This window comes from Bos grunniens, chromosome 3 (assembly GCF_055505025.1).
Source record: "Bos grunniens cultivar Pamir isolate PY7600 chromosome 3, Bosgru_T2T1.0, whole genome shotgun sequence".
Lineage (NCBI taxonomy): Eukaryota > Metazoa > Chordata > Mammalia > Artiodactyla > Bovidae > Bos > Bos grunniens.
The window spans coordinates 10,508,085-10,650,498 of record NC_141167.1 but is presented as its reverse complement, the minus strand read 5'-3'; the positions used below and the strand labels follow the sequence as shown (position 1 = coordinate 10,650,498).

The 142,414-nt window shown below is 47.7% G+C and overlaps 2 protein-coding genes and 2 long non-coding RNA genes across 6 annotated transcripts; 3 read left to right on the top strand and 1 right to left on the bottom strand.

The window, feature by feature from the left end:
• The first annotated feature begins 22,985 nt into the window (after positions 1 to 22,985).
• Positions 22,986 to 84,990, top strand: DLGAP3 (DLG associated protein 3). The gene is made up of 12 exons (XM_086378256.1): positions 22,986 to 23,159; positions 44,860 to 44,942; positions 46,366 to 47,523; positions 51,781 to 51,986; positions 52,317 to 52,389; positions 63,051 to 63,264; positions 63,545 to 63,858; positions 64,303 to 64,388; positions 81,446 to 81,930; positions 82,876 to 82,967; positions 83,229 to 83,372; positions 84,085 to 84,990. Exons 3-12 carry the CDS (start codon positions 46,417 to 46,419, stop codon positions 84,301 to 84,303), a joined length of 2,940 nt encoding a protein of 979 aa, XP_086234382.1. The 5' UTR covers positions 22,986 to 23,159; positions 44,860 to 44,942; positions 46,366 to 46,416; the 3' UTR covers positions 84,304 to 84,990.
• Positions 79,468 to 85,020, bottom strand: LOC147374964 (uncharacterized). 2 transcript variants are annotated; one of them, XR_015155478.1, is made up of 4 exons: positions 84,932 to 85,020; positions 82,499 to 82,817; positions 82,216 to 82,357; positions 79,468 to 82,085 (listed from the first exon to the last, which is right to left on the bottom strand). It is a non-coding gene; the product is annotated as an uncharacterized LOC147374964 (long non-coding RNA). The 2 variants fall into 2 exon arrangements; XR_015155477.1 differs by having other exon boundaries at positions 82,499 to 82,599; positions 84,932 to 85,012.
• Positions 85,021 to 92,365: 7,345 nt separating this feature from the next.
• Positions 92,366 to 96,625, top strand: SMIM12 (small integral membrane protein 12). 2 transcript variants are annotated; one of them, XM_086378235.1, is made up of 3 exons: positions 92,366 to 95,390; positions 95,494 to 95,611; positions 95,693 to 96,625. In XM_086378235.1, exon 3 carries the CDS (start codon positions 95,698 to 95,700, stop codon positions 95,974 to 95,976), a length of 279 nt encoding a protein of 92 aa, XP_086234361.1. In that variant the 5' UTR covers positions 92,366 to 95,390; positions 95,494 to 95,611; positions 95,693 to 95,697; the 3' UTR covers positions 95,977 to 96,625. The 2 variants fall into 2 exon arrangements, with proteins under 2 accessions (XP_086234361.1, XP_086234352.1); XM_086378226.1 differs by lacking the exon at positions 95,494 to 95,611 and having other exon boundaries at positions 92,366 to 92,426.
• Positions 96,626 to 111,607: 14,982 nt separating this feature from the next.
• On the top strand, positions 111,608 to 127,906 carry LOC147374962 (uncharacterized). The gene is made up of 5 exons (XR_015155469.1): positions 111,608 to 111,751; positions 116,374 to 116,554; positions 121,350 to 121,480; positions 121,967 to 122,119; positions 122,874 to 127,906. It is a non-coding gene; the product is annotated as an uncharacterized LOC147374962 (long non-coding RNA).
• The last annotated feature ends 14,508 nt before the right edge of the window (positions 127,907 to 142,414 follow it).

The following is a 142,414-nucleotide window of genomic DNA, read 5'->3' as shown; positions in this document are numbered from 1 at the left end:
TGTACTCTATGTCTGCATCTCTATTCCTACGATAATTTTCTTTAGTGAAGTCTGTTAATGGCAATCTTTCGATCTTTTTCTTCTCTGAAATATCTTTATTTCACCATGGTCCTTGAAAAGTCTTTTTTAACGGGGCATAGATTTTAAGTTGACCGTTTTGTTTTCTCAGCCCATTGAACATACTGATCCATTTTCCTCTGGGTGTCTGCTGTTGCTTTGTGAGGTCAGTGGTTAGCTTGTCTATTGCTTCTTTGAAGACAACCCGTCTTTTCTTTGGTTGCTTTTAAATCTTCTTTTTATCTCTGGTTTTACAGTTTTAATATGATGTTGTAGGTGTGTATTTATTTCTATTTGTTTACTTGAAATTTGTTGGAGATTTACATCTTGATATATTTATCAGTTCTGGAAAATCATCAGCTGTTATCTCACCATTTATTGCCTCTGCCCTGTTCTCCCCCTCTTTTGGGTGGCTTCTGATTAGAAGTATGTTAGGTCACCTCATGCTCCCTTCACATCCCTTAGCCCTTCTTTCTCAGAGCTTTATTTCCCTATGCTGCTTCCTGCATGTATTTTTTCAGCCCTGTCTTTCTGTTTCACCAGTTCAGTTAGCACCTGCATCCACTTGGCTGTTAAACCCATTTATTGAGTTTCTAATTATAACTATTACAGTTTTCATTCCTAGAAATTATATTTAGTTCCTTTTCTTATCTGCTTGGTCATTCTTTAAAATTCCTTGCTCTTTGCTCATATTTCAGAATCACCTTTTACTTTTCAATGAGTCTGAGACACACAGAATTGGATAAATCATTACCCTTGGTTCATAGTCAATGGTATCATTGGACATAGACCTCTTATTTGAATATGTATGTATGTATGAAAGTGTTAGTCTCTCAGTTGTGTTCAGCTTTTTGCAACCCCATGAACCGTAGCCTGCCAGGCTCCTCTGTCCATGGAATTCTTCAGGCAAGAATACTGGAGTGGGTGGCCACTCCCTTCTCCATGGCATCTTCCTGACCCAGGGAGTGAAGCTGGGTCTCCCACATTGCAGGCAGATTCATTCCTCTCTGAGCCATCAGGGAAGTCCAATGTAGTGAATACCTACAGTCCCACCATCCAACAACCAGAAGAGCTACCTATCTGCTCCTCTTCATCTTATAACCGTGCTTCCCTCTTCCTAAATTTGTGATGATTATTCTCTTTCTTTTTTGTTTTTACAGTTTTTTAATCTATCTATGTGACCTAAATATATTGTTCAGTTTTAGTTGTTTTTGAACTTTATGAAAAAAATAAAAAAAACATATCACAGTGTATATAATCTCCTGGGACTTACAGAAAAATTGACATTATATTAACTAAGATTTACCCATATTTCGGCATGCTCTTTATAATTCCATTGTGTGACTATTCCATGATTATTTTATTCATTTTTCTGTTACTGGGAATTTTGATGAGGCATTAATAGCTACTAATTCATAGTCTTGCTATGAATATTCTTATATCTATCTCTGTATAAACAGGAGCAAGTTTCCACTGTGTATGTAAATAGAGGTGGAATGCTGAGTTGTGCTGAAAATAGGATTAGTAATAAGCCAGTGCACACCAGTAGAACTATTGGCTAGCATCCAGTCTGGTTGGGCAGGCATCTGTTTTAATTGGGCAGTACCCATGTGGTGTTGGTTGTTAATACTTCAGTATTATCCTTGAGGGTCTATGAAATAAACTTTGTAGCCAAATTATTTTAAAATGGTTGTTCAAATTTATACCTCCACAAGAAATACAGGAGATCTTGTTGATCTACATTCTCTCCAACATTTCAAATTGTCAGATATCTTAATTTTTGCCAGTCAAATAGGTGTAAGTTAGTACCACAATGTGGTCTTGATTTTCTGTTTACTAATAAGTTGGAGCATCTCTCTGAGTGTATACTGGCCATTGGCCTTTCCTCTGAGAATTCCCTACTCATATATCTTGCTCATGTACCTTACTCTTGTACCATGTATTTTTCTATTTGATTATCTTTTTCTCATTCATTTGAAGAAATTCATATAAAGAAATTACAAAATCCTTGATGCCAATTCTTTTTAATTGAAGTGTAGCTGATTTACAATGTTGTTAATTTCTGCTATACAACAAAGTGACTCAGTTATACACATACATACATGCATACATACATATATATATATTCTTTTTTATATTCTTTTCATTATGGTTATCCCAGGACATTGAATACTGTTCCTTGTGTTATATAGTAGGGCCTTGTTGTCCATCCACTCTATACATAATAGTTTGCTTCTGCTAGCCCCAGGCTCCCAGTTCATCCCTTCCCCACCCTCCCTCTTGGCAACCACAAGTCTGTGCTCTATGAGTCTGCTTCTGCTTGGTAGACATGTTCACTGTGTTATATTTTAGATTCCACATATAAGTGATGCCATATGGTATTTTCTTTTTTGACTTACTTCACCTAGTATAGTATAGTAATCTCCAGTTGCATCCATGTTTCTACAGATAGCATGATTTCATTCTTTTTTAAAGCTGAGCAGTACTTAGTGGTATATTATGTATCTATTATATATGTATCTATTATATATCCATTAGGCTGTTTTCATGTCTTGTCTATGGGAATAGTGTTGCTATGAGCATAGGGGTGCATGTATCCTTTTGAATTATAATTTTGTCAAAATATATACCCAGGAATGGGATTGTTAGACCATATGGTAATTCTATTTTCAGTTTCTGAGGACTCCGTATTGTCTTCCATAGTGAATGGACCAATTTACATTTCCACCAACAATGTAGGAGGGCTCCCTTTTCTCCAAACCCTCTCCAGTATTTGTTACTTGTAGAGTTTTTAATGATGGCCATTCTGACTGGTGTGAGGTGGTACCTCATTGCAGTTTTGATTTGCATTTCTCTAATAGTGGTATTGAGGCTTGATGCCAATTCTTAGTCAGTTATGTATGTTACAAATGTCTCCTCAGTTGTAGCTTGTCTTTTCATTTTCTTTAAGATGATTTATGAATAGAAGATTTTTAATATAGTCAAGTGTATCAGTCTTATCTTTCCTAGACAGTGTTTTTTGTTTGTCTTATTCAAGAAAATCTTCTTAATCCAAGTTTGTGTGTGCGCTCAGTTGTGTCCAACTCTTTGTGACCCCAGGGACTACAGTCTGCCAGGCTCCTTTGTCCATGGGTTTATCCCAGCAAGAATACTGGAGTGGGTTGCCATTTCCTGCTCCAGGGGATCTCCCTGACCCAGGGATGAAACCCACGTCTCTTGCATCTCCTTCATCGGCAGGTGGATTCTTTATCACCAAGCCACCTGGGACTAATACAAGTTCAGAATAATATTTTCTTATACATCTACTTCTGCTTCATGGGCTCTGCTAAAGGCTTTGGCTGTGAGGATCACAACAAACTGTGGAAAATTCTTAAAGAGATGGGAGTACCAGACCACCCTGCCCATCTCCTAAAAAACCATAAGCAGGTCAAAAAGCAACAGTTAGACCCAAACATGGAATAACTGACCAATTCCAAATTGGGGAAGGAGTATGCCAAGGCTGTATGTTGTCACTCTGTTTATTTAGCTTATATGCAGAGGACATCATGCTAAATGCCAGGTTGGATGAATCACAAGCTGGAATCAAGATTGCCAGGAGAAATATCAACAGCCTCAGATATACAGATGATACCACTCTAATGGCAGAAAGTGAAGAGGAACTAAAGAGCCTGTTGTTCAGGGTGAAAGGAGAGTGAAAACTGGCTTGAAATGCAACATTAAAAAACCTAAATCATGTCATTCGGTCCTATCACTTCCTGGCAAGCAGAAGGAGAAAAAGTGGAAAAATTGGCAGATTTTATTTTTAGAGGCTCTAAAGGAAAGATATAAACATCTGAATGCAGAGCTCCAAAGAATAGCAAGAAGAGATAAGAAAGCCTTCTTCAGTGATCAATGCAAAGAAATAGAGGAAAACAACAGAATGGGAAAGACTAGGGATCTCTTGAAGAAAATCAGAGATACCAAAGGAACATTTCATGCAAAGATGAGCTCGATAAAGGACAGAAATGGTATGGACCTAACAGAAGCAGAAGATATTAAGAAGAGGTAGCAAGAATACACAGAAGAACTGTACAAAAAAGATCTTCATGACCCAGATAATCACGATGGTGTGATCACTGACCTAGAGCCAGACATCCTAGAATGTGAAGTCAAGTGGGCCTTAGAAAGCATCACTACGAACAAAGCTAGTGGAGGTGATGGAATTCCAGTTGAGCTATTCCAAATCCTGAAAGACGATGCTGTGAAAGTGCTGCACTCAATATGCCAGCAAATTTGAAGAACTCAGCAGTGGCCACAGGACTGGAAAAGGTCAGTTTTCATTCCAATCCCAAAGAAAGGCAATGCCAAAGAATGCTCAAACTACCGCACAATTGCACTCATCTCACACGCTAGTAAAGTAATGCTCAAAATTCTCCAAGCCAGGCTTCAGCAATATGTGAACCGTGAACTTCCTGATGTTCAAGCTGGTTTTAGAAAAGGCAGAGGAACCAGAGATCAAATTGCCAACATCTGCTGGATCATGGAAAAAGCAAGAGAGTTCCAGAAAAACATATATTTCTGCTTTATTGACTATGCCAAAGCCTTTGACTGCGTGGATCACAATAAACTGTAGAAAATTCTGAAAGAGATGGGAATACCAGACCACCTGATCTGCCTCTTGAGAAATTTGTATGCAGGTCAGGAAGCAACAGTTAGAACTGGACATGGAACAACAGACTGGTTCCAAATAGGAAAAGGAGCACGTCAAGGCTGTATATTGTCACCCTGTTTATTTAACTTCTATGCAGAGTACATCATGAGAAACGCTGGACTGGAAGAAACACAAGCTGGAATCAAGATTGCCGGGAGAAATATCAATAACCTCAGATATGCAGATGACACCACCCTTATGGCAGAAAGTGAAGAGGAACTGAAAAGCCTCTTGATGAAAGTGAAAGTGGAGAGTGAAAAAGTTGGCTTAAAGCTCAACATTCAGAAAATGAAGATCATGGCATCCGGTCCCACCACTTCATGGGAAATAGATGGGGAAACAGTGGAAACAGTGTCAGACTTTATTTTTCTGGGCTCCAAAATCACTGCAGATGGTGACTGCAGCCATGAAATTAAAAGATGCTTACTCTTTGGAAGGAAAGTTATGACCAATCTAGATAGCATATTCAAAAGCAGAGACATTACTTTGCCAACAAAGGTTCGTCTAGTCAAGGCTATGGTTTTTCCAGTGATCATGTATGGATGTGAGAGTTGGACTGTGAAGAAGGCTGAGCGCCAAAGAATTGATGCTTTTGAACTGTGGTGTTGGAGAAGACTCTTGCAAGTCCCTTGGACTGCAAGGAGATCCAACCAGTCCATTCTAAAGGAGATCAGCCCTGGGATTTCTTTGGAAGGAATGATGCTAAAGCTGAAACTCCAGTACTTTGGCCACCTCATGTGAAGAGTTGACTCATTGGAAAAGACTCTGATGCTGGGAGGGATTGGGGGCAGGAGGAGAAGGGGACGACAGAGGATGAGATGGCTGGATGGCATCACTGACTCGATGGACATGAGTCTCAGTGAACTCCGGGAGTTGGTGATGGACAGGGAGGCCTGGCGTGCTGTGATTCATGGGGTCACAAAGAGTCGGACATGACTGAACGACTGATCTGATCTGAAAATCACTGGAGGGGCTTCCCTCGTAGCTCAGCTGGTAAAGAATCGCCTGCAATATGGGAGACCTCAGTTCAATCCCTGGTTTGGGAAGACCCCTGGAGAAGGGAAAGGCCATCCACTCCAGTATTCTGGCCTGGAGAATTCCAGTCCATGGGGTTACAAAGAGTCGGACACAACTGAGCTTCTTTCACTTTCACTTTCAAAATCACTTGAAGATGGTGACTGCAGCCATGAAATTAAAAGACACTTGCTCCTTGGAAGGAAAGCTATGACAAACCTAGACAGTGTATTAAAAAACAGAGACATCATTTTGCCAACAAAGATCCGTATAGTCAAAGCTATGATTTTTCCAGTAGTCATGTGCAGATGTGAGTTGGATCATAAAGAAGGCTGAGCATTGAAGAACTGATGATTTCAAATTGTTGGAGAAGACTCTTGAGAGTCCTTTGGACTGCAAGGAGATCAAACCAGTCAGTCCTAAAGGAAATCAACCTTGAATATTCATTGGAAGGCCTGATGCTGAAGCTCCAATACTTTGGCCACCTTATGTGAAGAGCTGACTCATTGGTAAAGACCTTGATGCTGGGAAAGATTGAAGGCAAAAGGAGAAGGGATCAGCAGAAGGGGGATGGTTAGGTAGCATCACTGACTCAATGGCCATGAACCTGAGCAAACTCCAGGAGATAGCAAAGGACAGAGGCGCTTGGTATGCTGCAAGCAGTCCATGGGGCTGAAGAGTTGGAAACGACTTAGTGACTGAACAACAACATACTTCTGTGATGGTTAACTTTATGTGTCAACATGACTGGGTCATAGGATACCCAGATATTTGGTTAAATATTGTTTCTGGGTAAGTCTGTGAAGGTGTTTCTGGATGGGATTAACATTTGTGAAAAGCAGATTTCCCTCCTCAACCTAATGTACTGAAGCCTGAATAGAATAAAAAGGCTGAGTAAGAAAGAATTCTTTCTCTGCCTTACTGTCTTTGAGTTGACATTGGTCCTTTCTTGTTTTTGCATTAGAACTCAGACTGGAACTTGTACCAAATGCCCTTCTTGTTCTCAGGACTTTGGACTTGGACGAGCACTATATCAGTGATTCTCTTGGGTCTCCAGCTTGCCGACTATAGGCCTGGGGACTTCTCAGCCTTCATAATGGCATGATATAGTTCCTTATAATAAATCTTTATATATATCTTTAATAAATAGATGTTATATAATTAAACATTTATTGGTTATACAATTATATATTTGATATGTATTTATATAAATATACAAATAAAAAATTAAAAGGACCCTGGCTCCTTGGAGAAATTGTTTCTTTTTTCAGATCTAGACAGAAAATGTACAAAATGAGTTGAAATATTTTCTTACATTAAAAAGTAAAGAAATCACCAAGATTTCTGGGGTTGCAAATTTCCCAGCCATCAGCTTGAAGAGACTCCATTTGGTCAAAGATGGGAAAAAGAGAGCAAAAGTAGAATAACTAATTCAGTGTATTAAAATACGTCAAGTATGTTTAAATCCATGAGGTTGCAATGATATTTTAAAAATCCTCATTGGTCCCCTTCAGAATACTAGTGAACCAAATCATTACTTTTATTCAATTATCTTAATTTTGGTTGAATTTAAATAACCCAGAGAGCGCATCTTAAATGTATAGATCTGGATATGTACAATCTGAAGTATTATCTTATATGTATAGATTGGTGAAAATTTACATGTATATACATTTACTTACGGAGAAGGCAATGGCACCCCACTCCAGTACTCTTGCTTGGTAAATCCCATGCATGAAGGAGCCTGTTAGGCTGCAGTCCATGGGGTCGCTAAGAGTTGGACACGACTGAGTGACTTCACTTTCACTTTTCATTTTCATGCATCGGAGAAGGAAATGGCAGCCCACTCCAGTGTTCTTGCCTGGAGAATCCCAGGGATGGGGGAGCCTGGTGGGCTGCTGTCTATGGGGTCGCACAGAGTCGGACACGACTGAAGCGACTTAGCATACATCTACTTAACTATCAAAATAGTGCTTCTCAAATCTCAATGTGTATTTGCATCAACTAGTGAATTTGTTAAAATGCAAATTCTGATTCAGTAAGATCTTAGATGCTGTATTTTAAATAAATAATCTCCCAAGTGATGCTGATACAGCTGGTTTGTGGACCACATTTTGAGAATGTGGTTATAACGTTTTCAATGTTGTAGCATGTAGCAGTAGTTTGTTCTCTTTATTGCTGAGTGATTTCCATTGTATTAATAGTCTAACATTTATTTACTTATCTTACCATTGATGGACATTTTGTTGTTTTCAGTTTGGGGCCGTTATGAATTAAGTTGCTATGAACATTCATGTACATGTCTTGGGATGAACATATGCACTCATTTTGGAGGGATATATACCTAGGAGTAGAATTGCTGGGTCATAGTGTAGGTGTGCTTAGCTTTAAGAGATATGGTGAAAGAGTTTTCTAAAAATGATTGCACCATTACACCCTTACCAGTAATACACCAGAGTTCTAGTTGCTCTACATTTCATTGGCACTTGGTGTTGTTCTGTTAAAAATATGGTCATTCTATTGGGTGTGTGGTATCCAACTGAGGTTTTTTGGCTAATGAGAGATCCTCTTTTGAGAACTACTCAAGATTTTTTTCTCATTAAAATTTTTGGCTTGTTATTTTGTTTCATCTTGATTTGGATGGATTCTTCCTATATTCTGGATATGAGTTCTTTATTGGATACATATATTGCAAGTATTTATTCCCAGTCTGTGGTTTGCCTTTTCATTCTTTTAACGGTGTCTGTTAGTGGACATCTGCTTAATTTAAACAAAATTCAAATTTGTTAATATTTTTCTTCAGTTAAAAAACTGTGGTAATCTACATAGAATGTAAAATTTACCCTCACAACCATTTTTAAGTGTACAATTTAGTGGTATTAAGTACATTCTTGTCGCTGTACAACCATCACTGCCATCCATATCCAGAACTCTTCTCCTTTTGCAAAACTGAAACTCGATACCTATTGCAACAGTTACTCCCCAGTCCCTCTTCCGGTCACGGGCCATCACTATTCTGTTTTCTGTCTTTATGATTTTGACTACTCTAAATACCTCACATAAGTGGAATCATGTAGTATTTATCTTTTTATAACTGGCTTCTTTCACTCAGCATAGTGTCCTTCTTCGTCTCTTGTAATGCATTTTGATTTGAGTTTTATTTTGTCTGACATTAGTATACCCACTCTTGTTCTTGCATTATTATCTTCTTTTGTGCTTAGGTGTTTTTTTTCTTTGCAGTGAAATATTTAAATTCCTTTCTCATTTCCTTTGTGTGTACTCTAGAGCTATTTTCATTGTGGTCACTATGGGGATTTCATTTTAAAATCCTAAAATTATAACACAATAATTTGAACTTACTAACTTAACTTTAATAACATACAAAAAGCTCTGTCCCCATCTCTTTCAGTTGTTCATGTCACAAAATTTTGTCTTTATGTAGAATGTGTCCCATAATATGAACTAATAATTCTTTTAAATTCATTAGTATCCTAAATTATGTTGAAAACAAGATTTGAAGTTGCAAGCCAAATTAATAGTAATATTAGCTTTTATACTAATTTTTCTTTAAATGTTTAGTCTCTTGCATCATGTAGAAAAAAACCCCAAATATACAATTATGAATCACTGTTACAATAATACTAACTTTTATAATTGTCTATGAATTTACCTTTAGTGAGATCTTATTTCTCCATACAGCTTTGAGTTATTGTCTAGAGTCCTTCCATTTCAACTCGCAGGACTCTTGAGCATTTCTTGCAGGGCAGGTCTGATAGTAACAAACTTCCTCAGCTTTGTTTATCTGTAAATGTCTTAATTTCTCCCTCTTTTTGAAAAAGAACTTTGCCAAACTTTGTTCTTTTTAACACTTTGAATATATTGGCCACTTTCTTCTGGCCTCTAAAGTTTCTGATGAGAACTTTGCTTACTATTTTAATCATGATCCCTTGTTTGTGACAAACTGCTTTTCTTTGATATGTTTTCAAAATTCTCTTTGTCTTTATCTTTTAAAAATTTAGTTATAATTAGTCTCAGTGTGGGTCTTTTTGGGTTCAACCTACTTGGAATTCACTGAGCTTCTTGAATGTTTATATAGATGTCTTTCATCAGATTTGGGAGATTTTAAAATATTCTCTCTTCTCCTTTCTCTTTCTTGTCTCCTTCTAGGACTCCTACAATGTTCTCCTTCCCCAAAGCCCCTTAAGGTGCCCCATAGGTCCCTTAAACTCTGTATATTTTTCTTCAACCTCTTTTTCCCCGTTCCTCAGCCTCAAGACTTTCCATTGCCCTATCTTCAAGTTCACTGATATTTTCTTCTGCCTGCTCACATTTGCCTTTGAAACTCTCTAGTAAATTTGTATTTCAGTTATTGTATTTTTCATCTCAGAATATCTTTTTGTTTTATTTTTATTGTCAGTTGTTTTAAAGTCTTTGGCTAATAAATCCACCGTTAGGTCTCTTTTGGGGACAGTTTCAGTTGGCTTATTATTTTTCTTTGAATGAGCTATACCTCTCCATTTCTTTGTGTGCTTTGTGACTTTTTTTGTTGAAATCTAGACATTTTAATCTAATAATGTGGCAATTTTGGAAATCAGATTTTGCCTTCATCCCCAGGGTTTGCTATTGTTTTTTAAAAAATAAATTCTTGTAGGCTGTTTCTGTACCAAGGATCAACATGTGGTGTAAAGTTAATATCTTCTTAGGTATTTTCTGAGCCTGTATCTTTTCCTGGGCATGCATGGTGACACTCTAATTTGTCTTAAATATGTAGTTGCTTTTAAATATCTTGGTATTTAATGTCTGTGTTCCAAAAATGGAAAAGAAGAAAATGAAAGGGAAAAAGAGGCTCCAGTCCCATAAATCCACTGGAAATCACTTTAGCCAGAGGGGTTGGGTCTTGCAATAATAGGAGGAAATCCAGAAACAATGGCCACTTCTTCTTTATCTGCTGCTGCTGCTGCTGCTGCTAAGTCGATTCAGTTGTGTCCGACTCTGTGCGACCCCAGAGACGGCAGCCCACCAGACTCCACCATCCCTGGGATTCTCCAGGCAAGAACACTGGAGTGGGTTGCCATTTCCTTCTCCAATGCATGAAAGTGAAAAGTGAAAGTGAAGTCGCTCAGCCGTCTCCGACTCTTAGTGACCCCATGGACTGCAGCCTACCAGGCTCCTCCGTCCATGGATCTTCCAGGCAAGGGTACTGGAGGGGGGTGCCATTGCCTTCACACGTTCATTGAAAAAAATCTGCGTATAAGTGGACATATACAGTTCAAACCCATGTTGTTCAAAGGTCCACTGTACAATGTATGAGAAGCCAGAAAATTTGATTGGCTGTTTCCCTAGATGTTTGATGATATTAAGGGATTGTCAAATTTTAAAAATGTGATCATTATATACATACTAAAATATGTATTAATAAAATATGTTTATGACTTGCTTCAAAATAATATGGAGAGGGAGACTAGAAGATATAGATTAAACAAAATTGGCCAGGAATTTATAATAATAATTAAATATAGGTAATAGATCATGCGGGTGGGGGGATTATAGTTATCTCTCTACTATATATTTGTGTGTATGTTTGATATTTTTCATAATAAAAAGTTTAAAAGAATATGTCTTAGTTGTTCTTGGTTCTTTAGTTTTCCATAATAACTTTAGAATCAGCTTATCAAATTTTTTAAAATTGAAATAATGTTGAACGGGAAGAACTGAGATCATTAAAAAAATTATAATTTTTTATCCATGAATGTGAAATATCTCTCCATTGATTGGGTCTTTTTTTAAATGACTTTGAGTAAATATTTATGCTATTATGTATCTTTTATTAGATTTAATATTAAATATCTAACATCTCTATAGCTATTATAAGTGACATACTTTTACAAATTACGTGTTTTATTATTGTGTTAATGTAAAAACATGCAAGTGACTCTTGTAAATTGATCTTCTATCCAGACACATGGCTAAATACAATTAAATCTAATACGATAATTTGTCTTTAGATTATTTTCTAGGCAGACAATTATATCATCTGAAAAAAATGATAGCTTTATTTTTCCTCTTTAATCCTATCATGCATGCACCTAACAAAGTAGCCTTAAACCACATAAAGAAAATTTGATAAGGCTGCAATATAATATAGACAAATCCACTGTCACAGGAGGAGATTTCAGCACATTTTAAAAAATTGTGGGCAAGTCAAGCAGATAAAGTTTCAATAAACATATTGAAGATATAAACAATAAAACTGAATGAACAGAAGCTTGACTGTACATAAATCTCCTTTCTACAATTAGAGAGTACAAAATCTTCTCCAAAACTGTCTTAGTTATCCACTGCTGTACAGACTCAGTAGTGTAAAATGAAAATAAACATTCTAAAACTCTCTAAGTGTCTGTGGGTCAGGAATTTAGGATCAGCTTGGCTGGGTAGTTTCCGCTTAATATTTCTTATGAGAGTCACATAAATGTTGTAAGTGGCTGCAGTCTTCTGATGACTTGCCTGGAGCTGGAGGATCTGCTTTTAAACAGACTCACCCACATAACTAGTAAGTTGGTGCTAGTGGTTGGAAGGAAGCTTTGGTTCCTTCCCGTGCAGTTCTTTCCACAGGGCTGAGTGTCTTCAGGACATGGCAGCTAGCTTCCCTCAGTGTGAGCAACTTCAGACTGAAAGATAGACACTGCGAAATGTTTTACGATGTAGCTTCAGAAGTCACATACTGTTATTTCTGCAGTGTCCTATTGACTGTACATAACAGCCCAATTTCATTGTGGGAGGGGACTACCCAAAAGAATAAATACCTTGAGAGGAGAATAACGGGGGGTCACCTTGGAGACTAACTACCACAAGCACACATGTAACCTTTACAAGCATTGATTAAGTCACAGCAGTTTCAAAGAATAAGTATCGTGCAGGCAGGATTCTTTGATTACAATACAATGAGGTTAGAAGATAATAACAAAAATGTACATTAAATAATGCTATTTGGAAATGATTAACACACTTCCGAATAACTCACAGATCAAAGAAGAAATCACAATGATAATTTTAGAATATTCAGAATTGAATGATAATGAAAACATGTGAAATGCAGTGAAAATAGTTTTTCAAGGGTAATTTTTTGGGGGGAGTTCAGTGCCTCAAGGCTTGTGGGATGTTAGTTCCTCCATCAGGGATGGAATCAGGCCCTCACTTAGCAGTGAAAATGCCAAGTTATAACCTCTGGACTGGCAGGGAATTCCCAAGAATAATTTATAGCCTTTCTATTTATATTTAAAAAGAGGAAAAAGTGGGACTTACCTGGTGGTCCAGTGGCTAAGACCCCATGCTTCCAAAGCAGGGGACCTGGGTTTGATTCCTGGTTAGGGAAGTAGATCCTGCATGCCTGCAACTAAAGATCCCGCACGCCACGAGGAAGAACCCACACTTGGCAATGAAGGTACTGCATGAAGCAACTTAAATCCAGGGCACCAAGAAAAAAGAACTGTGGAACATTTAAGAAAAAACATAAGAATAAAAGGAGAAGCCAAAAGTTAAGAAACTACGTTTCCAATTTAAGCAGTGACTTAAAGAAGGAGTAGACTTGAAGAAAATAGAGGGAAGTAGACAATAAAAATAAGAGCAGAAATCAAGAAATTAGAAGATACAGTAGAGACGATCAACAAAGCAAAAAAAAAATATCCTTTACAGTAATTAAAATATGGTCAAGTCTCTGGCAATGAGAATCAAGAAAAAGAGAGATGGCACGAATACATATTATGAAGGAGGCACAATTACAGAGGAAGCAGATTCAAAAGATAATATACATACAATGGAATATTACTCAGCCATATAAAGGAATGAATCTGAGTCAATTGTAGTGAGGTGGATGTAACCTAGAGCCTGTTATACAGAGTGAAGTAAGTCGGAACGACAACAACAAATATCATATATCAACACACATATATGAAATCTAGAAAAGTGATACTGATAAACCTATCTTCTAAAGGGAAGGAATGGAGATGCAGACATAGAGAATGGATTTGTGGACGCAGCGTGAGAAGGAGAGGGCAGGACAAATTGAGAAAGTAGCACTGACGTGTATAGCATAGCATAGCACTGACGTGTATACACGACTCTATGTAAAAGAGACAGCTAGTGCGAAGCTACTGCGCAACTCAGAGCCCAGCCTGGCACTCTGTGATGACCTCTGTCATGACCTAGAGGGTAGGGTGGGGTAGGGCAGTGCGAGGGAGGCTCAAGAGGGAAGGGGGATATATATACATAGTTATGACTGATTCATACTATTGTATGGCAGAAACCAACACAACATTGTAAAGCAATTATCCTCCAATTTAAATAAAAAGAGAATTTCATCATTAACTTTATGACAATATGTTTGAAAACTTAGACAAAATAGACATTCGTAGCAAGATATAAATTCTTAGAATTGATGCAGAAGAAATAGAAAACTTGAAATAGTTCTGTAAATAGTCCTGTTAGGGAATTCCATGGTGCACCAGTGGTTAGGACTCAGCGCTTTCACTGCCAGGGAACTAAGATCAAACAAGTCACACAGGGCAGCAAAAAAATAAATGAAGGTCTTGTTAAAGAAACAGAAGTAATAGTAAAACAAAACAAAACAAGGCCAAACAAAAAACTTTCCATTAAAACAAAAAAGCACCAGTTCCAGATGGCTTTACAGATGTGTCTCACCAAACTTACAACTATCAAATCATCCTATTCTTATACAAACTTCTTCAGAGACAAGAACACACTCTATGAAGCTAGAATAACTTAGAAACCAAGTCCTAAATAACAAAAAACAGGAAAACGTCAGGGTTATTTCATTTATTAATACAGGATGCAAAAATCCAAAACAAAACACTACTAGATCAAATAAAATAGTATATGTAAAATAAATGCTAAAGTCCTCAAGTAAGTTTGGTTTATCTCAGGAAAGTAAAATTAATATTAGTGAAATTTAATATTAATATTAATAAATGTCCCATCACCTCATGGCAAATAGATGGGGAAACAGTCGAAACAGTGGCTGACTTTATTTTTCTGGGCTCCAAAATCACTGCAGATGGTGATTGCAGCCATGAAATTAAAAGATGCTTACTCCTTGGAAGGAAAGTTATGACCAACCTAGACAGCATATTCAAAAGCAGAGACATTACTTTGCCAACAAAGGTCCGTCTAGTCAAGGCTCTGGTTTTTCCTGTGGTCATGTATGGATGCAAGAGTTGGACTATAAAGAAAGCTGAGTGCCGAAGAATTGATGCTTTTGAACTGTGGTGTTGGAGAAGACTCTTGAGAGTCCCATGGACTGCAAGGAGATCCAACCAGTCTATCCTAAAGGAGATCAGTCCTGGGTCTTCATTGGAAGGACTAATGTTGAAGCTGAAACTCTAATACTTTGGCCACCTGATGTAAAGAGCTGATTCATTTGAAAAGACCTTGATGCTGGGAAAGATTGAGGGCAGGAGAAAGGGACGACAGAGGATGAGATGGCTGGATGGCATCACTGATTCGATGGATGTGAGTCTGAGTGAACTCCGGGAGCTGGTGATGGACAGGGAGGCGTGCTGCAATTCATGGGGTCACAAAGAGTCGGACATGACTGAGTGACTCAACTGAACTGAACTGAAATGGAATTGATTGCAATAGATTAAAGGAGAAAAACCATATGATCATGTCAAAAGATGTAGAAAAAACCTTTGAAAAATTCAACATATATTTGATAAAACTTGTAGTAAATTAGCAATAAAGTGGAACTTCCTTTACCTGATCAAGAGAGGTATTCAAAAATCCCACAATAAGTATCATCCTAAAGAAAAAGTGTGGAGCATTAAAATTCTGAACAAAACAAACATACCCATCATCACCACTTCTACCTAACATTGTTCTGTGGCCAGCACAATAAGACAAGAAAAAAAAAGCCAAAAGCAACAGGATTATTTTCTCTAAATATATCAAACATATATTATAATCTGTGTCTCATAATTCTAATAACTGGTTCCTTTGTAGATGTGTTTCTGCTATTTGTTGCTGTTCATTTTCTTTGGAATTTTATTGCTGGAAATTCTTTGAATCCTGAGATGAAAGTGAGTTCCTCTAACAAAGATTTATGTTTTCTTCTGCTAGACACCTGGGGTACTACCTATCTGGGAATATTTTATTTACTTATTTATTTTTGTTGCCCATAGTATTGTATTTGCTTATTTAAAAAATTTTTTTACAATGTTGTATTGGTTTCTGCTGTACAACAATGTGAATCAGCCATATTTGTACATATATCCCTCTTGAGCCTCCCTCCCGTCCCCGCTGTCCCACCCGCTTAGGTCATCACAGAGTGCCAGATGGGGCTCCCTGTGTTATATGGCAACTTTTCACCAGCTATCCATTTTACACGTGATGGTATACATATGTTGATGCTGCTTTCTCCGTTCGTCCCACTCTCTCCCTCCCCCACTGTGTCCACTAGTCCATTCTCACATTTGCATCTCCATTCCTTCCTTGAAAAGAGGTTCTTCAATACCCTTTTTTCCCCTAGATTCCATATATATATGCATTAATGTATGATATTTGTTTTTCTCTTTCTGACTTCAGTTAAGTCAGTTCAGTTCAGTTGTTCAGTCGTGTCAGACTCTTTGCGACCCCATGAATCGCAGCACACCAGGCCTCCCTGTCCATCACCAACTCCCAGAGTTCACTCAAACTCATGTTCATTGAGTCGGTGATGCCACCCAACCATCTCATCCTCTGTCGTCCCCTTCTCCTCCTGCCCCCAATCCCTCCCAGCATCAGGGTCTTTTCCACTGAGTCAACTCTTTGCATGAGGTGGCCAAAGTACTGGAGTTTCAGCTTCAGCATCAGTCCTTCCAAAGAACACCCAGGAATGATCTCCTTTAGGATGGACTGGTTGGATCTCCTTGCAGTCCAAGGGACTCTCAAGAATCTTCTCCAACACCACAGTTCAAATCATCAATTCTTCGTCACTCAGCTTTCTTCACAGTCCAACTCTCACATCCATATGTGACCATTGGAAAACCATAGCCTTGACTAGATGGACCTTTGTTGGCAAAGTAATATCTGTTTTTTAATATGCTATCTAGGTCGGTCATAACTTTCCTTCCAAGGAGTAAGCATCTTTTAATTTCATGGCTGTAATCACCATCTACAGTGATTTTGGAGCCCCCCAAAATAAAGTCTGACACTATTTCCACTGTTTCCCCATCTATTTCCCATGAAGTGATGGGACCAGATGCCATGATCTTCATTTTCTGAATGTTGAGCTTTAAGCCAACTTTTTCACTCTCCTCTTTCACTTTCATCAAGAGGCTTTTTAGTTCCTCTTCACTTTCTGCCATAAGGGTGGTGTCATTTGCATATCTGAGGTTATTGATATTTCTCCTGACAATCTTGATTCCAGCTTGTGCTTCTTCCAGTCCAGCGTTTCTCATGATGTACTCTGCATGTAAGTTAAATAAGCAGGGTGACAATATACAGCCTTGATGTACTCCTTTTCCTATTTGGAACCAGTCTGTTGTTCCATGTCCAGTTCTTGCTTCCTGACCTACATATAGCTTTCTCAAGAGGCAGGACGGGTCGTGGTGGAGAGGTCTGACAGAATGTGGTCCACTGGAGAAGGGAATGGCAAACCACTTCAGTATTCTTGCCTTGAGAACCCCATGAATAGTATGAAAAAGCAAAATGATAAGATACTGAAAGAGGAACTCCCCAGGTCGGTAGGTGCCCAATATGCTACTGGAGATCAGTGGAGAAATAACTCCAGAAAGAATGAAGGGATGGAGCCAAAGCAAAAACAATACCTAGTTGTGGATGTGACTGGTGATGGAAGCAATGCTGTAAAGACCTTTCTGATGCTGTAAAGAGCAATATTGCATAGGAACCTGGAATGTTAGGTCCATGAATCAAGGCAAATTGGAAGTGCTCAAACAGGATATGGCTAGAGTGAATGTCAACATTCTAGAAATCGGTGAACTAAAATGGACTGGAATGGGTGAATTTAACTCAGATGACCATGATATCTACTACTGCGGGCAGGAATCCCTTAGAAGAAATGGAGTAGCCATCATGGTCAACAAAACAGTCCGAAATGCAGTACTTGGATGCAATCTCAAAAATGACAGAATGATCTGCCTATCTTCCAAGGCAAACCATTCAATATCACGGTAATCCAAGCCTATGCCTTAACCAGTATCACTGAAGAAGCTGAAGTTGAATGGTTTTATGAAGACCTACAAGACCTTTTAGAACACCCAAAAAAGATGTCCTTTTCATTATAGGGGACTGGAATGCAAAAGTAGGAAGTCAAGAAACACGTGGAGTAACAGGCAAATTTTTGGCCTTGGAGTACGGAATGAAGCAGGGCAAAGGCTAATAGAGTTTTGCCAAGGGAACGCACTGGTCATAGCAAACACCCTCTTCTAACAACACAAGAGAAGACTCTACACATGGACATCACCAGATGGTCAACACCGAAATCAGATTGATTATATTCTTTGCAGCCAAAGATGGAGAAGCTCTATACAGTCAGCAAGAACAAGACTGGGAGCTGACTGTGGCTCAGATCATGAACTCCTTATTGCCAAATTCAGACTTAAATTGAAGAAAGTGGAGAAAACCACCACACCATTCAGGTATGATGTAAATCAAATCCCTTATGATTATACAGTGGAAGTGAGAAATAGATTTAAGGGCCTAGATCTGATAGATAGAGTGCCTGATGAACTATGGAATGAGGTTCATGACATTGTATAGGAGACAGGGATCAAGACCGTCCCCATGGAAAAGAAATGCAAAAAAGCAAAATGGCTGTCTGGGGATGCCTTACAAATAGCTGTGAAAAGAAGAGAAGCGAAAAGCAAAGGAGAAAAGGAAAGATATTAGCATCTGAATGCAGAGTTCCAAAGAATAGCAAGGAGAGATAAGAAGGCCTTCCTTAGCAATCAATGCAAAGAAATAGAGGAAAACAACAGAATGGGAAAGACTAGAGATCTCTTCAAGAAAATTAGAGATACCAAGGGAACATTTCATGCAAAGATGGGCTCCATAAAGGACAGAAATGGTATGGACCTAACAGAAGCAGAGGATATTAAGAAGAGGTGGCAAGAATACACAGAAGAACTGTACAAAAAAGATCTTCACGACCCAGATAATCACGATGGTGTGATCACTCACCTAGAGCCAGACATCCTGGAATGTGAAGTCAAGTGGGCCTTAGAAAGCATCACTACGAATAAAGCTAGTGGAGGTGATGGAATTCCAGTTGAGCTATTTCAAATCCTGAAAGATGATGCTGTGAAAGTGCTGCACTCAATATGCCAGCAAATTTGGAAAACTCAGCAGTGGCCACAGGACTGGAAAAGGTCAGTCTTCATTCCAATCCCAAAGAAAGGCAATGCCAAAGAATGATCAAACTACCTCACAATTGCACTCATCTCACACACTAGTAAAGTAATGCTCAAAATTCTCCAAGCCAGGCTTCAGCAATACATGAACTGTGAACTTCCATTGTCCAAGCTGGTTTTAGAAAAGGCAGAGGAACCAGAGATCAAATTGCCAACATCTGCTGGATCATGGAAAAAGCAAGAGAGTTCCAGAAAAACATCTATTTCTGCTTTATTGACTATGCCAAAGCCTTTGACTGTGTGGATCACAATAAACTGTGGAAAATTCTGAAAGAGATGGGACTACTGAACCACCTGACCTGACTCTTTCTGACTTACTTCACTTCATATAACAGGCTCTAAGTTCATCCACCTCACTAGAACTGATTCAAATTCGTTCTTTTTAATGGCTGTGTTATATTCCACCATATATATGTACCACACCTTCTTTATCCATTCTTCTGTCAATACATATCTAGGTTGCTTCCATGTCCTGGCTATTGTGAATAGTGCTGCAATGAACACTGGGGTACCTGTGTCCTTTAGAATAGTGGTTTTCTCAGTGGCTCCAATTAATAAGCATTATTATTACTCAACAGTCCTCGGACCGACTGAGTGGTTCTTCTCATTCAGCTGGTCTCACTTAAGTGTCTACAGTCAGCCACAGTGAGATATATGTCTCTGTTGCTCTTGGCTGGACTCTCTCACATGTTTGGGGGTCAGCTGGTTACAGGCTGATCTATGATGACCTTGTCTTGGATAGCAAGGCTCTCTTGCATCTTGTCTCTCATCCAACAGCAGGTTACCAGGCTTGTTCTCACAAAGAAGGCAGAAGACCAGGAGAAAGAGTAGAAGCAGGCAAGCCTCTTACAGCTTAGGCTCAGAATAGACACACCATGACTTTTTCCATATTCTGTTGGTTAAAGCAAGTCACAAGTCCATCCAGATTTAAGGAGTGGAAAAACAGAGCCTTTTCTTGATGCAGGGAGTTGCAAAGTCATATGGCAAAATCATGGATTCATGGAGGGGTAAATTAGTGCCACTTTTGCAACCAAGGTATTATAGTCCCCAAGGCTAAAGTTGGGTTCAGTGCTCTGCTTACTTCTCTGGTTCTGTCTTCACTTAGATTTTGGCTGGAGGGATTTTTTTTTTTTTTTTTTTTAGCAGCTCATTGATGCATTTAAGAAGATTTAAAAATATATTTCATCTATCATTAAAAAAAAATCATTTATCATGTTTTCAGTGGGAGGATCAACCAGGCACCTAGTCTGCCATACTGCTTGACTGACATTTTGATGAGTTTCTCTGTCTCTGCACCTGTGTGGCTCTCTAATTCTCTCTTCTAGTCTTGGAGACTCTATTCAAATGCTTCTGTTATGCTTCTTGACTTCTTTGACTACCTTTCTTCACCCAGACAGAGCTCTAGATTCTAAAAGTATTTAGTGCTCATCTCTATTAAGGCATGGAATTCTTAACACAGCAGTCATGATTTGTGGAGTGCAAGGTCCCTTGTTAAAGAAATTATTGAGAATTTCAAAACAGTGACAGCAGAGCATAAAGCTTGTAAGTGTGAGGCTCTGTGTGACTGTACACTCACAGTCCTGTGAAGCTGGCCCTGAGAGTAATGACTGATTTACCTCTCAGTCTCCCTCATACACTACTGGATGGGTGTGAGAGAACACTGTCTAAAGTCTGTCTGACTAATCTTTATGCCCCAGCAGGCTAGCAAGGTGCCAGGTACAATCAGTAAATATTCGTGGAGGGAACAGATGAAAACGACACCATTTCCTAATTCTAATATATGTCAATGCTTTTATACAAACTGTAAGAGAAAAGTAGAGAACCACATAAAATGTCCCTATCCTTTGTGAGATGCGTTTCCAGTTTCAGAATAGTGAACAGAATGTACATTTTAGAACTGAGAAGGACCTCCCTGGTGGTCCAGTGATTAAGAATCCGCCTGACAATGCAGGAGACATGGGTTCGATCCCTGTTCCGGGAAGATTCCACATGCTGTGCGACAACGATGACCATGTGCCCCAACTATTGGACCTGCACGCCCTAGAGCCTGTGCTCCGAAATAAGAAGAGCCGCTGCAATGGGACACCTGTGCACCATGCTCACTGCAACCAGAGAAAGCCTGCAGGCAGCAATGAAGACTCTGCACAGTCAAAAATAAATAAATAAAATAATAATAATTTAAAAAACCCTGAGAAAACGTGGCGGTGCCTTTTAACATCCTGCATGAAGGCTGTTCTTATGCTTCATGGCAAGTGAGATGCTTCTTGCAGTTCTAAAGTGGGTTCCTAGGATCAGCTTTCTATCTGATTTTCCCTGGCATCTGGTCTTGGCTGATCTCTGGGCTGGGAATTCTCTGCAACCTTAGCTCAGGGTGAAACTTCTTGATTGACTAGGTCTTGTAGGCAGCAGGACAGGTGACCAGTCTGCCTATCTCCCCCCAGAACTTTATGTCATGTGGCATCTTTAAACGTCTTGGGAAAAGGGGAAAGGGTGTGACTCTCAGTTTTAATTCACTTGGGCCTGTGACTTCTACTTCTTCTATCTTCAGTTTCCCCCTTTATATAAGGAGAGCCAGTGGCCCCAAAGAGGTACAGGGAGAAGGTTGTCGGGTGGATATTGAATCAAAACTATTCCAAGGTCTGTCTATTTCTAGAGAGGAGGATGGTCAGTCTCCCTAGCCTCCCAAACCCACTCCTCACCGTCCCAGCTTTCCAGACCAGAAAAGGTGGACGAAGGAAGAGGGAAGACGGCTTTAAGGATGCACGCTACTCTCCACCCCAACTTTCAGCGTCTGAGGCCGAGCTCCCCTCACACCCACCTCAGGAAATCAGAACCCAGAGCCAGCCCCTCCCCAGGCGGTTTCCCCAGTGCGCCCCCTCCCCCCCATTACAGCACCGCCCTGGGCGCCAAGACGGATTCCAGCCAGGGACTGCTGCAGTCTTTCTCCTCCGCCTCTCCTGGCTCCCGCAGCCCGAGTCCCGGCTCTGCAGCCTCCGGCTGTGCCCCGGACCGTTCCTTTTCCCTCCCCCACCCCGCCTCCGCCTTGGCACGACCCCTGGCTCAGGGCCTAGAGGTGGGCGGACACAGTGGGCACAGGTGGGGCCCCGGCAAAGCCCGCAGGTCGAGCGGGGTTTTCCCTCCACACAGTGGGGCTGCCTGGGCTGTGGGTGAGGGACTCTATCCAGTCTGTGGTTCTGAGCCCGGCACGGCGCCCCAGCCGGGGACGCAGGGCTGAAGAGGGGCCCTTAGACCTGCGGCCAGCAGCTGCAGTCGGGTAGCTCATCCGCGAAACCCGAAAAGCGTCTCCTAGAGGGATGCGCCCGGGGGGCTGTGTGACATTCAGGGTGTGACTGTGCCTCGGTGGGGCGCGAGACCCTGTCTGGGAGGCTGTGTGACTCTTTCCCCAAGCGCCCGTCTCTGGGCTTCGGACCTGTGCCTAGGCGGCCGTGCGTGACCGTGACACTGTGTGTGCCCGTTCCTGGGTCCCCAGCGGACGCGGACCCGGTGGTCCCCGGGGAGGGGGAGCTTATTCGCACCCCCGCCTGGGCCTCCCAGCGCCGTCGCTCAGCCTCCCCTAGGCGGGCGCTCCTCGGAGACCTGGGCGGCCGTCCGCTGGCGGCGACCTCGGCCCTCCTGGGTCCCGTGCGGGGGCGGGGAGCTCGGCCCCCTCCCTCTCGCCGGCTCCGGGCCCGGCAGCCCTGCGCGGGGGCGGGGGCGGGGGCGGAGCGCGCGGGCGGGATCCCCCCGCCTCCCCTTCCTGGTCCCCGGGAAATCCAGCCTCCGTGGCTTGGCCACCTCCCGCTCCCGCGCCCGCTGCCGCTCGGCGCTCGCTCGGGGCTCCGCAGCCGGCGCGGCCCCTCCGCCGGGGGCTCCGCAGTGCCGGGCCCCGTCCCTGCCTGCCCGCCCGCCGCCGCCGCAGCGCCCCCGGCCCGGGCCGCCGGCACCATGTAACCCGGCCGGAGCCCGAGCCGGGCCAGGTAAGCCGCGGGGAGGGGTGGGGACCGGGCCGCGCGCGCCGCGCCCTCTGCAGCGCCCCCCAGCCTCGGCCTGGCTGCGGCCCCGGCGCCGCCCACGCCCCGGGCTCCGGCGGCCTCGGCTCCCGGTCCGGGGATGGGGGAAGGCTGGGCCTCCTCCGCCGCCCCTGCCCGGGCCTGGCTGTCCGCGGGCCTGACCAGAGGGACGGCTGGGAGACCACGAGGAGCGGGGACCGGCTCTTGGGGAGAGCCGCGGGGCTACCAGCCCCGGCCCAGCCCCGGGCCGGCTGAGGCTTGGGTCTGAGCGGGAGTAGCCAGCAGAGTGGTGGGGGGAAGTGGAGGTTTCAGGGAGATCCGGAGAGAAGTTTTCCTCTGCAGGTGTGTGAGTGTGAGTGCATGTCACTGTGTGTCTGTGATGAGCGTGTGTGTCACCGTGTGGGTCTGTGGGTGGCTGTGTGTGCCAGTGAGTGTATGCAGCGAGAGTGTGCGTGTGTCATTGTGGGTGAGTGTGTGCGTGTCCGTGGGTGTATGCAGTGTGAGTATGGAGGGTGTTCCCGTGTATGTATCTGTGAACATGTGTGTGAGTGTGTGTGTTGTCACCGTGTGTGCTTGGGGGGGGGGGTCCTCTGAGTGTGTATGTGAACAGATGTGTGTGTGCTGGTGTGACTGTTTCCGAGAGTGGGTTCGGGTATCCGTGGCCTGCGTGAATGTGTGTGTGTGTGGTTGGGGGGTGCGTGCTGTGTGAGAATGTATCTGAGCTGGGTTCATTCGAAATCACGCACACCTAGGCTTTGTCCCCTCCTCCCCCAGGGGATGCCTGGTGAGGTGCTGGGGATGGGACAGAGAGATGGGACTTTTCTGAGGTCAGATCAAACCCCTTCCCCTGGGACTCCTCACCCCACTCAGGCAAGAGCTGCATGGCACTTTCCACCTTGGTTCCCACCTTCACCTACCCCAGGGGGTACCCTCTGTGATGCTACTGGTTGTGTTCTAGTTGGACACTGAGGCCCCTGGGGTTTTGTGGGGTGGGGGTGCAGCTGGAGTGTATGTGCCTGTGTGTGCTTCTCCTTCTTGAGGTCTGGAACCTGTGTCACCCCAGTGATGTTTCACCAAGGGCCCTTTAGCGCCACGGGCTCAGGAGGCCAGGTGGAGGCTTCTGTCCTGTTCTTAGTCATCAGAGCAGGTGGCTGTCTCTAGACTCCCAAGTCCTCAATTTCTAAGTTCTGGGTCATTGGTTCAGCCCACTGACTCCAGGTGGGTCTGTGCAAAAGCTCTTTGAAGTAATAATTTAAGAGACAATGTCCTTGTATCAGTTCAGGGCTTTTGAAAAATGCTCCCCTCTCAACTCTTTCTCTTCTTCCCAACAGCCCCAGGAAACAGGCAGGGCAGGTTAAGTCATATGAAATTACCAATATTCAACTGTCTTTGCTTTTTACCTACAAAAACAGCAATTTCATGTGGTTCAACCTAATATAATGCCCACTTACAGATGAGGATGTTGAGGCTTGAGAGTTGAATTGCATTCCCCACAATCACACACTGCTAATTACAGGTTCAGAAAGACTCCAACCCGGGTCTTTTGCTGACCCAAAGAGCTGGGTTGGGCCAAGGTTAGAGAGTGGTACTCCCTGGTGTGCTCTCTCTGACCCTGGTGGCACTGCCCTCCACCTCCGCCCAGCATTCCCTGAGTGCTGGGGCTACTTCTGCACCCAGCTGCCAAGGCCTAGCTGGGAGAGAGGGGGAGAAGAGAGGAGGGAGGGGTGGGAGAGGCTTCGTGAGTTGGCAGTGAATCAGGGTCTAAAAAGGGAGCTGGGAGGGCTAGGGTGGCAGGTGTTTCTAAAAGGAACACGAACATAGGATGAACAGCCTCAGATACACCCCCGCACCCCCCCACCCCCCACTGCCCCACTGATCTGGCAGGCAGTGCCCACTGCATTTAATGCCAGGGGGCTCATGTCCAAGGAGTGAGCTTATATGTAGTTACAGAATGATGGCCAGGGGAGGAAACTTAGAATTGACTTGGTCCAATCTCTTAATTACAAAGTGAGGAGACTGAAGCCCAGAGAAGGGAGAGGACTTGCCCAAGGTCACACAGCAAACTTGTGGGTTCCTAGCTATCTTAGCCCAGGAACTTTCCAAACTTCCATGTTGCTTTCCATTCCTGGAAACCCCCACTCCCACCTTTTGCTCCTTAAAACAGAGCCGAGGGGATTTGGGGAAAAGAAGCAAAGACTCAATAACCCTAAGGCTATAGACCCTTTGACCTGGGACCCCTTTCCAAAGAGAAGGAGTTAACAGATGTTCCTGGGAATGGGGATTCCTAGCCATACCCACCACTGAGGTAGGCCATGGCATCTCTTAATTCTTGCCAGTGAGGGGCTGAAACTGCTGCAGGCCAGACTCCCAGACTTTCTTCTGTGGCAGCAGCTGGCTGCTACCTGGCAGCTCACATCATCTCTCTCCAGTTGATGTTGGAACCTGGGCTGGCTGAGCTCCATTTTGCTTCATACCATCCAGTTTCTGATGCATTTTTTTGGCCTGATAGTTCCTTATTTTATAGGTTTATAGGTTCCAGTTAGGTAGAGAAGCTTCTGGGGCTTGTCTGATTTTGGAGGGTTTGTGGTTACTCTTAAACTCTTTCTGATTAAACTTTCCCAGAGTCTCGGGTAAATGATAAAGAAAAGTGTTCCCATTTTATAGGTGGGAAAATCAAAATTCATAGAAGAGCCTCCTATTTGTTCGTTTTTTCTAGTAATCTACTAATATCAGTAGAAGAGATTCTTTTGAGTGAGGGGACAGAGGAGCAAATGACAACAGAAGCTTTTGTCTAGAGGGACTTCTACAGACCCCTTCCAGTATCTTACCAGCCCCATGGTCAGGAAACCTTTCCAGAGTCTGATGTCATTCCCACTTGGTAGATTCAAAGCTTTGTCTCTCAGTGGGGGGTGGAAGAACAGCTGCGTACCCTCCACTCTACAAGCGCTATGTCTTGATTCCCTCTTCCCCCCCCCAGCCCCCCAGTCTGAAGGCTGCTGGCTCAGCGGGCCTCCTGCTGTCTGGGGAGTCTGGGTTTGAGCTGGGGTGAGGTGGTGGCAACATCGTTATGGTAACGAGCTGCCAGCTCATCGTTGCTAATAACTTGTCAAGTCCCTGGGCTCAAATGCAGCATGCCTTCCCACCATCCCTTCTCCCCATGTCACAGAAAGAAAAAGTGAGGCTTTGAGGGAGGGGCCTGTGAATAAGGGAGTCTGGGGAGGTGGGTGGCCTTGTCCTTGGGACTGTAGCTGGGGAGCTGTGGGGAGGTTGCTTGGGGACTGGTTTACACATATGATTATATAAGTTTGCATATGATTGCAGGGGCTGTTACATGTGCATATCCTGAAAACATACTTGTAGAAACCTGTACATGCTAGCTGACATGTTCATGTACCTTTACACAGCAGCCCACATGCAAACATGCCTCCAAGCATCAGAACATGCTTGTGCATGAATACTGCCTCTACCATCTGAACATAAGGCACCCAAGAAATCTGGGTTTGTGGGGGTGTCCAGGTATGTGGGTGGGGATCTGATCTTTTTCTGATGCTGTTTCAAAGTGTCTTGTTAACAAAGGGACAGAATGGTCCCAGAGTTCCTTCTTCCTTCCAGTCAAGAGCTCAGAATGGAAATGACCTGGGGATGGTGTGAGCACCCAGCTCTCCAAGGCTCCTGCCTCTATCCCCTTTGAGCTCAGGTATCCCCTGCCCTCCTCACTCTCTGTTCTTTCTCATCCTCTCCTCTTCCTGTGTGTAAATATTAAAGAGCTGAGCCTGCAAGGCTGATGTAGACATGGGGAGAGAATGAAATTAAAAAGGATTCCCTCGCCCCTATCCTGACATCCCCACCCTGCAGTCCCCCGCTCTTGCCTCCTCCCCTCTTCCTTCTCCCCTCCCCTCACTCAGTGCTTCCACATATCTTTCCTCCCCCCAGTCCAGATGGGAGCTGGCTCTTTCAGAAAGGGGGCTCAGAACAGGGTGTGGGGAGCTACCTGTCTCTGCCTCCCCCCACCACATCTGCCTGCAGGGCTGGGAGCCCCCACGTGAGTATTTCTTTTATTTTTGGGGGTGGTGGTTGAGAAGGAAAGTGGTTTTAGAACCAGCTGTGAGTGGCGTTGAGAGGCTCAGGGCTGAAAGGAGGTGGGTGGGGTCCTCTCTCTAGGCTCATTCAGGGAAGTCTCGTGTCTGGGTTTCTTTCCTTTCTTTGGACACAGAGAGAAAGGAGGAGTACCAGGTGCCTCCGGTGGATGGGAGCGAGTGTGGGAGGGGCATGGGAGAGGGGCTTCTGTACTAAAGAGGGTGTATAGTGGGGTAAGCCTTTCGTTTCTGGCATCCTGCCTTTCTGGCAATGGGGCCACAGAGTGGCTGGGAGCTGTCCCAGGTGCTGAATTTGACTCGGTAGGATTTGCTGCTTTGGAACTGTCCTGAGTATTGAATGGGGCTGCACTGGGGGACCGGTGATGGGCAGAGTTGAGGGCTCACTAGAAAAATTCTTCCAAATGACCCACTTTCCAAGGACAGAGTCCTTGGATGGACAGATAGATTTTGGGGTCCTTCCTCTGGCCTTAGGCCTCACTGTTCTTAATAGTATTTGGGAAAGGGACCCCTCTTTTCCTGTTTCAGTTCCTCCTCCCCTTTCTAAAACTACCATATGGTTAGTGTGCGGGTATGGCTAGATGATTATGTTTCTGCTGTGAGCTCTCTTCTCCTGGATAGTTTTTAGTGCAATAAGCTTGGGGGTACTGACATCAGCCTTTCTCCTACTGGGTCCCAGAAGTTCAGGCTCAAGGCAGATCTGAATTAAAGAGGGTTCAGGTTTTGCCGGTTTAGGCCTGGGTTGGGTAGAGCTCAGGAGTTCTGGGTAATTATACCATGTAGCATACCCCTGCCCATTATACTTTTGAATTCGGGAAAGAGGCAGTGAAATACTCTGCAAGACTGTCTCATGTTTTGCCCAGCCCAGCCACAGCTCAGAGCAGCATTTGAGAGAGACTTTTGTTGGGGAGGAAGGTTTCCAAGCAAAGGACTCAAGGAGTGGGTGGGGTTGTTCAGTGCCATGGAGCAGAGAAGGAGGAGGCTACTAGCGATGGGGCAATGGGAAAAGAGGAAAATATGGGGGAGAAAAAAACTACTCAAATTGGGGGATTGGGGTTCTGGATTTCAATCCTCATCTTCTTTGTAAATCTTTTCCCCACTAACTTAGGGTCAGGATCATCTCAGTTTTCTGGGTTCTTATGCTCCATCTTTGTAAATCTGAAGGGAATAGAGCAAGGATTTATTTCTCTGGGTCCCTTCTCTTGTCATCCCAGGGGGATGAGAGCCAAATGTCAGGACATGCAGATGAGACTGGGGGGGAACAACAGGCAGGAGTGGATGATGGCAGCTTCACCTCCCATCCCCAGGAGAACAATCAAATATTCAAATGGCATCCTTCTTGAGGGGAGAGGAAGGAGAAAGTTTCTGGATGCTGGGCAAAAAATGGATGTGGCAGGGAGTTCAAGAAAAAAGGGGAGGCAGTTAGGGACCCCAAACGGAACCAGTTCTAACCTTTCCAGATGTGACTTCTGGTTAATAAGGAGCCCCTCACCCATCATGTTTTTCCTGTAACTCGTCAAGATGATTCTTCTCTGGTTGCTTGGGAGGAGCTGAGTTTTCCTGTGCTGTGGGTGCTGGGAGGTGGTGGGTGTGGGTGTGGGTGCCTGTTTGGGGAGGGGAGGTGTTTGTGCTCTACTCAGCTCTCTTGGTTACATAACAGCTTTGATAAGACTTTACTTTGGAGCTGCTGCTACTGCCTGAAGCAGTCACCCCTCCACCCCCACACGGAATGTTGGATGTCCACCCCCTTCTCCCTGGCCCCTTGGAGAGTCTTGCTACATTCACGATCTAGTGTTCCAGCAGCTGCTTTCCTGCTGGGAGGGGTCTTCAGTTTGCTTCCCTGCTCCCTAACCAGCTCCTGCTCTCTAAATAGTTGCTTCTTTTAGTCTTGTGAGCCCAGGTTACCCCCACTCTTTACATTTTTAAGCCTCCAGGGGTGGGAGGGTTTCACCGGACATCATGAAGCTGCCCTCTAGGGAAGAAGAGAGGTATTCCAAGAAGTTTTAGTGCCCAGAGACAATGTTTGTACTGTTCTTTTCTCTGCCCCAATAGCTGTTTTGGAATCTGGGAGCTGTGGGCCATACCCAGAGGGGCTGGGAGGAAGAACCCTGGCCTTAATATTTTCCCTTCATTTCTCCTTTTAGAATTAAAAAGTTTTAGATATATGGGAGTGAGGGCTGCCTTTTGGGTAGAAAAAGGTGCTCCTAGTCTGAGGTGCACTTGCTTCATGTTCCCTGCCTCCCAGGTTGTCTGTGGAAATACTGATTATTCCAGGCATGAGACAAGTGGATAACAAAGCCCTTTTTTGGAATGACATTTTTTTTTTTTTTCTGTGAGTGGGTAGAAATGGAGTATGTCCAGGAGTAGGGCATATCTTATTGATAATACGAACAACTTTCCAGAAAGAACTAGGAGACTGGCAAGAGGAGAGAGCAAATGCAAGCTTGTGGTGTCACTTGGAGAGAAGATGGACTTCCGGCTTTGTGCATAGGATAGAAAAGCCAGAGGAGAGGCTGGGTGTTTCTGCTCTTCCGGTGCCTGTGCATGTGTATTTCTGCCTGTGAGTGTGTATGTGACTGCGTATATGTCCATACGTAAGTGTGAGAGTGCTGTATGAATGTGTACGAACACATTTGTGAGTTTGCATAGACACATGTGTATAGATATGTAGGAGTCTATGTATGCATCAGGGTATACATGTGACTATAAAGGCAATTACCTAATTAAACCTGTGGGGGTGGGGTGCTCACTCAACCGTATGTATATGTCAGTGTAAGTGTGCACGTGAGCATGTACGTGGCAGCACATGAATTAACAGCATATGAATATACGTATATAAGTTGTCATCCGCGTGAATAGATGTGACAGAAAGGATGAAAGAGAGAGATTCTGACTGAACACTGGGGCCGTTCAAAAGTTGTTTTCACACATGCTTGAACTCGATCCACTCTGATGCCTGTAGCTCTTCTCCAAAAATCAGGCTCCTTGAGGTCTCTCAAATTATCTTTCATGGGGCCTCACTCTTCCCCACCACCATCCGTATGAAGGAAGTTTGCAGAGGAGAAACCTGTTTAGGCCTTGGGGACAGCTGAGTAAGGGAGCTGAGCTCAAGGCTGATCAAATGCTATGGTGCCCAGGAGTGTATACGGAGAAAGAGTTTGAGAACTTGAACGTGAACATTACTACTGAGGTTTCAAGAATCAAACAGGACAGTCTGGGCTCAGTGGATGAAAGGGGCAGGGATTTTATGGAGGTCCACGTGTGTGTATCAGCCTGTGCACACATGTATATGTGTTTGTGTAGATGTATATGTGTACATCACTTGTCTTTGCCTTAATATGCATAACTCAACATAAATGCACTTTCTAATGTGTACATATGAAAAAATCTACAGGAATATACCTACCAAAAGAGGGATTTGTTGATGTAAACATACATGCTAATGCTCATATGTATATAGACAGAGTATGCAAAATATGTATGCACTTACTAAATATGGAGGTGTTTGCTAAAACTGAGCTTCCCAGGTGGTGCTAGTAGTAAAGAATTCAGGTGACTTAAGAGATGCAGGTTCGATCCCTGGGTCAGGAACATTCCCTGGACAAGGGCATGGCAACCTACTTCAGTATTCTTGCCTGGGGAATACCATGGACAGAGGAGCCTGGGGGGCTACAGTCCATGGGTCGCAAACAGTAAAGCATGATTGAAGCAAATTGACGTGCATGTGTGTCCTAACATTGGCCCGATGGCAACCCATGACCTCACTCACCCAGGTTAACCACAGCTTACGAAGAGTCCCTCTTCTACCACATGTGCCTCACATTCATCCATTCATTCAGCCAGTGTTTGTCTCATGCCTGTGTTGAGCCATGTACTGTGCCGGACACTGGGAATGGTCCTCGACCTCAGGTAACTTACAGTCTAGACCTGGATCCAAGAAAGGAGAGTGTTCAGGAAAGCAGGAGGACAGATGTATTCATGGGGGCTAAGGAGTGGGGGCAGTCTGTGGAGGGCTTGGTCAGTTCCGGAGTGTGAAAGGGAGGGCCTCAGTAAAGGATCCATAGAAGAGGAGGCCATTGAGCCAAGGCTTGAACAGCTATTCACCAGGTGGGCAACTTTAGGGAAAGGTGTTTCAGTGACAGGAAATGTCCCAACTGGTCTCCCTACCTCCTCCCTTGCCAGCCCCTCCTCCAGAGAGCTTTCCCATGAAAGCAGCCAGCCTAAGACAGTGTTAGTTGCTCAGTCATGTTGGATTCTTTACGACCCCATAGACTGTAGCCTGCCAGGCTCCTCTGTCCATGGACTTCTCCAGGTGAGAATACTGGAGTAGATAGCTATTCCCTTCTCTAGGGGATCTTCCTGACCCAGGGATTGAACCCAGGTCTCCTGCATTGCAGGCAGATTCTTCACCGTCTGAGCCAGTGGGGAAGCAGAATCATGCCTTTCCCATGGCTTTCCATCTCACTCAGAGTGAAATCCTGAGTGCTTGCTTAGTAGGTCCTGAGTGACAGAAGTGCTGTGTGTAAAGTAGCCTCTGGTGACCTTCCTGATTTCAAGTTCCTTCCCTGCAAGTGCTTCCTTTCGGTTCCACAAAGATGCTGAGCTGAGCACAGCCTCATCTCAGGGCTGCTGCTTTCCCCTCAGCCTGAAGCGCTCTCCCCCCAGGTACCCGCGTGACTTACTCCATCATTTGATTCAAGTCTTCGCTCAAAAGTCACTTTTTTGGAGAGGCCTCCCCCACAGTCTATCTTAAATAGCCCCCTTGTCATGCTGTCCTCTCACCTCAAGAAAAAAATTTCAGCACTTACCACCTCCATTATTTCATGCATTTGCTCAGCATCTCCTTTTCCACTAGGATATAAACTTCATGAGAATGGAGCATGAAGAGATCTGGTGTTGCTTCGGCACCCACTGTGTTCCGAGAAGTGCCTGGCTCAGAGGCACCCACTACACACAGATCTTAGGTACATCACAGTGGCAGGCAGTGAGGAGAGTGGATCGGGCCGGGCCGAGATACAAGGTGGGGAGACCAGTTAGGAACTGGCTGGAAGAGCTTTGGTGGAAATTTAGGGTGAGGGCAGCCTGATGGGGAACATCAGGAGTGGAGGTGGCGAAAGGGAGACACAGTGTACACGACACACGCATGCATGCACATGCACACGTAGGCCCACGTGTGCACACGTATTACAGTTTAGCCAGTCATATCTACTGTCGTAGTCAAAGAAAGCTAAGGGAGAAAGTAAAAACGTCTTTATATGTTAATATAGTATGGATGCCATGAGCACTGAGTGACAAGCTGGACACCCTCCAGCTAACCCTGGATGATGCTCTCCACACATCTGCCTGCCTCTGTCAACCAGGCTCAAAGGACTGCCAGGCAGGTTCTGCCGTCTATGGGGTCGCACAGAGTCTGACACGACTGAAGCGACTTAGCAGCAGCAGCAGCAGCAGCAGCAGCAGCAGCAGCAGGGCTTCTGCCTCAGCAAACAAGGGTAGGGTCCTGGGTCCTGAGCAGGGGAAAGGGTCTTCAGACATCAGAGTCACAGAGACTTAGAGACAAGTGGGGGAGGCACGTGGACCCTGAGAGGGGTGCTCAGAGGCAGCGACCTTTGGCTGGGCCCAGACTTCCTGAGGCCAGATGTGGTGGGAGGCAGGACAGCATCCTCAGAGGGCATCCACTGGGTGGCCCCCATCTTTCCCCGTCCCTCCTCCTCTCCCTGCTCCTCTCTGGTCCTTTTTCCTAGTAGGGTGGCTGCTGTGACCGCAAGTATGGATTTCGGAGTGAGCGGTTCCCGCCTGCCCCAGGGTGTGCGAGTTCAGGGATATGGGGACACCCAAGGAATGGAGAGCCAATTTCTAGGACAGACTGGGGGTTTGGTGGTAGGGGAGGAGTCTCTCTGAGAGTCTCAGCTTGGTCTGATATCCTCCCTAAGGAGAGAGCAGGGAGACTTGAGCTTCGGTTGCAGAAAGAGGCACTGAGGTTAGCCCTCAGGCAGGTCCATTCAGCGTCTAGGGTGAAGCGACGGAAACTTAGTACCTGGGGGAAGCTTAGAGGCCGGCGGGTGAGAAACGGAGGAAGAGGTGGGAGCGTGGGGCAGCCCCTCCGGCGCCGCCCACTGACTCCTAGGGGCCGGGGATGGGCGGGGATGAAGGCCTCAAGTCCTCTTTGAGAGCTCTTCCCCGAGACCCCCAAGCCTGCATCTGGGTTGCTTCCTTTCCAAGAGCTAGAGACCCGTAGGGCTTCTGGGGTGTGTGACAGGGGCCTTCTGCCAATCTCTGCTCGCCTCTGGACCAGGGGCGGGGGCGCTGCCGCCGCTCCCCTCCCACCTGGGCTCTGAGCATGGGGGTTGGGCCGAGACAGCCGCCAGAGCCGCCCACCTGCCCGCGGTGTCATGGCAACGACTCTGCCCACGTGGACGTTGAAGAAAGGGAGAAGAGAGGCGAGGAGACACCACACAGACAGGAGGATGGGAGGGGGCTCCTCTAGGTCCTGCCTGCCTGAGCGCCCCCCGACCCCTCCAGTTGGACCCAGGGCCCCCAGCGTAGGGTGAGACTTGTGCTCCCGGCCTGACTTCAGAGGATGCATGTCCTTGGGCGTCCTGAGTGATGATGACCTCGGCCTCCTGTACCGGGGGCCCCAGTGGGGTCCTGGGTGGGAGGGGGAGCTTTGGCAGGTGCCGACCTCTCCTTCTCGCCCCACCCCACAAGGGATGGTGCCTGGGGCTGAGGGGATGAGAGCCCGACCTACTTCTCCATTTTCTCCCTATTTTTCAAAAGGAAAATGACCCACTTTTCAGCCAATCAGACTGGGGCCTGTTCCCAGGCTCGTTCCCTGAGCCCCCCTGCCCAGGCCTCTGCTCCTTCCTCAGCCTGTTAGTCACGTGCTGGCCCCTCTTCCTGAGGGAAGCAGGCCGCACCTGTGTGGAGGGCCCTTCCCCGCCCTCTGCGCCAGGCTGGGGAAGGGCCTGTTCCAGGGGTGGCCGGGGCCTGACTGATTCTGCATCAGTGCCCCTTTGGGCAGTCGATCACCATGGATGACGATGGTCCTGGGCACTTTGAGTGTTCTGTCCCCCATCCCCTCACTCTCCTAAGATCCACACCCTGGAGAGACAGGAAGGGCTCTGGGGCTGGTGGGAGAAGGTCATACCCCCCTCTCATTCTGTATGAGTGGGTGCTGATGGGCCATCTTCCCAAGCTGCTCCATTTTCACATGGAAAGGGAGGGCTGGCAGCCCTGGAGAACCATGGCTGCTTGTCTGCCTTCTAAAGAACCCTCCTAGAGGGTTCTGTCTAGGCCTCTCTTCCCAAGCCCCTCCTCCTCTCTAGGATATTGGTCTGGGCCTGAGAGCCCCCTCCCTCCCTCAGCTATATTGGCTTGGGCTGGCTTGGGGGGTGATTAGGGATTTAATTATTTAGTTTCTCCAGCTCAGTAGATTAATTCCATCCATCACAGGCAGGCTGAGCCATCTCCCCATCTTAGGGCTGCCTGGCCAACCCCAGAGGGAGGCAGCATCATTGCTCACCTGGGCCCAGTATTAGATCTGGGAACAATGGATAAAGTTCTTGTTGGGGGAGGATTTGATGTATGACATTGAGCAGACGTGGGTGCTTAAGCGATGTGAGATGAACATGGATATGTTGTATGGGGATAAACGTGAATATGTATGTGAGGTTTTGTGTCTGTGAAGCTTCCGTGTGCACAAGCATCCATGTCCTTTGGATGAAAATGCACATATGTGAACCCTTGTGGGAACAAGTCTGTATGTATGTGTGCACATTATGTGACAGTGACTAGTTATTTGAGGACAAATGCCATGTGAGTTGTGTTGGATGAGTCTGCATGGCTGTGTAAGCTGCCTCTGGAGAACACGCGTGTTAAATTGTGAATAAACATTCTTGGGGCCATGGATGCCCATGTGCAAGGGGAGGGATGGCGAGGGTGGAGATTTCCTGAGGCTGAGTGATGAGTCAGGGCACACTGGGAGTCCACTTGGTGATCTCATCAGACCAGTTTGGTCAGAGAGATGCTCCTTCAGACGTGCCAGGGCTTGATCTCCTAGTGGTTGAGAGTGTCAGGCCAGGACCAGATCCATATTCAAATCCTCTACCACCTGTGTGACTTTGGGCAATTTTTACATTTCTCAGCCTCAATCTCCTCATCTGTAAAATGGGAGTAATAATGGCACCTACTGCAAAGGATGGTTTTGAGGACTACACAAAAAAGTACACTCAGCACTTGACACAGTGCCTGCTCAGTTGTAGACATTCAGTGAGCTGAGCCTTAGGCTTTGGAGTTGAAAGGTGCCAGAGGTTGTGTGATCTGAAATGTGTTCTGTGCTTCAGTGCATCCTATACCATCCTCCAAGGTGGTTCTCCAATCTCCGCTTATATGCCTCCCTGGACAGGATACTCCCAGCTCTTCAGGAAACCCACATCATACTGGACCAGCCCTGTCTGCTGCAGAGTTCTGGTCCAGCTGCAGGGAGTCATTTCCCTCATGCCTTCTCCCATTTCTCACCCTATTTCTATGCCCCAGCAGATGGGTACTACTTCTCAATGGCTCAATTACTAACCTGAACTTACTGAGCATCTAGTCTATGCCAGATTTTGTTTATACAGAGATAAAGCAGATGGATCCTGGTTTTTAAGGAGCTCACACCCTGCATACACATTTTTATCCTACTGTGTTGAAGTATGGGACCTTAGAGAAGGTAGCGACTGCTATGCCCTGGGGTTGATAAGGTGGGCAAGCTTAGGTGAGGTTTCTTGGAAGAGAGGGTGCCTGAACTGCATCAGAGGCAAAGGTAGGGGGACAGGCTTTCCATATGGAAGAATCCTACAGTCTGTGCTGACTCCTCTCCCCATTCTCTCTCCTGTTGTGGTCCTGGCTCCTGCTAAGCCCAGGAATCTAGAGAAGAGAGCAGAGGTTAAGATACCCTGGATGCTGGGGGAGGACCAGGCAGAGCTGAGGAGTGAGAGGTGCCACCTCATGAACCTGGCTGTTAACCAACCAGCCAGCCCTCATGGGACCCAGCTCTGTGCTTGAATCCTCTGTGGGAGAGGCCTGGAGGAGACAGCAGGCAGCCCCTGTCCCAACTCACACAGAGAGCCTGCAGGGCAGTGTGCCAGCCCAGGAGGCAGGCTTCGTGAGGGAACAAGACCTGTGGGCCAGGGAGTAGGACAGGCCACAGGCCTGACCTGGCTGAGAAACTGCTGCCCAGTGGACCCTTGCCATAGACTGGGGATTCTGCCTGTTGTTTTCTGATAGCAGGCTCAAGGCTGGCAGCATTCTGGAGCCCAGGGCAGCAACAGCCCAAGTCCCACCAAACACATACAAATAAAAGAAGACACTAAGGTGCTGAAGTCAGAAGTAGCCAACATGTGGAAACATATGTGCTAGTTGCCTTGGACGGATCAACTTGAGTACTCATTGCTGCAACTTAGGAGGTAGGTTTTGTTAGCCCTGCTTTACAGATGACAGAATTGAGACCCGTGGTCATGCAGGTAGGCTGAGAGAAAATGGTTGGAAGCAGATGATTGTCTTCACAATACCCAGCAAAACGTCACTCTGGACTTGCCCTCCCAGATCCTTGGAGCTGGAAGAGAGACCACTAGCCCTGGCTGCAGGAGTTGTTGGGGTCTACAGATCAAGGGCCTCTGGTTCCCTCAGATGCCATCATCTTTGACCACTGGGGCTGCTCTGCTGTCTTCAGCATCTCCAGGGGTGGGAGGTCTTCAAAAAGAACCCAGGCAAACAGAAGGTCCTGGGTGAAACATGGAACAAGTGAGTTTTCAGTTGTGGACCCCTGGTCCAGATCTGAGTCAGGTGTGGCTCCAGCCTCTGCTGGAGGCTGAGAAATCCTCTCAAAGGCCCTGCTTCCAAATCTCACTGGTTCTCGCAGTTTCTCCCTGGTTGTCAGGAGCTAACTCTCAGCGCTGTGCTGTTTTACCTGCATGACCTTAATACTCATGACATTGTGGTGAGAAGGGACCTATGCTTGCTCCCATTTGAAAAGTGAAGACACTGAACTAGAGGGGGAGGTCCAGAGACTTCCTTAAGGCTTCATGTCTAGTAACCGGTGGACCCTGGAGGCCCAGGACCCACAGGCTGTCTCGCTAGCTATCCCTGACCAGGGTCCTATAGGATTCTAATCCTGGTGGTCTGTCTCTCAGTGGTGGACTGGGATGTCTTCCCCAAAACAGGCAGGTAGAAGGGGGAGCATAGGCAGGCAGACCCTCCTGAGGACTGATCAGTTGACAAAAAGGGAAGAATGGGCCCAAAGCAGTTGATGCTGCGGCTAGGGGGTGAGGCGTGAGACTGAGCAGCCTGAACTGTATCGCTTGTTGCCTTTGACAGCCCTGAAAAAGCCTGAACTTTGCTTCTGGCACCTCTTGGCCACGTGGCTTCTGCTGGGAGAGGAGCTGGAGCCCAGATTGTCTGGAGGAAGAGAGCAATTTGGGGCTGGGAGATTCCCCTCCTCTTCCCCCTCACTGCCTTCCTTGAAGGCAAAGGGGGCACATCTGGAGAGCCCCAGACGTGGCTGAAAAAGGACTATCCTTACCTGCTAGTTGAGAGGGGCTAGATAAACATGATGAGCAGGGCTGGGTTTGGTGGTGGGATTTCTAATACCACACCCTCCAGAGGCTCTCCAGAGCCCTTAGGGGGAAAGGAGTGGAGGTCCTGTCTGTGGGCTGTTGGGCACAGGAATAGAGTGGAAAGTGAAGACATGCAGCCATACACTTGATACTTTCTGAACACCTGTTCATGCCAGGCATTGTTCTAGACACTCAGAGTACCACAGCACGTGACAGACAAAGTCCCTGCCCCGCTGGGGCTTTTATTCTGCTATGGGGAGACATACTATAAACATGGGCTAGATAAAGAAAATAATTTCAAAGAGCGATAGCCCTATGAAGGCAATGGAAACAGGTGATGTGGAGCATTCCTGGGGGAGGGAGCTCGACTTCAGCTAGTGAGTGGTCAGGGAAGGCTTCTCGGAGCTGAGACCTGAAAGATCAGACAGAAGAAGCCATGGGAATATCTGGGGCAGAGTGTTCCAGCAGAGAGAACATCAAGTATAAAGCCCCCTGAGGTGGGATTTTCAAAGAGATTATAGGTAGTATGGGTTATTCACAGGCTGAGCACTGTCCGATGGGTCAGGAGATGGATTTAGCCTTTGGATCTTCCCGTGTCACAAGTGTTTTGGAGCAGTAAGCCCATTTTCTGTAAAATTCCTACCCTAAACCCCCAGGAGGAGTTCATTAAATAAAGTAATAAAAGTGAATGAAAAAGATCCCAACCCTCCCTCTTATTCTGTTCACCCTTCCTTCTTTCCACTTTTTGGGGCAGTGAGGGGAAGAGAACGTTTTTCTCGGGTCCAAAGGGTGGAGGTTGGGCAGAAGCCATGCGGAGTCTTCAGCGACAAATCTGGGGAGTGAGGTGAAGAGAGGCCAGGGGCGAGGAAACCAGCCCAGCAGCAGAGATCCTGCCCAAGAGAGCGGAACAAAGCCAGTGCTGAAATGGTCAAGGGGGCTCAGACAGCCCTGGATGCAGGAGAAGGTGGGGGGCCAGAGGAGGAAGGCCCATCAGTGAGCATGGGGTACAGGTCAGAAGCTCTGTGTCAGGGCTCCCCAGTAGCTGGCCCCTTCACAGTGGACAAAACAGCCTCAGCCTCCAAGCTGCTGTCAGGATAGGGGGTGGAGGAGGACTGGAAAGGGAAACTGAGGCAGAATTCTGGGCATTCTGGTTAGGCTGACCCAGGGAAGGAGAAGAAAGCCTGAAGCTCTGAGGTCCTCCACCCACAGCCATGGAAGAGCCCAGGCCTACAGCAGTGAGATGAGTTCCAGGCCTAAGTTGCTGTAAGTTCTGCTGTATTGGAACTGGTATGTGGATGACCTCAGAGGCTCAGTGTGAGGGGACTAGAGAAGGCTGATCCCCAGCCAGAGAGCAACCGTACCCTTTGCTGCCATCTGGACCATCATGTCCAGTGTGTACCTCTTCCAGACAGCTTCTTGGGGGAAGGCATGAAGCAGTTAATACTTGCTTTTTTGAAATCTTTAACCCAAATCATCACTTTGTGTTCACCTCTGAGACACTGGCCTTTGTCAAAGGCTCCTTGATCCTTGAGGGTGCAGGTGTGGATGATTTTGAGGAAGAACTGCCTTTTTCTTTTTTTTTAAATATGTATTTAATTATTTGACTGCACGAGGTCTCACTTGCAGCATGCAGAGCTTTTTTAGTTGCAGCATGGGAACTCTTAATTGTGGCATGTGGGATCTAGTTCCCTGACCAAGGATTGACCCTGGGCCACCCGCACTGGAAGTGAGGAATCTTAGTCACTGGACCACCAGGGAAGTCTCAGAACTGGTTTTTTTTTTTTTTTTTCTGTAGAATACTTTTGGTCTTATACAGTTGTCCCAGAGAGATTAAGTGACCTACTCAAGGTTACACTGTAAACCCATGGAGGAAGTTTAAAAAATGAAAATACAAATACCTACTGCTGCTTTATTGAGGATTCACCATGTGCCAGGCACAGTATTATATGCTTTACCTGGTTGACCCTCACAGCCTTCATAGCTTTCTGATAACTCTAATTGTACAAAGAGAAAATAGGCTGAGCGAGGCGAACCATCTGCCCAGGTACATACAGCTAGCGAGTGAATGGAAAGGGATTTGAACCCAGAGAGTCTGACAGCAGAGGCTATACCAGGAACTACTTTGATGCAGGAAATCCAGGAGTCACCTAGGTCTCAAGAAAGGAAAATCAGCTGGCTTGACCAAGCAGGGCCCTGGGGGAGAGGAAAAGAAAGCACCGTGACTCTTTTCCTCTGCAGCCCTTTTCCTTCCTCCATTTTCCATTCTTTTTCTGGAAGGTAATTGCTTGGGGCAGTGACAACCTCCTGGCGAATTACACAGCTGGTTTCCCAGTGAGATTTGTAACAACAACCCCGCCAGCCTGGCAGCCCCAGCAAGTTCCGGTTTAAGAAACTAATTGCTGGATTGTGTAGTTGGTGCTAAATTGGGTAATTTCTTGGTGACGGCATGTGTGCCACTTCTTCCAATCCCAGAAAGATGTGAGTTGCATCAGAGAATGTGTCACACACGGCACCCTCCTAGCCTCCTTCACCCGCCTATTTCCCAGCCACAGGCGATCGCAAGAGTGGCTGCTTCCCTGGGCCCAGAGGTTCACCCCCTGGGCAGCTCGCTGTGTCCTGGGGAAGTAGGTAGACGCTTTGGTGCCATATAATGGGGGAAAGTAACACCAGCACCCAGAGTTGTCTGAGGGCTTCAGGGAGCCTCCTCTATTCTCTACTCGTTTGACCTTGGACTTGGGACAAATTCAGTACTCACCACACAGGGGAAAGGGCTAAACCACACTCTGGTTACCTCTGAAGAGTGTGGTATGTGTGAGGTTCTTAGTTTTGTGTTTCCCTTTTTTAAAAAAACAAATCCATTACTACGTTCCTTCAGAATGGTGTTTAATCAGTTTGGCTTCCCTGGGCAGCAGCACGGGAAGGAGAAAAGCTAAGGCATTGGAGTGAGGCTATGCTGGGTTTCACTTCTGGGTTTGCCACCAACTGTGTAGCCTTGGGACTGTCTGTTAGGCCCTCCCAGCCTCAGTTTCTTCTCCTGCAAATTGGGGGGTGGGGTAATATCTATCCCTTGGCATTTCTGTTGTTGTTGTTCAGTTGCTCAGTCATGTCCGACTCTTTGCGACCCCATGGACTGCAGTACGCCAGGCTCCCCTGTCCTCCTCCGTCTTCTGGAGTTTGCTCAAGTTCATGCCCATTGAATTGGTGATCCCATCTAACCCATCTCATCCTTTGCCGCCCCCTTCTCCTTTTGCCTGCAATCTTTCCCAGCATCAGGGACTTTTCCAAGGAGGCAGTTAAAATGTCATAAGTGAATGGATCTTGTTCTTTGTAGGTTTGCATCCACTTTCCCAACACATGCCATCTGCCAAGCATTGTTCTAGGAATGGGGGAGATAATGCAGTGAATAAGATGGATGGAATTCCTGCACTTTCACGGAGCTTACCTTCTAATGGGAGAGACAGACAATTTCTGAATCACACAAATTGAAAATGGTAATGATAGAAGAGCTATAGAGGTACACAGTGCCTTGAGAGCAAACAGCAGGGGGATCTGACCTAGTCAGGGAGGCCAGAGAAAGCTTCCCTGAGGAAGCAACAACTGGGCTGAGATCTGAAGGGTGTGTAGGAGTTAGCAAGGCAGAGGTGGATGGGAAAAGCTTTCCAGATGGGAGGGAAATAGGCCCCTTGATGGGAGGGATTGTGGGACTGCAAAAGACCAGCCTGGCTGGAGCAGAGGAAGCAAGTGGGGAGCGTGTTGTGAGAGGATTTTGGAAGCCCAGGAAGGGCCAGAGCCTGCAGGCCTTGTTGGATGGGTTAAGGCATTTTATCCTAAGAACATCAATAAGCCAGTGAAGAGTTTTAAGCAGGGAAGTGACATGATCAGATTTGTGTTTCCAAATGACCATTTGGAGGGGAACTGGGTAAGAATGGAGGCAGGGAGACCATTTAGGAGGCTTATGCAGACATCCAGGCAGGAGATGATGTTCTGAGGTAGTTAGATTAGGTAGCAGCGCTTTCTGCTGCAAATACAGAAAATCTGGCCAACAGCGGTTTAAATAAAGAGGACTTTATTCCTTCCTGCGTTTAGGCCTGGAGGAAGGCGACTGCTTCTGTTGGTTCCCTGGCTCGATGACTCCAGGGCCGGCATTTCTGTGATTCTCTATGCCTTGCTCTCATGGTGGCAAGACAGCTGCCCTGGGTCCAGGCATTGTGATTGTATTCAAGCTGAAAAGAAAGGAAGGATGGTACTGGCGAGTCCTGCCCCTTTTATTATAAAGGCAAAATCTTTCCCAGAGACTCTCGTCAGATTTTTTTATGTATATATTATTATCGAAATGTGAATCATGTGACTTCTAGGTACAAGGGAGTCTGGGAAAGGGGAAAGGAAGTTGAGAATGAGTTTTGGCCAGTCGGCCCACAGTGATTTGGTAGATATGGAAATAAGTGAGCAGATCTATTTTTAGGAAACAAAATCCATAGGACATGGTGATGGATTGAATTATTAGTCCCCTCCTTGCTTGTTTTTCCTTCTTATTGATTATGTTTAGTAATGGGGGGGCAGCAGAAGGAATGTGATGGTAATCGTGAGATATAGGAGGAAGTTTATATAATTAAATCTATATCAATTAAATCATCTCTTTAAGAAATCCAGAAATCGGATAGCTTCCTTTTCTCTCAGTAATTTGAATTTGATTGTTTTGTGTAGTATTTGGACATTGGGGATTTTGGAAATCCAGAATGAGGGCTTCACATGGGGGACTATATTGCTTAATCTTTAGAGTTTATAGCGTGGTTTCATGTACGTTGTATCACTTGATACTAAAATCCTTGGAGATAGGTGAGCAGGTATCATTAGGCTTCGAGAGGGTGGGTCACCAGGTCTCAGGGTGGTCTGAGGGTTTGTGGTGTCAGGGTTTGTGCTTTTTCTCCACTAGCAAGTACTACCCCGTAGGACATGGGAAAGGGAGTTGGGAGTGCTTTGTCTGGAGAGAAATAAATACAGGGCACATCTCCTCTGAGACTAGAGCTGGGGGAACACGGTGCATGCGTGTGTGCTAAGTTGCTTCAGTTGTGTTCGATTCTTTGCAACCCTATGGACTAGAGCCTGCCAGGCTCCTCTGTCCGTGGGATTCTCCAGCAAAAATACTGGAGTAGGTTGCCATGCCCTCCTCCGGGTGTGGGGAAGAATATGGATTGATGCTAAAGAGACTGAGTTTGATAAGATCTTGATGAAGGCTCAGTGGCTGGCAGCAGCACCTGTGTAGTGATGGGGGACATGGGAAAACCTGGGAATGTCCAAACCATTGGTGTGGACATTCCCAGGCTTGATGTGGCCACAGACAAAGCAAACGGGGTGGTCTGGGTTTCTGCCAAACTGGCCTTTTGTGCTGTGAGTCTCAAACATGGGTCCTGCTTGGGGCAGGAAGAGGAGGACTGTGCCATGGATGAAAGACCAAGCTATCAAAGCATCTTTCCAAGGTGGAGAGATGCTTCTCGGTGCTTTTCCAATAACTACTTGAGAGGCCATTTTGGTCTGAAGTCCCCTCTGCTTCCCCAGAGAGGGGTAAAGGTGGAGAAGAATGGCCATCTGGAGATAGGCGGTTGATATCTGTAAGGTTACCCCAGTTCCGCCTCCTGGCAGGGTAACCAACAGCCTCTCCAGCTCAGGCCATAGGGTGGGCCAGAGGCTGGACAGGCCCTCCGCTCCCCTCTATGGAAGATTCCCAGGAGACTTCACAATCTTCCTCATTGTCTCACATCCCTCAGGGTCAGGAAGTTCTTCTTGTTGTCTGACTGTGTCTCCTCCACTACTATGAATCATGCCCGCAAAGCTAGCTCTTCTTCCTGACATCCCTGTGTCTAACAATGGCATCATTAGTCTTCCAGTCACGGCTGCTGCGAACTTCAGAGTCGTCTTCCTTTCTGACTCTCTCCCATCTCTTCCCAGTGTTCTCCACACCTCAAATGTCTGCTGGAACTCTCTCATCCCACCCCTCAGAATTGCTTATTTCCCACCTCCTCTGCCTTTGTGCATGCTCTTGCCTTCACTGGGAATTCCATCTCCCTTACACACAGCCATCTTGTTCTCCATCTCAAGCAAACTCTTCTCTGGGAAGTCTTCCTCGGTTTCCCTCTACTGGATCTGCTCTTGCCCTCATCTTAACTGGCCTAACATTTTGGAAACTCTTTCCAGCACGGTCATTTATTCATCTACTTAGTGAACATTTGTTAGGTACCCTCTCTGGGCAAAGCCCCGAGCTGAGTGCTGGAGATCCAGTGAGAAACAGAATTTGGTTCCTACTCTGCAGAAGACCAGATTCTACTTGGGGAGACAGAAACTGAAACAGACAATTTCAGTGCAATGTGATAGTTGCTTTCATGGGGGAACCCAGGGTATTCTAAAAACGCAATAGAGAGGCATAACCCAGAAAAGTCTTCAAGGGAAGGCGGAGCTTAATCTGAATAAGTGTTAGCCAGGGGAATGTGTTGGGGGGTGGATGAAAGTAGATTCTAGGAGGAGTGAGCAGCTTATGCAAAAATACAGGGACCTAAAATAACCCTCTCATGTGAAAGGTTGGTCCCCCTGTTAGACTATAAGCCTCTTAATGACAGGGACCACTCTTAAATCACCTCTATTCATGTCTCACTCTGAGTCTTGGTATGGTAGCTGCTCAACAAATATTTGTGGAATGGAATCATATTTGAGGGCAATGAAAATGCAGTGGCTCAGCACCACGGACAGATCACACAGACACCTGCAGTTGGAGGTAGTCCAACCTGTAAGCTTATTTGCATGCATTTGCATAATGAAGCCAACTTCATTTCCCTGGGGGTCCAGAGGCTCTGCATCATGGGGGATCCAATCAGTCCTGGCTTGGGGGGTTGGGCAGGGAAACTGTCAAGGCCAGAGACTGGTCCTCTGAGGACTCCGGGAGAATCTCTTTTCCTCTTTGCTTACCACCCTTTTCTTTCCGGTTAGGAGCCAGTGGTCCTGAGCCTTCTGAAGTTAGGATTCTGCCTGGCGGTGGAGATCCTGACACCAAGGATGGGACACCCCAGATGGTGAGTGATAGGAGAGTCTGGGGGATAGGGTTCTGAAATCAAAATAAGCTGGGTTTGAATCTTGATGCAAAGTGACTCACCCACTTACCGGCTTTGTGACCTTACCATTTTGAGCTATTTTCTCATGGGTAGATGTGGATAACATCTACACATAGGATTTCAGGGGGATTAGAGAACATTGAGTATGCACAGTACCCAGTACATGGCAAGTGCTCAGAGATGAACTGTGAGCAGGATCTGGAAGAAGCTTGAACCATGGTGGGTATGGGGAGGCCGTAGTGGGGAGGAGGGGAGGGTGAGCCTTGGAGGGGCTGCTGTCTGGAGTCTTTGAGGCTGTCATCTCCTACAGTCAGCAGATGGCCCAGGAGCCTGGTCTGGGATGAGGGAGGGCGCCGTCTGCCAGCTCCTTGGTCCCCATCCCTCCTGCTGGCACTCCCTCCTGCTGTAGCTCCTGTCCTGGCAGCTCTGGAGTCCTGATTGGAGGCAGTTCTTGCTGAGAGCTGACCTCTCTGTCCTGTAGCCTTGGCAAGCCTGGGATGGGGGCCAGGGCCACTGGTTCCAACGCTTTCCCTCCATCACCTCCCTGCCCTGCCAGCCCACTGTTCCTGGGAGGAGGAACTCCTGGGTTCTAACCCCAGTTTAGGATTCAGATGCTGCCTGGATAGCCAGTGTTCCTCTTTTATGTTTCTCCTCCCTTCATGACCTCTCCTCCACTGAAATGGGGGTGGCAGTAAAAGGCATGGGGGGAATTTCATCAGGGAATATTTGGAACCCAGCAGAGGAGGGAGGAGTCATCTCTGGTTATCCCTTCCTGTCTCAGCCCTGGAGGGGAGGGAGAATGAGCCTCCAGCCAGATGGAAGGAACTGGGTGTGGAAGGAAGGGGAGGGGTTATCCTACAGAATCGTGATGGATATGTAGATTTGGGTCCAATGTTCTCTTTGGTTATTGCTTCTGGGAGCTGTGACCCAGAGCCCTGGCTCTTCATAGCAGGGGAATTGGGTAGGGATGGTAGGGATTGGGTAGGGATGAGTCAGGTGTGGTGCTGACTCAATTTGCCTCACACCAGCTTGTTAAAAGCTAGTTCACATGATGGCTCGTATGTTTGACTATTGTTTTTATGTCTGTATTGGTATCTTTTTACTTTTGTTTACCTAAGATTTTTAAAAAAAACCCGTTTGGTTGAGGACATTTCCTCTTGGGAATAAGTATTTATCATCTTTGCAGCATTTGATGAATGGTGATAGTACTTTGTGCCCTTGTGAGTGTCTTTGTCTAGTACGACTTTTAAGCCTGTAAGGACAGTACAATTAACCACAACGAACTGATATGCATTACCTAAGCAGTTCTAAGAATACCTGATAAAAGTTTCAGGTCAAGTGGCCTGTTGTTCGATCCTAATCCCATTGCTCCCTATTTTCCCAGGAGGTTCCTGGGGCCTGGCCCCCAGCGCTATGAAGAGCCCTTGCTGAGGCCATGAGGGGTTACCATGGCGACCGAGGCAGCCATCCCCGCCCAGCCCGCTTTGCCGACCAGCAGCATATGGACGTGGGCCCTGCTGCCAGGGCCCCGTACCTGGTGGGCTCCGGGGAGGCCTTCTCCACCGAGCCCCGCTTCTGTGCCCCAAGAGCTGGCCTGGGACACCTTTCTCCTGAAGGGCCCCTGAGCCTGAGTGAGGGGCCATCCATAGGCCCTGAGGGAGGGCCAGGAGGGGCCGGGGTTGGGGGGGGTAGCAGCACCTTCCCCAGGATGTACCCCGGCCAGGGCCCCTTCGACACCTGTGAAGACTGTGTGGGCCACCCGCAGGGCAAGGGTGCCCCCCGCCTGCCTCCCACACTGCTGGACCAGTTTGAAAAGCAGTTGCCAGTTCAACAGGATGGCTTCCACACGCTGCCATACCAGCGGGGTCCGGCAGGGGCTGGGCCCGGGCCTGGGCCGGGGTCTGGCACTGCCCCGGAGGCCCGCAGCGAGAGCCCCAGCCGCATCCGGCACCTGGTCCACTCTGTGCAGAAGCTGTTTGCCAAGTCCCACTCTCTGGAGGCTCCAGGGAAGCGGGACTACAATGGGCCCAAGGCCGAGGGAAGAGGTGGCTCCGGGGGAGACAGCTACCCAGGCCCGAGCTCTGGTGGCCCCCACGCCTCCCACCACCACCATCACCACCACCACCACCACCACCACCAGTCCCGGCATGGCAAGAGAAGTAAGAGCAAGGACCGCAAGGGGGATGGCCGGCACCAGGCCAAGGCCGCGGGCTGGTGGAGCTCCGATGACAACTTGGACAGTGACAGCGGCTTCCTGGCCGGTGGACGGCCCCCTGGGGAGCCCGGGGGTCCCTTCTGCCTGGAGGCTCCGGATGGGTCCTACCGGGACTTGAGCTTCAAGGGGCGCTCGGGGGGGTCAGAAGGCCGCTGTCTTGCCTGCACTGGCATGTCCATGTCACTGGATGGACAATCAGTCAAGCGAAGTGCCTGGCATACCATGATGGTCAGCCAGGGCCGGGATGGATACCCAGGGGCCGGGCCCAGCAAGGGGCTCCTGGGGCCGGAGGCTAAGGCCAAAGCCAGGACTTATCACTATCTGCAGGTGAGGCTTTGGTGGGGGTGGGGAACAGGAGCCTCAGTCCTCACCAGTGTTACCCTGGGGGCTGTGGAAGGGGTTGGATGGGAGCCAGCTCCTCCCATGATGACGGGTCTGCAGGCAGCGGGTTCTTCCCTGCCTCACTGTCTTGGGGACTTCAGTTTCCCCATTTGTGCAGTGAAAGGGCCCTTCTATTTTGATGTATGTCAGTGCCAGGAAGACTTTTCCTCTACCTGCTGTTTAGGACAAGCTGTGCCGGCCTCTCTCTTGTGAGGCTGGAGGCAGAATGAGGTTGAGGGTGAGCAGTGAACAGGACAGAGTGGGGCTGCCTGCCTGTGCTTCCCCGAGATTGGAGGTCAGCAGTTGGAAAGCAGCTGTCTTGCCCCCAGGCCTTCTCCAGACCTCTTTTCTGCCCAAATCTGGGTGGTCCAGATAGTGTTTGGGTATGAAGGTCAGTTATTTCCAGAATGTGCCTCTGCTGGTATTGTCATTCTGGGGAACCTGCGGTGGGACACCCACGAGGCTGTGGAAGAGCCAGGAACCTGTCCTGTGGGTTTTGCTGAGCTGGGGTGCACACTGAAGTCTGAGCTCCAGACCTAGCAGCGGGCTAGGGCTTCCTGGGAGTGGATGGTGTGGGTGATAACTGGAACACTGTCCCTGTCTTCTTTTACCACCTCTGTGGTGTCTGCAGGTGAGGCTAGGAGCTCTGACCCTTTCTTCTTATGGAGCCTTGGTCCATCCCTCACTGTCCCCTCTCCATCATCCTACAGAGATGGGGTTAGGGGCTCTTCCTGCCATCCACCTTCCTCTTCTCTGCCTCACACTCCTCTCCCACATCCCCTGTTGTGTCTTCTTGAGCCCTCCTATAGTTGCAGGAGAAAGAGTCTAGACAAGTTCTAGAAGTCCAGTAGACTTAGGGTTATCCCCCAAACCCACATTTCACATAGTTAATCCACATCCATTCATTCTATGAGTGTTCCCTGGGTGCTGTGAATGCAAAGATGCAGACACAGATGCTGCCTGGAGGAGTTCACAGTTTAACAGTGGGATAGACAAGGCAGCTTCCCTGGTGGCTCAGATGGTAAAGAATCTTCCTGCAATGAAGGCGACCCGGGTTCAGTCCCTGGGTCAGGAAGATCCCTTGGAGGAGGGCATGGCAACCCACTCCAGTATTCTTGCCTGGAGAATCCCCATGGACAGAGGAGCCTAGCAGGCTACAGTCCATGGGGTGGCAAAGAGTCGGGCATGACAGCAACTAAGCACAGCACACAGAGAATAGAGTGCAGGGAGGTGGCGAGAGGAGAGAGCTTTGGGAACCTTGGGAGCCCAGAGGAGACACCTCACCCACTTGGGTGGTGGTGGCCAGGGGCTGCTCAGAGCAGCTTCTAGGAAGAATGTCCCCTGAACAGAGTCGCAGTGGACAAGTTGGAGTTAGTCGCGTGCAGTGTTTCCAGGACTGAGTGTTCCAGGAAGAGGCTGCAGCATGTTCAGAGGCATGGAGAATTGAGCTTGCACATGTCCTTTGGGTATCACTGGCCTGTTTGGTAAGTTGTTCACATGTTAGGGCTCTCCTGGGTGGGGAACTCGCTAAAGCTCAAGGGCCATAGTGGAAGCAGAAGGGGGAGAGAGACAGAAGGGGAGACTGGAGACTTGTGGGATTCAGGATTGGTCTTGCACTGCCCTCTCCCTGGGTAGGAAGGCTCTCTAAACTGGGAATTGAAGGGTCCCGAAGAAAGGGCTCAGGAGAGAACACCAGCCCTTCTTCTCCCATCCCTGGAGCCTTGCCTCCACTCCGCTGCTCCCTGCTGCTTCTCCAGGGCTGCCCTGACCTCCCTGGGGGCTTCCTTTTTAACATGCACCTCACAGTGTCCTGCAGAGGAGCCGGCAGCTCTGCGGTGGCTATGGAGTGGGAACCCTGCAGAGTGGCAGAGCGTGTCCTGGCTGTCCTGTCACCTCCCTCTGCCTGCCTGTGGCTCCTCTCTGTAGAGTATGGGGAAGGGGAGGCCCTGTCAGGGGCTAGGGTTCCAGGGGATCTGAGGACTGCGAAGTCTGAGCCTGTTTAGCAGAGAACAGACAACCTGTACTCCCCTGGCACAAAAGCAGGGGAAGCTGGCTGCATCTGCCCAGGTGTCTTGGTTGGTTCCCCAGCCCTTTTGTTGAGACTCTATTCTCCTACTGGATTCAGGTCTCCTGCCAACTTCCAGAACCCCCCTTCTCACTTGGAGCCCTTGTTCCTTTATGGAGCCTCATCTCCTCCCTGTGTTCCCATTTGATTGAGCCCAGCACCCCCCCATCCTCCCACCGAGGGCTCCTTCATGGGGCCCACCCATCCCTTAGTCCCTGTTCTCACACTAATCTCTGGCCTCTCCTCTAGCCTCACCCTACAGTCTCTGTTCCTCTCTGGAACCCTATGCTCTCCCCAAACCCTGATCCCCACCCCCACTTAGCCTGTTCTTTTCAATGGGCACAGGCCAACCATTATGGACTCCCTCACCCACGTGCAGACTCATCAAGATCCCCAGCCCCCATCATCCCCTTCCTTCTTGGCTCAGAGATGATGCTAGGACCACGCATCCCGCAGTGACCCCTCCATAGGGCTTGAGCCCATCTCCTCGGAATCCCTTTCATCCATGAACTGTCCCTGCTTCGTCCCCACATTTAAAGAGTATCTTTCTCTTTACTGACTCTTTCCCTCATCCTGCAAACATACCCAGATCGCTCTCATCCTAAAAACAAAACAAAACAAACTTTCCTTAACCCCATACCCCCTTCCATCTCCTTCCTGTCTCCCCTTCATTTCCAAGTTCTTAGAGCATAGACTCCACCATTTGCTTTCATTTTCCCCTTTACTGGACTGACTTCCACACTCCTGGCCTCTGAAATGTCCTGGCAGTGGTCATCAATGGCCTCTTGAGAACCCTCCTATCTCTCAATGCTTACCGTTATGGTAGTTAATCTTGAGCCCTTACTCTCTGTTGGTTCATTTATTGTTTCCACCAGTGCTGTGATGCAGGCGTAATTATCATTACCAGTTCACAGATGAGGAAACTGTGGCAGAGTTTAACCAACTTTGCTCACATTTACACAGCTAGCAAGTGATGGGGCCAGAATTTGAATATGGTTCTAACTCCCCAGCCCAAACCGCTAACCTTAGCATGCACTGTGGCATTTGACATTATCAACTCCTTCTATTCTGGAAATGTCTCCTGTTTCCGTGACAGGGCGTTCTCCTGACTTCCCTCCCACCCATCTGCCCACTCCTTCTCAGGTGACTTCATAGGCTCCTCTCCCTTTCTTCGCAGTCCCCCTTTTAAATGTCAGTGGATCCCTGCCCACCTCTCTTTCTTCTTTCCTCTGGGCTCTTTCATTCACTCCTATGGATTCAGCTGCCACCCATGACTCCCCCATGTCTGCCTCCAGCTCAGATCTCTCCACTGAACTCCAGAACCAAACACTCAACCACCTGCTCCACAGTTCTTTGCCAGCTCAAGATGCTCAACCCTGAACCTATCACCTTTCCCCCAAATCTGTTTCTCTGGGATTCTGTGGCTCAGTGAGCAACAACACCATCCCCCAGGTCCTCAGCCAGCAGCCTCCCAGTCCTCCACGACTGCTCCCCGCCCCCTCACCCCCCAAGTCTAATCAGGCTCACTGATGCTCCTGAACACCTCTCATTTCCATCTTCTCTTCCCCCTCGTTGTCATTGTCTTAATTTAGGCCTCATCATCTCTTGCCTGGATAACAGCATCAGCCTCTTAATTGGTCTCCCTCTCACCACTTGAGCCCCTGCCCTGCTCCTGGCTCTCCACGATCCAACCTCTGTTTGGACTGTTGAAGTGCTCTTTCTGAAACACAAACTGATGTCGCTCCTCCTGTGGCTCTTCACAGAAGGGAGGGGGACGTCAGAGGATTTGGGATGTAAGCACATTAAGAGGATGAAGGAGAAGGAGGGGTGAAAGGTGACTGATGTCAGGGGCTGCCTTACTGCTAGGCGTGAGATTGACACAGGTCACTTTGGCCTCTGAGCTTCTTGGCACCTATCATGGGAGCCCTTAGACTCTTTAGATGGCCCTCAGTCAGGTAGCAGAAGGCCCATGGAGGGTGAAGAGGCATGTCCTGTAGGGGAGACCTCACCTGATCTGCCTTGACATATTCCTGAGCGTGGTTTGCTTGAGCCAGGGCTGTGCATCTCCCACTGGCAGTGAAGAAAGAGGGTCCCTGCTTCAGGATTTAGTAGGTGCTTGAGGCCCCTTGTCCCTGCAGGTGCCGCAAGATGACTGGGGGGGTTACCCCACTGGGGGCAAGGACGGGGAGATCCCCTGCCGCAGGATGCGGAGCGGCAGCTACATCAAAGCCATGGGGGATGAGGAGAGCGGAGACTCGGAAGGCAGCCCCAAGACATCTCCCAAAGCGGTCGCCCGGCGCTTCACCACTCGCCGCTCCTCCAGTGTGGACCAGGCCCGGATAAAGTAAGGACAAGGGAGAGCTGGGGGCTGGGGAGGGGGCAGCAAGCTGATGCTGGGTGCCTGCAGGAGGTGTGCATCGTGTGGGTACCAGTCAGGTTCCCTGCTTAGGGTTCCACTGGGCAGTCTCGCTCTGGCCCATATGAAGAGGGGGTGCCCGTGAAAGCCCCTATCTGAATGCCTCTTTAGCACAGTCCTTTTACTCAGCAGTCTCCTCCTGGAGGTTCTGGGGGCTTCTGAGGAACAGAACCCATTCAGGGACCCCAGTGCTCTCATTCCCCTCCCCCACCTCCTAGCAGATCCCCATTCTGAATCTGGAATTTTGACCTCTCCCAGCTGCTGTGTACCACCCCGGATCCACCCGCGGAGCTCCATTCCTGGCTACAGCCGTTCCCTCACCACCGGACAGGTAGGAAGCAGCCCAGCATGCCAGGGGTAATGGGTGGGGAGGAGGACTCGCTCCCATGCTCAGCCTTGGTCTTAAAAATCAGGAATCTGCCCCTGGAGAGAGCACAGGTCTGGTTCTGGGGAGCTGGGAAGCATGCCCTGGAATTCTCAGAGCTGAATCAGACTGAGGATCTCAGAGAGTCACATCCTTAAAAACCGCCAAGCATCCTCCAAGTGATGGACTTGGAAGGGCAGTGTCAGTTCTCTGAGCTTCCCTAGCCCTGTCCTGGTCTGACTGCCCCAACTCCCCCACCCCATGTAAAAGGCAGGCCTGACCGCACAGACTGAAGAGGGCAGAGCTTCAGTCTCAGAGATGATCAGGGCTTGAGCTCTCTCCTCTCCACTCCACCCTGGGGACCACTGGCAAGATACTTTCCTCTCAATGCCTCTGTTTTCTCATGGTGGAAATGACAATTGTAGTGATGCTTATCTCAGAGGGTTTTTGGGAGTTCAGAAAAAATATATGCAAACACAAGGAAGCTAGTCCCAAACTGGTATTTTATAAATGTGAGTTCTATACCCAAGTATAGACTTTCCCCTTAACTAAAGAAGGCAGTGCAGTTTAGTAATTGAATGCTTGAGGTGGGTTTGAATTTCAGCTCCACTTCTTACCAGCTGAGTGACCTGGAGCAAGTTACTTGACTTTTTTGAGCCCCACTCTCCCTATTTAAAAATAGGCATTATAATAGTGTTCTTGGCACAGAGCCAACACTTGATAAAGGTTAGCTATTTTTACTGTTTGCTGGGGAAAAAAAGCAATGCAAAAAGCAAAAGTCTATCCTCCTTGGCTCTCACTGTTTGTTGCTGCTGCTGTCTCTCAGCATTTCTTTGTTACATTTCCTGAATCAGGGAATCTTGACTGGCACAGTCATCTTTTCACGTAAGACCAGCCTATGTTGCTAAACTTGTTAATGCTCCGTCTTTGTTTCACTTGAGCCATCAGCAACATCTAACACAGCTGATGATTCTCTCCTGCCTGAAACACTTCTCTCAGTGGGCCTTGAGGATGCCACATCTTTTAGATTCTTCTAGATTCTCTCTCTGGCTGCCTATTCTCAGTCTGTGTCACTGGGGCCCACAAACTCTTCAGGATCTAAACACTGGAGCTTTCCAGGGCTTACTTCCTGGACTTCTTCTTACACTCACTCATTGGGTGAGCTCATCCAGGCTCATGGCTTTCAATCTTATTGAGAGCCTGAAGACTTCCAAATGTTTATCATCAGCCCACATTCTCCCATAAATACTGGGCATGTATATCTAACTGTGTATTGAAATCTCGCTTGGATGCTGAGTAGACATCTCAAAATTAAAATGTCCAAAACCAAACTGCTGGTGCCCTTTCCCTTCTTCTCCAGGTTACTTGCTCCATCCACTGTTTTCTCCATTTGCTTCTGATCACCTCTTCCTTTCTCACATGTACTTGTTGCAGTATTTTAGTTTGTACTTCAGTGCTTTAGCATGTACAGTATTTTAGTTCCCTCTCACTATACCTTCTTGCGTTTCATTCCTTCCTTTTATTTTATTTTTTGCTGTGCCGTGTGGCTTGTGGGGTCTTAGTTCCCTGACCAGGGGTTGAACCTGGCCTCCAGGCAGCGAGAGCACCACATCCTACCCACGGGACCATCAGGGAATTCTCTCGTTCCTTCCTTTTAAAGTAAATTCTTTAGTAATTTTTTTCAGTACATGTCAGTGGCAAATTCTGCCTTTAACCAAAAATATAGTTTACCCTCACTATTGAACATAATTTAGCTTATTACAGAATTCTAGGTCAACATTTATTTTTCTCTGTGTTTTGAAGATATTCCTCTGTCATCTGTTCTGTTGTTGCTGTTGAGAAGGCTGCTATTAACCCAACTGTCTTTGTTGGTAATTTTCACTTCTCTCTGGTTGCTGTCAAGATCTTGCCTTTGATTTCAGTGTCCCGCAGTTTCACAGTGATGTGTATGTGTGTGTGCATGCTCACACACACATACATACACACACACACACGTGTGTTTCCAGAATCTGAGGATTCATGTCTTTCATCAAATCTGGAACATTCTCTCATGTTCCTGTTCGCTGGTACACCCTTTTACTTTCAACCTATGTGCTTTTTGATCCAGTCTGACAATCTCTGGCTTTTGAATGAGTGTTTTGTCTGTTCACGTTTAATGTGATTATTGATTTGGTTGGATTGTCTCATGTCATTTTTGTTCCTCTGTTCTTCCTTTATGCCTTCTTTTGGATTAAATATTTTGTGTACAGTTTTATTTCTTTTTGTTAATTCCCTTTACTATATTATTTAGTGCATTAGTGATTGCACTAAGAATTACCTGTGTAACTAATTAAAACCTAGTTTATTCTAGTAAAATATACAAGCATTGCTCTAATATATCTCCTTTTCCTCTCCCTTCTTTGTGCTATTATTGCCATATATATTTTCTATATATGTGTTATAAGCTAAAACTTATTATAAACTGATAATAGTAATGGAATAATTACTTTGCACACTCTTCTGTCTTTTTTAACCTTTTTAAAATCTTATGTCTTTTAAAGAATTTGAGAGAAAAAGTGTGAAACATATTTATATTTACTCACATATTTACCATTTCTGGTGCTCCTCATTTCTTCCTGTGGATTTGAATTACCCTTGGATGTCACTTCCTTTTAACCTGAATAACTTGCATTAGTATTTCTTATAAGATAACTCTGCTGGCAATACTTTCTTCAGTCTGTATTTATTTGGAAACGTTTTTATTTTTCCTTCATTTTTTGAAGGATAGTTTTGCTGAATATAGAATTCCTGGTTGATTGTTTTTTTCTTTAAGCACTTTGATTATACACTTTGAATATCACTGTTTTTGGTGTTCATGGTTTCTGACGAAAAGTCAATTAATAATTTTTTTTTGGTATGCAATGAAATGTTTTTTCTCTTGTGGTTATTAAGATTTTCTTAAAAAATATGTTCTCTTTGTCTTTAGAAAGTTGACTGTAATGTGTCTGGGTATGGATCTCTTTGTATTTAGTCTGCTTTGGATTCACTGAGTTTCTTTGACCTGTGGATTAATGTTTTTCAGCAAATTTGGAAAGTTTGGGGCCATTATTTCTTCAGATATTTTTTCTTCCTCTCTCTCATCTTTTTTCTGGGACTCCAATTACATGCATACTGGTATACTTGATGTCGCCCATAGGTCTCTGAGACACTGCTCATTTCTATTCAATCTTTCACCCCACTCTATTCTTTATATTGGATAATCTATGCTGATTATCTTAAGTTTTACTGATAACTTTTTATGCTGAGCCTTTCTAGCCAATTTTAAATTTCAGTTATTGTACTTTTCAGGTCTAGAATTTCCATTTGATTCTTTTCTTCTTTTTTTAAAAATTTTCTCTTTGTTGTGATTTTCTATTAATGCCATCGCTGTTGTCATACTTTCCGTTAAATATTTAAATATGATTTCCTTTAGTTCTTTGAACATTCTTATAATAACTACCTTGTAGTCTTTGTGTAATAAATCAAACATTCAGGGACATTCACATTTTCTCATTTATTTACACAGTGTCATGAATACTGTACATTTTATTTAATATATTGTAGCAACTCTGGATTCTTATTTTACCTCTTGAAGATTGCTATTGCTTTGTTTATTTGTTAATTCCTGGTCTAAATCTGTGAAATCTGTCTACCTTGCCAGATGTAGCCTCTGATGTCTTCACTAATTTTTTTTCTTTCTTGATTTTATTTTAAAGCCTGGTTTCCTAGGGGTTGACCCTGTCTCTGCATAGCTTAGTGTCCAGCCAGAGACTGATCAGAGGTTGTGCTCAAAAACTTCAAGCCAGTAAGGCTTCCTTCCTCTCCTTTCATGGTTCTGTGTGTGAGCTGAGGAATACAGACATTGCTGTTTTCAAGCCTGCTCTGGCTTCTATTTTTCACAGGCTCTCCTACATTCCTTCTGTACATATGCATAGGCTCTATTGGCCAGGGATATGTGGGTGGGCTCAAGGCCTTTCTGATTTTTGTAGTACATGCACCCAGCCTCTAGTTAACCAGATTGTGTGAAGTGCTTATCACTCTGTGGCTATCTTTCCCCTCTAGAATTCCCCATCAAGTTCCTGTCTAGTCTGCCAGGCCCATTGCTTGCCTCTAAACAGTGCTGAAACCTCAACCTGTTAGTGCTGCTGGTTATTCTTATTCTTGACACTATAATGGACAGTGCTCAGAATAAAGTGAGCCCCCTTTGTTAGTTGCAGTTAAGCAGCTGGTTTTCATAGCCTGGTCCACCCTAGTTGAACTATTGCAACTTATAGAGCTGGGAACTTGTGTTATGGGATCAACTCCAGGTGAGGACACTACAGACTCATTGTTCTTACCCAAAGTTCAGCAATTTTCATGAATGTGTTTCTTTGTTGTATAACTTTGATTGATTTTCAGAGTGATAAAATGGTTGTTTTGGAGAGCTTTGTGCAGCTTTATAGTTGTCTTAGGGCATAGGGTTTGGTATCCTCACTCTGTTATGTCTGAAGTCAGAAGTCTGGAAAATTCTTAATGACTAGACTATTATTATCAACACACTCCAGTATTCTTGCCTGGAGAATCCCATGGACAGAGGAGCCTGACAGGCTACAGTCCATGGGGTCACAAGAGTTGGACATGACTTCACAACTAAACCACCATTATTATTTCTTAAAATATTGCTTCTTCTACATTTTATCTGGGCTTCCCTGGAGAGTCCACCTGCAATACAGGAAACCCAGGTTCGATCCATGGGTCAGGAAGACCCCTGGAGAAGGGACTGGCTACCCACTCCAGTATTCTTGCCTGGAGAATTCCGTGGAAAGAGGAGCCTGGCAAGCTACAGTCCATGGGGTAACACAGAGTCGGACACGACTAAGCGACTAACACAGACATATTTTATCTAGTCCCTCCTCTAGAACTTCTATTGGTTGTGTTTGGGGTATTTTTTATCATTTCCTTTATATATCTTAACCTCTCCTTCATATTTTCCATTTATTTACCTCTCTTTGCTGCCTTTGGAGTAAGTTCCTCAGATATATTTTCTGGTTCTCTATTTTTCTCTTCTGTTGTGTTTCATTTACTACTTAACTCATTATTTGTGTTTTAATTTTCCCCTCCCCTCCCCCCACCTAGAAATCTGATTTGGTTTCTTTGGAAATCTTTCTGCTTTTTTTCCCCAAAGCTTTTATTCTATCCTTATGTTTTCAGCTTTATTTATCTTTTAAGTTTTAGAAAATTTAAACATAGCTTAAAAGCTAATCTGCTTTAGCTAAGGTAATACTAGCTGCTATAGCAGATAAACCTTGAATTCTCAATAGCTTAACTCAATAAAAGTTTAGTTCTTATTTCTGTCGCTGTTTATATTAGTTACCTATTGTGCTAAGTTGCTTCAGTCAGGTCCGACTCTTTCCTATCCTTTGGACTGTAGCCTACCAGGCTCCTCTGTCCCATGGGGTTCTCCAGGCAAGAATACTGAAGTGGGTTGCCATGGCCTCCTCCAGGGGATCTTCTCGACCCAGGGATCAAACCTGTGTCTCTTATGTCTCATGCATTGGCAGGCAGGCTCTTTTCTGCTAGCATTACTTGGGAGGCCCAGTTACCTATTGCTGCATAAAAAAATTACCCCAAAACATAGTGTCTTGGAACTTTCCTGATGGTCCAGTGGTTAAGAATCTGCCTTCCAGTGCAGGAGACGCAGGTTTGATCCCTCGACCAGGAACTGAGCCTGCACAGCACAACGAAGACCCAGTGTCGCCAAAACCAAACCAATAAAAACATGAGTCTTAAAACAAAAAATACTTATTATTTCACAATTTCTATAGGTCAGGAATCTGAGCACAGTTTAGCTGGTGCCACCTGGGTCAGATGTCTTACAGGCTGTATCAAGGTGTTGGCCAAGGCTGCAGTCATCTCAAGGTTTGAGTAGAGGAAGATCTCTTTCCATGCTCACCTGCGGTCAGCAGGCTTCATATCCGTAATGTGTAGGACTCACTGTATGGCTCATAATATAATACAACTCACAGCACAGCAACTTGCTTCCCCCAGAGCTAAGGCTCCGAGAGAGTGAGAGAATGTGTCCAAGGTGGAAGCCCTGGTATTTCTGTGATCTAATCTCAGAAGTGACATGCCATTGTATCTGCCATATTCTTTTCATCAGAAGTGGACAAATAGGTCTAATCTGCACTCAAGAGGAGGGGACTATGCGAGAGTGTGAATGCCAGGAGGTGAAGATTTAGGGGCCACGTCAGATCACACTTTCTAATATGAGGTCATCTTCAGTGGAGCTTTATTTGTGATCATCCTCATCAGCTTGGCTTAAGAGTGGGTCCCCCAGATTTTTAGATTGCTCTGTTGGACTGTTCTTGGTCTGGGACCATTTCATGTTTATTTTTAATTTGGGGAGGGATCTGGCCCATGTAGATACAAAATCCTGTGTCTGTGTGAAAACTACCTTGTGAGTGTAAATCCTTAGGGAATTTATCTTCTTTCCCCCCTCCTCAGTGCCTAGACTTCTGACTACCTCCTTTGTCATCAGTCTGTGCCGATAATTGATTTTTTTTCTAGTTTATCATTTTATCAAAGCTTTCTCCTTTTCTACTTGTATGCAGGTTCCCATTTCCAATTCCATGCTTCATGTGGGCCCAGAGCCTTACTCCTACACCCAAGTGGGCGTCAAAATCTAAGTCCTTTGGTTACTGAGACCAGCTCCCCCTTCCCCCTACCTCCCACCTCCACTGGGCTGTTTGCAGCATTGGCTCACACAGTTAATATTCTGATTTTCCAATCTCCTCTTTGTTTTTGTCCCCTGGGGACTTATCTCTCTTTCTTGTGAGCTCAGCTATGCATATGAAATGTTTGTTATATTTTATCCAGTGTTTTAGAATGTTTTAAAATGAGAGGGTTTTCCAAAGTTATCTAAGCCAAATGCTATATGTAAAGTATACAGGATGTTGCCTTGCCCCCAACTAGACCCACCAGCACCAGTACAGACAGTTTTCAGTTAGACCCAAACAAAATATTTTCTTTTAAATATCCCACAGCCTTGGAAATACTGATTCTGAGTCTGGATTGCAGAAAGGCTAAGGTTCTTATTTCCCAAGAGGATTTTTTGATTTTTGACTCACCTGAAAGTAAGTGTCAGGGGGAGCAGGATAGAAGGCTGTATAGGGAAAATAGGAGAATTCACAGCATAATGTTACAATTTCATACTTGTAATACAGTAAATATCAGCTCAGATGCAATATTCCTCTGAGAGTCTATAAAAGTCTGCATTTCTCTTGGGTCCTGGTCCCTTATTGGAACTCTAGAAGTTCCTCTTGGCTAGTAGAGATGGAAGATGTGTGGCCCTGGGGAGTTCCTCACCCGCCTTCTGTCTGCCTTAGATAGAGTTGGTTATGGAACTAACATATGGTTGGGATTTCAAGAGCTTGAGAACCTTTGGGAAAGAGGGGCCTCTGAGAAGTATTGTCATTGTGATTTAAGAACCTCTTGCTACTAATAATAGTAGCAATGTAAATTTATTTGTTTTTATTATATACATAAGTATTTTAAAATTTTGGAGAAAGAAATGGCAACCCACTCCAGTACTCTTGCCTGAGAAATTCCATGGACAGAGGAGCCTGGGGTGCTACAGCCCATGGGGTCGCGAAGAGTCAGACATGACTGAGCAACTTCAGTTTCTTTCTTTCTATTTTAAAATTTATTTATTTTATTATTTATTTTTGGCTGCACTGGGTCTTCATTGCTGGTGCAGGCTTTCTCTAGTTGCAGTGCATGGGCTTTTCACTGTGGTAGATTCTTTCATTGCAGAGCACAGGCTCTAGGTGCATGGGCTCAGTGGATGCGGCTTTTGGTCTTAGTTTTCCCACGGTATGTGGAATCTTCCTGGACCAGGGATTGAACCTATCTCCTGCATTGGCAGGTGGATTTTTAATCACTGGACCACCAGGGAAGTCTGCTCATGTTTATTAAGCATCTGCTATATGCCAGATGTTATGCCTAGTGCTTTACACACAGAAGAGGGCTAGAGATACAGAGACAGGCCACAGAGTGAGACTCCTTCTATCCTTGGTGTTCAGACTTGAAGTCAAAATGCTCTCTCCTGGGGTTGGGTCAGCTTTCTTGTGCTTCAGAGGGACCCTCTGGGCTGGATTGGTTCTGGTTGGGGAGTGTCTTGAGCCTCGCCTAGAAATAGCAGGAGTTAGCTTATCTCTTGAGCTTTAGAAATAGCCTGGCACCACTGGTGCTTGGTACCCCAGAGGTCAAGAGACAGGAAACTGAGAGGTAGACTCACAAGGAGTTGTGATTTGTCCATTGGCTTCCCTTGTACCTCAGATGGTAAAGAATCTGCCTGCAATGCAGGAGACCTGGGCTTGATCCCCGGGTCAGGAAGATCCCCTGGAGAAGGGAATGGCTACCCACTCCAGTATTCTTATCTGGAGAATTCCATGGGCAAAGGAACCTGATAGGCTACAGTCCATGGGGTCACAAAGAGTTGGACACGAATGAGCGACTAACACTTTTTTTGTAATTTCTGTACACTTGTAATGAAGTTCATTTAGAAAAAAGCTGAAGACAGTCTTCCTTTTTAATTACTGGGCCAATATTGGAATCACTGAACCTGAATCTCCAGAGAATTTGGCTCTGACCTTCAAAGCAGTCAAAACAAAGAGAGGCTTAGAGTTAGAGAACTCTGGGTTCAGATCCTTAGGGTAGTGCCCAAGTTAATGTAAATTTAACAAGGTCTCCAGGAAATTCTGATACTCAGTCAGCTTGGCAGGAGAGCCAGGAAACTGAGCACTTTGGTTTTCTCACGTACATGCTGGGCATCTTTGAATAATTCATCTACCTTCTCTGAGCCTTGGTTTGCCCATCGGTAGAATAGGATGGGAATTCCTGCTCAATTTGAGGTAGACTGTAGTGTTATAATATCATATATACTTTGGAGGCCGAGTTTGGAAACGTTGAGCTACATTTTACACGTGGATCAAGCCGCTCCTTTCTCTGTTGACTGCACGTAAATAGGATGCCAGGACTCTTTCCTGGGAGGTGTCACAAGATGCAGCCACGGGATACTTGCTGTCATATTCATCCTCTGGTTGCTACTGAGGACCTTGTCCATGACTTCATCCAGTGACCTCTGCATAATCATCCGTGGGGGAATTTCTCTGGGACTCAGTGACAAGACTAGTGTGGTTGTCATGAGTGCTGGCCTGTGTTTGCCAGGCAGGCCCTGAGACACACTGCACGGATGGAGGGCTTACCTGCACCAGGTGCCTCTCATGTTTTTCTTTGAGTTCCCTAAATAGTCCTACGAGTATGGTACCATTATCTTTCCTATTTGACTGGTGATTAAACTGGGGCCCAAAAACTTTAAATGACTTTCTCAGGCCACACTGCTAGGAACTAGCAGAGCCAGCATTTGAGTCCAGCTGAGTCTTACAACACAGCCCTTGCAAACAACCCACAGCCTATACTCAAAGTGCTGGCTGTTCTGAAGCTCAAGGTCAAAAATGCAACCATCCTGTTCCCTGAGTGTTGAGTTTACCACTAACCCACCTTCTTCCATACCTTTATATTTTCTTTTTGCCAGTTTGCTCATTCAAAGCAAATGAAGCAACAGCCTCTGGTGTATTTAGTCTTAGTGCAGTGTTATGCAACATGGTTCCATGAACAAAATTCTTGTTTTGCTTTTTCTTAGTTGCTTAAATTCTTTTTAACACATCACAAAGTGATTCTGCATCACAAACTATCAAAACCAAAAACAAGAATCTTGATCCTCAGTGACTGAACTTCCTTCAGAGGAGGAGGGCAGGCTAGGAACCTGCAGGCTGAACCAGGCTGAGTCCCTCGTTAGTTAGTGGGCAGAAGGTGGGGGAGGGCTTGAAACACTACAAGGCTGATAATTTTTGCTCCATTATGTACTCATTAATTTCCTTCCTTCCACATGATTATATCTCTATAGGTTGCTTTTGATCATTTTTGTAATGCAGTAGGTCATAAATGGGCTTCCCTGGTGGCTCAGACAGTAAAGAACCTGCCTGCAATGCAGGAGAACTGAGTTCAGTCCCTGGTTGGGGAAGATTCCCCTGGAGAAGGAAATGGCCACCCACTCCAGTATTCTTGCCTGGACAATTCCATGGACAGAGGAGTCTGGTGGACTGCAGTTCTTGGAGTCGCAAAGAGTTGGACATGACTGAGTGACTTTCACTTTTTCAGGTCATAAATAATAAAAGTTGTTCTTCCCTGCAGTACTCACCCCCCCATACTTGGCTGTCAGCTCCCTTGTCCTCTCCCCCAGGGGTCAGGTGAGAGAACCCTGAGGGGATGGGATCAGGTGGAGAGGAAGATGGCGCTGTCTGGGAGAGGTATAGCTGGGGCAGAGGGAGGAGTATTTAGGGGAAAGATTAGACACCAAGGTTGATCCCAAAGCAGGCCCCGGGACCAGCACAGGGCAGAGGTGCCTCCATCTTTCTCTGCATGGGCTGGGGGTTTCTTTTAGTTCAAATACCTAAGTCTCACACTGAGACCCAGCCTCTGCAGAACTAGAGATGTTCCTAAGGCAAAGTGCCTCAGACACGCCCCCATTCCAGCACCACGGTAACTGTCCTTCTGGTCTCTGCTCCCAGCTCAGCGAGGAGCTGAACCAGCAGCTGGAGGCCGTGTGCGGGTCCGTGTTTGGGGAACTGGAGTCCCAGGCCGTGGACGCTCTGGATCTGCCCGGCTGTTTCCGCATGCGGAGCCACAGCTACCTCCGGGCCATCCAGGCTGGCTGCTCTCAAGACGACGACTGCCTGCCCCTCCTTGCTGCCCCTGCCTCTGTCTCAGGGAGGCCCGGCTCCTGTGAGTATGCCCTCTCTGCCCCTGGCCCAGCCCTAGGTTGGAGAGTGATCTGGGTTCCAGCTCCGGCCCTGGTCGCGGCCGTGCTGCTCAACTTTGGGCAGATCGCTTGCCTCTCTGGGCCGGATGAAGGGATGATCCGTGGTTCTTTACGTAGCAGCACGTGGGTTAGGCGTGGCTGCTGGGTCCTGTGCTACTGCGTGGGTGTGGGGGGTGGTCGGCCACAGACTCTTACCCGGACCGCGTTTCTCACCCGCTGTGTCTTTGGGTTCCCTGGCCGCAGCCTTCAACTTCAGAAAGGCCCCGCCCCCCATCCCGCCGGGAAGCCAGGCCCCGCCCCGCATCTCCATCACCGCCCAGAGCAGCACCGACTCCGCCCACGAGAGCTTCACCGCGGCGGAGGGCCCAGCCCGGCGCTGCAGCTCCGCGGACGGGCTGGACGGCCCGGCCATGGGCGCGCGCACCCTGGAGTTGGCGCCGGTGCCACCCCGGGCCAGCCCCAAGCCCCCCACACTCATCATCAAGACCATTCCTGGCAGGGAGGAGCTGCGGAGCCTGGCGCGGCAGCGGAAGTGGCGGCCGTCCATCGGGGTTCAGGTATGGCCGAAGGAGGCGCCAACGAAAGTTTTGCTTTTTCTTGGTTGCTTAAATTTTTAACACCATGGATTCTGTATGGCCTTGGCCATGTTGAGGATGGGTTGAGAGGGTCAGTGGGGCCTTCTGGATACACAGACCTTTTCCTCGCTTGCTCTTAGCCTGATCATCGACGGGGCGTGGGTTGGGGTTGCTGCTTCAAACAGCCCGGCCCACATCATTGTCCCTCATCCTGGCACCATCACCCCTGGCAAGCGGAGAGCGGTGCCCAGAAGTTGTAACCTTAATGCATCTAACCTCCAGGGTCTGCCGTCCTGTTCAGGCAGGTCATATTGGCAGGATCTACCCCCTGGCTTGAGATTCAGGCATCGCTTGCCCTTCTCCCTGAGGAAGAGCTTGAGGGCCTTGGTCTAGCTCTGCCTACTGACTCCCCAACCTTGCCACCAGGTGGAGACTATCTCGGACTCAGACACGGAGAATAGGAGTCGAAGAGAGTTCCATTCCATCGGTGTACAGGTAGAAGAAGACAAGAGGTAGGTCCCAGTGGGGATATCTCAGGCCTTGTGGACAGGGGGAGAAGAGGAGAGAGGGCTGCATAAGGACCTCACAGGCCTGGTCTCCCTGTAACCCTCTCCTCGTGGTCCTGGGGAGCAAGCCCTTTTACTGGGGAGGCATCAGAGCAGCCACAGAGGTTCTTCGCAGAGATGCCCCACCCTGGGCAGTCATCAGATCTCAAGTGAGTTCTCTTAGTTCCAGTGCCTGTCCCAGGTGCTGAGCGGTGGACAGGAGGTATACAGAGGTCCAGGGAAGGGGGTGGTAGGGAACAGTGGCAGGTGGGTGCAAGCAGCTGTGCTTTACAGAGGATCACAGGATTTTTCCAGTCCCTGCTGACTTCCTGTGGTGTACAAGTATGTGAGCTCAAAAAGAAATAAACATGAAGATTGCCTCTCAGGGACCCCTGGTCGATACAACACTCCTCCTCATTCGGCTCACACAAGCATTTAACCAGTCGGGGGTACCTATTATATGCTTGAGTGTGTGTTGTACCCAAGAAATCAACAGCCACTCTCTGGCATTAGATGGCCTCAGAAAGATTGTTTTCTTAATTTCCAACTGAAAAATTAGCACTGAGAGCTCTGGAGGGAACACTGGAAGGAGTCCCTCTGTTGTTGCGTTCCTGTGGAAGATGCTTTCTTTCCCTAATGACCAGGAGCAGTGCCACAGTGGCCCATCTACCTTCTGGGCTGCCCTGCTCCCAGGCCAGTGGCCCTAGTGTGGTGCCTGGGGCTGGCAGGAAGAGTTTCATGGTAATCTGTGTGGCCCAGGCGTACCCTCTGAAGGAATAAAACTAGAGTGCCCGTAGCAGTCCTTAGCAGCTCTGTTTCTGGTTGCCATTGTTGGGCTTTTAGACTTTCCCTAAATTCCCCCAGCTATTTCTGGGAACCCCTGGGAGCATTTTGTGTGTGTGTGTGTGTGATCAAGACTTCTTGAAGTTCCTGTGGGGCTTCACCATTTTCCTCCTCTTCATGTTAGCTCCCTGCAGCTCCATATGTTCTTAAGGCTGTGAACGTCTCTATCGAGGACAGCAAAAAGACACCCTTGTTGCCCCCATTATTCCTGAAAGCTCCTGTCCTCCAAATTCTTTTTATTTATTTACCTTCACTGGGTCTTAGTTACAGCATGTAGGATCTAGTCCTGACCAAGGATCGAACCCAGGCCCCTGCATTGGGAGTGTGGAGTCTTAGCCACTGGACCATCAGGGAGGTCCCCTTCAAATTCTTAATATACCGTAAAGAGCTCAGAAAAGTTGTACTTTATGGCAAACCAAATCCTGCAAGTCCATGACTTGAGTTCTTGAGAGGTGGGGTAGGAGTCATGGCTAGGTGCAGCTCTGTGTTCAGAACCCTGCCGCCAACTCTCATGCTGAACCATGGACCATCAACCAAGCCCACGTGGCCCTGTTTGCCTCTTGATGAGGCTTCTTGGTCCCTCATCCACATAGACCCCCAGAGATCCCCCATTCCGCAAAACAAACCTGAATCCTGGGAAGAGTACAGCAAGCATGCTGCTGAGACCTGAGCTAAACCAGCAAACTCTGTCATTCACTCCTGGATTGATGCTTATTAAGCATCTGTTACATGACAGCTTTGTTAAATGCTCCGGGAAGCGTGAAAGACATGACTTTTGCCCTCGTAGGAATTGTGGCCTAGAAGGGAATCAAGGCAACAAGTAAACAATCCATGAGTGGGATTTCCTCGGAGATCCAGTGGTTAAAACTGTGCTTCCAGTGCAGGGGGTGTGGGTTTGATCCTTGTCAGGGAACTAAGATCCCACAGGCTGTGTGGTTCAGCCAATCACTAAATACATTAAATAAAGTTTAAAAAGAAAATAATACATGAGTAAAAATATGATTACACACTATGGTATAACAAGTAATGGGATATTATTACACATTACAGTGGTCATATGAAAGAAAAAATCAGGTGCTAAGAGAGAAGGGACTTTATTCAGATTAAGCAGGAGACATTTAAGCTGGGACTTGAGGGCTGACTGGGAGCACTCAGGTGATAGCGGGTGGGGGGCTGGTGGGCTTGCGGGAAGCATCCCAGAAAGAGGGCATAGCGCTATGTGGGAGCATTGGGAGAGGAAAGAGTGACACGCTTCAGGAACTGAAAGAAGCTTCATATGGCTGGTATGGAACAGGATGGGGTGGTTGTGAGGCAGTGGATTGGAGAATAGGTGGGGCCAGGTCATATAGAGCATGGGCATGATAAAGAACTGGAACTTAATTCTTTTTTTAAAAAACCTTCTTATTTTATATTGGAGTATAGTAGCTCAGATGGTAAAGAATCCGCCTGCAATGCAGGAGACCCAGGTTTGATCCCTGGGTCAGGAAGATCCCATGGTGAGGGGAATGGCTACCCACTCCAGTATTCTTGCCTGGAGAATTCTGTGGACAGAGGGGCCTGACGGGATCGCAAAGAGTCAGACACGACTGAGTGACTAACACTTGGACACTTGGATAGCTGATGAACAGTGTTGTGATGGTTTCAGGTGGACAGCAAAGGGACTCAGCCATGCATATACATGTATCCATTCTTCCCTAAACTCCCCTTGGAATTTGATTCTAACTGATGAGTGGCCTTTGAAAGGTTAAAGAAGGGGTGTGGTGTGATCTAATTTATGTTTGCAAAGGATCACTAGCTGCTGAGTGAAGAATTAATTTGAGGGAAGTAAGGGCAGACATGGGGAGGCTAGGAAGCAGGATTTTTTCATGGTCCAGAAGGAGGGCATTGTGGACAATCTGAGGTTAGGGATCTTTTTTCCCTGTTAAATGTATACCTGGGTACTACCAATGTATGGGAACACTGTTAGGTTTTACATGTTGATTTTGTATTCAGCAACCTTCTGCTCTGTCTTATTAAGACCCAAAGTTTGTCTGAAAATCATGACTTTTTTTAATGTAGTCAGTTTTGCAAATGAGAATATTTCTTTTAAATCTATATTTTAAAAATTTCTTGGAATTCCCTGGCTGTCTAATGGTTAGGACTCCACATTTCCACTGCTGAGGGTGTGGGTTCAATCCGTGGTCAGGGAACTAAGATCCCACAAGCTGCATGTAACAGTCAAATAAGTAAATAAATAGATAAAAGTAAAATCTCTTTTTCTTATAACAGTGCGTCGACTAGGACTTCTAGTTCACTGTTGAGTGTAGCATTCGTGTGTCATTCCTGATATTAGGGAATATCTTCTAAGTCCCACTTAGAAGTATGATGATGTTGGCTGCAGATTTTGATGGAAATCGTTTACCAGTTAAGGAAATTCCTCTCTATTTCTAGTAGGCTAAGAGTTTTTATTTTTCAATAAAAAATGAGAGTGGAATTTTATTGAGTGCTTTTCCAGAATCTACTGAGATATGATCCTAGATTTTCTCCTTTCATCTGTAATGTGCTGAATTATATTGATAGATTTTTCCATGTTGACCCATTCCTTCATTCCTGGGTTAAACCTCGATGGATCCCATTATCAATTTGGATTAAGTTTGGCTAAACAGGGCTAAGTTTGGCTAAACAAGGCCTACTCACTCCAGTGTTCTTGGGCTTCCCTTGTGGCTCAGCTGGTAAAGAATCCTCCCCCAATGTGGGAGACCTGAGTTTGATCCCTGGGTTGGGAAGATCCCTTGGAGAAGGGAAAGTCTACCCACTCCAGTATTCCGGCCTGGAGAATTCCTTGGACTGTAGAGTCCATGGGGTTGCAAAGAGTCAGACACGACTGAGGGACTTTCACTTTCAGCAGACAGGGAAGATGCAGGATCCATCCCTGGGTTGGAAAGATGCCCTGGAGAAGGGCATGGCAACCCACTCCAGTATTCTTGCCTGGAGAATCCCATGGCTAGATGAGCCTGGCAGGCTACAGTCCATGGGGTCACAGAGAGTTGGACATGACTGAAGTGACTTAGCATGCACACAAACAAATAAAAAGCCTGGATGTAGAAGTTCAGTGTCAGGACCCCAGACTCCTCTTATCTTGCTGATCTTCCACCCTTTTATAGCACTCATCCAAGAAGCTGATGATAAAACCCTAGCTATCCTGTCTGCATCCTGAGCAGTACCAAGGAGGAAGAGAGGAGGAGGATGCAGTCCCTCCTTTTTAAGAGACTTCCTAAAAGTTACAGACAGCACTTTCACACATCACATTGGCTAAAGCTTCATCCCATGGTGGCATCTGGCTGCAAGGGAGGCTGTGGAATAGTCTTTTATTGGGAAGCAAAGTGCAATGAGCAGAGCTGAAAATTAGGGTTCTTATTGCTGCAGACAAAGAGAAAAATGAGTATATGGAACTCTAACATTTTTTGTCACAGTCTTGTGGTGTTATTTTCATAGACATTGCTGGATTTTTGAATAGCTGTTACTTTACTTGAGATTTTTATATTTATGTTCATAAATGATATTGGCCTACAATTTTGTTTTGGTTGTTGTTATTTAGTTCAGGCATTAAGGTTATGCTCGACTCTGAAAATGAGCTTGGTTGTGTTCTCTGTGTTTCTGTTCTTTGAAACAATTTGTGTAAAATAAGGGTTATCTCTCCCTTAAAGTTTTGGTAAAGGCTGCCTATAAAGCTGTCTGGGCCTGATGCCTTTCTGGGACAGGAGGAACTTCAAACTACAGCTTCAGTTTCTTTAGCGGTTATTGATCTGCTGCTGCTAAGGCCCTTCAGTCGTGTCCGACTCTGTGCGACCCCATAGACGGCAGCCCACCAGACTCCCCCATCCCTGGGATTCTCCAGGTTATTGATCCAGTCTGGTTTTATTTTTCTTCTTGAGTCAATTTTTGTGACTCATGTATTTCTAAAAAATGGGCCCTATAACAAAAATCGACAGTTTTCAAAATTTTTGGTATAAATATTCTGATACTATTATAATTTTATAAAATTTTAACGTATTTATAAGCTGTGCCTCATTTTTATTCCTAATACCACATATTTATACCCTGCCTCTCTTTCTTGACTCATTTTGCCCAAGGTTTGTATATTTTATTATTTTAATATATTGTTAAAAATTGTCCTTTATTAGTCTTAAAAAAAAACTAGCTTTTGGTTTGGCTGAGCGTCTCTATTGTTTCTCTTTGACCCTTAATATTTCCTTTCTTCTACTACTTTTGTGTTATTATTTTCTTTCTTTCACCATGTTTGTTTATTTTCAGCCTCTAGAACACTACTTCTTATTTTCTAATGTGTTTTTAAGGTTATCCATTCGCTTCTAACTACATTGCTGTATCTGTATCTCATCAGTTTTAGGGTGCAGTGTTTTCATTGTTCAGTTCTAACTAGTTTGTAACTTTCATCATAATTTCTTTTTTAACTTGTAAATTATTTAGAAGAATTTTTTTTAAAGATTTCCAAATGTATTGTGTGTGTGTGTGCGGGGCTCCTTTTCATTCTCAGTTTCTAGATTTTCTACATTGTGGTTATAGAATGCATTCTGTATGCTATTTATTCCTTAGAATATGTCAGGGCTTCTTCATCATATACGTATATGTAGTCAGACTTACAAATTACATTTTTCAAATGTTTACCTTTGGTTTTTGGATGTTTAACAGTTATGAGACAGGTGTGTTAAAAATGTCTTACATGATTATGGATGTGCTGTTTCCCCTGGGAATTTTATTAATCCTTTTCTTTAACTTGAAAGAATGCTATTTAGTATTGTCGACCACAAATTGGCACCTGCCGTGGGTGCTTGCCATCCATCCACCTCTACGAGGATTACATCATGTGCTGTTGCTGCAACAGCACCTCCGACACCCATGAAGGAGCTCAGGATGGAGAGCAGAAATGAGGCATTCTGCGGGAAAACCGGCAGGACAGGCCTTCAGATAGTCAGATGTTCTCAGGAGCTGTTTCTGTGAGCCCAGTTCTTGTATCTCATCATATCTAGAAAAGCACTAACATCCTTCACCGTGACAACTGTTCATCAGCAGAAACTTTCTACAAAAAACTGTGCTTGATTGCACGTACTCCCCCTTTTCCAAAATCGCGTGTATACTGTCCCTCCACCTCACCTCTCTGAGCAGTTTCTCAGAGCTATCTGAGCTTGTATCTCCCAGGCTGCAGTCCTTTTTGCCCCCAGTAAAACTTAACTGGCAGCCCTTACATTGTGCATTTTTTTAAGTCAGTAGTATTCAGGCTTATGATTATTGTATCTTCTTGATGGGTTGGCCCTTTTATCATTAAATAGGATGCTTTTCATCCTTATTGCTGGTTTTTGCCTTGAAGTTGATTTTGCCTGGTTTAATTGCTATGTCTGCTCTCTTTTGATTAATTTTCCACTGCATCTTTTTTCATCCTTTGTCTCCTCATGTCTCTGTATCCTCGTGTTTTAGATATGTTGCTCATAAGCAGTATGGGGCTAGAGTTTAGTAGACCTATTTAATCCATTTATATATTTTTGATTACTGATTTATTTGGCCTTATTTCTATCATCTCTTGGAAAATTTTCTTCCGGACATGCTTTTTCTTTGTTTTTATCCTCCCCTACTTTCTGCCATCTATTGACCTGATCAAGGTGACTTTATTTCTCCTGTTCCCTCCATCTCTCCACTGGTTTGGAAGTATATGTTTTAGTAATGATTTCCCTCAGATTTCAAACAAATATACTTAATTTCACATTTCTCTAATAGAGTCTGAAATTACTATTTCTATCTTGAAATAGGCACAAAATAAGAACCTTGAAACACTTTAATTTCCTTCTTAGTTCTCATTTTCCATGTTATGTTTTTCTATTATTCTGATTATACCTCTTTAAAAAACCCTGCCAAATCAGTTGTTGTTATATCTTTTATGGTTTAATAGTTTGGATTTACAAACATGTTTTAACAATTTATGTGTTCACTATTGCTTGTTACTGCCCACTGCTTCCTCCTGGGTTCAATTCCCTTTATGCCAAAGTACTGCTTGAGCTTGGGACCAGTTTTAGAGTTAATATCTCAGCTTGAGGTTTCTGTATTTCACTGGTACTACTCATTCAGACCCCACACCCACACACAGAGCAGCCTTAATATTCTGATTTTTCAGCATCCTGCTTCCAGGCCACATACCTGAATCATGACATGAGTCTTTTAGTCTGCGTTTGTAAATGAAACAACCATTTTTTTTTTTTTTTGGCTGCTGGCTTTATTCATGGGGTCTCCTTCCAGGTCCCCAGGATGCACAGGCTCAGGGTGTCTCCTTTTATCCTCCCTGGGCATTACCATCTAGCCTGTAGCATATGTCTGGCCCGTATTCCTGTGGCTCACTTGGCTGAGATTCCTGTTCACCACTCAGATTTTGAATCTCTTCTTTGTTTCTGATACTTGAAGTTGTCTCTTTCCTATTTTCAAGCTTGGCATTGTAGCAAAACCACCTTTTGGGCTTTGCTTGATCCAGCATTTCTATGTGAATGGGGGTGGTGGGTGGGAACTTCTTAAGTTGGTTCAGTCCACTACATCGATCAGTCGTCTGGACTAGGCCATGAACAGTAGACAGAGAAGTGGACTGATTTTGGAAGCATTTGGAGTGAAGTCAGGAAGGGTGGGGACAGGTAGAGACTGAGGTCTTCCTTGTCCTCTTGTAGGTGCTCAGGGAGGTTTGGAGGGGTGGGTTGGAGAGGGGAGATGGTGTTGGATCAATGTCTAAGGAACTGAATTGCTTGGGACAGGTGATCACATTGGGAATCCGGAGGGGGTGACAGGTGGGGAGAGAAGAAATCTGGCACATCTTTCTGGCCAGGTTCGCTTGTATGTCTGCTGGAGGCATCCTTAGTTATGCGCCTGCGCTGTCCTTTCTGTCCCTTATGTCCCTGGCACTCAAAGTCTGACTTACCACACACCATGTCCCAACTGGTACGTAAAAGTGAGCCATGAGTACCAGCAGCCGTTCTAGGCATGCATCCAGGCTTAGCCCCCCCACCCGCTGCCACCAAGTTTTCTTGGACTCTCTTGTCCTTGCTCCTGTCTCACTGGTCCCAGTATTTCTCTCTTTCTCTCTCTGTACTTTGGTTTTAAAAATGGCAGGGGAGGAAAAGTTTCTCCTTTTCTGCCATGCAGGGGTTCTCTGCTAACCTTTTGGGCGAAAAATTCAGATTTATTGCCCATAACACCTGAGAGTTGCCTGTGGGTCTTTGCTGTTGTTCATCAGCAGCGGTGGCCTGGCTTAGAGACAGACAGGAGTTGGGGTTGGTGCCCCTTCAGTTCCATCTCCACCATGCCCCCACCTAAGATTCATTTGTCCACAGGCGTTAATTGTATCCCTGGTATTTGTGTTATATTTTGTGCTGGGCACCAAGGATACAGAGGGGGACCCAGCCAGACACAACCCTGCACTGTGAAGCTTGCTGCTGCATTAATCTAAGAACCTCCTAAGTGATGCAGAAGTATAACTGCAGGAGCCTCAGAGGAGAGGTATATACACTGTGAGAGTGTGTGATACGGGGTTTGGACCCATCATGGGGGTCAGGCATGGACTCCCCATTGCGGAGAAGGTGACATTTGAGTGGAGACCTGAAGGATGAGCAAAAATCAACAAGGTGGAAGTGGGAGCTGAGCGTTCCCGGCAGAAGGACCAGCAGGTGCTAAGACTCTGTGGTGGGAAGGAGGGAGAGAGCATAGTTAAGAAACAGTTACCAGCCCTGTCTCAGAGCATCCCACAGCACCTGTCTTTCCAGACCCAGCATACTCTGGGCCTTGATAAAAGAATGCATCAAATGTCCTTGCTGAATATCAGAAGTCTGTTCTAGGGCCTTCTGAGAACATCGAAACCATGTGATTTTTACTTCTGACTCTCTCCAATCATGGGATCCCCTTGTAGCTTCCACTTCTAGATCTCTCCCACTAAGATCTTATCTTAAATCCCAAATTTAGCAAAAACAAAACAAAAGAAAAAACATGAGTAGAAAACACTATATTAGCCAATTAAATTTGATTATCAGATAAGCAGTGAATTATTTTTAGTAAAAGTATTTCCCAAAGAGTACTTGAGACATATACTAAAAAATTAGCTGTTATTTATTTGAAATTAAAATTTAACTGAGAGTCCTGTAGTATTTTATCTGACAACCCTGCTTAGATCCAAATGCCCACTTAGGGATACCTGGCGAACTCTGTGCAGGAAGTCCACCCCTTTCTTAGTATCATGGTCATTTCTGGCACTGCGACTTGTGAAGGGAATGTGCTGAAAGAACAGGATGCATCCATCTTCATGATGTTATATTCCAAGAGCAGTCCTGCAAAAGCAGTGAGTTGCTGACTGGCCACAAGACTGGGGGGTGGACACCACCTCTAGTCCTCTGCTGTCAACTCCAAGATGGTCATGATTCTCAGTCTCCCATCCTAGCCCCACTTGGGTGGAGGTCGGGAGACAGCCCCCAGGCTAGGGATGGTGGACTCAGGGATCCCTGATTGATTATATGCTTAAGCTCTTGGATGCTTTCTCAGAGAGGGAGCTGGTACAATGGCTGAGCCTTGCTGAAATCTCCAGGCCCATTTTCCCTCCCACCCCTGCCAGTCTGCTGCCAAATACTCCTAGCAAAACCACTTGATAACTCCTAGAAAGTTGAGCATTCCTTGGACAATGCATCTCGTGGGATAAGCCAGTTTCTTCCCAGAGCCTTTTGTTATCCCTTAGAGAATCACAGTAGAAACATCTTCCAGAAGTAACCATGATGACAGCTTCCAGAAGCATCAGGAATGTGACATTGTCATTCTAAAGGACTTGAGGGGAGAAGGCCTCCTCAACCGTGTTAAAAGGCTTGGGGAGAAAATATTGTGAAAGGCATTGTTATGAATTAATGGTGATTCATAACTGAAGCCAATTTCTATCCTGTGTTTGCAGCTGTTGGTGAAGACTGCAGCAAATACTGCCAGATCCAGAACTAAATAGGGGCATAAGCCCCGCACTTCAGTGCCCTGAAAATGGATCTGTTAGAGTTACAATTAGGTTTGGCTGTGAGCTATAGAAAATCCCTAAATGACAGTGACTCAAATATGACAGAAGTTTATTTCTCTCTTGCCTGGAAGTCCAGAGAGTCAGTTGGGGGCTAGTGGGTGCTACACGGTGTCAGGGCCCAGTCTTCTTTTACCTTATTGCTTCTCCATCCTCAGTACTTGGCTTCCATCTCATGTTCCAAAATGGCTGTTTGGGGTCCAGCCATCATGTCTGCATTCTGGGCAGCAGGGAGGAGAAAGGAACAAAGAAGGGCATACCCTTTCCCTTTAGGAACATTTTCTGAAAGTTGCACATTCTACTTCTGCTTATATCCCCTGAGCTACAACTTAACCACATGCTGCACCTGGCTGCAAGGGGAATTGGTAAAAGAATCTTTATTTGAAGTGGCCATGTGTCTAACTTAAAACTGTGGGATTCTATAATTAAGGGAGAAGGGCAATGGATGTTGAAGGGTGATTCGTAGTCTCTGCCATCCTTCCTTCCAACCAACAAACCAACCAACCTACCACTCAAGCAACGTTTATTTGAGGAACTGTCCGATTGAATAAGGGAGACAGATATACAAATACACAACTATAATGCAGTGTGATATGGAGTATAAAAGAGGTTTTATTCAGAGTGCTGTGGGAGAACAGATGGAAATGATCAAAAGCAATCATGATAATCAGTAACTACAATGGTCTTGCTGGGTTCTCAGTGCTACACTCCCATTATTTTATTTGTCCACCTCCCTTTCTTTTAAGTGCAAGCTACAAGCCTTCCTGCCTTACCATATAATAGCTAACATTTGCAATGGGCAGGCCAGGTGCTGTTAAATTTTTTAGATTTATCGTAACACTCCTGTGAATAGGTACTGTTATCGTTCTCATTTACAGATAAGGAAACTGAGGCACAAACCATAGAGCTGGGCTTTGGACCTAGGCCGTGTGGCTCCAGAGCATACATGCTTAACCACTCTGCTAGCCTGCATCCCCAAAAGCTGTTCATTCTCATTTCCTCTCCCAGCCTCCTTACCCCCTAATCTCCAGCAGACAACTGCCCTGCTTACTTTATTATTTTTTTAATTTATATTTTATTTTTTGGCCATGCCTTGTGGCAAGTGGGATCTTAGTTCCCTGACCAGGGGTCAAACCTGTGCCACCTGTAGTTAAAGCATGGAGTCTTAACCACTGGACCTCCAGTGAAGTCCCGTCCCTGCGTATTTTATTGTAACAATTGAGGTCATCTGGTGGGATCTCTTTCCACTTCTGGACCAACCTCTAGCTTGCATCTCTTCCCTTGCCTTCTCCAACAGTCTGGTCTCAGGGCTTGAGGTATCTGCCTTTCTGGTTAAGGCTGCCCCTCTCCCTCAATCCTAGGAAAGCAGTGGAGTGTCATGGTTTAAGAGTTGGCCGCTGTGGACAGACTGCCCTAAATTGATACTACCAGGTCTCAGGAAGTCACCTAGCTTCTCTAAGTCTTATTTTTCTCACCTGTAAGTAGGGTTGATACTAATGTGATGATTGAGCATATTGATTAAAGCATATAAAGTGCTCTAGCACATGCTAACTACTCAGAGGATATTCGTTTTTATTTATTCCCCTCATATCTGGTCCTTGGATTACTGCCTTTCTATTCTCTAGCTTCAGTTGACTTCTCTTTACAAATTGCATTGTTACCTATTGCTGACAGGATATATAGTCACAAATTTAGCAGCATCTAATAATCCATATTTATGATTTTACATTTCTAGAGGTTGGAAGTCTGAACTGGGTTTCAATGGGCTAAAATCAAGGTGTTGGCAGGACTGATCCCTTCTGGAGTCTCTGGCAAGCCTCCATTTTGTCACCTTTTCCAGTTTAGAGAGGCTGTCTGCGTTCCTTGGCTTGTAGCCCATTTCTGGTTTCAGAGCCAACAGTGGCGGGCAGAGTCCTCACATGATATCATTCCAGCCTTGATCCTGTTGCCCCATTGCCTTCTCTGATGCTGACTTTCCTGCTCCCCTCTTTCACTTATAAGGACTCTTTTGACTAAAATGTACACAACTGGAGAGTGCAGGATCTCAAGATCCTTGATGTGGTCATTTCTGCAAAGTCTTTTTTTGCTGTGGAAGGTAACCTATTCACAGGTTGTGGGGATTGGGACATGGACTTCTTTGGAGGGCCATTATTCTCCCTGCCCCTTAGAGATATAGCATGTGAGAACCATCCTTAATAAAATGTCCCTCCTCCCAGTCCTATTGAGATATAATTGCCAGATAATCATATTATCCCTTCCTTAAAAGTACTTTGCCTTCTCTCTTCCTCCCTTCTCTACCAGGCTCTTTGGAAGAGTTGTCTTGCCTGGTGGTGGTGGTTCAGTCGCTAAGTCCTGTCTGACTCTTTGAGACCCCATGGACTGTAGCCCACCGGGCTCTTCTGTCCATGGGATTTCCCAGGCAAGAATACTGGAGCGGGTTACCATGTCCTTCTCCAGGGGATCCTCCTGACCTGGGGATGGAACCCGTGTCTCCTGAATTGCAGACAGATTCTTTACCGCTGAGCCACCGGGGAAGCCCATTGTCTTGCCTGGTGTTCTCCACCTCCTGCCTGGGGAATCCCAGGGACAGAGGAGCCTGGCGGGCTACATACAGTCCATAGGGTCGAAAAGAGTCGGACACGACTGAGCACTCAGGCACACACTCCTTCTCACAGCCCCCTGCCTCTGCATCTTGCTCATACTCCACCAAACTGGCTCTTGCCCTGATCACAAGTGGCTTCCATGTTGCCAAGTTGGTGGACACCTTTCCTTCTCTGCTGCTGCTGCTGCTAAGTCGCTTCAGTCGTGTCCGACTCTGTGCGACCCCATAGATGGCAGCCGACCAGGCTTCCCCGTCCCTGGGATTCTCCAGGCAAGAACACTGGAGTGGGTTGCCATTTCCTTCTCCAATGCATGAAAGTGTAAAGTGAAAGTGAAGTTGCTCAGTCGTGTCCGATTCTTTTCGACCCCATGGACTGCAGCCCACCAGGCTCCTCCATCCATGGATTTTCCGGGCAGGAGCACTGGAGTGGGTGCCATCGCCTTCTCCTAATTTCATTCTCAGTTGGTTGCATTTTCCAGTTGGCTGCTCATTCCCTCTTGAGACCCTTTTTTGGGGGGACTCCCCACTTTTTTGGTCTCCTTTCTGCTTTTAGGTGACTTTCTCTTGATTTTCTTCCTTTTCCTCTCTGGCTTAGACACATCTGGGGCTACACTGTCTCTACCAGCCCCTGAAATGCCTTTGCATCTTTGTTCCATTGCTCTTTTCTTGGGTAATCTTATCCCACATTGCTAGTTTTATTTATTTTTAAAATCATTTATTTATTTTTGGCTGTGCTGGGTCTTGTTGCTGCGGGCAGGTTTTCTCTAGTTGCGGCAAGCGGGGGCTGCTCTCTGGTTGGTGTGCCCGCGGTTCTCATCGCGGTGACTTCTCTTGTTTCGGAGCACAGGTTCTAGGCACCCAGGCTCAGTAGTTGTGGTGCGTGGGCTTAGTTACCCCACGGCCTGCGGAATCTTTCTGGACCAGCGATCAAACACCTGCCCTGCAGGCAAATTCTTAACCATCGGACCCCCAGGGAAGTCCTACATTGCTAGTTGTAAGTGCCACTTGCTCAAGGATGACCAGTTCCTGCTTGCGCTGTGCAAATCTCTGGCTCCTGGCTGGAAGTGTTGGTAAAGATTGTGTTTCCAGTAATCCTATAAGCTCCTCAATTTCTTTGGTCTTCCTTCAAGTAGACACGATGAGAGAGCTCCTTGAGGTACTGATTTGAGAACCATGAAGCCTGGAGCACTCAGGCTTCTGAAGTTCCAGACTATGTGGCCTATTTCCATCAAGACAGAGAGTGATCTTCTCAGGACCTCTCAGAGGATAGTGAAAGGCACAGACCCAGGGATACTGAAGGACAGGTCCATGCTTCGTGGGGGTAACAGGAAAGCAAATAGGGAAGGCATATCTTCACTAATGTATTTACTGGGGCAAGCCCCACCTTTCCCAGCGTGGTTTGCAATTGCTGGAGCACTGAAGGAGCCAGACACTAACTGGAGCTCAAAGCACAAAAATATTCAAAGGAAGCCAAAGGGCATCCTAACAGTTCAGTTAGACACACAAAACTCTCACCAGAAACAGAAAAATGTAACCAAACAGTGGCATGCATGAGTGCTCAGTCATGTCTGACTCTTTGCCACTCTATGGATTGTAGCCCAGCAGGCTCCTCTGTTCATGGGATTCCCCAGGCAAGAATACTGAAGTGAGTTACCATGCCTTTCTCCAGGGGATTTTCCTGACCCAGGGATGGAACCTGTGTCTCCTGCTCAGCAGGAGGATTCTTTACCCACTGAGCCACCTGCTGCTGCTGCTGCTGCTAAGTCGCTTCAGTCGTGTCCGACTCTGTGCGACCCCATGGACGGCAGCCCAGCAGGCTCCCCCGTCCCTGGGATTCTCCAGGCAAGAACACTGGAGTGGGTGCCGTTTCAGCCCTAAAGAGTGGGATTGCCTCCGTGTGCAAGAAGACCGCTGAGAGAGACATGTTCTGAGGATGGTGTAGGGAAGGCTCACAGAAGAGGGCACTTGAGCAGGGAACCAACAGGCGGTGGGGAGGAGGAAGGCCCTTTCAAGTGAGGGAATAGCAAGCGCAGAGGCTAAAGTCAGGGCCACGAGAATCTACTCGGGGAGCAAAGAGGGTGCAAGCTGGATGAAATCAGAGGGAACTGCATCCAGAGTAAACATCAGCACAGGAAGCCTGGACTCTATCTTGGTGGCAGTGGGGAGCAATGAAGGGTTTTGAGCAGGGGAATGAGTTGGGCAGAGGTCAGCTTCAGAAAGACTACTCCAGGGACTTCCCTGGTGATCCAGTGGCTAAGACTCTGCGCTCCCCATGCCAGGGGCCCAGGTTTGATCCCTGGTCAGGGAACTATTATTAGATCCCACATGCTGCAACTGAGTTCTCATGCCACAACTAAAGATCCTGCACTGCAGAATAAAGATCCCTTGTGCCTTGACTAAGACACAGCACAGCTAAATAAGTAAATAAGTATTAAAGAAAGAAAGAAAGACTACTCTAGTCCTGGGTGGATTGGTGAGGGAAGGTTGGGCCCCAGATCCTAAAATATGCATAGGTATAGTTGTATAAGACATAATTTTTAAAATTATAATTTTATTTAAAAATTCAGTATTTCCATACACTATATATATATATATATATATATATATATATATATAATATATATTGCAGTGGTCACCACGATAAGTCTAGTTACCATCTGTCACCATATAAAGTTACTACAGTAGTATTGACTATATTATTCATGCTGCACATTTCACCCCTGTGAGTTATTTATAATATTTTGTAGCTGGAAGTTTGTCCCTCTTAATCTCCCTCACCTATTACACTCATCCCCCACCTGCAAAGTATAATTTTAGAGAAACGAGGTACCTTGACAATGGTACTGGTCCATTCATATCATTTTATATCATATATGTGTGTGTGTTTGTATGTAATATATATTCATATATACCATATAATGTATTTTACACACACACACACACACACACACATATATATATATATATATATGTACTAGATGGTCCAGGTGGAAGGTGAGTGACTTCCCAAAGGCACATAGCATCAAGGCCAGCATTAGAACTCAGGTCTGCCTTCTATTCCTGTGCTCTTCTCTGCTATACTGAGTGGAGGCAGTGGTGTCTAAAAGGAGGCTGATCCAGTAGTCAAGGTAAGAACGATGGAAATCCTGATCAGGGCAAGACAGGGCAGGCAGCAAGGTGAAGACCATGCAGGACGCAATGTGGATATGTTCTTGCTTTCTCTCTCTCTCGGTGGGGGTTGGGACATAGGGCTGGTTGGAGACTGCACATGAGTGCATCTCTCTTTCCTGGGTCCTGCTGCATCCTTCCGGGCCTGGTTTCTATGGCAACAGGCTCCCAGCAGGCAGCCCGCCAGCTGGAGGGAAGCAGGCAGGGAAAGAAGGCCTGGGCAGCAAGAGGAAGGCTGAAGTTGTGGGGGTTGTGGGAGTCTCCCAGGAAGCTGGAGGAGCCCCTAAACCTAGCTCCCAACCCCCTTTTTCTTCTGACCATGAGAGTGGAGGTAGCTTAGGACACATGGGCTTTTCTTGCCTGCTCCTTGAATTTCCAGACCGCAAACTTCTATTCATCTCTCCCTGCCACCCCTGCATCTCCTGACTCTCACTTTAAGTGTTGTCTGACCCCAACCTCATGCCCCTCGGGAGTAGTGACTTCTTCATAGAAAAGAGCCCTCACTCTGACTGAACTCAGTCAGGTGGCGGGGTGCGGGGGGCAGAACAAGGCCAATTGACTCTGTTTTGCATAAGATTTGCATATTATTAACTCAAAGACAAGAAATTTCCAGGCCCTGTGTCATTCCTGTCAACAACTTAATTCAGCTGTCTTGGCACTGGCTGACTGTCTGGCCAGGCTCTGTGCTGAGCCATGGGATCCCTAGAGGAGAAGTCCTCCCAGCTGAAGCCCACCCCCCTTCCCCCAACTGCTCTAAGACAGTTCTTCCTGATGTTCTAGCAGCTGGTGTGGTGGGGAGTTCTTGGGCTGTGGTGCGTGGCAGCCCTGTGTCCACATTCTGGCTCTGCTGTTTCGCAGCTGGGTGACCGTGGGCCTCTCTGGGCCATAGCTGATTTGTCTCTCCATAGAGCTAAGGACATACCCATACAGCTGGTATAAATTAGCAAAGACACAGTGTTAAAATGCTGAAATACTTCTGTGCTTGTGGCGAAGAGCCACCACCCTGGACCCTCCTGGGGCCCCTCTGGTCCACCCCTCAACCCAGCTTCTGCAGGATGACGCCCTAGCACTTTGGCTTTGTCTGTCTGATGGGTATATGCCAGCCTCTGCTCTGCCCATCGAGTATGTGTGGTTTAATGTTTTGACCATCACCCCTGTCCAGAACCGGTGCCTCAGGTAGGTATATTATGTGCTCACTGGTGGCAAAGACTGATCCATTTAAAGGTGGTGGATGACTGTCCATCACTTTGTAGGTTTCCTGTCTCATCCCTTTTGGCCTGGGGTGCAGGTGAGGCTGGGGTGAGACTGGGCAGGGGCAGAGATGACCGCCTCCTCTCTCACCAGGCGGGCGAGGTTCAAACGCTCTAACAGTGTGACAGCCGGCGTGCAGGCTGACCTGGAGCTAGAGGGCCTGGCCGGCCTGGCCACCGTGGCCACAGAAGACAAGGCCCTGCAGTTCGGACGCTCCTTCCAGAGGCACGCCTCTGAGCCCCAGCCCGGGCCTCGGGCCCCCACCTACTCAGTCTTCCGCACGGTCCACACGCAGGGCCAGTGGGCCTACCGCGAGGGCTACCCACTGCCGTACGAGCCGCCGGCCACCGATGGGTCGCCCGGCCCTGCCCCTGCCCCTACCCCTGGCCCCGGGTCCGGGCGCCGCGACTCCTGGATGGAGCGCGGCTCACGTAGCCTCCCGGACTCGGGCCGCACGTCCCCCTGCCCACGGGATGGCGAGTGGTTCATCAAGATGCTGAGGGCGGAGGTGGAGAAGCTGGAGCACTGGTGCCAGCAGATGGAGCGCGAGGCGGAGGACTATGAGCTGCCGGAGGAGAGTGAGTGCGGGGACTCTGTGCGCCGGAGGCACGGGGGCTGGCGGTGGCTGGGAATGCGGTGGGATAGGAGAGGACCTTGGGCGTGACTGTGCCTTTCTGTTTGGCGGCGTGACCCAAGGCCTTGGTGGCTCCCACTGGCAGCATGCCGGGAGCTCCTGGAAGGAAGCGCAAGCAGCTTCAGAGGCCAGAGCTAGGACTGGGGAAAGTGAGCGGGTGAAAGGGCTGGGCTTTCTAGGATCGCTACCAGCCCAAGGCCATGGAGATTCCAGGAGCCCCTGTTCCTACCTGGACTGGCTGGGAATCCAGGTCTGATCCAGGTGTGAGAGCAGGACTTCAGGCAGAGGGGGAGGCGGTGTGCGGGTCAGCTCTTGTCTGCGGCCTGGGAGAAGGAGACTCAGCCAGGAAGACATGGTCCTGCCAGAGGTGCCTGCCAGGTCCAGTGTGAGGGGAGACAACGGTTTACTGCCGAACCCTCAAGCTGATAGGATTGTGACTAGAAGATGAGTCGGGGACGTTTGGTAATTTGGTAATTCATTCTTTGGTAATTCTCAGTGAACCAAGGACTCACCTGCTGATGGGTGACGAAGTTCTGCCAGCGAGGCATCACTGAGCTAGTGCCTGGCTGGCTAAGGCTGTAGGACTGGACTGGTGCTGATTTCCATCTGTCCTCTGACATGGGAGGGAAGAGGACACAGGAGGATAACCAGTCAAGAAATGTAGATCATATGATGGAAGAAACATCAGTGTCTGGGGAGTCAGTCTTCTTGGTGAAGTGGGGCAGGAATTGCTTGTTAGTATCTTGAGCATATGGGATGGAGAGGGGCCGGAGGAGACGGATGGATGGTGCCAGATAACAAGAGGGGTCAGAGTCATCCCATGCAGACTTCCTGGAGGCAGAGGAAGGAGAGGCATCATTCCCCTCCCCCATCTCCTTTTGCTCTCCAGTCCTGGAGAAAATCCGCAGTGCCGTGGGCAGCACACAACTTCTCCTGTCCCAAAAGGTTCAGCAGTTCTTCCGGCTGTGTCAGCAAAGCATGGTGAGTGCTCATGGGCATAGAGCCCACCAGGTGTGTGTGCCTGGTAGATGCCCAGAGCGTGTGGCTGCCTGGAAGTGAGCACAGGTGTTTGTGCCCATGATGGAGAGGTCTGGGCTCTTTCTTGTCTCCCTGCCTCCTGGTCCCCACTCCACTCTCCCAGATTGAACTGGACAATGAGGGTGGGGTGGGGCTTTCTCAGGTTCCGGCTGGGGCTCAGGCCTCTCTGACTGGCTGCCTCCCCTCTGACTCCTTCCACTGCAGGACCCCACTGCGTTCCCTGTGCCCACCTTCCAGGACCTGGCGGGTTTCTGGGACCTCCTGCAGCTCTCTATCGAGGATGTGACCCTCAAGTTCCTGGAGCTACAGCAACTCAAGGCCAACAGCTGGAAACTCCTGGAGCCTAAGGTGGGGGGAGGTCCCTTCAAGCCAAGAGTGCAGAGCCTGGGAAATGCCCTTCCCCAGAGAGTGTGGGCGGGGGAGAGGAGGGCAGGAGAAGAGACCCTGGGTAGCCAAGGCAGACCTGGACAGGTGATGGGGACCCTCTACGACCACCCTCTGGGTCACTGCCCTTTGCTTGGCTCCAAGGCAAGAACCATCTCATCACTGCCTGAGCTGCAAGAACCCCTTTCTTTGGTGGCTGCGGCTGTAGTTTGAGGGAGCCAGAATGGCAGACTGCCCTCAGCTTGGCTCTAGGCACGGTGGGGGGACCTTCAGCCCTCATCTCACTAGACCTTCATAGAGATGGGGCCCAACAGCTTGGAATGTGACCCGCATTGCCTAGCCCGGGTCAGGGGCGCTGCACTACCCCCTGGGTCTGGAGGGAGAGCATCCACTCCCCAAGAGGGAGCCAACCTTCTCTCTCAGATGCGAGAGGTCGAAAACGGTTTCACCAGGGGGCGCACGAGTCCACCTTTTTTAAAAGATGAAAAATGTGAGTTTGACCTTGGCAGAACAAGCACCCCTGGGGCTTCGGGGTGGGGGGGCCCGCACGCGCTCTCGAGAGCCTGGCTCACGAGTTAGAGGTGTGCGCTGTGAACTCCTCGGGGCCGAGGGGGAGCGAGGTGGGGAGTCGGCCGGGACCCCGCCCCCAAACTAAGCGCCGCTCCTCTGCCGGCAGGAGGAGAAGAAGGTCCCTCCGCCGATACCAAAGAAGCCCTCGCGGGGCCGGGGTGTGCCGGTGAAGGAGCGCTCCCTGGACTCGGTGGACCGGCAGCGGCAGGAAGCGCGCAAGCGGCTCCTGGCGGCCAAGCGCGCCGCCTCCTTCCGCCACAGCTCGGCCACCGAGAGCGCCGACAGCATCGAGATCTACATCCCCGAGGCCCAGACCAGGCTGTGACCGGCCCGGCCCGCCCAGCCCGGGCCCGGGCCCGGGCCCGCGGTTTTCTACCCGTACTGTACACCCAGCGTCGAGGTCACTGTGAACGCGGGCCGCCCCGTGCGCCCGCCCCGCCGGCACCGCACGCCCCGGCCCCTGCTGCCCGTCACGCGCTCGTGGGTTTTTTACCTTCCTGACCCCACGCGAAGGCGCCCGGGCTGGGCTGGGGGCCGTGCCTCTCCGCCCTGTGCCCCCACCGGGACCCCTCTTCCTCGAGGTCCGACGCTTCGTCCCCACCTGCTCCCCACGGGCACCATCTCTGCCATTACTCCCCCACCCCACCCCCGACGGGCCAGGCCGGGCCGGGTCCCCCATCTGGGCTCTGCGTCCCCCTTCTCCCCACCCCACACCCCCCTCCCCACCCCGCGGGGCTGGGCTTCGTGGGGAAATCAAGCTTCGTGGCTTTTTATGAAGAATCCCGAACCCCGCCTAGGAGCCCGCCCCACCCTCCCGGGGGCTCTCCCCTGAGCCCTCAGCCCACCGGGCCCAGGGACCACAGTGGCTGGACCAACCCAGGACCAGGGCGCCTGGGCCGCTCCCCTTTCCCCAGCTGCTGGGGAGGGGAGATGGGGGCTTCCCCTCACCACACCTGTGGCTGTTCCCACATCCCCTTGAGTATCCCAGGAAAAATAAAACGGCAGAACTGCACTTGAGCCAGCTGCTCTCTCCAGAAGAAGCCACTTCTGCGCGTGCGTGCGTGGGGGAGCCAGGGAGCGGGGTGGGAAGGCCCGAGCCCACATTCTTGATCTGGGGAGAGCAGGGTTTCGTGGGCCAGCTGGGGGAAAGGGGCTTTGGCCCCCTGGTGGCGACAGAAGGACCCTCCTAGAGGGGCCGGGGTGGGGGTGGAAAGGCCAGTCTTTCACCTCCTTCTAGTTCAATCTGGTTTCCTTTATGCCTTCCAATTCCCTGGGCTTCCTAACCCCCTTCCCCGTGCCCCCACCTCCACCCCGCCCCAGAGGGAAGCATGTGCTTCATAAACAGTGAGGGCTGCTGTTCTTCGATATGAACAAATATTGGTGTTCTTTCCCCTAAAAAGCCAGTGTTCTCTGTGCTCCGGAAAACTGTTAAGTTCTGCGCTGTCACATTTTCTGATGCCTCCAGTGCATGGGCACATTGATGGGAAGCAAAAGAGAACAGAACTTTCCTGGGAAGCTAAGTGGCATCCCCAACCTAATGTTTATCGGATGCTTGCTGTGGGTCAGGCAAGATGTGAGTGCTTTACATGAATGTAGCTCAATCTTCTAACAGATGAGAAAGCTGAAGCTCAGGAGAGGTCAAGTGTTCAGGCCAAAGTCACAGGCAGAGCTAAGAGTGTAGATCCAAGTCTGTCCAATGTCAATCCTGAGCTTTTAGCTCTACAGCCTTTTGAGCCCAGAAAAAACTGGCAGCTCCTACCCACCATGTCTTCCTTACAGTCCTCAGGTTGACATGTCACCTTGAGACAGGAGGAAGAACTTTCCCAAGGGGTTGCCTGCTCTTCTGGGTCACTCTGGACTAGCCAGTTCTCATTCATTTATTCAGCAAGTATTTATCAAGAACCATGGTTGGCCCTGTCCATCACTGGGAAGATAGTCCTGAACAAGTTTCTACTCTTGTGGTGCTAGCAGCTGTATGGGAAAAATAGATAAGTAAGCATGCAGTTACATTATAAGGATGAGTGCTGGAGAGATGACTAGGTATTAGCCCCTGAAAGAGGGCTCTGAAGAACATACAAGATCAGAGAACATCTCTGCAGAAGCCTGGAGGAGAAAGAGGCATTGGGAGTGCAGAGGCTTGATCATGCTGGGCTTTTGGGTCAATTTGAGGAAGGTGGGCCTGGGTCCTGAGGGCCATGGGGAGCCACGGAAGGGTTTTGAACAGGAGAGTGACATGAGCAGATATTTTACAGGCTGGTTTGGAAGACCACCTGAAAAGCAAGAGGTCCTCTATACACTGGGAGGTGAAGAGGGCTCCTGTGCAAGACAAAGTGAACAGAATCTTTGCCCTTGGATAAGTTTTTGATAAATGAGGTGATTCTGATGCTGGCCAGGTTTGGGAACACTAAAATTGTTTGACTCTCTCAAGTTTCATCTAGGACTGCTCATAAGTCTGTTAACCCCAGACTTGCCAAGAGAGACATTGGCTGAGTGACTTTATCATCCTGAGGTTCGAAAGTGGGGACCTGGGTGAAGTTTGAACTAGACAACACTCAAAGCAATCATATGAGGCAGGTGTTGTTATCAACTCCAATTTACAGATGAAAAAACTGAGGCTTGGAGAGGTTTAACAACTTACCCCAAATCATGAAGCCAGGAAATGGCTGAGTCTAAGTTTAACCCTCTACATTATACAGCTTTTTATGAGTCTGCATGTTTTCCCAGAAACTAGACCAGGCTTGCTGGGACCAAGAGGTATATGGGAGTGATGGCAGAGGACAGGCAGCATCTGAGACTGTGCAGGCTCCCACTGCAGACGTGGTGTCTAAAATCTCCCTGTGTGGGGCCGATGGAGGGGCTGATGGGGGGAGTCTCCTTAGGGTGTTGTGGCCCAGGTTGTTGTGCTGGGCTCCATGGGCATGTGAAGGATTAGATCCAGTCCCTGAGTTGCTCCCATCTGGCTTAGCGAGTCACATAAACACAAAGTTATGGCACAGTTCAGTTCAGTTCAGTTGCTCAGTCGTGTCTGACTGTTTGCGACCCCATGAATCGCAGCACGCCAGGCCTCCCTGTCCATCACCAACTCCCGGAGTTCACTCAGACGCAAGTCCATCGAGTCAGTGATGCCATCCAGCCGTCTCATCCTCTGTCGTCCCCTTCCCCTCCTGCCCCCAATCCCTCCCAGCATCAGAGTCTTTTCCAATGAGTCAACTCTCTCATGAGGTGGCCTAAGTACTGGAGTTTCAGCTTTGGCATCATTCCTTCCAAAGAAATCCCAGGGCTGATCTCCTTCAGAATGGACTGGTTGGATCTCCTTGCAGTCCAAGGGACTCTCAAGAGTCTTCTCCAACACCACAGTTCAAAAGCATCAATTCTTCGGCGCTCAGCCTTCTTCACAGTCCAACTCTCACATCCATACATGACCACAGGAAAAACCATAGCCTTGACTAGATGGACCTTTGTTGGCAAAGTAATGTCTCTGCTTTTGAATATGCTGTCTAGATTGGTCATAACTTTCCTTCCAAGGAGTAAGCGTCTTTTAAAAAATTTCATGGCTGCAGTCACCATCTGCAGTGATTTTGGAGCCCAGAAAAATAAAGTCTGACACTGTTTCCACTGTTTCCCCATCTATTTGCCATGAAGTGATGGGACCGGATGCCATGATCTTCATTTTCTGAATGTTGAGCTTTAAGCCAACTTTTTCACTCTCCACTTTCACTTTCATCAAGAGGCTTTTGAGTTCCTCTTCACTTTCTGCCATAAGGGTGGTGTCATCTGCATATCTGAGGTTATTGATATTTCTCCCTGCAATCTTGATTCCCGCTTGTGCTTCTTCCAGTCCAGCGTTTCTCATGATGTACTCTGCATAGAAGTTAAATAAGCAGGGTGACAAATACACAAAGGGAGGCGTATTCACCCAGGGGGCTGAAGAGACCAGAGGAGGGAGCCTCTAACAGCCAGCAAGTCTGGGAAAGCTTTCTGCAAGAGAGGCCTTTTGAACTGGGTCTTGCATGATGAATTAAGAGTTTTGCAGTCAGGGATGAAAAGGGAAGACATTCATTTCAGGCAAACGAACCCACTTGGGCAAAGTCATGGAACAGTACGTGTGTAGTAGATGATGGGAAGAGCAGAGACTGAGAGAGGTGACAGGCAGGACAGGGGTGGAGAAGAAATAAAGGAGATGTGGCTGGAAGGGACCCATGAGTGTAAGCTGGAGATGTCATGGTTTTATTTAGGTGTTTGAAAGAAATGGACTGAAGGAGACAATGGAAGGCAGGGAGATCACTGAAGGAGTTGCCAAGGTGGTCCAGGTAAGGGATGATGTTGAATTTGAGAGACACTGAGGAGGCCTACGTGCCGTAAACTGGATCTGGTGACTAATGCAAAGATGAAGAGGCCTTGAAAATGTCAGTCAAGTTTTTGGCTTACTAAATAATGCCATAAATGGACATAGGACATTGCAGAAGGAGGCCTGAATTTGAGGAACACTAAAAATAAAGTGAAAGCAAAACATATGGGTGACCAATTACCAAGCACTTAGGAGGAGCTGAAAGTGAAGTGTGTGAAAGTGTGAAAGTTGCTCAGTCGTGTCTGATTCTTTGTGACCCCATGGACATGGAATTCTACAGGCCAGAGTACTGGAGTGGGTAGCCTTTCCCTTCTCCAGGGGATCTTCCCAACCCAGGGATTTTTTTTTTTTATTAAGATTTTTTTTTGTTTTTTGGAAGTGGACCAATTTTAAAGTTTTCATTGAATTTGTTACAATGTTGTTTCTGGTTTTTTTTTTTTTTTTTTTTTCCCGATTTTTTGAACGAGAGCATGTGGGATCTTAGCTCCCAATCAGGAATTGAAAGTGCACGTGGCACCCCTCCCACCTCATCCCCGAAGGTGAAATCTTAACCACTAGACTAACAGGAAAGTGTCTCTTTGTCATTTTTTTTTAAACACTCGGTGAACAGATTTTCTGAGATTAGCAGGCAGCAGGGCCAGCATTTGAATCTACAACTCTCTGATTCCTAAGTCTGTGTCCTGGAGCCCCACTCAGTTCTCAGGCAACAGAACTGCTCGCCAGCATTTGAGACTCAAGGTTCCTCTGGGGAATCTTCCCTGATTCTTCCTGGGGATCCTTCTCTGTGCTGCTTGTGCACACTCCTGTCATCACATTTTGCACCCTCTCTCGACATTTCCTAGACCCTTCTGCTTCCACATTAGACAACTCCTGAGGGAAAAGATGGTCCCAGCTATTTTTGCATCCCCAATGCCTAGCACATGTTAATTGGCTGACAGAAAGCTAGTTAATATAGGCAATTCTGTTCCCTTCTCTGTTGTTGTTGTTCAGCGCTAAGTCACGTCCAGCTCTTTGCAACCCCCTGAACTTCAGCACACCAGGTTCCTCTGTCCTCCACTATTTCCCAAAGTTTGCTCAAACTCATGTCCATGGAGTCAACAGTGCTATCCAACCATCTCATCCTCTTTCACCCCCTTCTCCTCCTGCCCTCAATCTTTCCCAGCATCAAGGTCTTTTCCAATTAGTCAGTTCTTCATATCAGGTGGCCAAAGTATTGGGAGTTTCAGCTTCAGCATCAGTCCTTCCAATGAATACCAGGACTGATTTCCTTTAGGATGGACTGGTTGGATCTCCTTGCTGTCCAAGGGACTCTCGAGTCATTTCCACCACCACAATTCAAAAGCATCAATTCTTCAGCACTCAGCTTTCTTCATGGTCCAACTCTTACATACATACATGACTACTGGAAAAAACCATAGCTTTGACTAGACGAACCTTTGTTGGCAAAGTGATATCTCTGCTTTTTAATATGCTGTCTACGTTTGTCATAGCTTTCTTCTCTCTACATATTCAATTAGTGAACACTTTCTGCTAATAGTGGTTTCCTATACATTTCTTTTTCAAAAACTTATTTACTTGGCTGTTCTGGGTCTTAGTTGCAGCATGGGATCTTTGATCATCATTGTGGCTTTAGGGATCTTTCAGTTGCAGCATCTGGGAGCTAGTTCCCTGACCGGGGATCAAACCTGGGCCCCCTGCATAGGGAGCACAGAGTCTTGGCCACAGCACCACCAGGGAAGCCCCCGGTTTCCTACACCTTTCTTTATCAGTTCCTTTTTCTCCTCCTCCATTGTCAGAACTTAGCATTGAGATCTTTGAGATTGTACAGGAAGGGGAGCTAACCTGATAATGCAATCTAGGAGGCTTCCTACCAAGGTGTCCTTTAAGCTTGAAAAACAAGCCAGAGCTCCTTTGGAAAAGAAAGGTGGGAAGGGCAATCCAGGTAGATGAAAAAGTGTAAATAAAGGGCATGGAGGTGTGAAACAGTGGTCTCTACTGGGGGAAGAGGAGGGGTTTAGTATGTGTTACTGCTGCATCACATGGGTGGTGACGCAGAGCTAGTTGGGGTGTTATGAAGCCTACACTCTGGTGTTTTTTTCTTCTTCTTCTATACACTATAAAATAAACATCTGTACAGGGTGCAGTCGGGACACAGAGGAGGGAGTGAATACTTGCACCTGGGGGGCCAAGTAAGACTTAGGTGCTGCTGCTGCTGCTGCTGCTAAGTCGCTTCAGTCGTGTCCGACTCTGTGCGACCCCATAGACGGCAGCCCACCAGGCTCCCCAGTCCCTGGGATTCTCCAGGTAAGAACACTGGAGTGGGTTGCCATTTCCTTCTCCAGTGCATGAAAGTGAAAAGTGAAGTGAAGTCAAGCAGTCGTGTCTGACTCTTATCGACCCCATGGACTGCAGCCTACCAGGCTCCTCTGTCCATGGGATTTTCCAGGCAAGAGTACTGGAGTGGGGTGCCAGGCCAAGTAAGACTTAGGTGTTACTGTATTTTAATTATTTGTATGAGAGGAGAGTGAAGAAGTTGGCTTAAAGCTCAACATTCAGAAAACTAAGATCATGGCATCTGGTTCCATCACTTCATGGCAAATAGATGGGGAAACAGTGGAAACAGTGGCTGACTTTATTTTTTTGGGCTCCAAAATCACTGCAGATGGTGACTGCAGCCATGAAATTAAAAGACGTTTATTCCTTGGTAGGAAAGTTATGACCAACCTAGACAGTATGTTAAAAAGCAGAGATATTACTTTGCCAGCAAAGGTCCCTGTGGTCAAGGCTATGGTTTTTTCCAGTAGTCATGTATGGAGGAGAGAGTTGGACTACAAAGAAAGCTGAATGCTGAAAAATTGATGCTTTTGAACTGTGGTGTTGGAGAAGACTCTTGAGAGTCCCTTGGACTGCAAGGAGATCCAACCAGTTCATCCTAAAGCAGATCAGTCCTGAGTGTTCATTGGAAGGATTGATGTTGAAGCTGAAACTCCAATACTTTGGCCACCTGATGCCAAGAGCTGACTCATTTGAAAAGACCCTGATGCTGGGACGGATTGGGGGCAGGAGGAGAAGGTGAGGACAGAGGATGAGATGGTTGGATGGCATCACCGACTCAATGGAGATGAGTTTGAGTAAACTCCGGGAGTTGGTGATGGACAGTGAGGCCTGGCGTTCTGTGGTCCATGGGGTCGCTAAGAGTCGGACACGACTGAGCGACGGAACTGAACTGATACTAACAGTAGTGTCATTTATTCCCCTGCTTGCGATGTGCCAGCAGAGCACTTTGCATACATTATCTCATCAACTCTCACAACATCCTGTGAAATGGGTGTTATTACGTCTATGCATAAGACGGAAAAGAGGCTCAGTCACACGGCTGAATGTCACACATTTCCCAATGTCACACGGCTAGAAAGCTAGCCCAGATCGGAATAGTTTTTTAAGAGTTCTAGATTTTACACTGCTGAGCCCTTCTTGAGGTCAAAGGTCATGTTTTTTATTTTTCTGTGCCCTGACCAAAGTCTTAGAAGCCGCCTAGTCAACATCACGGAGAAGGCGACGGCACCCCACTCCAGTACTCTTGCCTGGAGAATCCCATGGATGGAGGAGCCCGGTGGGCTGCAGTCCATGGGGTCGCTCAGAGTCGGACAGGACTGAGCGACTTCACTTTCACTTTTCACTTTCATGCACTGGAGAAAGAAATGGCAACCCACTCCATTATTCTTGCCTGGAGAATCCCAGGGACGGGGGAGCCTGGTGGGCTGCCGTCTATGGGGTCGCACAGAGTCGGACATGACTGAAGCGACTTAGCAGCAGTCAGTATCAGTTGAATCCTTTCTCCAACCGAAAGCCCGTGGTGACGTCCCTGAGAAACCTCCCGGCCGGAAGGCGACGCTGTACGCATCTCAGCTCCGCGCGGCCGGCTGCGGGCGCCTAGCTTCCCCAGTCCTTTCAGCCAATCCCTGCGCTCCGAGCGAGCCGGAGCCAGTGGGCGGGTCCCGGGGCTAGGCCCCGAGGGCCGCTGGGAGAGGCGGTGTCTGGGCTCCAGGAGCTCGGCTGGAGGGCGGGGTCCGGACTGTGGTGTGCGGGCTTTCGCGCAGGTGAGCACGCGTCCCGGCAGGCGGTCCCTCTTCCGGAGCTGCTGCTGGGCCGCCGGTAGCTGTGGTGACGCCTCGTGGCCTTGACCTCTGAGTTAGGGGAGGGGTAATGCCTAGCTTTGGCTCTGGCCCTGACGAGGCCTGAGAAGAAGAGATGGCCCCTCTCTCATCCCCGGGCTCGGCGTGAGCGTCTGAGCGCCCTGCGAACACTTAGCGGTCAGGGCTTCTCGGTCTTAGGCACGTGGGTGAGGACGGACCCGACGAGGTCAGACAGGTGGGACAGGGGCCAGGCCCGGGCAACCCAGAGAAGGGCGAAGGGCAGACCCTTGGACCCTGACCTCCTTGCGCTGTCATCCCTGGACCGGTCTCAGTGAAGGTCAGGGTTGATTTTTCCACCCAGTCTGGTCTCCTTTGCCCTTGTTAACGGTTTTCAAATCTCCTGACTGCAGTTTCTCATCTCACTGGGCCTCCAGGACCCCGGCACAAGGGCAGGTTTCCCCCGCTACCCGTTTGACCTTTTCTTGCTCAGACTTCCTCCGTGCGGGGCTGGAAATAGGCCTCACGGTATTTGCCAGACACTTTGGCCTCTCGTTTTGACCTCTTAGGGATGACTTGTTAGAGTATCTAGCTTCCTGTGATCAGCAGAGGCACCTGCTGTGTTCCTGCCGCCTTTTAAGGGCGGGTGGTTGAATGACTGCAGTGGTTTTACACAAGCCAGTTGCTCATTCATTCAACAGACTTCCTCAGCATTTAATGCCGGACGGAGGGGGAAGGTTGGGAGATGGATAGGCCACAGTGGGAACGCACAAACCTCTGCCTTGCCCTTTTGGACCGCAAAGTGTTTTGAGAAATGCGCACAAATGGGATAGGCCAGCCCAATGTGCGACACAGATAAAGTGGTTCTAAATGTTGACTAAATGAATAGATTAAGTTATTTGGGGATGATTAGAATGTGAACCACAGAGGGAGACCTTGGACTGCATATGAGAGAGAAAAACATGGTGGACTCATGCTTCATATATTTTAAGACAAATTGGTGACCTGTGCTGAGAGTTGCTGTTGAGGGAAAGTGTTTACTCACAGAGGACTTGCTTACAAGATAGGAAAGAAAATGAAGACGTATTAGGTTTGAGATTCTTCAAGGGTGACTTATCATTTCACAAATCTCAGAGTGTATCACAAATCTCAGAGTTTTCAAAAAGAGAAGCTCTTCTAGGTAATGAAGTGCCAAGTTGATGGGGAAGAACTACAGGAAGCTCTCTTCAAGACCAGGATTTGGACAGAAGCCAGTCCATGGGGTCACAAAGAGGTGGACAGGACTGCGTGGAGCGAACTGTGTGCTCACACACACACCTATTTGCAGGGTGTTCTTTCCATTTGAAGGAACATAGGTGTTGAAGATGGAGAGGCCTGGGTTCCAATTAGTGGCTTTGTCATCTCTGGTGATCTTGGGCCAGTTAAGGTTATGTTCCTGAACCTTTGTGGCCTTCAACGACAATCTGGACTAGTAATGCCTTCCTCATAGAGGCGATCTTCCCCTGTGAAGGTCAGGTGATGACTGCTGTGTGGATTGTCTGGCATAGTGCCTGGTGCTAAGACAGGGACTCAGCGCAACCTCAGAGCTGCTCTGGCAGTTTTTCCCCTGGTGATGGTCCGTTACAATCTTGGGTCCACAAAATGCTGGGATTCCTCCAAAGAGAATTGGAACCAAAGAGAGAGGGAGAGAGTCATCTGAGCTTTGGTGAGGCAGACCAGAGACAGCCGAGCTGGGGAAACACCTACAGGGGTACAAAAGGAGTGATATTTCAGGTGAGACTTTTGGGCACATGGCTTAATCCTCTGGTAATGCCGTCTGTCACAGAGTGGACGTGTGTTTTAGAGAAGATGGAATATATAGAGCGCTCACCCCAAGCTCTGGCACTTGGTGCACAATAAATAAACATGATTATCACTATCATGATAATTGTGCGGCGTCCTCGATAATTGTTAATAATAATCATTTGAGACTGAACGGCCATTAGAGTGACCCACTTTGTGTGTTTTTACATTCTTTTGGTGTTGTCTTCATTTCTGGAAACTCTAGGGCCATGGCTTGTACAGTGTTGTGTTTTGTTTTATGGAAAAAAAAAGTGAAAGTGTTAGTCACTCAGTAGTGTCTGACTCTTTGTAACTCCATGGACTGTAGCCTGCTAGGCTCCTCTGTCCATGGACTTCTTCATGCAAGAATACTGGAGTGGGTTGCCATTTCCTTCTCCAGGGGATCTTCCTGGCCCAGGGATCGAACCCACGTCTCCTGCATTGGCAGGCAGATTCTTTATCAACTGCTGTTTATTTGGCTGTGTGCTGCCTCAGTTGTGGCAAGCAGAATCTCTAGTTGGTGGCATTTGAACTCTTAGTTGCCGCCTGTGGGATCTAGTTCCCTGACCAGGAAGCGTACCCAGGCCCCATCCACTGGGAGCGTGGAGTCTTAACCACTGGATCACCAGGGAAGTTCTGTACAGTGGTTTTTTTCTTTTTTTAAAAAAGCATAGAATTTTCACTTTCAAGTTCTAGTGTGTCCAGAGAATGTATAATGGGTTGGTGATATTTTTAAGAGATTATTATGTCAATATGAGGATATGGCTTTGGTTGAAGAGAGTGTATTTTGAAAGGGGTTTGGCCAGCAGATTTGTAGAGGTTCGTCTAGTCAGGAAAGTCAGGTTCAGAATAGGAAAAAACCGTTATCTCTTTACCTAAAATCCAGACTGGTTGGGTAATGGATTTGGCTGCCTAAACATGCTCCTCCTTCTTTACGTGGGTCAAAGGACAAGAGACTCACTGTGGGATTGTGTGCCGTGGGGAAGGGGTGGCTAGCTCTGCTGATGGAGAAACTGTATAGAGCAAAGGAAGGCTCTTACCGACTCTTGAAATGTTGGCAGACTGTGCAGGGAGGACCTGGGGTCACCGGCAGGCTTGAAGCTTTATTAGGTAAGGCTCAGAAGGTCTCTTGTGGGGAACACTGCCATACATGGTTGCGTAACTGTCAAAGAGTGTAGTCCATAAAATAGACTCTCGCCCTCTTCCCTAACAGTGGGATCTTCTGACCTTGCCTAGATTGTTTCAGGGACCCCACTGTTGCATAAAGCGGGGTGCCTTCTTGCGTTGCTCTGCACGGGGTGGATGCTCAGTATGTCGTGCCAGGCCGCCTGGTAAGCGGAGCACCGCGGCGGGTTGTCCGTGCCTGGTGGGGAGGGCGCTCCTCTCCCTAATGGCCTTGTGCTCTCCTGCAGATGCCATGTGGCCTGTGCTTTGGACCGTGGTGCGCACCTATGCTCCGTATGTCACCTTTCCCGTGGCCTTCGTGGTCGGGGCTGTGGGCTACCACCTGGAATGGTTCATCAGGGGGAAGGAGCCACAGCCTGTGGAGGAGGAGAAGAGCATCTCAGAGCGCCGGGAGGACCGCAAGCTGGATGAGCTGCTAGGCAAGGACCACACCCAGGTGGTGAGCCTTAAGGACAAGCTGGAATTTGCTCCTAAAGCCGTCCTGAACAGAAACCGCCCGGAGAAGAACTAATGGAGGACCCAGGGCCTTATGGGGCCTTCCGCGGGCCATGGCTGGGCCTGCCACCATGTCGACGCAGCCCCAGAACCCACGTCTGATTTGCTTTATTGCTGCTTCTGGCCCCTCCCACCCCCCACAGCCACACACATACTGGCTGCTCTGCTGTGGCGAGGCAGACGCACTGGAAGCGGAGGGGCCAGTGAAGAGGAAGGCCTGGGAGGGTTCCGGCCTGAAGGTCCTGAAGGTTGGCCACGACTGCTGGGGCTTCTGCACTGCTGGGTGCACCACTGGGGGCAGAGTTACGAAACGAACACTGGCTGTCAGTCCCGGTGGGGAGGCAGTTTGGCCTCAAGTGGGAGTGGCTGGGATTGGGGTGGTGGGGTACCTCATGCCTAGTTCCGGTTTGCACTGGCAAGAGTTCACAGATCTACCTGGCTCTCTTAACTAGCTTGCCCTGTCCTTTGTGCTCATTCTCCCTTAATCCTGTCCTGGCAGCTCAGGGAGGGGATTCCCCTGGGAAGGAACGCCGTTTTCTGTTCTTGGGAGCCCAGACTGTTCGCCTCGGGGCAGGTGAATTAGCTTGAAACCAATCACCATCTTTCACCCCCACTCCCCATTACTGTGTAGTGCAAAACTTGATTAAAGTGGCGTCTGAGAACCATTTTGATCTATCTTCCAGGTGGTGTTTGGGGTCTCCTTAGGAGTTATGTAAGTGCAGACATCTCCAGGTAGGATAACATTGGCCTTTAACTAAGGACTTCAGGGCCCTGGAGCCTTGTTTTACTAGTGTGATTGCATTGGATCCTGGAGACGGTGAGTCCTAGAGGCACAGGTTCCCATGGGCCTTTTTATCGTGATAACAAGAGGCTTATAGACTTTCAAAGTCTAAATTAGAGTAGACTAGGGAGCTTGACAATTAACATCAAATTTTCCAACTTCATACTCATATGCACACATAAAAAGTAGAATATATACATAATATTTGGTAGGGGGTTTGAAAAATGGTTACCCACACTCCGAGGTCTCTAGTACAGATAAAAAGGTAACGTTTTGATATTTTCACTAATTCTTGGCCTAGTTGATTTTAGTTACTTACCATTACTGAACATGTAATTTTATATTCTCTTTTTACATAGTATTTCCTATCAGAATCACTTTTCCATCTTATCACATGGTCTTCATAATCCTAATTTTTTTCAGTTGCCCATCAAGTGGGACTATAGCTTAGTTTGTTTTTTAACTGTTTCCTGGACATTTGGGTTGTTTCTGATTGTTCACTCAGAAATACTGCCAAGAGTGTCTTATATGAGACTTTTCCTGCATTTTGGAATACAGGAAATGGGTGGGAACAGTAAATGGCATTCTGGATGAAGTGGAATGATTAATTTAAGGGTCTTAATGCATAATAACTGAACGTCTGTCCTGAAGCGCAGTTGGAGCTTATACTAAATGCTGCCACTAAGGACGTTGCCAGTGAGGTTGGAGAGGGTGAGAGCAGAGAGCAGACCTGTTGCCTCATGAAGTCAGTTGACCTTCACCCTGAGTGAGCAAAGGCAAGTAGTGTGTTCGATGAAGAATGAACTACCTTAAAAGGGGGAGGGCGTTTGCCCTGCTTCTTACCTCAGGATCTGAGGCCTGATGGTGTTACCAGGTGGGTGAAGGTAGAACTGAACAGGCGAGCTTCTGGCTGTGGCGTGGGGGTCCGGGGGATACAAAGGATGCTAGCCAGAGAAGGAGGGGCAAGTCAAGTCAGTGGCTTCCCCCTCAGTGGCCGAAGCCTGGTGGGAATGTTGAGGTGAACTGCTGCTGTTTCTCAGGGAGTAAATTTGGTGGGGAACGTGGGGTAGCAGCATCTGCTACTGATGAGGTTTCTTGGTTCTGAAAGGATGTGCTGGGATCAGTTTGGTTATGGGCTGGGGCTGACGCGGGCCTCATCAGCGCGCCAGTGCTGCCCCCCTGTGGCAGTCTCGAGTGCCACCAAGCCTGGGATCCCTTCACGGGAGCAGCACTCAGGCCCACAGGGGTCAGTGAGGTGTCTTAAATGACAGGCGCTGGAAAGCACCGGCCTGCCTGAAGGGGGCAGTGGCTGTGCAGCTTCTTCCAGTTTGTGCTTTTGGCCAGAGATAGCAGATTTTTATCTCTTTTTTTTTTCCCCTAAAAAGATACTAGAAATTCAGATTTTTGTGATTTTTTTTTTTGGCATGGAAACTTCTGATTTTCAAATGTTGACAGTTTATTTTTTAAAACAATTCTAAGTATGCTCACATACCCATAGGGTTAATTTGACCTGGCGGCTGCCAGTTTGCCACCTGTCAAGCTGCCCCTCGCGTTCTAATGAAATCTGAGAGAGGACCTTTAAGGACAACTGTGGCAAACATGAGATCCCTCGAAACACTTCTGGGCATCTTGCACATACATAGTTTAATATCAGCCTAAGCAAAACATCGGAGGACAGAAACCATAACAGAAGTAACACCAAAAACATTTTCCCACGGATGAGGACGTTTCTGGGTTTCCAGATGTTTTAGAATAACCCTGCCAGCCCTGCCGGCCCTCCTCCCAGTGCCTGGCAGAGGAAGCCCTGTCCTTGGAAATCCGAGTTGCTCCCTTTTTCTAGTCTCACTTTGTGCCCCCTTTAAGTAATTTCATTTCGGAGGGCTTGCTCTCACTGAATTTCTGCTGTAGCAAGTCTATCAATATTCCCAGCTGGCTGTTGTTTCCCACAGGCTGGCTGAGCTCTCCTGCTGCTGTGGGGCCCTGAGATAGCGCCTGCTTTCTTGCCTCTGCTCAGGTAATGTTAGGCAGCAGGGTGGTGTTTTTTGTTTTGATGTGGACCATTTTTAAAGTCATTTTTGGAATGTGTTACAATATTACTTCTGTTTTACTTGTTTTTTTGCCCATGAGGCATGTGGGATCTTAGCACCTGACCAGGGATCGAACCCACTCCTCCTACGTTGGAAGGGGAAGTCTTAACCACTAGACTACTAGGGAAGTCCCAAGCAGCAGGCTTTCCGTGGATTTGGCAAAGGTCGGCCAGACTTGCTGGGACCAACCAGGGCACAGCCTGGTTTTCTCCCACACTTTCTGATTCCCTGAAACATACTGGTAGCAGATGTCCCTGGGGTTTGCCTCCCCACCCCGGTAATAGTGGTGGCTTTGTTGCTATTTAGTCACTGGTTATGTCTGACTCTGCGGCTCCGTGAATTGTATCCTGCCAGGCTCCTTTGTCCGTGGGATTTTTCAGGCAAGGATGTTGGGAGTGGGTAGCCATTTCCTTCTTCAGGTGGTCTTCCCAACCCAGGGCTCGAACCTGCGCTTCCTGCAGTGGCAGGCGGCTTCTTTACTGCTGGGCCACCAGGGGAGCCCAGTGCTGGCCTTGGAGCAGCATTGCCCTGTCTGAGCATGTCAGGGCTCACTGCTCTGCCCTCAGGGGCCTGGTGTCTGGTGCTTTTCCACTCCCTTTCTTGCCTTTCCTGTGCCTGTTGCTGTGTTAGTGCAAGTCAGCTGGGCAGCTGCCAGGACAAGCCAGCCGGGGGCCCTCTGACCCCTGTCAGCTTGCCAGGGCCCAGGCTGATGAGGCTGTCAGCTGAGCGAAGCACCGTGAGATTAGACTCCCCAGAGTCACTTGGGAACCGGGCAGTGAAAACGAAGAGGCTTGCTCGTGTCTTATCTTACTTTTCCTTTTCCCCTCTGGCACGGGTCTCTGGGCACTTGTAGAATGGTGAACCAGGGCTGTGTGGCACAGTGAAAATAAAGTGGATCCTGAGTTCGGCAGATGTGTGATACTGCCTCAACTGCTAACTGAGTGATGTAGTCTTTCTCAACTTCAGGTGTCAGTTTTCTGGTAAACAGGAATAAGAATACCTATTTTTGCTGGGTTATTGCAAAGCTAAGATATCATATGTAAAGTTCTTAGCAGAGCCCATGGCAGTAGGTAGGTGCTCAGTAAATGTTGGCTGCTTTAGTTTTTTCGCAAGAAAAAGAGTTCCGTGTATCCTTGTGGTCCTGGTGAGCTGCGATCAGGAGGAGAGAGCAAGCAACTGTGGCTGGGAGAGTGATCCTGCGACCCGCCCTCATAGGTCTGCCGGTCCAGGGCTTCTTGGGGAGTGTTTCACAGGAGGGACTGCCTTATCCCAGAACCAGGCTGCCTAGGGAAGTGCAGGCTTCGACCTGTGTTGCCAAGTAGTAGTCATATGGATGCTGTCTCAAGGTCAGAGACGAGCAGTGGGGAGCAAGGTGTGGGGGAGCACCCGAGATGTTGCCCTCAGGATGGCTGGAACAGGGAGCCTTGGACCTGGAGGCATGAGAGCGGTGCGACCTCCACCCCGGCTGGCCTTGGAAGGATGGGGATACCGCTGTCCTCCCTGTTGTGTAAAAAGAGTGAGAAGCCAGCTTAGAGCTTCAGAAACATGCAAGTGCTGTTGTATCCCGGTAAAGTCCCCCTTTTATCGAATTGGGACGGCAGCCAGTCTGATAATGGAATAGACAGACATAAATGCTCCTCTGTGCTTTTCCTGAACAGTCTCTCCAAAGTCTGCTAAGGAGAAGTCACGGGGAATCAGCTTTAAGAGTAAAGAGGTGTTATTAATAATTAGTATGTGTCGTTTTGCTTCCTGTCCCATGGGTACCTTGATGTACTTCAGTCAGTTCAGTCACTCCGTTGTATTCGACTCTTTGCGACCCCATGGACCGCAGCACACCAGGCCTCCTTGTCCCTCACCAACTCCCGGAGTTCACTCAAGCTCATGTCCATTGAGTCGGTGATGCCATCCAGCTATCTCATCGTCTGTATGTACGTAAAAGCTGTTTATTCCTTTTGAGTTAAGTTTGTTAACTTTAGTTATCTGTTTATCAAATCCTTCTTAGTGCAGATATAAGCCTTGGCTTTATTTTTTGTTTAAAAATTCCAAATGGGTCCTCCACATATTTTTGATATTTTTAAACATGTTTACTGGAGTCCCAGAAAGGGCAGTTCTTTTCTCTGGAAGAGTCAAGTCCTTCGGGTCCTTAGGCCTGTATCCACTGCCCCTGTTCCACTTCCAGCCCCGGCTCCACTGTCCATTTCTGTCTGGTTCCGGGCCTGAGCTGCTTAGCGCAGCGGAAGGATTGTATGTGACCATGTGGCCTGGCCGTCCCCTTGTATGGTTTCAGAGGCAACCTTCAAGGTGACTTCTTTTATTTTTTTATATAAACCAGCCTCCTCAGCCCATCCCTGCATCCCTCTTGACCCTTGCTGCTTGCTTTCTGCCTCCACCACTACAGTGCTGAAGCCAGTTTGGCTAAAAGCCTTTGTGATTGCAAGTCTGGTGTCCATTCCTAGCCATACTGATGCTTTGCAGTGTCCAGCACGCGTCGTGGAATTCTGTCTCAATACCACCACCTCCGTTTCCTTTCCCGGCTGTCTCTTCTGCCATTGCCGCCTCCTGTGCTCCTGAGTGTTCCTCCAGCTTCATCCATGTTTGTTTTCTTGTCGGACAGCTTCAGCCTCACCTGTGCCTTCAGCCACCTGCTGATCTACCTTGAAGACTCCCAGATGTCTGTCTCGAGTTGTGAGTTTCACCCCCCAGGCTCCAGATCATTCTCCGAAACAGCTCACTATGTATCTGTGTGTCTTGATTTTTGTGATGGTTAAAGGTGTTGACGTGGGTTTGCAGCTTAACTGTGTAATCTAGTCGTGTGACCAGGGAAGTCACTTCAGCTTTCCTAAGCAGCATCGGTACAGTGGGGATGAAGATGGAGTGTTTGTGAAACACCAGCGCAGTGTTCAGCGTAGATTCTGTCTCCTTTCTCCTGTTGCTCAGCTGGGTTCTGACCCTCCCGCCCCATCCCGTCCCCACCCACCTGGCGGGTGGGGAAGAAGAGAAACATGGCGGTTTCTCTCCTTCTTCTGTTTTCTCCATCTCGCTTCCCTGCCCTCATCACCTCTGGCCTAAACGTTTGGTCTCTTCCTGAAAATTCTTCCCATTCCTACCAGCATTTTCTCTCTCAAACACATCTCTGATGAGGTCACTCCTCAAAGACCTCCATGGCTTCTCTCACCTGAGCCCCGTGTGCGCCATGCACGTCCTTTCGCCGTCTTGCCCCCGCCTCCCTCGCACCATCCCCAGGACAGTCTGGCTTGTGCCACCTCCTGACTGTGCTGTGCCCATCCGGATCCTGAGGCCTCTGTGTACGCTGCGCAGCGGGCCTCCTGGGCTGCCTGGTGAATTCTGATCTACTCCAGGACGGCCCAGGAGTTTGAGCAGAGACTGCCTCTCCGGCCTGGGGTCCGCTCTCCTCCCGCGGCATTTACACAGGGCATTGGGTTGGTTGTGTGTCTGTTCCCCTAGACTGTGAGTTCCTTGAGGGCAGGGACGAAGCCTTGCACAGAGCCATTTCCAATAAATGTTGAATGACTTCAGAGGCCCCTGAGTGTGATTCTGGGACGGAGCACGTCCTGGGGCTGGGTGTGGAGACGAGCCTCTTGGGAAGACGGAGCGAGGGTCCCAGATGTCTGTCTCTAGTTGTGAATTCCCCCCATCCCCAGCCACTGCCCCTGGCCCCCCAGGTGTGTGCTCTGCGCTGCCTGGCAGTCTTGAGCTGATGGCAGCCGTGTTTCCTATGGCTTTGCCGTCCCGAGGCTGGTAATGAGCTAAAACGGGCGAACGCACTGGCTGAATTTTCCCGGGGGAAGTGGGGCTTGGACAGAGGGCGGGCTTTCCCCACTGGGTAGGACCTGGACCAGCCTAGCCCATGATGAATTTGACCTTGATGACTCTGTAGAGGGGAACAATGTCCTCAGGAAAGCATTCAGGAAACCCTTCGTGTAGTGGTGATCAGAGTCGTGCAGCAGCTCAGCAGGGTGGATGGGAGCCCTCCAAGGCGCCCGCGGGGCCCTGGGTCAGAGCCTGGGGAACTGTAATGCCTTTACCAGCTGGAGCTCGCTCTCAGCCTCTGTGGACCCCTGGGTTGACTCTGAGCAACACAGATGCTGGGAAGGCGTGGGAACGCCCGGGAGCCTGAGGGTACCACTGCTTCTGGAGCGTCTGTGCCTGTGCTCTCTCTCTCTTCCCCTTCATGCCTCCCCTCTGGCTGTGACCTGGAAGGGAAGGGTGGGCTCATAGGTGAGTTGGAAGCCTTGGAAACAAGAGAAGGAACAGGCTTTGGTGTCCTCAATTTTTTTTTTCCTTAATTAATCATTTTACTTTATTTTTTGGCCACACTGCGCACCATGGGGAATCTTAGGTTTCTTTCTCTCTTTCTCTTTTTTTCTTTTACTATGTGGCACGGCTTGCAGGATCTTAGTTCCCTGACCAGGGATCGAACCCGCACCACAGGAGTGAGAGAGCCAAGTCCTAACCACTGGACCTCCAGGGCACTCCCGGGGTGTCCTCATTTTATCAAGGAGCTGGCCTGGGACGTCTGGTGTTTATCTGAAGCCCTCCTTGTTTGCCCCTCCTCCCCAAGGAGCGCAAATAGAGAGGAGAGGAGTCCCGGTTCTGCTTCTGGTCACTCGGGGGATCAGGCCCAGAACGGGAAGCAGCTCACCCGAGATAACACTGGGAATTCTTGGCAAGGCCGGGCTTGCAGCCACCCCACCACCCCTCCCCTTCCCGGTTTGCTTCTCGTCATCACAGCAAACTGGGGTCCACTGGTCTGCCCACCGGTTGACCTGACCAAGGGAAACACCCTTGAGAGTGTGCTGGCACCAGGCGCAGAGCTGGCACTGCCGTGGCCCCTCTGCTACCGGCTGGCCTGACTTATCTCTGCAGCCTGCTTCTCCTGCCTTTCCCTGTTTGGTTTTCCCGGCATACAGACCAAAGATAAACCTTTGGGGCAGCTCTGCCCCTTTGATGCTCTCCAAGCTGTTTTCCTCACGTGTGGGAGGGTAGGAGGTCACAGTCTTTCCCACAGATGGAGGCCTCTGTGTTTCTTGTTTGGTCAGTTGACGACAAGGTGGATTGTTCCGCTGCTGTTGTCCCTAAACCCCTGTCCTTGGCTGGCCCCTGCCTCACCGTCCTGCGCCAGGACCTCGATGGGCTCGGATCCCAGCCCGCCCCCTTTCCCCTCTGAGAAACTCGGCTCTGCAGTTAGACTGCTTGGGTTCACAGCCCAGCACTTCCACGGACAGCTGCGTGGCCTTTCCCAAGCTGCTTCTCAGTGGTTCATCTCACGTGTCAGGCGGGACTAACGTATTACTTACCTCAGGGTTACCGTGAGGATGGAGAGAAAACCCCCGCAAGGCATTTGGCACAAGAGACTTACACGTGTAGTTAGCACTTAGGAAAGGTTGGTTATTTTGATCAGTGGTAGTTAAAAAGCGTGTGTTTATTTGGCTGTGCTGGGTCTTGGTTGTGGCACTTGGGATCTGGTTCCCCGGCCAGGGATCTAACCCAGGCCCCCTGCACTGAGAGCATGGGGTCTTAGCCACTGGACCCCCAGGGAAGCCCCTGATTGGTGGTGATTTTCCATCCGGTGCCTCTACCCACACTTCAAGACTCAGGTCTCTGGCCTGACTGGAGAGGGAAACCGAGGCCTCCGGCAGTGCCGTGGCAGAGGGCTGGGAATGATGAGGGGCCCCAGTCCTCAGCCCTGGGGCCCCTTGGCTCTGCCACCTGATGCTGCCCTCCTGCTGTTTGCCTCCCCCGCCCGCATCCCTCAGTACTCCTTCTGTCTTCCATCCCCAGCTCTGGGGAGTCCCTGATGCCCACACAGCCCTGCCTTGGTTGGCTCACAGATAGGCCTGCAGGCAGATGGGGTTTCCGAGGGGCAGAAGGGCTAGGGCTCAGCTGAAGGGGCCCTGCCTGGGTTGCCATGGCTCTCAGAGCACCAGCCCATTGTGAGGCTCGGCTGGGAGTGGAGAGAACCCCCAGACCCTTCTTCACAATCCCCCAACGAGGCAGGGGAAGTGTCTTAGCTTGCTAGAGCTGCTGCAACAGAATACCACAGACAGGGTGGCTTAAACAACAGAAATGTGTTCTCCCACAGTCTGGAGACTTAAAGTCCAAGATCAAGGTGCCGGCCAGCAGGGCGGGTTTCCTCTGGGGCCTCTCTCCTTGGCTTCAGAGGCCGTGCTCTTGATGTCTCCTCAAAAGTTTGTTCCTCTTGGCCCCTGAGCCTCTGGCATCTGTGTCTAGATCTCCTCTTTTTCTAAAGACCCCGATCAGATCGGATTAGGGCCCACGAATGGCCTCATTGTCGCTTAATCACTTTGTGAAAGGCCTTGTCTCTGGATGCAGTCACAAGCTCGGGGGAAGTGGTCAGGCCTTCCATGTATGAATTTGGGGGGACACAATTCAACCCGTACCAGAAGGGCAGACAGAGTAGCGACTCAGAAGAGGGGGAATCTCCGCTGGGGAGAGTGGCTGCGGCCAGAGCCTTGGACACAGGTCCCCGCCTCCTGAGGTGGGAGCCCACCAGTCCCCGGCCTGGTCCTCGGGTGAGGCTGGGGCTGGCTTCTCCGCTCCCTCACGGAACCTTCTGAGCCAATGATCCCTGTGATCTCTGGGGTGAAGGAGCAGTCAGTGGGCTGGACCACAGGCACAGGTCCTATCCTTCCGCTTCTTATCGGAGTCTGGACATCCTTCTGCCTTTAGGCAGCTATTAGAGGCCACCCGTAACCCCTGAATCTCCCCGCGGGGGCACGTTGAAGGGAACGGCTCCAGCCATCTTGGTTTTAGCTGAACTCTGCAACTGTGGACCTTCCATGCTGGGAGGGCAGACACAGCACTGAGAATCCAGGCATCACTCCTGTTCATTTTTTCCCGGAAGATATCCCTGCCCTATTGGTTTGGTTCAGGCTGATATTCTGGTGAAGACTTTCTCTTTGAGCTGTGTCCTCTGGTAAAAAGCTGAGCGTGGGGGGAAAGTGGCTCAGAGGTTTGCCAGGATTCCGAATTGGTCACAGATGACAAACCCAGGAGCCCACATCCTTGTCACTGTTAGGCCGCCCCACTCGGTGCTCAAGAGATCACTGCAAGGGCCTCCCCTGGTGCCTTGGCCCTCCTCAGCCCTCGGTACCTCCCTCGGGTCAGCAGCCCTGGGTCTCACGTGGCTTCGGGTTCCCGGAGGGTCCAGGAGCCAGCGTTGGAGGCAGGCATGATATGATGGTGCTTTCGGCCAGGCTGCCAGCGGCCTCCTGCCCTGCCGGCTCCTTGAGTCCTGGGATGGCAGAGGTTTCCTGCTTCTTGGCAAAGGGCTGGATGTGAGGAACCACCCTCGTCGACCTTATTAGTCTGGGGAACCTGAGGCAGAGAAAGCCCAGAAAAGTTGAGAAGGAAAAGCTGCTTGCTCCCTGAGCTCGAATGAGAGTGGGGCTGGGTGCTCCATGATATCTCATTTAATCCCTTCCAGGTAAGGACACTGAGACTCAGGCTAAGTCACAGGTGGAGAAGGCGGTGGGAGGTATGCCCTGGGCTGGTGGCTTTGGGTTCTTCTGTACCCCCAGGAAAGCTGGCTGTCGCTCCCTTCACCCTGTGACGGTGGAGGGTGGAGGGTGGGAAAGTTGGCGAGGGCTTCCTCCCCTCCTTCCTTCCATCTCCAGAGACCTCTTTGTTCTGCCCGATTCCTGGACTCACGGAACCTGGGGCTCCTGCTGGCTGAGCTGCTGGCTCTCAGGTCTCCCGTGGCTGAGGGCGATGAATAGGTTGTCACTTCTTGACCTCTCCCTGCTTCCCACAGCAGCCGCCCCCTCCCACCAGCGACCACAATGGCCTGAGGCTGATTCAGTGCCCTGGTATTGAAACTGTAGAACAATGCTCACAGTGGCAGGCTGCTGGGGGTGGAGGTGCGGCCCCCTGCCCCTCTCCCGGCTTGGGGGAATTTCAATGTCTGGAGGGTGGGTGGGTGTCCTAGAGCCGGTATGAGAGGAGGGGTTGAAAGGTATCCTCCCCTTTCCTCTATCTAAACCTATCTCCCGGTGCCAAGCAAGGCTGGGGAGGTCTGGCTCAGCCTCTCATTAGCTGAGTGACCCTGGGCCAGTGACTTAGCTTCTCCATGTGCTTGTCTTTTTTTAAAAAATTGTTTTTATTGAGGGTAGTTGATGTCCAATATTATGTTGCAGGTGTACAACAGAGTGATTCACACTTTTTAAAGATTATACGCATTTATAGTTATTGTAAAATATTACTGCAAGGAGATCCAACCAGTCCATCCTAAAGGAAATCAGCCCTGAATATTCACTGGAAGGACTGATGCTGAAGCTGAAACTCCAATACTTTGGTTGCCTGATGCGAAGAGCTGACTCATTGGAAAAGACCCTGATGCAGGGAAAGATTGAAGGCAGGAGGAGAAGGGGATGGCAGAGGATGAGATGGCTGGATGGCATCACTGATTGGATGGACATAAGTTTGAGTAAACTCCGGGAGTTGGCAATGGACAGGGAAGCCTGGCGTGCTGCAGTCCATGGGGTCTCGAAGAGTCGGACGCGACTTAGCTGATAAAATATTAGCTATGTTCTCTGTGCTGTACAACATATCTTTGTAGCTTATTTATTTTATACACAGTAGTTGGTACCTCTTAACCCCCTACCCCTGTCTTGCCCCTCCCCACTTCCCTCTGCCCACTGGTAACCACTCGTTGGGGAGTGTCTGTCTGTCTGGTTTTTCACCAGTTTGTTTTTTAGATTCTGTATATAGGTGATGACATATAGTATTTGTCTTCCTCCGTCTGGCTTATTTCAGTGGTTGTCTTTACCTTGAGGATTTACTACCTCTGTCACCAGACGGTCGAGGGGGAGAGCGCTAAGCATTGTGTTTGACTCCGTGGAAGACACTCCGGACGCTTGCCCTACCAGTCGGCAGGCGGTCTCAGTCTCTTTGGCCAGCTCCTTCTAGGGGGCATAGTGCTTGGGGAGGCAGAGCCTGGGAAAGCCTTTTCCTGAGTCGCGCTGGAGCTCAGCGAGGGTAGAGGCGTCCCCGCCTTCCCGGCTCTTGCCGTGCTGTGCTTTTTTTTTTTGGACAAGGAGGAAACTGAAGGAATTGTGATTGTCCCCTCTGGGGAGATAAGGTGGAAGGGTAGACTTAAAGTGCATTCATAAGCCTGTTGAAGGTTATCCTTCGGAGTCGAGTGACCTGCGGACAGGGGAAGTGTGTTTACAGCGCACCCGAGGTGTGCAAGTAGCCATGGGAAAGCCCTTCCCAGCAGAAGGCCTGGGGTCCTGGAACTGGGCGCAGGCGAGCGGGGTTGGTGGGGGCAGTGTGACTGAGGAAGGCTGCAGACTCTTAAGAATAGGTCCTCTGTTGTGCCTGGGCTGGGGCGGGTTTTGGCCAGGAGTCAGGTGAGACTGGTGGCATGGGGGTGGGGGTGGGGAGAGGGTTCAATAGTGCCTGGGCCTGGGGGGTGGACTCTGCCCCTGCCCCCAGCTCTGCCTTGCTGTATTTTCGGAGACAGCACAGGAAGTGGGCCTTCACAATGTCAGGATACAGGAAGCTATCGGACTATTGAAGGCCACTTCCTGTGAGCTGGTCATTCACATACATTTGTCACCGGTTATCAGGCCTGTTGGGCCCTGCCATTGTCTGGAGGGGCTGCAGAAGCCAGGGGGCCGCCAGCAGAGGCTCCTGGACACAGAATGCTCTATTGTGCTAAACTGGCAGCACCCCTCGGGGTGGAGGAAAGTGGTGGGTGAGGAGGGGACGCCTGCCTGCCTCTCATTGTCATCGGTAGCACAATGGGCTTGGGGGCTGGGGTCCACTCTTACTCCTGGGAACTTGAACTTTTGGGAGAAAGGATGACTGTAGCGGGAACCTGGCTTCAGGTGTGGTGCCCAAGAGAGCTGGAAAGGAGTTCAGGCACTTTGTTAGCAGGTGGGTTTTCTAGATCTCTACCGAGAGCCAGTGTGAGAAAAAGTGGCCTTGGAAACAGGCAGACCTGAGTTTTGAAGTCCTGCTCTGACCCCCTCGAAGGTGTGACTTTGGGCAAGTTGCTTCACCTCTCTGAGCTTCAGTCTTCATTCCTGTAAGGCACGGACACTCATCTTACTTGCGTAACTTGTTGAAGTGCTTAGCTTGGTACCTGGCAAGCTTTGGATGTCTGGGCAGTGGTGGTGCCCTGTCCACCCTCAGCTCCTTCCCTTCCAGCTCACTTCTGCCCATGCTGTCTGGTTCTCCAGTGAGTGAGCGAATCACCATGCAGAGCGGGTGAAGAGGCATTTTAATAGCCCAGACAAAGCAGAGCTCTGCCTTCCTTTATGCCAAGAATATCAAATCAGCTGTTAATTATCTGCACTAAGGGAAGGCGCAGAAGCAGATAATTTTTCTTTGGCCATGTGCCTTTGGCCTTATGTGTGGGTCTGGGTGTGTCCGAGTTCTAGAAATGCACTTCAGGCCAAGTAATGAGGTTGTAACAGAACAGACCTCGCACAGGAAGATGCTCGTTAGAACACTGTCTGGCTGCCCACAGCTTTGCCCTCCAAGCCCTGATCCGTCAGTGCCAGGAAAGGGCACTTGTTCCTCAGCCACATGGTGAGGTGGAAAAACCGTGGACGTTGGAGTCAGACACTTGGGTTCCAACCTGTCTCTGCCCTAACTAAGTGTGTGACCCTAGGCAAGTTACTAGACTTGTTTGAGTCTCAGTCTCTCCGTTTGTATAGTGGAGATACTCGCATTGACTTTGCAGGGTTTCTGTGAAGATGAAATAAGGTAGATATGCTTTCCTTTCTCTTCTTCCCCCTCTTGTCTCTGTCACTCCAGCCCTACCTTGAACAGAGAGCCCTTCTGAGCGTTGGCTGACAGTGTTCCACGGCCCCCATGCATGTACGAATCCCAATTGCCTCGACCTGGGGGAGCGACTACCACCATGAGACTCTTTACCCCAAAGGCTGCTGCTCTAGACTCTCTTACCGCTTTGTCTCCTTTCCTTGATGTAGACACTAGAACCGTTTCTGTGGCCTTGCTGGCCTCCAGCATCAGCTCTGAGGCCTCTGGATCTTAGTCGTCTCAGCCCAGCTGCACCTTCCCAGTTGATGTCGTTTAAGACCTGCTTTCCTTCCTGACCTGCTTTGGGCTTCCCTTGTGGCTCAGCCGGTAAAGAATCCACCTGCAATGTGGGAGACCTGGGCTCGATCCCTGGGTTGGGAAGATCCCCTGGAGAAGCTAAAGGCTACCCACTCCAGTATTCTGGCTGGAGAATTCCAGGGACTGTATAGTCCATGGAGTCGCAAAGAGTCGGACACGACTGAGCGACTTTCACGTTCACGTTGCTTCCTGACACCCCAGCTAGCCTCGTTAGTATCCCTCTCTTCATCCCTAGAGGGGCTGGGCTGGGTTTCCGTACTCTTTAGCTGCGGGACTGGGGTCCTGCTCTGAATACACGCATCTCCTGAAACTCCAGTTCTGAAATCTGTCTGCCTTGAACATCAGACTGGCTGAAATCATTAGCGTTGGGCTGGATCTTGCCTGTGGAGGAGCTCACCCTCCCTGCCCATGTCCCAGCTTTCTGTCCTTTCCCAGCAGCTTGCACCAACAGTGAGCTCCAGCTTGCCTCCAGTGGAGGCCAGTGGTGTGGGCCCCTGTGCTTGCCCACCTTGGGCAGGTGCCACTCTCACAGCAGTCAGAGTTCAGAGGAGCTTGGCAGGTGCTAAGGTTAGGAGTGAGCCTGGGATCGCACAGGAGGCCGAGTTGTCTTCAGACCCGGGGGATATCAGGGTTCTCTAACTCAGAGTATATTCTGTTCCCATTGCATGTTTCACAGTTGGGGACCCTGCAGGAAAGAAAAGAGAAAGGGCTGACTCAAGCCGCTCTGAGTAGGGCTCTCCTGGTGGCTCAGTGGTACAGAATCTGCCTGCCAGTGCAGGGGACTCAAGAGATGCAGGTTTGACCCCTGGGTCGGGAAGATCCCCTGGAGAAGGATAATGGTAACCCACTCCAGTATTCTTGCCTGGAAAATTCCGTGGACAGAGGAGCCTGGCAGGCTGCACCCCATGGGGTGGCGGAAGAGTCAGACACAACCTAGCAACCAAACAACAACAACAAGCATCTAATTTGCTTCTGTTGGCCAGACACCTCCCAGCCCCTTCTCCACCCGAGCCCAGGGTCGGCCCCTTCCTCCCCAGCGTAGAGCAAGCCATTCTCTTATCTCCCATCTGACCTCTCCTCTTTGTCTCCCTGCTCACGCAAAGTTCGGTCAGGGATGTGGTCCCCAGGCATCAGAAGGTTTCCAAAGATACTGGCAACTGCCCCTACCATCCGTTTCTGCCTCTCCCTGACTCACTGCCGGCAAGGGGCTGGAGGTATCTGGGGACACATCTCGACCCAGAACAGTGTGCTGCCCATGCCATTGTTGGAAGAAGTCCCAAGGGACGGCCCCACTGGCGCTCCCCCTTCCAGCTTTTCTTTTCCCTGGCGCTGCTCCTTGTCTTGCCCATCCAGCGATGGAGGGGAAAGGGCACATGGGGGCTGGGCAGGGCCTTGTGCGAGTGACCAAAATCCAACTTACGCTTTTCAGGCAAAGAAGAGCTTCATGGTTCTCAGAGCTGCTTCAGGGGCAGACCTGAGGGTCCCTAGCACACCCGCTCTCCACTTCGTACCTGTGTCTCGCTCTTTGCACGCTCCAGCCTATTTCGTTGCAAACCGGTTTCTTCCACGTGGAGGACAATAGAGCAGCTGAGAGCTCCCAAGTCTGACATGTTACAGTAACAACTCTGATCCTTTGTTTCCGAATCCAGAAACCCCGGAGAAGAGACACACTGGTGCTTGGCTAGTAGGTGGCGCCTGGGGGAAGAGAAGCGTTTGGTGAGACGTGGTCGCTTCTGCAGGGCCTGCGGACGGGGCCCCGGTCTTCAGAGGAGGCTGATATTAAGGGGAAACAGGTGTGCTGATGCCTCTCGGGCAGGGCAGGGGTTTGCCACATGGGCTCAGCCCTCTCTGCTGCAGTAGTTTTTAGTGGAAATGCACTGGCTTTAGAAATGGAACTGGGGGACTTCCCTGGTGGCCCCGTGACTAAGACTCAGCGCTCCCAATGCAGAGGGCCCAAGTTCAACCCCGGGTCAAGGAGGTAGATCTGCATGCTGCAACTAAAGATCCCACGTCCTGAAATGAAGACTGAAGGTCTCATTTGCCGCAACTGAGATCTGGTGGTGCCAAATAAATACATAGTTTGAAAAGACAAAAAAGAAATGGAACCGGGGTGGGGCTGACCAAGAGGATTAATGGGACCTTGGGGTTGAAGTGGGTGTGAGAAGTGACCCAGGTCGGCTGGTGTCCTGGATGCAGTGTGGCTGTGGAACCAGAAACTTGCCCTCTTTGAGCTTCACCCCCATCTCTATCATGCATGAGATGTGACCTTCCCTGGCCTCACCAACCTGTGGCTGCAAACGAAATCACACTGGCCTTAATGTCCCACTTTTCCTGCCTCACAGTTCCCCACCTCTGGGACCCAGACTTCTGTCTACTCAGGGTCCCTGGTAGATCTCACATGTGTTCACAGTCTGTTGTTTCATGACTGGTCCTGGCCTGCCAGCCACAGAGGGCTATGGAGCCCCTGAAAGGGCCCTTATTCTCTGCCTAATGCTGTCTCAGGGCCTTCAGATTTGCAAACTGACTGGCTACCAGGTAGCACCATACTTCTGTCAGTCCACAGAACTGGATCCACAGGGATTTCCATCAAGTGAGGAGAAGGTTCCTCTCCCCAAATCTGGATCGTGCACATCGCTGCTGGGCCCCAGAGCAGTGTGGCCTGTGAGCTTTCTCTCACGTGATCCCTTGGGAAAGAAAGCCCCACAGCCAGCCGTTCTTCCTCTCTCCCTGAGATTCTGACCCAGTCCCAGGAGCTGGTCCGGGGGAAGGTCATCGTGCTCTGGTCCCCTTCGTCTAGGAGCCTGCTTCCCATATATGCCCCCATGTCTGACCCCCCCCCTTGTGAAGGGGTGCTGGGGAGAGGGGGCATTGCCCATCCAATGTGTCAGAGACAACCTGACTTGGAATCCTGGCTTAGCCTCCCCTGGAAGCCCCTTCTTCAACAGAATAGCAGTTCCCTCAGAGGGTTCATCATGTCGTGTGCACGCTCAGTCATGTCCAACTCTTTGCACCCCTGCCCCCCATGGACTGCAGTTCATTAGGCTCCTCTGTCCGTGGAATTTTCCAGGCAAGAATACTGGAGTGGGTTGCCATTGCCTACTCCAGGGTATCTTCCTGACCCAGGGATCAAACCTGCGTCTCTGTCGTCTCCTGCATTGGCAGGCGGAGTCTTTACCAATTGTGTCCGTTAAAGGAGACACATGATAGGTGCTCCACAAATTACTTCCTGTTATTTAATCCAGCAGTTCACTGGTCTCCTTTAGGAGGCAGTGGATGATAGCACCTCTCACTTGTGCAGCCACTAGGGAGCCAGAGCAGTGGCCCCAGGGAGGGACAGGAAGGTCTGGCCGCCCGGTCAGAAGAAGCCAGTGTGCCTCCAGGCTTGAAGCTCTTCTGTGGTCTTTTGGGGTGAGCTTCCTGGGCCCCAGTATGGTGGAATCAAAGGTCCTGGCTGGTTGTTAGGTGTGTCAGAGTTTGAGGTGACATGGGCTAAGACTTCAGACTTAGGAGGAGAGTGAGGGAACATAATTTTGATTGTCCCGAAAGCCCTTGTTTCACCTGGACGAGTGTGTGAGTCTACCCAGCCGAAAATGAAAGCCCTGTCAGAAATCCCCTTTGCAGCAGTCCAGCAACTGGCCACTCAGTCTCTGCTAGGATGTTTCAGAAAGCAGGTCCATCAAACAGGAAAAATGTGTGCACTAGATTCGAAGACATCGCATGTTTCGGAGAGAGAATCTAACAAGGGGGACTTCCCTGGTGGTGCAGTGGCTAGGAATCCACCTGCTAATGCAGGGGACAAGGGTTCAATCCCTGGTCCGGGAAGATTCCACATGCTGTGGAGCAACTGGGCCTGTGCACCACAGCTACTGAGCCCGAGCTCTAGAGCCTGGGCTCTGCAACAAGAGAAACCACCACAGGACAAGCCTGCGCACTGAAAGGAAACGTAGCCCCTATTCCCTGCAACAAGATAAAGGCTGCTTGCAGCAGTGAAGACCCAGCACGGCCAAAAATAAATAAATCAACCTAACAGAGGTTGTGGGTAAAATAATAAACTGCATGAAAACAGGATGGAGAGAGCTGGTTTAAAGATAGTCTCAAAAACTACCTTGGGAAATGTGGGGACAGGGACTCAGGGAGGCGGCTCGGGGGAGGGCTGGGCAGGAGGCACGGAGAAGGCCCTGGGGGATGTTAGGGATCTCCCTAAGGGGAGGGTGTCTTCCCCCATTAGATGTTCTGGGCTCTGGAGGCCACCCAGCCCTCTTCCTGTTCCTGGGAAGGGTCCTCAGGGAAGGTTCTGGCTGGATCACTCAGTCCCCAGCAGAAGTTGGGACCAGGTCATTGACCAGAGAAAGGAGAAGGCAGGATAAAGAGTCCCCTGGAAGCTGCTCCAGGAACACTGACGCTGGTGGCTTCCCAGAGGAGACGGCTTGTGTCCTCAAGAAGTTTCCAGAGGAGCCCTTTGTCCCCAGACCTAAGACAGGGAGGTGGCTGCCATGACCTGCTGTGTGTCCACCCAGCCTTCATTTGTCACAAAGAGACCCATGAACCCCAGGATCAGCCATGTGCACACAGAGGCACATCACCCCACCCAGGGTCCCTTCCTGCACACACAGCCCCGGCACATACGTGGACACGCTTCCTTCCCATCTTGAGCCACTCTCCTCCGAGAGACTACATCCCCTCCTCCTCTGCCCTCACTGCCCCACCCCTACCAGCCCCACCCCTGAGAAAGTGCAGCTCAGGGGTCCCCAGGGCTGCACAGGAAATGCTTTGTACACTATGGGTCAGCCAGGCTATTTTCTGTCCCAGAGCTGGAGGGAGGTTGGGCCAGGAACAGCCAGGCATGACACAGTCAGCTGTTTTCTGCCTCTTTCTCTGCCTCTCTACTCTGCAGTCAGTGTTGGTCTCTCAATGGCTCTGTCTTGTCTCTGTATTTCTCTTTCAGGCTTCAGGGTCTTTTTGACCCAATGCCCTTTGACACCTTGCACTATTGCCTACACACCCTTCAAATTTCGGCTCAGTTCCACCTCTTCCAGAAAGCCTTCCCTGACTCCTATCTAATCAGGACCCTCCCACTGTGCTCCCAGAGCCATGAGCAGATGCCCTCAGAGCACTGGGCTGATGAGTTGGTCTCCACCTCCTGCTGGACTGTGAGAAATGTGAGCACAGGACTTCTGTCTTCAGGAGACCTGGTTCCTCAGCATCTGCACACACAGACATCCGTCCGCACGCATATCCACGTGCATTTTGCACACCTGCCTCATTTATTCATTTGCTCTCATACTGGGGGCCAGGATATGCAGTGGTTAAGAGCCCAGACTGGAGCCAGACCATCTGAATTAAAATCTCAGCTGTGTGACTAAACTCTTTGTAAGATGGGGCTGAGACCAGCACCTGCTCCAGTGAGTTGTTGAGAGGATGAAATGTGTTAACACATGTAGCACTAAAAATAGTGCCTGGCTTGTAGCAAGTGCTCCCAGATGTTAGCTAATTATTATTTTCACTTGTGAGGTGGAGAAAATCAGTTTATTGGCACTTCCTTCCAGGAGAATATCTCAGAGTATTGTATCAATCTGGAAGGAGTATTTTGATTAGTTGTGAAGATGTGAGCCTGCTTGTTGAGGGATCTGCCTTGTATAACAAAAGATGGTTGCTACACAGCCTTTTAAGAAGGGTGGATTTGGGCAAACTGCAGGGCTTTTGTCCAGCTGGGTGAGCTGTGCAAGTCTGGGGCCAGAGTGGAATTGCTGGAGAGTGTGGGCATGGTAAGGGGGAAGGGCAAGAGGATGCATTAGTGCCCTGTAGCTGCTGACACAGATGACCGTGAACTTGGTGGCCTAAAACGAGTGTGCTCCAGTGGTCCTGGGAGTCAGAAGTCTGAAACTGGTCTCACTGGGCTAAAACCAGGCATCCTCAGGCTGCATTCTTCTTTGGAGGTTTCAGGGGAGAATCTGTTTCCTTGCCTTTTCCAGCTTCCGGCGCCACCTCCATTCCTTGATACATATCTCCCTTTCTCCTTTTCCCGTCTTTAAAGCCAGCCCGAATCCTTCTCATATTACATCACTTTAACCTCTCACCTGTGCTGTCTTTGTCTGCTTTTTATGACCCCTTTGATAATTCAGGATAATCCCCCACCTTAATGTCAGCTAACTAGTAACTTTAATTCCATCTGCAAGTTAATTCCCCTTTGCCATGTAGCCTGACATAATCACAGGTTTGGGGATTAGGACATGGATTTCTTGGGAGGGGGACATCATTCTGGTTACCATCGAGGACTACTGGTGTCATAGGAAGGAGATTGGAAATAACATGTCTGACGAGTACTTGGAGGATCTTGCTGTGGGGTGTGCGTGTGGTCTGTCTTCTTTACAAAATGTCCAGCCATCAGATGCTATGTGGAATGTGTTTTCTTTAGGGTAAATGGGAAGGCATGTGGACTCTTGCTTCAAGGATTGGCATGAGGGAAAACCCCAGGCTTCCCACAACAGAAGGAGCTGAAAGTTGGGTTACATTCTTTCACTCAACCTGTATGTGCTGGACTAGACTCATAGCCCTCGTCATTCACAGTCCACTTCGGGAGACAAGTGTACAGACAGGTAAGATCCCTCTAGGACAGGAGGATCAGTGATGAGAGTCTGCACACAGAAAGCACAGAGGGGGCATCAGCTCAGGTTGGAGAGAGGAGAGGCCAGGAAGAATTTCCCTGGGGAGGTGACCCCTTGTCCTAGGTTGGCAGGATAAATAGAAATCTCCCAGGTTAAGAGGGAAAGTTTATTCTGGGCAGCATGGACTGTCAGGGCAGACATGGAAGGTGTGAGCCAGTGTGAAGTGTGTGTGTGTAACTCTGAGCCCAATTCCTGGCACTCTAGTCGCATTCAGGAAATATTGCTGGAATGAATACCTCATGCCAGTGGTATCCTGTCTCTGTTTCTAGGTAGGCCATGGGCATGCCTAACATAACCAAATAGGAGACACCTCTTTCTGGGGAAGACCCCCCACCCAGAGTTGCCATGACCTACCTGCAAAGTCTTTTTCAGGGTCTCTCATTAAGAAAAAGAAGCACATTTGTTTCAACAGTACTTCATATCTGAAGAATACTTCACACTTTACTGAATCTTTTTTTGGCTGTGCATCATAGCATGTGGGATCTTAGTTCCCAGACCAAGGATCAAACCCACACTCCCTGCAGTGGAAGTGTGGAGTCCTAACCACTGGATGTCCAGGGAGATCCTATGGAGTCATTTATAATTCAGTGGATTTTCTTTCAGCTGAAGAAACTGAGGCTCAGAGACTTAACTAACCTTCCCAAGGTAACACAGCCATGCAGCGGTGGGAGAGAAGGTTAGGGGGCCTGGACTCTGGCACATCTCCTCAGCCAGGTCCTGGGCTCCTGCTAATGGCTGGGTGTCCTGCCTCCTTCCCTCTGATGCTGAGGCAACTGGGACCTGGCTCTGAATGGCCTTGGGCTGCCATGACTGGCCTTCCTTCCCTGGAAGGGGTTTCCTGAAGGTGGAAGTGGGCCCCGAAGGCCTAGAGAGTGTGCATTGTTCATCTGCACCTGGAGGTGAGCTCATGTCGGCGGGCACCAGGCCGGGGAGAGGGCCTGAGCAATTGTCTTGGCCCAGGTCGCTGCCTCCATCTTGGCCCCTCTCCTGGGAGCAGGTCCCTTTCCTGAGTCCTGGCTGGACAGTCAGAAGGCCGGGGAGCCACGGAGGCAGGAAAGTCCCTCAGTTTCCCTGTCTGAAGGTTGAGTTAGATCGGAGTTTCCCTTAATGTGGTATGGGAACAGAATACCCGTCCTATGGAATACTCTCCAAGGAAAGGGTTGCGTGGTCGAACAAGGGGAAAGCTGATGCTCTCTTCCCCTCCGGGACCTTCACAGCACACGCTGGCACATCAAAGGCTCTGCTGCTGCTGCTGCTGCTGCTGCTGCTAAGTTGCTTCAGTTGTGTCCGACTCTGTGTGACCCCAGAGACGGCAGCCCACCAGGCTCCCCGTCCCTGGGATTCTCCAGGCAAGAACGCTGGAGTGGGTTGCCATTTCCTTCTCCAATGCATGAAAGTGAAAAGTGAAAGTGAAGTTGCTCAGTCGTGTCCGACTCCTAGCGACCCCATGGAGTGCAGCCCATCAGGCTCCTCCATCCATGGGATTTTCCAGGCAAGAGTACTGGAGTGGGGTGCCATTGCCTTCTCCGTCAAAGGCTCTAAGAGGCCTGAAATGAGGGAACCGGGCTAGCCAGGGCCCCTCTCTGAGCCTTCCTCATACTCACGTCCTCAGAGAGCTCCACTGACAACACCCGGGAAACGTGGGAATCACGTGCTCCAAGGTCAGGCTCACCTCTCCTCCCACACTGTTAGCTCCTCAAGGCAAAGGTCTAGGGCTGACCTCTGCTGTGGAGTTTTGGCTGCCTGGCACCCCTCTCTTGGTTTTGAGGCAATCTCACGTGAGTCTCGGAAGGAAGCTGAGCCCCATCCCTCACTACGGAGGTGTCCCTTTGCAAGGTAGTCCTCCCGTGCCCTTTCTGGCAGCTCGGGTGGGGATGTATCATCGGGCTCAGGACTCTGAGTCCAGAGAGAATGGCCCAGGGATCGGCGGCCGCTGCAGGGTCTGTGCAGGGGGCTGAGCCTGCAGTGTGTCTGCCCTGGTCTTCTGTCTGTGATGTCACCTCAGCTGGAGCCCCCACCGCTGAGCCTCCTCGGATTCCTGGGGTGGGGTGGGGGTCTCTGAGCCTCATTTTAAAAAACTTATTAAAGTGTAGTTGATTTACAATGTTGTGTAGTTTCTGATGAACTGAAGTGATTCGGTTATACACATACACACATCCTTTCTCATATTGTTTTCCATTTTGCTTTATCGCAAGATATTAAATATAGTTTCCCGTGCTATACAGAAGGACCTTGTTGTTTTTCCATTCTCTATATAATAGTTTACATCTACTAATCCCAAACTCCTCATCCATTCCTCCCCCCATCCTTTGGGAACCACAAGTCTGTTCTCTATGTCTGTGAGTCTGTTTCTACTTTGTAGATAAGTTAATTTGTGTCATATTTCGGAGAAGGCAATGGCACCCCACTCCAGTCCTCCTGCCTGGAAAATCCCATGGACGGAGGAGCCTGGTAGGCTGCAGCCCATGGGGTCGCGGAGAGGAGTCGGACACGACTGAGCGACTTCACTTTCACTTTCCACTTTCATGCATTGGAGAAGGCAATGGCAACCCACTCCAGTGTTCTTTCCTGGAGAATCCCAGGGACGGGGGAGCCTGGTGGGCTGCCGTTTATGGGGTCGCACAGAGTCGGACACGACTGAGCGACTTAGCAGCAGCAGCAGCAGTGTCATATTTTAGATTCAACATGTGAGTGATATCATGTGGCACTTATCTGACTTACTTCAACTTAATATGAGAATCTCTAGGTCCACCCGTGTTGCTGCAGATGGCATTATTTCATTATTTTTATGGCCAATATTCCATTGTACATATATATATATATATAAAGAAAAGATGTTACATATATGTATAGACACACACATTGTAAAGCAACTGCACTCCAATAAAAAATAACAAGTGAAAAAGTAAAAAGAAACCCCCAAACCAAGAAATAAACAAGAAACATATTATTAACTTGGTAATAATAATGGTAAATGCTACCGAGGGCTCACTACACATCTGACAATTTAGCTGCCCATTCAATCCCTATAACAACCTTTGAGATGGGTATTACTACTTTTGCTATCTTGTTGGTGAAATGACACTAGGCTTTGGAGAGGTTAAGAATCAGACTGTCTGCTTCCAGGGTCCTAGCGCTCAGACACTCTGCTCTCCTACCTTCTGAGTTTTGATCCCGTGGACTACTGAGAGGTTGAGCAGATGCTGGGGGCAGATGCAGACCTCAGGGAACGAGAGGGGTGGTGGGAGCACAGGTAGGAGTCTGGAGGGCGCAGCAGGGCTGTGGGGTGGCTGAGAGGGGCTGAGGAGCCCAAGGGCCTCGGAGGTGGAGGCTACCCCAGCGGGGTCCAAAGTGTGGGCTGAGGAAAACTCATCTGACTCTTTGAGCTGCTAGCTTCCGCATGCCTCCCGTGTCCCAGGGACTGCTCTAGGTAGCGGATGCAGCGGGGAGTAAGATGGACCAGGTTTCTGTCCTTTTGAAATTTATTTTCCAGTGGAGGGAGACAGACCCTAAACCTAAGCACAGCTATCGTATAACTTCGGATAGTGATCAACTGTCAAACCCAGACCTCCCTTAAGGGGATTTTTCAGAGGGCACGTGGATGACGCAATGCACAGGTGAAGATGTCACCTTCCAGTGCTCCCTGTGGGTCTGTGCAGTGTGAGCATCAAGAGATCACTGCCCAGAGGTAGGCCGGCTGGAGGCCAAGCATTTTGGGTATGAATTCTCAGGCCAGGACCCTGGGTGCCGTGGGGGAGGAAGCAGGTGTGCTGCTGGACAAGAGCAGAGCAAATATAGAGCAGAGGACAATAAGGGAAGCTGAGTGAGGACTGTGAAATCAGAGAGGAGGTGGGAGTTGGGTCAAGTGTGAGCGATTGTTGTTCAGGCTAGATCCCTAGTCAGAGAACAGTCCGAGGAACTCTTCTTGGAGAAGGTCTGGGCCAAGGAGCTTAGTACCAGGGATCAGATTGATGCCAGCTGAGAGCAGGATTGCACAGGGTAGTGTGTGGAGGAAGAGTTTGGAGGCAGCACCTCCCTTCAGTGGGAAGGAGAGGCCTGCCTGGCTCATCATGAATGTCAGTCACAGAGTGGGAGGGGAGGGGCACTGAGCGCCGGTGCCTTGGGGGTGGTGGTGGGAGCCGCCCACCTTGGTGGCGGGGTGCTAGCTCGTCAATAACATTCTCTAGAATTGCCACTGTGTGGCAAAAACGAAAAGGAGGCTGAGTTCTAGTCAGTTTTATTATTTTAAAATTTGCTACAGACAATGCCCCCCTTTATTGCCCACATGTGGGGTGGACTACTTGTGAAAAGTGAAAGTCGCTCAGTTGTGTCGGACTCTGCGACCCAATGGACTATACAGTCCATGGAATCCTCCAGGCCAGAATACTGAAGTGGGTAGCCATTCCCTTCTCCAGGGGATCTTCCCAACCCAGGGATCGAACCCAGGTCTCCCACATTGCAGGTGGATTCTTTACCAGATGAGCCACCAGGGAAACCCCCCCACCTCTACCTCGGTGTACGCCTATGTAGGGGCCAATGTTGGGACCAAAGCGGACAGAGCACTGCTTTCTAGCATCTGTTACAAACCTCAAGTGACAGGATGCTCACCCTGTATTTTCCAAAGACTTGGAATCAGGAGGGAGTGTCCTGGGTTAAAGTTTGTTGACTTGAAAATATATGCACATCCTAAAAGTTGGGAGTTATGTTTTAAATTTTATTTATTTAGGCTGCCCTGGGCCTTCATTGTGACATATGGGCTTTGTTGCCCCTCAGCTCTTGGGATCCTAGTTCCCCAACCAGGGCTGGAACCCACGTCCCCAGCATTGCAAGGCAGATTTCTAACCACTGGACCACAAGGTAAGTCCCTGGGAGTTACGTTTTATTTGTCAGAAATTTTTACGACTTCAAGCCCAGGAGCATCACCTCAAAAAATTCTGAGAAGACTATTCTGAGGAGGCAAAGGGGGAAGTCAGGATATACAGGAGTTTTGTAACAAAGGGCAGATAGTCTGATCATCAAAAGATATTGTTAATTAAAACCAAATATCTTAAGGAATCTAGTGCTTTTCTGTGTAAGGGAAGCTGCAAGAATCTGGGCTCATGGAAATTATTTCTTTGATATGTACTTCAGCTATCTGGGACCAGTATCCTATATTTTCGCTTCTGAGTTTCCTCAGGGTTTACCATGAGGAGGGGCTGCAGTCTGATGGCTATTAGAAGTCAGGGATTCTTCTCCTTCCTGAGTTTCCTCAGGGCTCACCAGTTCCTGTTGGAGGGCTGCATTCGCTGATGACCGGGACATCCTTTGTTTAATGATATGACAGGCAATATCCCATTTCTCAAGGTGACAAGGTGACTTTCAGAGCTTTCCCTCATCTGTGCAGCAGAATGCTGGCTGCAGCCTCATTTATGTGTCTGCATTGGGCACTCTGGCATCGAGTGAGCAGCCCACCATGGATCTTCTTTGAACAAGAGCCTGGGCATCATTGGAGAAATGGTGAGGGGCAATGGGGAACTGCTTATATGGCTCCTTAATATTAAGATCATCTCCCCCAAAAGGAGAAGAAATGCTATCCCAGCCTTTTGGAGGGGAAGTCGTGGGTGGAGATGGAAGGCAGAGGTGGCAGTGGGAGGGATCGAAGGACCTGGGCTCTCTCTGGGCAGGGTCAGAATTGCTGAGGATGGTGGGACTCAAAATATCCTCATGGGGTGCAAATCCTTTGGGGTTGGCTGCAGGGGCTGTCACCCTTGATGAGAGATCAGACTCTTAGAGCTGAGGAGGGGCCTATGGGACCACAACTCTCATATGCATAGCGTATGGGGATGGTTTAGCCTAAGGGGACAAGGGGTTATGTCTACAAAAGAGAGTGATGCTCCCTGTTTTACTAACTGTCACAGTGGCTGTCAGTGCCCACTCCACTCATGTCCTCTGGACCCTGACTGTTCCCACACATACTGTGTCAGCTTGTGTTTCTCTGCCTGAGGACTTTCTCTGGCTGCAGGACCATGCTCAGCACCCTCACGGGGCAGTCTGAAGGCTTGGAGAGCTAAGGGGCCAGGAGCAGCACCTTAGCTCTCAGCCAGAGCTGGGAGGAAGTGGTGGGTAAATACCGCAGCTTCCTCGTGTCTCTGGGCACAATTTCGTCCTGTGTGTGTCCCAGAGTCTCCACCAGGACTGAGTCCCGACTGCCCATAGCAGTCCCAGCTTCTTGAGTCACTCTGAGTTCGTTTCCTTCTTCCCTCCCTTGTAGGAGCTTCCTGGGATCAACTCCAGAATAAACGACTTTGCATTCAAATCCTTACCGCAGGATCTGCTTTGGGGAATATAGAAACTAAGACACTGATAGCTTCCTGATAAAAATGGCAGGTTGATAGCAGCTCCCACTGTAGCCCTAAAGAAAGTAATACAGTCAACTTGTTAAGTGTCTCGTGAGCTAAAGACCCCTGTGAATACAAAGGTCTGTAGGACTGTCTAGAGTGTGATCAGAAGGACATGACGTTTCTGGCCTGGCAAGTGTAGATTCAGATCCTAAACGGGCACCGGTCGCCATGTGGCCTTGGGTGTGTCACTTTGCCTCCCTGAACCTCAGTCTCCTCATCTAAGAAAGGTGATGGGCAGCAGTCCTCACTTTTCATGTTCTCTGAGGACTGAAAACGGTGATGCTGGTAATAGGCTTGGCGTAGAGGCTGGCCGAGAAGCAGGCACTGGTGGATGGGCACTTGCACCCACATAGGTCAGTGTGCTGGGTGTCTAGAGTCAGTGATGGTGCTTGTAGCCTGGCAGCCCCTGAGGTCTTCTCTTTTCAGTAAAGGCAGATTTGAGGTTGGGAGCTTTATCCCTGGAGCAGCCAGGGCCTTGCTGTTCCTCTTCTGACTCTGAACCTGGCCTTTTGGCCAGAATGGTCTCCCAGGTAGGCCTGGCCCTGGCCCTACTCCTGTCTCCACCACCCCAGCTGGCACCCTGGCAGCCAGGCCTGTCTGTGCTTATCAGCTCCTGTGTTGACTCAGGATGGGTACGAGCCTCCTGTCCCCCCTTGGAAAACAAGAAAACATGTTTTGCCAGTGGCGGGGTGGAGTGGGGTGGCCTCTCTGGCTCCAGGCCGGGCCCCCAGCAAGGCCGCCAGTGGGCAGGCAGCCTGTTGTTATTGGAGTGGAGAGCTGGCTCCCCAGCGCCTGTTTCCTCCAGCTGTCCAAGCACGGCAGGCTGGCGGGCTGGGGAGGAAGCCCCCGGTCTGCAGGCCCCAGCTGAACCCCCTGTCACAACACGGGAACAATGGCCTGGAGGGGCTGGAGGGTGCGCACCAGAGCAGCCCCGTCTGTTCCAGGCTCCCACCAGCGACAGGGACAGGTTGCTGCAAGGTCTGCTTCCCCTCCCCCGTCTTGTTTTCCACCTTGCTGGGCACACTATCTCCCACCACGGAGCCAAGGAAAATAGTGGCCTCAGGAAATGGCTCTGGGCTGTTGCTGGGGTTCTACAGCTCTGGGAGGTAGCAGAATGGGAGGAGGGGACCACAGCAGGACGAGCATTGCACAGGCTCCATTCTGCTTGGGACTGTAGTTAATGAGTCGGGGTCTCTTTCCGTGAGCACCTTGAGGACTTGGTCTCCTTGCATTTTTGTGTCTTCAGGCCCAGCCTAGGGCCTGGCACAGAGCAGGGAGCAGAAATGATTTGTTGAATAAATCAAAGGAAGATTGAACGTATGAACAGGTCGATTTCTAGCTTTGCTATCTAAGGGCTATGTGACTTTCAGCAGGTTACTTAAAATCTATCTGAACTTTGCTTTCTTCATCGGTAGAATAAGTACCTCCTAGGCTTGCTGTGAAAATGAAATGTGCTTCTAGCATCTTATTTTTCTTCTGGGGAATATATACCACAATAAATCCCATAGATGGTAACCAGCATTAGTACATGATGGGTGCTGCTGGTGTTACTGTCAGTGTGTGATTTAAAGGAGGTAGCTGCAATATTAGCAGTAAGAGGTCTATAGTCCTGTTTCCTTGGGTTCAGGAAAGGGGTTGAGCAGATGCTATCCTACCTGGGGCCAGGAGTACCTCCCCCCACCTATTCACAGACCTCTGCTCTGTAGGCTGGCTCCTGGGAGCCTGGCCAGCCTTGGTAGCCCTTGGGGATGAGGCAAGTAGTTCTGGGTTCACTTGGAGGACTCATGTGGATCAGGCTGTATAGGCTCTACCATCTGTTACCTACTTTAACCTTCACAACAATCATTTGAAGAAGATGCTGGTATTCCCAACTTACAGATAGGGACACTATTCCCAACTTACAGATGGGGACACTGAGTCTCAGAAAGGCACACAACCAAGGTCACAGTGCTGGCAATTTATAGAGAGATTTGGATCTAAGTCTTAGAAATGCCAAGTTATGTTCATTCTATTGTGCCTCACTGCCCATAGATAAAGTGTACTATGTAGAACCTTGAATTGTTGGTGGGATTTGGTCTTTCAATGACTTTGGACTAGGGACTATAAGAAAAAATAAAGATGGAGGTTGAGCATAGAGCAAGGGATGGAAACTGAAGAATAGAAAGCTGAGAGCTTTTGGGGAGTGGTGTTCAGAGTAGGAAGGATGAGGATGGGTATACATATATTTGATTAGTCAAGCAGACTAATGCTATAGCAATAACACCAGCAATAAGAACTCACTCAGCTCTCCACGGGGCTTCTCAGGTGGCTTAGTGGTAAAGAACCCTCCTGGCAATGCAGGAGACCTGGGTTCGATCCCTGAGTCAGGAAGATTCCCTGGAGGAGGAAATGGCAATCCACTTCAGTGTTCTTGCTGGGATATTCTCAGCAAGATGGATGGAGGAGCCTGGTGGGCTACAGTCCATGGGGTCACAAAGAGTCAGACGTGACTAAGTGACTGAGCACACACGCGTGCACGCACACACACACACACACACTCACAACTCTCCACGGCTTAATACAGGTAAAGTTCCTTTGTTGCTTATTTCATAGTGGGGGAAGGAGGGAGCTATTTTATGCAGTCCTTCAGGGACCCAGGCTTCTTCCAGGTTGTAATTTCATTCTCTTTTAGGGTCTGAGTCCTCCACCGGATCCTCTCTATCCTCCAGCAAACGGAGAGATCATGGGGAAGGCAACCCTCTCCTAACTGCCATGCTCACAAGTAACTCATATCACTACATTTCATCATACACATTTCATCTACATATGGGTGAGAACTAGTTGTGTGGTCCTACCCAAATGCAAAGAGGCTAGAAATGGGGTCTAGCAGTGTGTCTAGGAAGAAGTTGACAACATGATATGGGTGAATCCTAGCAGGCTCTGCCACAAAAATATCAGTGCTTTGAAAAATATGTGTAACTAACAATCACTAGGGCTTCCCTGGTGGCTCAAATGGTAAAGAATCCACCTGCAATGTGGGAGACCTGGGTTCAATCCCTGGGTTGGGGAGATCCCCTGGAAAAGGGAATAGCTGGAGAAGGGAATGGCCACCCACTCCAGTATTCTTGCCTGAAGTCCATGGACAGAGAAGCCTGGCAGGTTACAGTCCATGGGGTCGCAAAGAGTCGGACACGACTGAGCGACTCTCACTTCACAACCATCACTGAATTCTTTCCATGTGTGAGGTCTGTACTAAGTTCCCTAGAGAGATTATCTCATTTAATTCTTACTTAATCCTTGCAACAACCCTGTGAGGTAGGTTCTAATAGAGATGGTGCCCTACTTACAGCCCAGGAAATTGGCAACCATCAATCTGCTTTCTCTCACTGAAGTTTGGTCATTTCCAGAATTTTATAAATGGAATTGTATAACTTATCATCTTTTGTGTTTTTTACTCAGCTTGTTTTTAAAATTCATCCATGTTCCTGGTATGATCAATCTTTTATCCTTCCAAGTGGGTTTTGTTATGGTATTTCATTATGGTTTTAACTTGCATTTCCTTGTTTACTTATATTATTGATGAAATTCCATTTATCAATTTTTTCTTGCATGGTTTGTACTTTTGTGTTCTAACAAATCTTTACTCAACCCGAGAATTTATCTTCTTTTTGCTTCTAGAAGTTTTTATTATTAGCTCTCATGTTTAGGGTTTTGACCTACTTGGTGCTAATTTCTATGTATGGTGTGAGGTAAGGGCTCAGGTTCCTTTTCCCTTCAATATCCAATTGTTCCAGGACCATCTGATGAAGAAACCATCCTTTCCTCACTTGCTTATCTTACATCTTTGTGAAAAAGCAACTGGCAACATATGTGTAGATCTATTTCTGAATTTTCTATTCTGTTCTGTTGATCTATTGTTTATTGCTCTACTAATACCACACCTTTTTAATCACAGTAAGTCCTTAAAACAGGTAGTGTTTGTCCTCCAACCTAGTTCTTTTTTTTTTTTTTTTTTAAGAATATTGCATTTTGAGACTCTGTTATTAGGAGCATTAATACCCATTTAAGAAAAGCAGAGACATTACTTTGCCAACAAAGGTCCATCTAGTCAAGGCTATGGTTTTTCCTGTGGTCATGTATGGATGTGAGAGTTGGACTGCGAAGAAGGCTGAGTGCTGAAGAATTGATGCTTTTGAACTATGGTGTTGGAGAAGACTCTTGAGAGTCCCTTGGACTGCAAGGGGATCCAACCAGTCCATTGTGAAGGAGATCAGCCCTGGGATTTCTTGGAAGGAATGATGCTAAAGCTGAAACTCCAGTACTTTGGCCACCTCATGCGAAGAGTTGACTCATTGGAAAAGACTCTGATGCTGGGAGGGATTGGGGGCAGGAGAAGAAGGGGACGGCAGAGGATGAGATGGCTGGATGGCATCACTGACTCGATGGACGTGAGTCTGAGTGAACTCCGGGAGTTGGTGATGGACAGGGAGGCCTGGCGTGCTGCGATTCATGGGGTCGCAAAGAGTCGGACACGACTGAGCGACTGATCTGATCTGATATCTTCTTAAACTTGGTTTTTTTTTTTTGGCTACACTGTGTGGCATGTGGGATCTTAGTTCCCCAACCAGGGATTGAACCCACACCCCCTGCAATGGAAGTGTGGTGTCTTAACCACTGGGCCACCAGGGAAGTCCCTTGAATTGGTGCCTTTACATTATGAGATGCTCTCCTACCCCTGGTAGTATTCTTTGTTCTTGTCTATATAGCCATTCAACTATCTGTTAGTATTTGTGTGGTATATTTTTTCCATTTTTCCTTTTTAGTTAAAGGATTCATGTTGATGTATGGCAAAACCAATACAATATTGTAAAGTAATTAACCTCCAATTAAAATAAATAAATTTATATTAAAAAATACAAATCATTTTTACAGAAGTTTTAGGTTTACAGCAAAATTGAACAGAAAGTACGGAGTTCGCATATACCGCCTTCCTTCTTCCCTCCCCACCTCCAGTCTCTCCCACTATCAACATCCAGAACCAGAGTGATACATTTGTTGTAATTAATGAACCTACATTGATACATCATCATCACTCAAAGTCTTTAGTTTACATTAGGGTTCACTCTTCCTGCTGTATATTCTGTGGGTTTTGACAACTGTATAAGGACATGTATTCACTGTTAAAGTACCATACAGAATATTTTAATTGTCCTAAAATCATCAGTACTCTTATTTATCCCTCTCTCCTCTCTAACCCTTGGCAACCATTGATCTTTTTTCATTGTTGCCATAATTTCACCTTTGCCAGAATGTCCTATAGTTGGAATCATACAGTATGTAAGCTTTTTAACTTCTTTTACTAGGTAATAAGCATTTAAGTTTCTTTCATGTCTTTCATTGGCTTAATAGCTCATTTCTTGTTAGTGCTGTATAATATTCCATTGTCTGACTGTATCACAGTTTATCCACTCACCTACTTAAGGCTATCTTAGCTGTCTCCAAGTTTTGGAAAATTTTAATAAAGCTGCTATAAACATCTATGTGCAAGTTTTTGTGTGGGTATAAAATTTCTTTGTTTTTCATTTTGTGGACATAAGTATTTTTTAATAGTTCTTTTTCGTCTACATGCATATACACTCTTTATTTTATATTGGAATATAGCTGGTTAACAAACAACGTTAAACCTCCCTCTGGAGGCTGCCACATAGCAGTGAGCAGAGTTCCATGTGCTATACAGAAGGTCCTTGTTGGTTATCCACTTACAGTAGTGTGTGCATAGACATCTGAGAAGGCGATGGCACCCCACTCCAGTACTCTTGCCTGGAAAATCCCATGGACGGAGGAGCCTGGTGGGCTGCAGTCCATGGGGTTGCGAAGAGTCAGACACGACTGAACAACTTCACTTTCACTTTTCACTTTCATGCATCGGAGAAGGAAATGGCAACCCACTCCAGTGTTCTTGCCTGGAGAATCCCAGGGACGGGAGAGCCTGGTGGGCTGCCGTCTATGGGGTCGCACAGAGTCGGACACGACTGAAGCGACTTAGCAGCAGCAGCAGCAGTACATAGACATAACTTTTTGACTCCTTTGATTGTGACATTGAGAAGGAGTGGAGAAAGGAGACATCTTTGCCTTATTCCTAATCTGAGTGGGAAAGTTTCTAGTTTCTCACCACGAGGTATGCTTACTGTAGGTTTTTTGTAGATGCTCTTTGTCAAGTTGAGGTCTTTACCCTCTGTTCTGAGTTTATTTCACTTTACTTTCTTCTTGCTTGCATAGTTTCTGAGGAGAGGTAGATGTAATTCTTATCTTTGTTCTTCCTATAGGTAAGGTGTTTTTCCCTTCTGAATTCTTTCAGGACTTTTTTTTCTTCATTTTTGATTTTCTGCAATTTGAATATGATATTTTCCCTGGTGGTTCCTATGGTAAAGAATCTGCTTGCAATGCAGCAAACTTGGGTTCAATCCCTGGGTTGGGAAGATACTCTTGAGAAGGGAATGGCAACCCACTCCAGCATTCTTGCCTGGGAAATCCCATGCATAGAGGAGCCTGGTGGACTATAGTCCATGGGGGTCGCAAAGAGTTGGACATGACTGAGTGACTAACACACACTTGCCTTGTTGTTGTTCAGTCACTCAGTCGTGTCTGACTCTTTGCGACCCCATAGACTGCAGCACACCAGGCTTTCCTGTCCTTCACCATCTCCTGGAGTTTGCTCAAACCCATGTCTATTGAGTCAGTGATGCCACACTTGCCTGGTTTTAGTATTTTTGACATTTATCCTGCTTATTGTTTCCTGAGCTTCTTAGGTCTGTGGTTTGGTATCAGACATTAATTTTGGGGAAATTCTGAGTCATTATTGCTTCAAATAATTCTTCTGTTCTTTTATCTTTTTCTTCTTCTTTTATTCCCATTATGTATATATTTTACTTTTCGTAGTTATCCCATAGTTCCTGGATATTCTATTCTGTTGTTGGTTTCAGGTTTTTTTGTTTTTTGTTTGCTTTTCAGTTTTGAAATTTTCTTCTGTGTTATCTTTAAGCTCAGAGATTCTTTCCTCAGCTGTGTGCATTCTACTTATAAACTCCTCAAAGGCATTCTTTAATTCTATTATACCGTTTTAAAAAAATCTCTAGTAGTTCTTTTTGATTCTTTCTTAGCATTTCTGTCTCTCTGCTTACATCGACCACCTGTTCTTGCATCTTATCTCTTTTATTCACTAGAGCCCTTATCATATTAATCATAGTTATTTACAATTCCCAGGCTGGTAAATTCAACATCCCCATCATATCTGTATCTGGTTCTGATGTTTGCTCTGTCTCCTCAAACTGTTTTTGCCTTTTAGTATGTCTCATACTTTTTTCTTGCTAGCTGGTCATGATGTACTAGGTAAAGAGAACTGCTGTAAATAGAACTTTAGTAATGTGGTGGGGAGGTGTGGGGACAAGGCAAGTGTTCTGTAGTCCTATGATTGTCTCTATGAGGTTCTGGACTGTGAGCCTCACAAGATCTTCTCATGTATTTCCTCCCTGCTTCCCGTTGGTGAGACAAGTTGGCAATAGGGGATTGGAGCTGAATATTTTCCTTCCTTCACAGGTCAGTTAGGCTCTGATAAAACTCCAGCAAGTAATGTGTGTGCTATGTCGCTTCAGTTGTGTCCAACTGTTTGCGACCCAAGGGGCTGTAGCCCGCCAGGCTCCTCTGTCCATGGGAGTCGCCTCCTCCAGGGGATCTTCTCTTATGTCCCCTGCACTGCCAGGCGGTTCTTTACCTCTAGTGCCACCTAGGAAGCCCACAGTAGCTTAAAGTGAAAGGAAAGTGAAGTCGCTCAGTTGGGTCTGACTCTTTGCGACCCCATGGACTGTAGCCTACCAAGCTCCTCTGTCCATGGGATTTTCCAGGCAATAGTACTGGAGTGGATTGCCATTTCCCTCTCCAGGGGAATCTTCCTGACTCAGGGATCGAACCCAGGTCTCCCACATTGTAGACAGACGCTTTACCGTCTGAGCCACCAGGGAAGTCAGCTCTGGTTAAATAGTTTCCCCTGAGGATCAGTTCAGTTCAGTTACTCAGTCGTGTCCAACTTTTTGCAACCCCAGGGACTGTAGCATGCCAGGGCTTCCCTGCCTATCACTATCTCCTGGAGCTTGCTCAAACTCATGTCCATAGAGTTGGTAATGCCATCCAACCATCTCATCCTCTGTAATCCCCTTCTCCTCCCGCCTTCAATCTTTCCCAGCATCAGGGTCTTTTCAAATGAGTCAGCTCTTGGCATCAGGTGGCCAAAGTATTGGAGTTTCAGCTTCAACATCAATCCTTCCAATGAACACTCAGGACTGATCTCCTTCAGAATGGACTGGTTGGATCTCCTTACAGTGCAAGGGACTCTCAAGGGTCTTTTCCAATACCACAGTTCAAAAGCATCAATTCTTTGGTGCTCAGCTTTCTTTATAGTCCAACTCTCACATGACTATTGGAAAAACCATAGCTTTGACTAGACAGACATTTGTCGGCAAGATAATGTCTCTGCTTTTTAATATGCTGTCTAGGTGGGTCATAGCTTTACTTCCAAGGAGCAAGCATCTTTTAATTTCATGGCTGCAGTCACCATCTTCAGTGATTTTGGAGCCCAAGAAAATAAAGTCTGTCACTATTTCCATTGTTTCCCCTTTTATTTACCGTGAAGTGATGGGACCAGATGCTATGATCTTAGTTTTTTGAAAGTTGAGTTTTAAGCCAGCTTTTTCACTCTCCTCTTTCACTTTCATCAAGAGGCTTTTTAGTTCCTCTTCACTTTCTGCCCTAAGGGTGGTATCATCTGCATATCTGAGGTTATTGATATTTTTCCCTGCAATCTTGATTCCAGCTTGTGCTTCCTCCAGCCCAATGCTTCTCATGGTGTACTCTACATAGAAGTTAAATATATGCAGGGTGACAATAAACAGCCTTGATGTACTCTTTTCCTGATTTGGAACCAGTCTGTTGTTCCATGTCCAATTCTAACTGTTGCTTCCTGACCGGCATACAGATTTCTCAGGAGGTAGTTTAGGTGGTCTGGTATTCCCAACTCTTGAAGAATTTTCCACAGTTTGTGGTGATGTACACAGTCAAAGGCTTTGACGTAATCAATAAAGCAGAAGTAGTTGTTTTTCTGGTATTCTCTTGCTTTTTTGATGATCCATTGGATGTTGGCAATTTGATCTCTGGTTCCTCTGCCTTTTCTAAATACAGCTTGAACATCAGGAAGTTTGCGGTTCATGTACTGTTGAAGCTTCGCTTGGAGAACTTTGAGCATTACTTTGCTAGCCTGTGAGATGAGTGCAATTGTGTGTTAGTCTGAACATTCTTTGGCATTGTCTTTCTTTGGGATTGGAGTGAAAACTGACCTTTCCAGTCCTGTGGTCACTGCTGAGTTTTCCAGATTTGCTGGCATATTGAGTGCAGCTCTTTCACAGCATCATCTTTTAGGATTTGAAATAGCTCAACTGGAATCCCATCACCTCTACTATCTTTGTTTGTACTGATGCTTCCTAAGGCCCACTTGACTTTGCATTCCAGGATGTCTGGCTCTAGGTGAGTGGTCACACCATCGTGGTTATCTGGGTCTTGAAGATCTTTTTTAATAGTTCTTCTGTGTATTCTTTAGCAAAGAACTGTATAGAGAGTTACAAAAATTGTGTAATGTTTCAAATATGTCAATATTTAATGCTTTTTAACATGTATGTTAGAACCCAATTCTGTATTTAACCTCGTTTGGAAATAATGTCAAAACTCCATTAATGTCTCTGCTGGGTTGGTAGAGTTCTTGGTCTTGGTTGTCCCTCATTGTCTCTAGTTTAGGTCTGTCTGGCTCTGACCACACTCAGTTGTCATCACCTCAGTCTGTCTAGAGGCCTCTTTAGAGCCCATCTTTGGGAGCCATCCTGGGCTTGCTGCCTTACTGAGTTCTGTTCTCTGCAGGAACCAACTACTGTAGGGCTGAGAATGGGTCTTCCCATGGCTAAAACTTGGCTTGTGCACCTATAGTCCTAACCTAACACAGCTCATGCTTCTGGGCTGTGTGCTGGGCTTGGTCTCCTGTGTCTGCCCTCATTCCCCCTTGTGGGAATTCACCCTCCCTACACTGAGCTTCTGTTTCTGGTTTTAGAGCTCCTCTGGGCCACAGCCAAGCCTGACTGACCACTGTTCACTGAGCCCAGGACATGGCCTGGGTAGTCAGGTCCCCCACACTCTCAGGTTCGTGCGGCACTTTGCTCTCCTGCCTCCCCACCTTTGGAGGGGGCGGAGCAAAGGCTATGCCTTTTATATACTTACTTTTATTTTTTAAAGTATTTATTTATTTGGATGTGCTGGGTCTTAGTTGCCACATGAGGGATCTTCAGCTGCAGCCTGTGGGCCTTATTAATAGTTTTCTCACCAGAGATGGAACCTGCGCTCCCTGCATTGGGAGTGTGGAGTCTTAGCCACTAGGCTCCCAGGGAAGCCTTAGGATATGCCTTTTAGAAACAACATCTTCCACTTAACAAAGACCCCAAACATACAGATCCTGAAATAAACATAGTCTCCATCAGGAAAGGCTATTTAATTGCATTAAACTCTCAAGATTTGTCAGATGAAAAATAAATCCAATTTCTGGAAGCTAGAAGTGGCTAATAGTCCAGATGACAGAATCCAGATTTAAGAGGATGATTCCTGTCAGCTGGAGCAATGGACTGAAGTGGACATGATGGCATTTCGCTGGTGCAGATGTCAGATGTGTCATTTTTAATTCTCAGATTCACAATTACAGGAGCTCAGGCTTAGTCATAGCTTAGTGGCAGCCCACATGTAAAACACTTGAGGGTTTTAGCTGGAAAGCTTTCCAATTATATTTTGCCAAACTAGCATGACCCTGATTTTGAAACGTCTCTCTCTACATGGCACACAAAGAAGCCTAGGAACGATTTTACTAAGGCTTTTAGTTGAAGTGTAAGTAAAGTGAGAATATATGGTCTGATGACAAAAGATTGCTCAAACAGTTGAACAGGTAATTTTTGTGCCAAAATATAAATTACTAAGATAGATTCATGAAGAAGAAAATTTTGAATAGGCAAATAGTCACTGAGTGACAGTGAAAAACATTTTAAAGGATGACATAAAGATGGCATTGAGTCCAACTGGCTTTATAGCAAGTTTGTTCAAGCCTTCAGGGAATCTGCTATTAAAACAATTGCAGAGCATATAGTCTAGTTTTGTTGGTCATTGTCCTGGGTGTAGAATTTCACCTTGAAAATCACTTGACTCAGAATTTTGAAGGCTGTGATTCATTTTCTACTATTGTAGCCTCTGGCATTGTTGCAAAGTGTGATGCCATTCTGATTCTTGAGACTGTGTTTTATCTTCCTCTGGAAATTTGTAGGCGCATCTCTTTGTCTTCTGTGTTTTGAAAATATTCAGACAATATAGAGGACCTATGTTGTCCATTGAGCCGGGCACTACTGATTGAAAATCCTCTCAATCTAGGATTTTCTCTGATTACTTTCACTTTTTTCTCTGTTCCCCTTTTTAGAACTCCTGTTAGTTGGTCTTCTAACTTAAAAAAAGCTAAACTTTTGTAATGTCTATATCTTTGTCTTTTACTCTAGTTTCTGGAGTGGTTGCCTAGCTATCTTCCAAAATATTTATTGAAGTAGTAGTAGTGTGATTATGATAGTAGTAGAATTGAAAACTTCAATAAACATTTTGGAAGATAGCTAGGCAACCACATCAGAAAATAGAGTAGAAGACAAAGATACAGATATTATGAAGATCCAACTCACTGGAAAAGACCCTGATGCTGGGAAAGATTGAAGGCAGGAGGAGAAGGGGATGACAGAGAATGATAAGGTTGGATGGCATCACCGACTCAATGGACTTGAATTTGAGCAAGCTCTGGGAGACAGTGAAGGACAGGGAAGCCCGGTATGCTGCAGTCCACGGGGTCACAAAGAGTTGGACGTGACTGAGTGACTGAAAAACAACAAATTATGTTTTGTTTTGTTTTCCAAGAATTTGATTTTGTTGTTCTCTGCATGTTTCTTATTTGGCATATTGTCACTTTTTTTCAAGGCTGTAATACACTTTTATCTTTCTAAAGAAAGGAGTGATAGTTAGAAGAAGTTTTAGTCTCCATACATAATCTGTATTCTCTGGAAAACTTGGTTCTGTTTGTTTCAGACTCTTTCACGTAAGATGCTTCCCTTGAGTGCCTGACGTCCTTGGCTGTGTGCTCATATTTGAGAGAGAGTCACTGAGAAGTTGCTCTGGGTGAATGGGTGGGGCTTCCTGCGTGCGGTCTTCATTGCATGAGCATCTAGCTCTCTGTTTCCTTGGGGAACCCTACTGCCCCTTTCTATAGGTCTTTTCTTTTGGATCTGTCGGATTCCACACAGAAGATTCTTTCAAACATCTGCCTGGAGAATATATATCTGGCTTCCAAGATTCTCAAGAAAAGTAAAAACAATTGTTTGTTGTTCAGTCGCTTAGCACCTCTGACGGTTTGTTACCTCGTGGACTGTAGCACGCCAGGCTTCTCTGTCCTCCACTGTCTCCTGGAGTTTGCTCAGATCCATGTTCATTGAGTCAGTGATGCTGTCTAACCATCTTGTCCTCTGCCACCCCTTTCTCCTTTTGCATTCAATCTTTCCCACTATCAGGGTCTTTTCCAGTGAGTCGATTTTTCACATCAGGTGGCCAAAGTATTGGGGCTTCAGCTTCAGCAATAGTCCTTTCAATGAATATTCAGGTTGATTTCCTTTAGAATTGACTGGTTTGATTTCTCTGTAGTCCAAGGGATTCTCAAGAAAGAAGCACCACAATTCGAAAGCATCAATTCTTTGGTAGAATGTATTCTACCAGATATTAAGATGTGTTACAAAGCTACTCTAATGAAAAGGGTGGTAGTATCATGTAATTTGATAGGTTGATGGAACAGAATTCTGGTAGTCCAGAAATAGGCCATTTTATGTACAAAAATGCAATATATGGTCAAGCTAATATCAAAAATTTGTGTAGTAAGGATTATTGTAAAGAAAAAATTAATGAGATATCACCTCACACCGGTCAGAATGGCCATCATCAAAAAGTCTACAAACAATAAATGCTGGAGAGGGTGTGGGGAAAGGGAACGCCCTTGCACTGTTGGTGGGACTGTAAATTGATACAGCCACTATGGAAGACGGTATGGAGATTTCTTTAAAAATTAGGAATCAAAACACCATATGACCCAGCAATCCCACTCCTAGGCATTTACCCTGAGGAAGCCAAAATTGAAAGAGACACATGTATCCCATTGTTCATTGCAGCACTGTTTACAATAGCCAGAACATGGAAGCAACCTAGATGTCCATCGACAGATGAATGGATAAAGAAGTTGTGGTACATATACACAAGGAATATTACTCAGCTATAAAAGGAATGCATTTGAGTCAGTTCTAATGAGGTGGATGAAACTAGAACCTATTATACAGAGTGAAGTGAGTCAGAAAGAGAAAGATAAATATCATATACTAATGCATATATACAGAATCTCAAAAAATGGTACTGAAGAATTTATTTACAGGGCAGCAATGGAGAAACAGACATAGAGAATAGACTTACGGACATGGGGAGAGGGGAGGAGAGGGTGAGATGTATGGAAAGAGTAACATGAAACTTACATCACCATATGTAAAATAGATAGCCAACAGGAATTTGCTGTATGTCTCAGGAAACTGAAACAGGGGCTCTGTATCAACCTAGAGGGGTGGGATGGGAAGGGAGAGAGGAGGGAGGTTCAAAAGGGAGGGGATCTATGTATACCTATGGCTGATTCATGTTGACTTTTGACAGAAAACAACAAAATTCTGTAAAGCAATTATCCTTCAATAAAAAATAAATTAATAAAAAAGAAAAAAACTGATATATTTGACTAAATAGAAATCTAAAAGGACAAAATAACACACTGAGAGTTTTTTTTTGTTTTTTTTTTGACTGGGCTTCATTGAGGTGGAAACGAAGACTGGGTCTTCCCTGCGGTGCATGGGCTCTGCATTGCGGTGGGCAGGCTTTCTCTAGTTGCAGAGCGCAGGCTTTAGAATGCGTGGGCTCAGGAGCTGTGACAAAGGTTTAGTCGCCCTGTTGAGGGTAGGATCTTACTTGCCTGAGCAGGGGAACCGGTACTGGAAGATCAGATTCTCAAACACTGTACCACCAGGAAAGTCCCAAGAAATTTTTTAAATAACAAATATACCAGATAAAGAGTTGAAATTTTCTGTCTATAAAGAAGTTACACAAACTGATCAGAAAGCAGAAATCCTGAGTGAAAAATGGGCCAAAAAAAAAAAAAAAAAATCACAGAAGAAACACACGTTAAAGATTATATCTTAAAATCTTTAGGCTCACTACTAATCAAAGCTTATTCATTGAAAGATGATATTTTTTTCCTTATTAATAATTAATAAACAAAGGAATCAACAATTTTAATAGTGCTAGTGTGAGTGCTTTGAAATGGACACTTTCATACAATACTATTGAATATATGCGACATTTTTGCCAGAAAGAAGCTTGTGTTACATCTAAAACCGTCCTGAACAACTGTATGGATCCCCTCTCTTCTCCAGCTGTTCCCTCCATGTGAGATGTTCTTCCCCATCTCTTCCCTGGAGCCTTCCTCCTCACCTTTCAGGTGCTGAAGCTCACCTTCTCAGGGAGCCTTCCCTGCCTGGATGTCTAGATCAGATCTTCTTTTAGTCTTATCTATCAACCAGCCCTCTGGGAGCCAGCTAGGGGGAGATGGCTGAGGGTCTCGTCATTCAGTGTGTAACTTCCATTTCATTCCTCCATGTTCTTTATGGTGCTCCCACTCTCTACTCAGCTCCAGAGGGTAGGGAGGCATAGGGTGGTCACCTTGCTGCTCAGAATGGAGGAGGGGACACATGAGCATCTACTTTCAGTCTTTTTGGCTCCACTGTCTCTACACCCTCAGATGTAGTTTACTTCTTATGATTTAGCTGTGCTTTTCTGAATCAACCACAATGAATTACTTTCACAATCAGAAAAAAGCCCCTAACTTTTAAAAAGTTTAAATGTCATACCTTTTGACCCAGTAATTTCACTTCTTAGAATGTCTTTCTTTTAAGGAAACAGACAATTTGGAAAACACGTACAGAGATCCACATCACAGTACAATTTATTTGAATTTTTGAAAGTCGTTCACTTGTGCCCGACTCTTTGTGACTCCATGGACTATACCATGAAATTCTCCAGGCCAGAGTACTGGAGTGGGTAACCTTTCCCTTCTCCAGGGGATATTCCCAACCCAGGGATCAAACCCGGGTCTCCCACATTACAGGCGGATTCTTTACCAGCTGAGCTACCGGGGAAGCCCAGATTTATAATAGAGGATAATTAGTTGTAAACAATCTAAAAATCCAACATTAGGGTCATGGTTAAGTAGATACTTTTTGTTGTTCAGTTGCTAAGTCGTGTCCAATACTTTGTGACTCCATGGACTGCAGCACGCCAGGCTTCCCTGTCCTTCACTATCTCCCAGAGTTTGGTAAAACTCATGTCTATTGAGTTGATGAAGCTGTCCAACCATCTCATCCTCTGTTGTCCCCTTCTCCTCCTGCCCTCAATCTTTCCCAGCATCAGGGAAATGAGTTGGCTTTGCATCAGGTGGCCAAAGTATTGGAACTTCAGCTTCAGCATCAGTCCTTTCAATGAATATTCAGGGTTGATTTCCTTTAGGATTGACTGGTTTGAGCTCCTTGCTGACAAAGGGACTCTCAAGAATCCCCTCCAGCACCACAGTTCAAAAATATTAATTCTTCAGTGCTCGGCCTTCTTTATGGTCCAACTTTCACATCCATGCATGACTACTGGAAAAACCAGAGCTTTAACTATATGGATCTTTGTCAGCAAAGAGATGTCTGATTTTTAACATGCCGTCTAGTGATAAAGCCATATGATAAAGACATGAAACGGTTTCCAAAAGATACCTGATAACATGAAGAAAAGGCTTATGATTTAATGTAAACTTAAAAAAAAGCAGAATACAAAATTATGGTTATACCTTTATTCAGATTTTATTTAAATATATACATGGAAGTGTCTGGAAGGAATCTCTTCTGAATATTAGCAATTGTTACCCCTAGATGGTGGGATCTCATTGTCTATAATGATCATGCATTACTACCTTTATTTATTTCCCCAATAATATAGAATATTATTATATTCCATAATAGTATATATAGAACCGTATATTATTCATATATGGTTCTATATATGAAAAAGAGAAGAAAATAGAAAAGTTAACATAAGCCTAGATTGCATTAATAGAGGTAGAAATTTTGAGACAAGAGAGGTGATAATCTGGATTCTGACCACCTGGAGTATCTTGTCTAGCACCCAGGGGACTGTGGCACATGTTTAGAGGAAAGTAGACAAACTTCAGGTTGGCTGGAAACTTCTGAAATTCAGCCAGCTGGAGGAATAGGAGAAGAACATGGTCAGGACCAGCCTGGTGGCTATCAGTAGGTGGCTGCAGTGCTTGGGTGGGAAGGGCAGAGCTGTTGAGCCTTAAGTGGCCCTTGAAGTCTGAGCCACGGCTGGTGGGAGAAACCATAAGGTGGAAAAAGAAGTTCTAACAATCCTGAGAGGAATACCTCTTCCTGGAAACATCAGTAATCAAGTTGACGTTAGTGTGAAAGGAAATGAAGGACCCCCCCCCTCCCCCGCCATTGAAGGCACTGGAGGTCAGTGGTAAATTCACGAGGTCAGCAACCCAGTGGTCAGTGAGTCAGCACACTAGACTGGGAAGAAGTTTTGCCATCAGCCAGCCCATGAGCTCTCGGCTTTGTTTATGTGCAGCTCATGATGTTCACCGCTCCCATGGGCTGCAGATAAGATGACCTTGGCTTGTGAAAAATTCCCAGTGCACTCCACATAACCCTGTCTTTTTCTTACTCAGAAAGGCAATGTGGATTCAAGTGACTGGAATTGACCTTATTATAAGAAATGAACCTAGAGTCTATTATACAGAGTGAAGTAAATCAAAAAGAGGAAGATAAATATCGTGAAGCGAAGTGAAAGTGAAGTTGCTCAGTCGTGTCTGACTCTTTGCTACCCCATGGACTGTAGCTCCTCCGTCCATGGGATTTTCTGGGCAAAGGTACTGGAATGGGTTGCCATTTCCTTCTCCAGGCAAATATCGTATACTAATGCATATATACGGAATCTAGAAAAATGGAACCGAAGAATTTATTTGCAAGGCAGCAATGGAGAAACAGACATAGAGAACAGACTTATGGAAATGAGGAGAGGGGAGGAGAGGGTGAGATGTATGGAAAGAGTAACATGGAAACTTACATCACCGTATGTAAAATAGATAGCCCATGGGAATTTGCTGTAGCTCTCAGGAAACTGAAACAGGGGCTCTGTATCAACCTAGAGGGGTGGGATGTGGAGGGAGATGGGAGGGAGGTTCAAGAGGGATATATGTATACCTATGGCTGATTCATGTTGAGTTTTGACAGGAAACAACAAAATTCTGTAAAGCAATTATCCGTCAATTAAAAATAAACAAATTTAAAAAAATCTTGAATCTGTTCTGATTCATGAAAAATAACAAATCTCTTGTGAGCTGCAGGTCAATGATTAGGGACGAGTTACTCCTGTGATGCTCCTCACAGCTGCCAAGTACCTGTCTCTCATCCAATCCTTTCATTTCACAATGGTGACACTAAAGACCCAGAGAGGAGAAAGGGCCACAGTGAAGTGAGTGGGAGGCAGGAGTCAAGCCTCCTCCAGCTTTTTCTGTGACTGAGAGTTGCCTGTTATCAACTTAGATTTTGGTGGTGAGGGATAGGCTGGTGGGAGGAAAAAGAATGTGATGGAAGAAATGAAATGTGAATCTGCTGTGTTCCATCCAAGCCACATCACAAAAGAGATGCCTGAGTACTATATGTGCTCATATTGTTCATACATATAAGTAATTTTTATTTTATATTAGAGCATATTTGATTAACAATGCTGTGTTAGCTTCAGGTGTACAGCAAAGTGATTCAGTTATACATATACACGTATCTGTTCTTTCTCAAATTCTTTTCTGGTTTAGGTTATTACAGAATATTGAGCAGAGTTCCCTGTCCTTGTTGGTTATCTGTTTTAAATACAGTAGTGTTCAGTTCAGCATGTATTAACCTTCTCCTTGACTTCCTCTGTCAGTGCTTGGAGGTGAGGTGGGCCCATGGAGTGGTGGCATGGGTTGAATTGTGTTCCCCCAAAAGGTATTGCTAACCCCCAGCCACTCAGAATGTGACCTTATATGGAAATAGGGTCTTTACAGAAGTGAGCAAGTTAAAATGAAGTCATGGAATGTGTACTCAGTTGCATCCGACTTTTTTGCCACCCTATGGACTATAGCCCGCAAGTCTCCCCTGTCCATGGGATTTCCCAGGCAAGAATACTGGAGGGGGTTGCCATTTCCTCCTCCAGGGGATCTTCCCGACCCAGCGATCATTGAACCTGCATCTCCTACACTGGCAGGCAGATTCTTTACCATTGAGCCACCTGGGAAGCCCTAAAATGAAGTCATTAGGATGACACTAATCCAATAGGAATGGTATCTTTATAAAAAGGAGAAGTTTGGACCCACGACAGACAGGCACACAGGGAGAATGCCACACAAAGATGAAGGCAAAGATGGGGGTGATGCATCTATAAGCTGAGGAATGCCAAGGATGGCAGCAAGCCACCAGAAGTCAGGAGGGAGGCATGGAACAAACTCTCCCTCACAGCCAGGAGCCAGCCCTATGGACACCTTGATCTTGGACTTCTGGCCTCCAGAACTGAGACAATACATTTCTGTCACTGGAGCCACCCAGTCTGTGGAACTTTGTTATGACAGCCCTAGGAAGTGAGTAGGGCTGGGCCGGGGCTTACAGCCGCTCTTCATTGCATAAGTCCTCATCTCAAGGCCCCTAATCTGTGTGAGCCCTTCCCCACTGCACTAGCCTCATCCTTAAATCCCCAGCCCACTTGCCCTTGTGTTTGTGCGGCCACCAGTCTGGGACTCAACACCAGCCTTGCCGAAGGCCCACGTACCTGGGCCCTGGCCTGACCTCAGCCCTGACACCAAGCTCAGAGTGGGTGAGCCTTGAGGGAGGGGAAGGATGCCCTCCTCACTCACCTACACCTGTCTTCTCCCACCTTTCCAGGCCAAGACAGGCAGAGGACATCAGAAACACAGGCTCCCAGGGCCCCCAGGTGGGGTTGGCTCTAAGAGACCAACCTCTGACCCCACAGCTCTGGCCTCTCAGCCTGACTGATGGAGAATGCCCTCCTGCTACCTTTTAAAATTTACAGTGCTCTTTATTTTGTACAGCCTTCTGTCATTTTAGAGCTGTCTTTATTTTTCTTTTTAACTTTTTAT

Excerpts from the sequence above, each read along its gene's own strand:
- SMIM12 (XM_086378226.1), top strand. The coding sequence starts at position 95,698 with ATGTGGCCTGTGCTTTGGACCGTGGTGCGCACCTATGCTCCGTATGTC.
- DLGAP3 (XM_086378256.1), top strand. The coding sequence starts at position 46,417 with ATGAGGGGTTACCATGGCGACCGAGGCAGCCATCCCCGCCCAGCCCGC. Across the intron at positions 81,931-82,875 it reads CTATGAGCTGCCGGAGGAGA|TCCTGGAGAAAATCCGCAGT; the intron begins GTGAGTGCGGGG and ends TTTGCTCTCCAG. Across the intron at positions 82,968-83,228 it reads GGCTGTGTCAGCAAAGCATG|GACCCCACTGCGTTCCCTGT; the intron begins GTGAGTGCTCAT and ends CTTCCACTGCAG.